The sequence below is a fragment of the Mastigoproctus giganteus genome, chromosome 5 (genome assembly GCF_048544385.1).
Source record: "Mastigoproctus giganteus isolate SK-2022 chromosome 5, ASM4854438v1, whole genome shotgun sequence".
Classification (NCBI taxonomy): domain Eukaryota; kingdom Metazoa; phylum Arthropoda; class Arachnida; order Uropygi; family Thelyphonidae; genus Mastigoproctus; species Mastigoproctus giganteus.
The window spans coordinates 128,030,443-128,174,621 of NC_143579.1; the positions used below are offsets into that span (position 1 = coordinate 128,030,443).

The following is a 144,179-nucleotide window of genomic DNA, read 5'->3' on the forward strand; positions in this document are numbered from 1 at the left end:
ACAGAACGCAGATATCATAAATCAAATAAAATAAAATCTAAAAAAAAGACAGTAGTGTTAGACGTCAGTTTCGCTAAACAGTTAAAATTAATATGAGCAGAATGGCGGAAATCGTAAGGAATGACATTTATTTATGTGAAATTGCAACGAAGAGATTAAATGCCTATTTATGATCTGAATGGCCAAGATCAGAATAGTTTAAAAGTTCACTGTGGCAGCGCAGTAGATAACAATAGTTGAGCACTTTTCGTGGAAGGGTGCTGGCTCGATGGCAATGTGGTTTTTTGCGTCTGGGTACGTTATCCCAGGACAACAAATTCAAGAAATTGGCATTAGTAGAGGCATACGATGAAAGAAAGCAAGCTTATGCAGCATCAGCCAAAAAAAAAACAAAACAAAAACCCCTCCCGTTTCACCCCTCCATTCGTTCTAAATGCTATCCAGCTCAGCCTTAAATTTATTTAGGCTGTCAACTTCCACAACAAAAGATGGAAGTCTGTTCTACCAATCAACTACCCGCTGGCTAAAGACAAGTTTCCGCACATCTAGTCTACAACTATCTTTGATCAATTTGAAACTGTGCCCCCTCAGGTTCTTAGTCTGAGCAAGAGGAAGAATCCTATCAGCACTCAGCTTGCTCAACCCATTCAAGGCCTTACACAACTCAATCAGATCACCTCGCAGGTGCCTAATCTCCAGGCGCTGCAATTTGCAGAACTTGAGCTTTTCTTGGTAAGAGCACCCTTTTGTTCCCCTCACCAATTTTGTTGCCCTTCTTTGTACTCGTTCTAGCAACTCTACATCCTTCCTAAAATTAGACCTCCAGACCTGTACACAGTACTCTAGGTGTGGCCTATTGCCATGTATAACGGAATAATCACCTCCCTGGTAGCAAAATTCCTATATATCATTGACAAGACTCCGTGACCTGCCCTGGCAGCCCGTCTGCACTGTTTAGCGAACTTCATATTTGACTGCACAATTACGCCCAGATCTTTTTCACTTTCCTGAGTGTAGTACCTCACAGTTGGTACATTTCTCTTCGGTTATTGCTATCCATATGCAGTACTTTGCATTTGTCAATGTTAAACTTCAGTTGCCATTTCTCAGCCCAACTACTTAACTTTTCTAGATCCAGTTGGAGTAGCATACTGTCTTTACTGTCGTTAACAACCCTGCCAACCTTTGTATCATCTGCAAACTTGGACATTAATCCTGATATACCTTCATCAATATCATTGATGAAAACACAAAACAATACCAGCACCGAACCCTGGGGGACTTCACTAATAACATTTGTACACGAAGAGCAATGTCCATTGATTACCACTCTCTGTTGTCTCCCACTCAACAATTCCTTTATCCATTGTAGCAACTTACCCTTAATGCCATACTTCTCCAATTTGTACAGCAGTCTTCCATGTGCAACAGTATCAAAAGCTTTCCTGAAATCCAAGTATATGATGTTGTTGTTGTTATGGGATTTATTGGCGCAAGGGCTACTATGGCCAAATTGCGCCTGTTACTTTCGAAAATTCATCAATACATTATAGATGGGTCTCGAAGTGGTTGTATACATTGATCATTTTCAGATAAATAAAGAATTCTGATAAATTGGCATCATCTCTTAGTATATGTTTTAGTTGCAGTGGGTTTTGTGAATTCAGTAGAGATCTGAAACATGCAATTCTAGCTGAATGGTAACGTGGACACTCAATGATAATATGCTTCACGGTTAGTGTGGTACTGCAAAGCGAGCAAAGTGGAGGATCTTCACCTAGCAGTAAAAATAAGTGTGTTAGATGTGTATGGCCAATTCGTGCTCTAGCAAGCACAACCTCTTCTTGCCTGTTTGATCGGGAACTGGATCTCCAAAGCTGTGGATTCTGTTTTATTTGAAGGAGCTTGTTATCTGTTTGGTGATGCCACATTTCAGACCATATCTCAGTGCATATCTGCCGTATGATTGGTTTGTAGTCGGAATATGGAACTGGGATGTAATTGAAACAAGTAGGGTGTTTTGCTGCTTCATCTGCACGCTCGTTTCCTCGAATACCAATATGGCTGGGTATCCAGCAAAACGTTACAATTTGCTTATTTTCACTGAGGTGATATAACTGAGATCTAATTTGTGGAATAAGTGGATGGAAATTTCGTGATTTATTCCGTAGGGCATTGACAGCACTTAAAGAGTCAGTGTACATTATGATCTGGGTGTCTAGATGATCGTTCAGGACATTTAAAGCCATTTTTATCGCGTACAGTTCAGCAGTATAAACACTACATTCAAGTGGTAACTGGACAGAAATAGTGGTTGTAGGACTGATTACCCCAGCTCCTACGGATATATCAGTTTTGGAGCCATCTGTATATATTTGGAGACTGCAAGCATTGGCCAATGCATGAGACGCATGTAACTGTCTAATGTTGCTGTTTGATAGGGAGTGTTTTACCCACTGAAGAAAATAGTTATCGCAAGGAGGTGTATACATTGCCCATGGTGCTTGTACTGCATCTGCAGCTTGAAATATATTTCCAAGATTGATGTCCCAGTCTTCTGTTAACTCTTGTAGCCGGATACCTGCAGGTTTATTTTCATTTGGTTTGTTTCTGTATAAGTTTACCCACTGAGGTTCAAAGAGATATGTCCAGATGGGGTGAGAAGGGAGGCTGCGTAATTTGGCTGCATAGCTAAGAAGCAATACTTTCCTCCTGAGATTTAGTGGAGGCTCATTGGCATCTATATACAAACTTTGTACTGGGGACGTCTTAAAAGCTCCGGAGGCAATCCTCAGAGCACTATGTTGGATTGGATTAGCCAAGCCAAAGCTGTCTTACGTGCAGAATCATATACTGGAGCTCCATAGTCCAGACGAGATCTTATTAAGGTTCGATATAGATGCAGAAGCGTGAAGGGATCGGCTCCCCATGCCATGGAAGAGATAACTTTGAGGATATTCAACTTTTTCATGCACTGCGTCCGTAATTGCCTTATATGCGCCTGAAAAGTAAGTTTAGTGTCAAGTACTAGTCCCAAGAACCGGATATTGTTGCTGAGTGGTATTTGTTGGATTCCTAACCTTAGTTCAGGATCTGGATGCAGCTGTCGCTTTTTGCAAAAGTGGATAGCAGTTATTTTTGTTGCAGAGAGGCGATAGCCATTATGAGATGCCCATGATTGTATTTTGTTTATTGAGAGCTGTAATTGACGCTCGATTGAGCGCATATTTTGTGAGTGGCAGGATATTGTAAGGTCGTCTGCATATAGATAGGTGTCAACATTAACTGGAATGTTCTCTGTTGCATTGTTTAAATTAACTGCAAAGAGCGTCGCACTAAGAACTGAACCTTGTGGGACCCCTTCTTCTTGGACAAATGTGCGGGATAGAGAATTACAGTAACGCACTTGAAAGGTTCTATTTTGTAGAAAGCTCTGTATGATTAGTGGTAGCTGACCTCGGAGTCCTGTGGCATACAGATTTTGAAGAATGCCATAGCGCCAGGTGGTATCAAAGGCTTTCTCTATATCCAGACAGACCATGACAAGATGTTCTTTACGGATAAAAGCATTCCGTATGTTGGATTCTGCCTTGATCATAAGATCTAGAGTTGACCGATTTTTTCTAAAACCATACTGGTTCCTGTTTATTATCAAATGAGATTCTAGGTACCATATTAATCGAGCGTGAATCATTCTTTCTAATGTTTTACCAAGGCAACTACTAAGAGATATTGGCCGATAGTTTTGTGGATTTGATTGATCCTTTCCAGGTTTGACAAAATCTAGGACTATTGAGTGGCGCCAAGAAAGAGGGTAGTAGCCTTCAGAGAAAATCCGGTTGAAATATATCAGTAAGGAGTTCATAGCTTTCTTCTTTAGGTGTTTGAGAATGATATAGTGTATCCCATCAGACCCTGGTGCACTATTAGCTGACCTATTTAAGGAGCTCTCTAGTTCGAGTAGTGTGAAAGGTCGATTATATGGAAGAGATGCCGTTGTTTTAAAGGTAAGCTTATGCTTTTCTGCATTGGCTTTTATCTGCTTAAAGGCTGACTCATATGCGGATGTGGCAGAGATTTCAGAAAAGGATTCGGCTAATGCATTTGCAATTTCTATTGCAGAGGAGTAGTCTCTACTCTTCCAACTTATAATAGGTGTTGATTCCGGGTGGGATTTACCATTCAGCTTTTTAATTATGTTCCAGATTTTTCTGCTCTCTGTATTTTTATTAATGGTGGAAACAAACCGGATCCAAGAATCTTTTTTCGCTTTTTTCTGCACATAGCGTGCCTTAGCTTTACGTTTCTTAAAATTTATGAGGTTGTCAGTTGTTGGGTTTTTGCGAAATAGATTCCATGCTTTATTCTGTTCTTTTTTGGCATCACGGCATGCATCATTCCACCAGACATTGGCATGTCTATGAGGACCAACTCTAGTTTTGGGTATAGAACAAGTTGCAGCTGTTTTTATCTGTGCAGTAATGTGGTCAGTAACAACATCTATAGGCTGGCTTTTGATGATTTCATCATCAAAGAAAATTGCATTGGTGAACTTGTTCCAATCTGCCTTGTTAAATTTCCATTTTCTGTGGCTGGTTATATGTGAGGTTCTATTTGTTTGCAATTTGCAAATGATCGGATAATGATGACTATTCAGTGGGTTACTTAAAACTAACCACTGAATAAGTGGGAATAGTTTTGGAGAACATATTGATAAATCTATGGCAGTAGATACTTCAGTGGAAAAGTGGAAATAAGGGTTAGCACCAGTATTTAATAATGTGAGATTCTGATTGTCAAGAACTGTTTCGATGAGTTTTCCTCGTTTGTCTATCTTGGGAGATCCCCACATAGGATGGTGCCCATTGAAATCCCCTAGCAGAATGAAAGGAGATGGAAGCTGCTTTATAAAATCCTCCAGCTCTTTTACAGTAAATTCTTTGTTTGGGGAGAGATACACAGAGACTACGGTTAGCATAAAACGAAAACAATTCGTACCGCTACAGCCTCTAATGTGGTCTGTAGAGGGATTTGTTTGGTAGGAACCTTGTTGTCAATAAGTATGGCTACGCCTCTTCTTGAGTTAGTGCTGCTTCTGTCTTGTTGGTAGATACTATAGTTTTTGATCACTGAAGTCACCTGTGGAGTTACATTAGTTTCTTGCAGGCAGATGATAACTGGATTATGCTGTTTGATGAGATCATAAATGTCAAAAATATTGCTTCGTAGACCTCTACAGTTCCATTGTATAATGTTCTGCATTATTTAGTTTTAGAGGTTGTAAAAGGTTCTGTCTGTTTTTTGTATCCAGCCTGTTTAGATCGATCTAGTTTCATCCTTTCTTTTTTCCGGAAGGCAGGACGCCCAGTGTCCATGTCGTCTTCTGCGTGTAAATCTAAAATGGTCTCTTCTTGCAGAGTACCAGAATCTATATCTATATTTCCTGAGCATGGTTGGTCTGCATTGTTTGACGCTGATGCTTTCAATTTTGTAGTTTCTGGCAAAGTATCATTTGCAGTTGGTGGTACTGTTAGCGGAGTATTGCTAGCGCAAGTTACTTTACATTGTTCTGTAGATGGTTGTTGTGGGGACGAAAGCACTGATCGAGCCCAATCGGCAATTGAAATGGATGGGGATACTGTGACTGCTGTTTGTGTACCAGTTGATTGATATTTTTTGGTTGCTGCAGCATAGCTAACTTTTGGCATATTGAGCATAACTTGCTTCCTAGCTTCTTGGTAGGTGACCTTTTTTTTCAATTTTGTATTTTTGGATGTTTTTTCCTAACCTCCAGAGTTCACATGCTTTTGAATACGCAGGGTGCTGGCCTTTACAATTTGGACATTGTGGCGTTTCTGCAGTGCAGTCAGTTTGTGAATGGCCTTTAGAGCCACAGTTCGGGCAGGTAGGGTCCCCTCGACATACTGTTTGTGAGTGTCCAAATTTTTGACATTTGAAACATCTGATTGGATTGGGAATGTAGGGACGTACTCGGCAGTTAAGGTATCCGGCTTTCACACATGATGGTAGGGTTGGTGTGCTGAACGTTAGAATAATGTTCCTAGTGGGAACAAGTTCACCATCTTTTTTTAACATTATTCGTTTGGCTTGAATGACTTTTTGTTCTTGCAATTCTTCTACTATCTCATCTTCAGCGACATTCATCAGATCCCACTCTGCTATTACTCCTTTGGAGCTATTTAATGTGGCATGAGGGGTGACCTGTACAGGTATTCCGCCAAAAGTTGACAATTTCAGTAGAGCCTTGGAATGCTGATGTTTAGTTGTTTCAACTAGTAAGTCTCCAGAACGTAATCTTTTCACCATTTTTGGTGAACCAGCCACACTTTCTAAACATTTCTGAATTAGAAATGGTGAAAGGGCACTCATAGGTTTGGATGAAAGAGAATGCAATATGAGGAATGTTGGATATTCCTGTTCATTCTCATTTTTGCGTAATCTCTTAGATTGGGATGCGTCACGTTCGGTTTCATTAATGTCATGACATGAGCGTCTGGGCTCAAGTGCTGGGTAGTTGTCACAATCCATGGTTGCTCCTTTTTGCCCCAGAGGATAACTTTTCCCCCAGGTTACCGGCCCCGCCACGTGGAGGCAGGAGCGGTGCCACCAGTGACCAAGCGAGAAGAGATTAGTGGTTAGTGTGTTATGTAGGTTAGTTCTATATACAGAAAGAAGAAAGGTACCTTTCCTTTCTTTTGAAAAGCTTACTTCTTTATTGAGAAGAGCAGAAAAGAAATAACTTAGTAAACAAAAGCTTGAAAATTCTCTGAAAACAGCTAATTCTAGAGAAGGCGCTTTGAGATTCGCTTTTAGACTCGCTTTGATCACTCGCTTGGCACTCGGGGCCAAGTATATGATATCAAAATTATTTTTGGCATTCAGTTCCTTTGTGACCACATCATCGTATCCAATCAAATTGGTCAGACAAGGCTTGCCTTTAACAAACCCATGCTGTGTCTTAACTATTACTGCAGTCTTTCCTATGTGATCCTGCATCACTTCTTAGTCTTGTCTAAATGATCCTGCAATGCTTCTTTAACCAGTGACTCCATTATTTTCCCCGGAACACAAGTTAAACTAACAGGTCTGTAGTTATGTTATTTGCGTCACCTTTTGAATCCCCTTTGTGAATTGGTAATACATTTGCTCACCTACAGTCTCTGGTGGCCTCCCCTGAGTCCAAGGAAGCTCTCATAATTATGGCTAATGGTTTTCTTACTTCCTTTGCTGCCTCCTTTAATATAACAGGACAGATCCCGTCCACCCCAGGTGCCTTTTTTTTGTTTAACTTCAACAATTTCTCCTCTACTTTGCTCTCAGTTATTATAAAATCACTTAGCTCCCTGTTAGAGTTTGATAAACTTCTGACAATTCCCTCTGAATAACTGCTCATGTGTGAATGTAGATGCAAAATACTCATTCAGTTTGTCAGCTATCTGAGCAGGATCATCAATAGTCAACCCATGTATTGGTCCGACCTGATTCATCCCTTTCCTTCTAGAGTTTACATAAGCAAAGAACTTTTTGCTGTTTTTCTTTGCATCCTTTTCCAAAGATTTCTCGTAATCTGCCTTCGCATGCCTAACCTCCTTTGTGACTTGATTACAGACTAGTTTATACCGCCATAGGTTTCTGTGTCACCTGATACTTTATATGCATCCCATACATTTTTCGTCTCTGCTATGAGCCTCATTAATTCATGTGACATCCATTAAGGCCTGAACCTTGAACAGTATTTCTTAGTTGGTATGAAAAGCCTAGTAGTAGCTTCCAAAATTAAGTCCCTGAAGGCTTCCCATTTAGAATTGAACGTGGGTAACATCATCAGTTGATCCCACTGTACAGAATTTAAAAACTGTCTGAGACCTCTGTAGTCACCTTTACGAAAGAAAAAGCCCTTCCCTTTAGCCTTGATGGTAGTTACATCTTTAAGTAATTACCAAATCAGTACATCGTGATCACTGTCACCCAGTGGTTCCTTTATCTGCAAATTCTTAATGCATGAAAAATCACTGCTGATAATCAGATCAAGGGTAATTCTCCCTCTGGCTGGTGTAGAAAACAATCATCCAAGAAAGTCTTGCTAGTGTGCGAATGACCAACCCACAATTTCCAATCAATATCTGGAAAGTGAAAATCCCCCATTATAAGACATTCTGATTTAATGGCCCACTATTTCTCTGCAGAATTGCTCATTATATTCAACAGATTCATTAGGCCTATAGCACACTCCTACTCTCACTTTCCCAGTGCTTATGTCACTGGGAAAGAAAAAATAAAAAAATTGAAAAAGAAATTATAGGAAACACTTGAGCATCATTCAAGAAACTTCTCCAATCAATTCTTTTTTTTTTTTTTTTTTTTTTTTCAACATATTGGATGCTGAATTCTTAACTTTGGGAGAAACTTCTACTCCTCTTGACCTCGCGGCTAGAATATTGACTGTAATCACAGCAGCATTTCTCATGGGCTTTTTGGCGCTGTGGCTCAGCTGGACGGTTTTGAGTGACAGTTTCATGTCCCCTCCCTCCCTTCCCTTTCTCTCGGAAGTTTGTTTTGCATCATGCAAAATGGAATACACGCACTATTCTTCTGATGTAGTATTGATGGTTTTAAGTCGATTTGAGCTTTAAGCCTCAGTCTTAGCTGCCGCTGTGAAATGTCAAGACTTATTCCAATCATCTGTCCCTTAGCTGGGCTCTTCTCTTATTATTATTATTTTATTTTATTTTTTTTTTTTTTTTGTCCAGCCTCATCTTTCAGCTCAGACGTGCATCAAGTTAGGGTTAAGGCAAATAACGCTATGAGAAGTCAGTATATTCTCTCTGATTGCTTGTATCCTTCAGTCGGTCTGCTGTACACAAAGATTCTTAGAAGACGGTGATTTGAACCAGTGTGCTCCCCTCGAGGGCTCAGAGATGCGTATTATGTTGCCCGACATTCACAAAGAAACGAACTTACCGGGGAGAGTAAGAAAAATGTGAGAAAAATTGTTGAATCTATCATTTTTATTTACCTTATATTATAAAAGGAATGGAGTGTTTTATGTTTTTGAATAATAAGTGATTTGTAGTTCGTATATTTGTATTTTAAGTTTTAAAACTTCCTCTTCTGAGAAATAAATTTCGAATTAATTTTTTTATTATAAAAATAGTTAAGTTGTTAATATTTTAGCTGCATCAATAATGATAAAATCTAATTTAAATCTTAATTGAGACCAATATTTCTTTCCAAAAATCATAAATATTTCAAATGTAAATTATTTGAAATATTTCTGATTTTTGGAAGAAGAATATTAGTCTGAAATGGGAATAATAATGAAATAAAAATGATAATTTAATTACTTATGAAATTATCATTTTTAATTAATTTATTACATTTCTGTGTCCTGTGTAAAGTAGATTAGTTTAATATATTTTTTCTTTAAATGATCTTCTGTCGGAAAACCAGGACAAGAATTAAAAATTTCAAACATACTTCAAAGTTCAGCGTGCATTAATCCTACGAGCAGTCATTTCATTTTAAACAGCGTGTTGGCTTTCGTAGATGTCAACCTCATCCTTGCCACTTTCCTTCCATTGTCTACAGTTTGCAGCGTGTTTAAGTATTGACTTAGCTGATCACACTTCGTGTCCAGCTTGGTGAAAAAAGTTACTTAATTCGCAGACTGAATAGTTTACCCGTTACTCTTCAGATGGCAGCACAAGTTAGCCCTTTATTTAAAGTGCACAAGTCCTGTGATCTATGATATCTATATCAGTGAAAAGCGAATTTTTTTTCTTTCTTTTAAATCATACTGCAACCCAGTTAGCTGGTGTAATTGTAGCAGTTCCCCACTTTAAATTTACTCTTGTAATGTTTGTGAATGAATCTCTTCGAAATAAACTTTTTCGGAGTTTATAATTGCAACATATTAATTTCCATTCTTAATTTAAATGTTTTGTTTGAAGACGAAGTAAACTTACGTAGGTGCATTTCAGGCACCTTCGATGTTGTTTTAATTAAGTGCATTTTTCCATTTCCGAGAATAAGTTTTGGTATTAATTAACTTGTTCGTTACTAATTAATTAAATAATATATAAAAATAATCCCTTTTTAATAAATATTGAAATGCAATGTATTTCACATTTCTGCTATGACAGCGATGAATTAACACAGTAAGCCAACAATAAGAATTAAAGGATCCAACCCGTAACGTGAAATTGCTGGGAAGATCAATACAGCGCCTCCAGCACCTTGAACAGTGGGAGTCACATAAGTCCACATCCTCGTGGTTTGCTGTCAAGCTTTGTGTCGGCCACCTGCCGTGAATAGCATGAAATGCATTCGTTGGCTGACATTACACATTTCCAGTTGTTCAATGTCCAGTTTTCATCGCCACGGCCGTTCAACTCTGTCACGTGTTGAAATGAATCTTTGTCATTTCTACAATTAAGATTTATCAGTTCCCTGCGTATAGTTCTCGCTGAAAACGTCGCACTTTAATCTCCATCTATTACTCTGTGACCTCTCTGTTCTTTCTGCCAATTCGAGCCAACATACATCCAGCCGGGTCCATATTTTTCTGTTCTGCAGGCGCTTTCTTCTTGTAATCATTCTGAATGCACTTCGAAGGAAGGCTGTTTTTTCGATTTTTCGCTAATTCTTTTACGAATAACTGCTCTTACCAGTTCGGCTATCACAATGGAACCCACTCCCCTGAAGTCCACAAAACGATTCTTTCCGATGTTAAAATTTTCTATGCTTTATGCTAGATTAGCTGTTCCTTGTCGATAAATAGTTCATAAAAAATTTGCTAATGAACAAGTAAGGAGTTTTGTTTTGTTTAAAAAATGTGAACGTTTTTTCAGCTTTCTATGGGTAATACCACAAGCCATCCCCTTTCGTTTTGTAGTACTGATTATCTTCGATAGATGGCCCCACATAGCAAACTAGTCAGTTGGCCAGCTTCTGTTAAAACTTGAAGAGTTTTTCGATGCCATCGCTAGCCAATATGTTGCTCACGATGGCATTTATATAGTCTTCTGCACACCTTCCGAGATTTGAAGAAAAATTATTTTTCCATCACTTCATTCCATTCCAGTCGTTTGTCGTTTAAAAAAAGAAGTCTGAAGTAAGTCTTCATTTAGAACTACTTCAAGAAGAAAGTAAAATTCAAATTCGAAACAGCGGATCGGTTGAGCCTTTTATGGAGATATGATCTTTGGTTGAGTGAGCAGTGATACAATTCTTCTCAATTGTTTCTTTGAATAATTTAATAAATTATCTACCGACTTCCAGCGTATAAAATGCATGGCAGAATTCATTTCGTATCCTTTTCAAGGTGATGTCGTTACTGACACTGCCATTGAAGTTTCAAACGTTTTCAGGCAAGATGCTACTCTGTAAGAAGTATAAATCTTTGAATTAAAAACACATAATACACTATTCATGCCACTGCAACACATTTCTAGTCTCTAGTAACTATTAAGAAGTACTCACTTCTCAGAAACACCTCTCTGATATTGAATTCTTGTTCTGACTCAACGCATTTAAGTAATTACAGATTTTGTTATAGGAAAGTGATTACTTAAATTAGTTCGGGTGTTATTGATTTTTGAGGAATACATGTTTGGATTTCAGTATAGTCAAAATAGAATATCCAATTTCCTTTTAAATTAAACCCTCGCGTGTACTCAATAGTTAGAATTACTGTTCTTCCACGTCGACTAGAAGAATCCTATATGAGACACGAAAATTTTTCATGGACTTAATTTTCCTCAAAAGGCGGCCCAGCTATTCGATCTCGGGCGAGAATTGCATCAAATTACTGAAGAATACATGCAATTCTGGAAAATATTATGACGCCTCGTAGCCTTAGTTCCTTTTTCTTAGTACACCCACTAACGTATACTTTTAAGATAAAAAAAAATAAATTTTGATTTTGGGGAAAATACTTTTGTATTTATACAGTTATTAACGATCTTCTTTTATTGAAATCAATAAAAAATATTGTGTTTTCCAACAGTCTTAAAAATTTCTCAAACCTGCAGCGGCTGTTTATATCAAGAGTCGCTTAATTTCTTTAGTGACTTTACAGCTGTGATTTACACTTCATTTGCAGTTACATACTTCCAGAAACAAATACATGGCCAATTTTCCACAACTTCTGCGATGCACTTGAAGACGTCTTAGGAAAATTCTCCTTATTTAAATGTTGATGCAGATATGTTAAGGAACCATAATGTAAAACAAATAATCATCTTCTGGGAATGAATTATTAAACACCTAACTTGAAAAAACAAAAAATATATAATTATAATATGATTCAATTACAGCAATGACATTAACGTAACTAAGATAGAAAAATGATTCAGTTATCCATCGGAGGATAGGAGAAGGGATGTTCAACGTTAGAATGTGACGTAAACTGAGTTCAACTACAATGATGCTTTATTGAGAAAGGAAATGGAAAGAAAAATCTTGTTAATATCCTAAGGAAGCAGAAATTTGAAAGAAAAGAAACCTTAAATGAAGGATGAAAAATCACGACGAAGGTTTATCTTGATTTTAATGTCACTGATGTAATTGAAAAATTTTTTATAATTGTGTTTATATTTTAATTAGGTGTTTTTAATTATCCTTGTAAGCCTCTAACTATAGCTGTTGTGGTCGCCTACCTGTAAGCCTGACGACGAGAAACACTTTTCGAAACTTCGCCAAATTCCTTAAATGTTTCTATTGGAGGCGTTCGATGTAATTTGCAGCATTTTAAACAAAAAACAACTTAGCGTTTCTCAGTTATTTTAGTTCTTTAAGATGACCAACCAAGTACGCGCCCTCTTCTAATTAATTGAATAATAGTCACGCTAATATAAAAGTATGTACTGAAAACAGTAAAAATGCAAAATAATAATAAAAAATTAAGAAATACCTAAAAAGTTAAGAAATACCTAATATATATAAAAAGCTATACATATTCTTCATTCTTATACTTTTAACTTTCTATGGAGTATAGAATATTTTATTTTAATATTCTGAGCTCTGAGGGTGAAGTTGTCTATTTTGTCTTTGCCTAATTTCGCCTTAAATTTTTATGTTGGGTATTTTCGATGCCATTTTCAATAAAAAATTAAATTTTAATACCCTGGGTTATGAGAGTACCGGGAGCTTTTATTCTATCCTAAAATCTTTACTTAATTTCGCCTTCATTCAGCAAAATTGCTAGATATTTACCTGTGACCACACAACAAAGTTTTATGAAGGGGTCTGCAACCATGCTGCCTGCAAGGCTTTCCACAGTATCGAATAGATGGAGCCTGTAAGTCCATACATCTCACTTCGCATTCCAAAACATACCATAAGTGTTTAATTGGATTGAGATCAGGAGAATTTGTTGACCAATCAAGCTGATTTCTTAACTGTATTTCTCGAACCTCTAGTGCACAGTGCGGACTAGGTGACACGATCGAATATAGTCTTGAAACATCCTATTTCTATCCAGGAAAAAAGTGGAGCATGGCTGAGCACACTGTCTCCTAAGAGCTGCCGGTAGGTCTCACCGGTGAAACATTGGTCCATACGCACCAGGGATCCTAGTTCTTGTCAGCAGAATATGCCAGTATTAGGCAACCACCGTCACCTGCCTCTATGATGGACACCAGGCATGATGGATCTATGGACTGGTGTTACTTGAGCCGTACACGAAGGCGTCCGTCGGCGTGCTACACCAGGTATTTAGACTTATTCGCCCAGCACAATCTTTAACAGTCCTCTAGTATCCAATCAACTTGTTGACAGTACATCATTGGCTGTCGATGATGATCAGCAGTTAGGGGAGGATGTCTCTTGGGTCGTCTGCTGTGGAACGTCATACGTCTGAGTGTGAGGCGCATCGTCATTTGGGACATTGTTCTTGCATTCCTCGTATTGTACCGCAATGTTAGCTGTCGCACAGTGATCCGCAATTGTACCCGTAAAACGCGTTGCGCCCTTCGCTCACCAAGAACGTGCATCTTGCGTAATCCTTTACAGTTCTGTCAGCTGGAGGTGGTTTGATTCGTTCGACGCCATTGTTTTTACACCTTAACCAACCACAGTGGGCCGTGAGCCACCGAGAAGACGTACCGTTTCCGATATGGAAGCACAAGCTTCAACAATCTTTTTGAAACTTCGTGATATTTTTATCATATCTCGTAACTGCTTGATCACTTTTACTTGTACCGACCAGATGCAAATTAGTGCTGCTGTAGCGACTGAAGCTGTTCGGCATTTTATACTGCGAGTCAGTGATAACTGCGTATGTTTATGTTCTATATATAGGGCCAAGATGTGAAGTTAAATATATAAAGACAACACAAGTCGGAAGGAAAAGTTACGATAAAAGACTGCCCGACTGACAAATAATACTCTAATTCAACTTTAGCTGATGTGTTTCTAACTTAATCCATCTTCTTTTGTAATATTTTTTCACAAAATTGTGAAATCCGTTGCACTGTTTCCATAGTGTGTACTTGTATAGCTTTTTTGTGTACAATAGAGATTTATTTATTTTCACTTATGGTCTGTTTACGAAAATAAACAGATATTTCGCTTATATCCCCTGCAACTCGCAATTCTATAAGTGTCCATGATGATAGTATAGTGGTTTTGCCCCTTGTCCTGCGTTTCGGGAGATCTGGGTTCGATTTCGTCTGACTGGAACAATTTCTAAAAATCTTTGTCAGTTGAGGCTGCAGTCTATTCAAGTTGGGATCTACACTGAATTGTTCCTGGTGTAAATGGCTGATGCGCCTAAAACCGTATAAGATGTATGAAATTCCAAGTGTCTGAACCAAACACTAGATGGCGCCGTTATCGAAATTTTGATATTTGTTTTTAAAATTCTGAATTTTAAATTACGTCATAGAAGAAATTATAAATATATTGAACCATGATTAGAAAAAAAATATCAGTTATCGATTTATAAAAGAAATGTTACCTATCGGTTTATAATGTCATCACTGTTTACAACAGTACTCCATTTAATATATGAGCACCATTTATTTAGAAGATACTGTACTGTACTCTAGTTCTTTCACTTACTGCTAGATGCCAGCACGTTCTGTTATGAACTGCTATGGACGTCAAATCGGTTTATGCAATCCTAGAATTTTGTAAGTTCTGTGTTAATGTAAACGCTAATAATTCAGAGAATTTTATAAACGGTGATTAATCATTATTACATCCAGTTTAAGTTTCTTTGGCGCGTCAAAAATATATATATATAAAGGTTACTTTCAAGTTCTTTACATTTCATAAAGTGCTATACATAACAATGAAAGCATTTTAAAAGGCTTCGTATTCGTGACAATAGAATTATCCGTCATTACACCAGACAAATTTATTAGTTAGTTATACACATAAAGGGAGGACAGGGAAGGAAAAAAATAAGGGGGGAACACCATAATGATTCAATAAGAAATTAACAGAATATTATTTAAATTTTGCATCTATTATATTCTGCGTTAGGCACAAAATAAATGAGTGAAGCCTATAAAATGCATAAATTAAATTAATTAATACATAATTACCAATATTCGCCAGTAGGGATCGGATAACTTTGAAGAGTCACAGGGGTGTTTTTTTGAGCCCTCCCATCTGATTCATGACTCCTAGTAACTTATTTATATCAATAATTTGTGTGCTGAAAATTGGTGCGTGCACTCTTTGCAAAATTTATCGATATCTTTCTCAAATTTAGGGAAAGTAATAGATCGAAATCCGATTTATTACGCTTTCATTCTGCCTGATTTATCACTAATGCGAATCGAATCTGTTTTAACTTTTTTTTTTTTTTTACTTGCACTGACGGTATTGGAAGAATGCCACAATGCTGCTCCGCAAACAACAGCCGCAGATTCAACTCCGCTTCTAATTACCTGACTGGATTTTCGATTTCCGAAAGATAAAATCAACCATAAACAACTATTAAAAACTCTGATTATTTTACTATGGAAGATATAAACGAATTAGAGGCAAAATTCTAATGCGGCAGAAAATGATTTCTTTTTTCGTGGATTTAAAAAGCGCCCCTTTTGTTAAAATATATACCATCTGACTAAAATATCAGAAACCCGATCTTAAAAGTCTTGTAGGACCACCACATGCTTGAATTGGAATTAGCATAAATTCAAGTAGTGATTGATAGCTATTTAGTAACTTCGTTTGATACTATTCTCAGCCCCTCCTCACGAAATAATTAATGAATAACTGATTAATTAAACAAAAGGCAAATTTTAATAAATCTGTTAGTCGCACTGCCTTGGAAAGTAGAATTTAATGGGAGCCAGGAAGGGCAGATTTATGGAGGGACTCTCTAGGGTCCCAGTTATCTTAGTTTTATACCTGCTTAATTCTGTCGCCGGGGACAAAAAATAAGCATTAAACTACATTCGTTTTTTTGTAATTAGCGTGGGATTCATAGGGGAGGAGAAAGCCGGCGATGAAATGAAGAAAAAAGTAAATTAAGAAAATGAAAAGAAAGTTAAGGAATTATAGTTGCCGATTAAGAATAGTAATCGGCAACTATAAATATCTATATACCAAAAGGCATGGAGAACATGTGGAAACAGTGGAAATATCTATACCAAAAGGCATGGAGAACTGAACTTTGGTGTTAATAAATAAACTTTCCGTTTATATCCGAGACGAAACACGCCCCGGGGGTGGGGGAGAGTCACAAGATATAATACAAGCAACACCGTATTTAACAGTCACGCATATGACTGATTGTGATCATTTTTCTGTTTAGATTCTGAGAGGACCACGTTTGATCAGAGGAATTTACAACATAGAGTACACAAGAACACTACCATATTTAATGATCACTTGGGCTCAAAACAGGTAAACTCAAAATTGAGTTTACCTGTTTTTAATGAAAGAGCTTAATGCTGTACTCTCAAACTAACCACTCTGCTACCATTCCGAAAATTGAGAATTTTGTTTATTGTACAAAGTTTTCCATATGCTGGTATTTATTTGGGGAGGGGGTGCATGAAACACTGCTTCCAAACAGCCGAAAAGAAGGCAGTCCCCAGAACTCTGCTACGATTATGAGGAGAGTCGAGTTTATATATATTACAGACATTAAGTAAAAATAAGGGGAATCCGTCAGATACTGTCGTGGATTTGGCCGAGAATTCCAATAATGAAACAGGCACAGGATACACTAGCAAATTTCGACCTGGAGACGTTAATAATATCTTGTTGAGATGGTCCCAATGATGGGATCGAGACAAAGGATTTTAGAAGATATGTCTCCAAAAGGTTTGTTGTGTCCAAATTTAGAGAGTTTCTTGGTCATTATAACTCTTCCTGTTTGCTTCAGGAAAGATCGTCCCTTCTCCCCTTTCTCTAACCGGTCTAGTAGATAATATTATAATATGAGTGTTTTGGGTCGGTTTAAAGGCGTTGTGGCCCGTTTGAAACTTGCCGATTTGGATATTAACAACAACTCTGAATTCTCATTGAAGGAAGTTTTTAGCTCTTTAGAGACTCGTGGCTTGGGCTCCACACAGACTTTTCTTCCCTTGGTTTCTCCCTCAAATGCAGTCGATGTTAGATGATCGGCAGATGAGTTAAGAATTTTTTTTTTTTTCTTTTATGTACTTCAAAGAAAATGCTATTTCTTTAAATTACTACAACGATCGCGGAGGGGAAATTCAAAGGTTTGAAGAATGATCAGATAATCAATGAGATTCTGCTGGTACAACAGAAACAATCTGGATAATGTTATAGTTGATTCAACCAACAAGACACTATTTCGGGGGAGGAGGAATGAAGATTCATTAGGCCAAAGGACATCAGGAAGTTTTCCAAGTCGTCCGTTGCTTCCAGATAACAGAATGTCTCCCCTCCACCAAATTCAGACAGGGCCTTAAATCTCCGGTGAGATTTTCAAGGACCCTCCCCCTTTCAGGAACTCGTGTGTTTTCATCCAGTAAAAAAAAAAAAAAAAGCAAACTGACCATAGAATAATGGACAATTTACAGACACAGTTGCATTAACCTCATAAGTTTAGTGCAAACCCCAAACCAAGCAACCTCCCACAAGGTTGTTGAGAAGCGCGTGCTGTAGTTGCATTGATAGCCAGCTGTGAAACTGAGCTCTGAACGTGGGTGAGACCTCAGAACTGTCAGTTTCACTGTTCATGTTATAAGTTGCGTTAAGACATTTTTGCTTCTCAGGGGAGAGTCAAGTTTCGACCAAGCTGATAAAAGTAAATTCTTCTAGTAACAGGAAGGTTTTTAAAGAATGAATGATAAATGCTAAGCAATGTTTCTTCACTTCTGACATTCGGCAAGAAGATAGTTAAGGTATAGAAAGAATCTAAGTCATACATAGTTTGACATATTCGTACATTTCCATCCAATTAACGAGGCAGGCATGATGTTTTGTTATAGGGGGTCTCAAACCGAGTAATAGCCGTCCTAAAATGTTGCCATTAGGTTAAATCCAGTCTATTTTGTAGAGACTAGTCTGTGAAGTCCTCCTGTTGCGAAGAATATCGCATTTCGCCACATAATTTGAAATAATTAATCCAAAGTATGTGAAAATAAAAAATAAACTTTCATCGTTATCTGTACTTCAGTTATTTTATGTCTTAAAACATGTGCAAAGTTCTTTCATCCTTTATTGTTCAATATAATGGTGTAATTAAAATAATTCTGTTGAAATATGATTACTTTGCTAATTACAAAAAAAAAACAAAGTTAGCAATCTTAAACGAAAAGAATAGAGGGAATCAGAACATTAGGAATCAGCGACGAACATTACGAATAAAGAAAAGATCTGTGCTTGCCAAGGACAGCGAATCAATTAAATCCTTCGGTGCTGAAAGAATAAAAATCATCACTTTAAGTATTGGCAAATTGGTTGACGCCGAGGTCTTAGATTAAGAGGATATATGTGTAACTCGATGAGCTAATTTCACTAATGAAGTGCATAAAATGTTAATAGAAGAACGAACTATGTATTAAAAGTGATTTCCTTGTCTCTTGCCAATTAAAAAAAAAAGCTCTGGGAGCCATGATTTTCAAACAGACGCTGAGGATATGAAGACTGTAATAATGAGGTAGTTTTAAATGGCAGTCACTTTAGTTCTACATGGGTGAAGAGTTTTCTTGAGTGAATGAAAGAAATATAGACGTTATGATAATTTGGTATAATCTCTCGGCAATATGGTTAGAACCAAATATAACGACAATTGTGTCATTGATGATTACTAGCTTAGCTGTTTCCTTTGAAGGATTTTCAGGACATACTTTTCTAAAAGAGTGGCACACACACACAGAAAACTTATTTACATTATCACATTTCCAATTAAAGAAAAAGCATTTTCACCTGATACCGTTTAACTGCATACTCGAGTGTTTCTTGGCTGAGAGGGGGCGTTAATTGCTCTGTAACCTCTGAAATTATAGGAATAGTTCCACTGAATGAATACTGGTACTCATACCTCCAGTAAACTCTCCTATAATGTCTATTCTATATTAATGAGCATCACGAGAACTGTGTAGTTCTATTTCAAGTAGGCTCATTCCGTGGACCTATTCCATTTAAACAGAACAGATATCTGATTCTTTAATATTAAGGTATATCAGTGTATATTTGAATTTCAATGAAGTTCGAATCTAATGTTATTTAACTAAAAAAGGTTTTCCAATCTTTAACTTAAGAGTACGGGAAAGACAAATGGAATTTTTATCTCGCATGCTCCCTCATGCACTGTAATTGAAACTGCTCGGGTTCGAGCGTTAATAAAGTCAACTAATCGTCTTTCAGTTACTTTTATTTATTTATTTTTTTTCTTTACAGCCCGCATGAAAAAAAAAATGTATTGAAATAAAAGATAGGAAGATAAGTATAGCTCTTATTGCTGTCTTAACAGCAATAGGAGCTGTACCCTTCACTTGGACTACGGATATAATTCTTCTTCTCCTACCGGGGCTTGTCAAAATATTATGGAAGATTACTGGGGTGTTAAAGAAAGGTCGACAGAGTTATTTATGTGCCGGTAACTTAGGGGAAACCTATAGATTCAGACTACAATAAACAGACACGCTCGACAAAACCCTAATCCTCACCAAACAGCGAGTCTGTTATTATATGCAAGTAGGAGCCTTGAATCCCACCCTTCAGAGTTCAGCAACCATTGAGGTGAGCTTCCCCATTCACAGTTCATTAACGTTATTATGTGCTGGTCTCCATTCACCAGCTGCTGATACGCTTCCGGTATCGGATCTTTGTCCAGTTAGCTGCGAGTTAGTTAAATTAGATTAAACGCTACCGGTCAGGACAGACACTAAAGGGCGTCAACTACAAAGCTGTTGTTCCTCCATCCACAGATGACGGATGGTTTGTCAGACGTGTTCGGAGAGGGCGATTTAAATATGTGATATGTCGGGTGACCTAAGCAAAAGGGAGGACAAAATGTAATTGGAGATCACTTAACTTGCGCTATTTGCTAATTAGAAATTCTGATTTATTTGTTCGGGAAATTATATTCAAGGCCTGTTGCTAAACAGTAAAATGGTAACTATGGGAATCGGTGGCTGTGTAAGGCTCTTCGCCTTACACAGCCACTGATTCTCTGTAAATGAAGACGCTGTTCTTTGCAGCAAAGATTAGACGATAACTAAACTTGCTTAAGTGGTAAGCGTACCACCCCATTAAGGGACCAGCCAGAACACCAACTTGACCATAGTTCATTACGGATTTCTTTTTATAAGAACACAGAAAATGTTGAATATAGTAGTGGTTCATATGCATACGAATGAATTATATTAATACCTTCCATTGAATGTACCTTCCATCGAAATTCTATTTAGACTGTTACTTGGGATCACATCAAATCCCAAAACTGACACAATTATACGCTTTGTTCCAATTCAACTCCAAATTAAAATAAAACATTTTCTTTTTATACTCCAGGAGAGACACATAAATCAGAAAATCAGAGGACTTTTGTAAAGTAGAGAAATACAAGAATGTTTAGGTCCAAACGAGTGTACTACTATGCGTTTTATCCCTCGGCTACGAGGGCAAGTTATTTGTTGGTTTCGTGGTGTATCAGCCATTGTGGTTAAAGGGCGCCCTGTTTAAAGTGTAGAACAGGGGCCCAGCAACATTTTCCACCATATGAGAGACTTTAAAAACGAATATGGCCTGGCGATTTAAATAAAATGCTGTGTTTTTAGAATTATAATTTTTCTTTATTACAAAAACCGCATTAGATAATCGATAAATATTTTAAATCATCTTGAATTAAGCCAGATCAGCAGTTAAATTTTTGGCATTTGTGTTCTCCACAAAAGTATCTTATAAATTTAGTTCTGTGTACAACCGCGATCCCATCGACCAAAATATACTTTGGGATCGCCCAGTCAATCGTGACCTCCCCCAGTGTAGAAGGACCACCAGAAGCAATTTTGCAGTGGGTGTAATTGTATGCAGAAGGCTGTTTTTCCTTATAGTGCAAAATCTGGTTATAAATATAGCATTTGGAAGCACTAAATGAAAAATATCACTCCTTTGTCACGTTGTTATAAAATGTTTGCAGATGTTAAAACTTGAAGAAAAATGTTAAGGGTCGGACAAATGACTTAACAAACTGAAATCCTTCAAGGGAGAGCGTCAGCTTTCTTGTTGAGGAACCTAGAATAAAAGTCGCTTGCTTTCTGCAATGAATACTTTAAAGTAGAAGACTGTGTTCTTCGATGTCAAAATATTTTTGTTGACTTTAATACAGACCTCAGAGGGTATTCTACCGATCATTAACTTCCCGATTGTGGCCCATTTTAAGTGTGCAACCCATCAAGCGTGTGAATGTTACGAGGACTCAATCACGTCAGTCACGGCTGGAGGCTACGAAGGAGAGCATGATAAAGAGATTAATCTTCCAACACCAATCAGCGCTTAAGACCCTAATCTGCCTCTTCATCGCTCCGACGTTCCCCCTGTCTACACCTACATTCGTCTCGTGTTTCACCTTACAGCGAGGTCTCGTGAAGGTAGTCACGACGCCTTCGCTAAGATGTGTCGTGACCCGCCGTCATTTGTTAGGAATTTTGATAACAATTAAGAGGGGGGGGAAGAAGACCATGTGGACTTAGCACGTGTTGGGAGGCAGTCCTTTAAAATGATAAAGGCGCTCACGAAAGAGGAGAGTTTCTTTGTCGAGTTTCTTGCTTCCCGTCTCCATCGATGTTCCCATTTCCTATAGTTGTTAATCTAAATGAAACACCTTTGGTCAATGTCTGTTTCCATCTCTAGAGATTTATGTATTTTGTTTCATTAGTAGCTTTCATTTGTAACATATTGTATCATTAGAAGAGCACAAAAATAAAATAAATCGATGTATCTGAGAGAGCAGACTCATCCTGTGTGATATGAATGTAAATTTGCTTGGATTTTCTGATCGGTTTGTCGATTTTGTTGGGCAAAAAAACTGCGTTCCCAGGAGAAAGAACTTGGTTTGTTTTCCTGTTACCTGAGCAGACTTACAGAATATATTTAATCTATAAAATAATAGTAAATGGATTTCGAATGATCTATGATACATAAACTTATCTATTTTCGGGATCTTTCAGTTTTTTCATGGTCCCAAAATCTTAAGTATTTTCAGTATAAAGTGTAGGTGAACTGGAGGGGATGTTTATTTAGATCCGCCATTAATAAAAAAGACAATCGGCCTTCAAATTATAGCTTAAACTCCATCCATTTCAAACACTTGCGTTCACATTCCGATTTAAACCAAATTTACAGCGGAGGTTAGACTGGAAAGTGCTAGAGGGTTGCAATGGCGTATCTTTTCTATCCTGCGTATCAGAAATACGCTGACAGATTTCATTACTCACAAAATGGAAAGAAATCGAAAATAGAATTTAGATGTACTTTAGCTCTACTCAGTTAGCCGCTACCTCCGATCTGTGAGACATTTTCCACTGACCGACCGTGGAAAGGTTTAATTATTTGTTTATATTTTAAAGTTGTATATACATTGCAGAATATTAAAAATATCCAGTAATATTTATCTTCCATAAGATTCCCAACATTCGAAACCTGGACTTGGTTCGTCAATATTTCTCTCCTGGACTGTGTAGAATTCATTTCGGTGCTTAACAAAACAAAATTAGTGAAAGAAAAAAATCTCGTTTTATACAATAAGGATCAAACTGTTTATCTGTCGAGCAGTCTTAGTGTAGAACTGATGAGCTCCGTTGGGCGCAACGCATTATCGGTCTCTTCAAGTAGTTCAAGAGTTGTCGGCGGACTAAATGAATCTTTCAATGGTATCATTGTTCGCACACCTTGCTGGACGCCAGTGTTCACACCTTCCTCCCGCCACATCGCCAATCCTTTGTCCTTGCACTACAATGAGCCTCCGGAGATAGACTTCTGACTTCATTTGCCATCAATAGCGGTTCGTTGTGCCAAAGGGAAATTTCCATTGACTCGCACTTTATCCGTTGCTCCGGTTGACCGCAGTTAAATGAAATGACATTCAACTGACGACCTTAAAGAGGGGGACAGCGTTGGAGAATGAACGCGAAACCGAAGCCTTCTTCACGTCGAGATTTTCGCACTTTAAGGAACCGAGCCGTCTTTTGTCACCGGGCGATCCTTTCGCCTGGTGAGAACCCGGCCGTCACGCAGTAGTGAGCCGAGACGAACGAGATGATGTGCGGATCCCTCGTGAAGGTAAGACTGCGGAACCTGAGGGAGGTCAGCACATGCCCGTTCCTACGATCTTCGCTCTGCCACTCAGACGTCACTTCACCGCATATTTCTTTGTTGCTTTTATTATTCCGCGTCCTAAATCATCGAAATCGAAGTCTCGTGTCAAAGGAACGCCTCTTTTACTTCCGCCATCAAAGGTTAAAGTTCATAAGCGGCGTGCATGCACAGAATGCGAAACCTCCTCAGTAGGAGGGGAGAGGAGAGGGCGTACTACAAGGAAATATAAAGTAAATTATAAATGGTCCACAACAGCCATTCCTCTGTAACAACTCGCGACAGGGTATTTCCGTATCACCAGCGGCGGTGTCTCAAAGAATCACCTGGATTTGTGCGCTACACCTGGCAGGAAAAGACAAATGACCCGAACAATTTGGTCGTTAAAGTTTTGCTTTGCATGTGCACAGATGTCTCGTGAGTTCTGACAGTTTCTTGTGAGAATTGGCTCAAACGGTTATTTTAGGTTTTAATAGGTGGTTCCATGGATGGATGTCTGCTCCATAGTTTATCGAAAATCAAACTTTTTCAGGTGTGAAACCGCTTTCTGCAAAAGAAAATATGCTGTGGATCTTTACCCGAAATGTTTTTGTTTTAACCGCAATTATTTTTTTTTACCATAGCAAGACTGAAATCTAGCTGTGTGTTTTGATTATATATACACATACTACGTAATAGCTAATTTTTAATCTCTTAAAAAATTGTAGGAAAAAAATAAACCCATTTTAATTTTTCCAATTTAATAGTAATGTCAGATGGAAATGTACAATATACAGGAAATGTTTCCTTAACCCTCTCCACACTACTGTTTGCGAAACTTCAAGATCTAAACTATGGGGATAAGACGATTTGTACGACCACGAAAAAACATTTAAGCACTTTGTTCACGCTTCATCATAACGGTTGGTTTGCCACTTTTCTTCGTACACTTCAAACAGCATCCGGTCGCAACAGTTTTTGTGCCATCCATGCGCAAGTACCTGGTGGAAGATTATGATATTAAAGTGTCCTTAATTTAAGTTACACTTGCATACACTTGGTTTCTTAAAACCGACAGTAGAAGAAATCCGACTTGTCAAACGCCAAATGGCGACGTTGTTGCTTCCACGTGAAGAGACCCTCTCGGAAGGAAAATCCTCTCTCCCAGGGCTAAAGAGAGCAACCATGGACAACCTAACAACTCAATTATATGGATATGCACACTGGAAAATCTTCAATCTGCTGTAGAAATCAATCGTGATTCAGTGAAGCTACTTAATAATCCCACATTTGATACGATCCCTGTAACGATACCTGCAATTGGGTTATATTCACTAATATCTATACTGGTTATGTCGATTAATGTCCATATTGAATATTAATGGACATAATTTAGCGTTTTATTCCCTCGAGACATGGGCCAACCTGCCAGCAAAATATTTTTGCTCAAATGTCTACCACTCGACTCCCTTCCAGAAACTGAGCCCTGTATGGAAAAATATACACCTTAAATTTTGACACGGATGCAATCAACCATCACCTGTCCTTCACAACAATCGAACTACATCTTGCTCTTAATAGTTCAATACCTACTGCTGGTGGACATGATAAAGTTCATTGGGCTATGTCAAGGCAATTTGTAAGATGTGAATTTTACAAATCTGGAGAGTTAGTTTATGGGAATAAATTATTCTTTGATATGGTAGATCTTTGATATGGAAAGGGAACTTTTGACATTTAAGAGCATCCTGGAAACTGACAAAGGGAAAACAAAGGAAATTACCCTCAAGATCCTGAGAATTTTCTGTGAGATATACAGTGTATAGCAGTGTCAGGTGGCAAAAAGTGGGGCCTTGGTAAGTGTGAGGGCACCTAAGAAAAATCTAAAAAAAGAGATATACAAAGAAAGGTAATAATCTTCTGTGAACTACAGAAAACGATGTTATATTTACACCCCCCCCCACTGGCAATAAGCCAGCCAGGATAATTCCCCGAATTATCCTGGAAACGGCAAATCAGCAGATTGTGTCTCTCTCTAGAATAACTAAGATTCACTATAGCCAGTTGCTGAAACTGTAAAATTCAGCTGGCGAGCCAGAAAGTTTAATGATACATGTAGGAGAAATAATTAAGCAAAGAAAAAGCAATGTTGAAATATTGAAAGTGTAATAAGTTAATTAAAGTTAAAGTGTGAATTTTAAGGGTCAAGTATTGATTTATGTATTATTGAGTTGATTATTGATTGAACAGGTAAATTATCAAGATAAGTCTGGATTTAAGGGAATAATCATTGATTTATGGTTGTTTATGTATAATTGAGTTGATTATTGATCAAACAGGTAAATTATTAATGGTGGATTGAATTGATTATCTAATATAGTTAAGGAATTGTAGAAGGATTAAGTAGCAGACTTATTAATTAAAGTTGACAGCTAGAGGATAATAAATATAAAAATGCCAAAAAAAGGTAGGAGATGTGGTGAAGATGGTGAAAGTATTGGGTGAAACCGTAACGAATATTAAGGCCAAAACGATTAAGATGTGAGAATGGTAAACATGGTAACTAGGGGGTCAGGACAAATTAAATACAGCGAGTATTTGAAACCATTGAAGAGAAAGGGAACAGGTGAACAAGGGAAAGGAAGCACAAGCAACTTAAAGAAGGGGATTGGGTACTAACAAAAAATGAGCGGCAAAGAGGTAAAAGATGGCTAAAACAGGCAAAGAGATCCTACAGGGTTATAAAGAAGCTCTCGCCAGTAACCTACAAATTGATACAAATAGAACGGGTAGAATATGAGGACCGGTTAAAAAGGTACCATTTTGGAGATAGAAACATTTTTGTGGTATAAACGCAATCTAAATGATTGCATTTATACCCCAAAGAAAAGGAGAGTTGAGCGGGGAACGTTCAGGGGAATAGTTGAGGAAAAGGGGGAGGAACAGAAGAATCTGTTCTTCTCCCTGAAGAATTAGGAGAGACTGCTTCTACAGGGATGGTATACACTTAAATAGAAAGAGTGCAAGAATATTTGCTGTTGTTATCGAGGCAGTGTTAGGTGGGTCGGAAAACTGCTAGCTTGGGGGATTCACAGAATAAAAGGTTAAAAGTGGCCGCAGGCAGAGGTGAAGGTGATTCTTGCACTACTTCTATTACAATAAGCAGCAGCCTGGAGCGAGGAGTGCTTGGGGTTTCAGGGACTGATGGCAGTCATCCTGAAACAGGTGAGTATATCGGATGTGTTAGGATAACTAAGAATAAGAATAGGTGCATGTATACCAATGCTAGAAGTATAGTAAATAAATTTGACGAATTTGAAGTGTTGGTCAAGATATCAAAGGCGGATATTGTTGGGATATCAGAGACGTGGTGTCGCACAGATATTAGGAATGCAGAATTGGAATTTGGGGAGTACAATGTCTACAGAAAGGATAGACAGGACAGAAAGGGAGGAGCGGTTATGCTGTTAGTTAAGAAAAATATAATCAAAGGAAGTGCATCCAGTTGATATAGATGAACAGTGCACTGTTCAGTCAGTTTGGTGTGACACAAGCACTGCGAAAGCAAAAATAAGAGTTGGAGTGCATTATGGGCCTAATGACTCGAATGAGTACAATGAACAATTGTACAGAGAAATAAAGTGGGCTAGTAAATCAGAATGTCTTATAATCGGGTATTTTAATTTCCCTGATATTGACTGCAATTTGTGGGTTGGTCACTCGCACACTAGCAAGGCTTTTGTGGATTTATGGGATGATTGTTTTCTGCAGCAACATGCTCTAGAGGCAACCAGAGAGGGTAATACTCTTGATCTGGTTATCAGTAGTGATCGTTCGTGTATTAAGAATTTGCAGATAAAGGAACCACTAGGTGGCAGTGATCACAGTGTACTGATGTGGGATTTACTTAAGTCCCACATCAGGGATTACTGTCCCTGTTGTGGAATTACCATCAGGGGTAAAGGAAAGGGTTTTTGCTTCCGTAAATTCTGTACAGTGGGATCAACTGATGATGTTAACAGCAAATTCTAAGTGGGAAGCATTCAGGGAATTAATCGTGGAAGCTACTAAAAGTTTCATACCTATTAAGAAATATTGTTCAAGGTTTAGGCCTAAATGGTTGTCAAATGAACTAATGAGACTCGTGGCAGAGAAGAAAAATGTATGGGATGCATATAAATTATCAGGCGACACAGAAGCCTATGGCAGATATAAGCTAGTCTGTAATCAGGTAACAAAGGAGGTTAGGCAGGCGAAGGCAGATTACGAGAAATCTTTGGCAAAAGATGCTAAGAAAAACAGCAAGGATTTATTTACTTATATAAAATCTAAAACGAAGAGGATGAATCTGATTGGACCACTTAATATAGATGGGTTGACTGTTGATGATCCTGCTCAGGTAGCTGACAAAATTAATGAGTATTTTGCATCTACATTCACACATGAGGAGTTAAGGTTTGAAAATTCCAGAAGGTTATCAAATTGCAGCAGGGTGCTTAATGATTTTGTAATAACTGAAAGCAAAGTGGAGGAGAAATTGTTGAAGTTAAACATAATAAAAGCACCTGGGGTGGATGGGATCTATCCAGTTATATTAAAGGAGGCGGCAAAGCAACTAAGCAAACCCTTAGCCATAATTATGAGAGCATCCTTGGACTAAGAGGAGGTCCCCACAGACTGGAGATGTGCAAATGTATCCCCAATTCACAAAGGGGGATCGAAGGGTGACACGAGTAATTACAGACCAGTTAGTTTAACTTCTGTTCCGGGTAAAATAATGGAGTCACTGGTTAAAGATGCATTGCAGGATCATCTAGACAAGACTGCAGCAATAATTCAGACACAGCATGGGTTTGTTAAGGGAAAGTCTTGTCTGACAAATTTGAGAGGATATTATGATGTGGTTACAAAGGAACTGGACGCAAAAAATAATGTTGATATCATATATTTGGATTTCAGGAAAGCTTTTGACACTGTTGCGCATGGAAGACTGTTGTACAAATTGGAGCAGAATGGTATTAAGGGTAAGTTGCTACAATGGATAAAAGGATAGTTGAGTGGGAGAAGACAGAGGGTGGTAATCAATGGGTGCTGCTCTTCGTGGACTAATGTTATTAGTTCACGAAGTTCAGTCCCACAGTGTTCGGTGTTGGGTCCTCTGTTGTTTTGTATATTTATCAATGATATTGATGAATGTATATCAGGCTTAGTGTCGAAGTTTGCAGATGGTACAGAGGTTGGCAGGATTGTTAATGACAGTAATGGCAGTGTGCTGCTGCAACAGGATCTAGAAAATTTGGACAGATGGGCTGAGAAGTGGCAACTGAAGTTTAACATTCACAAATGTAAAGTACTGCATATGGGTAGAAGTAACCCCAGAGAAACGTACGAACTGCGTGGTACTACACTTAAGGTGGTAGAAAATGAAAAAGACCTGGGAGTAATTGTGCAGTCAGATTTCTGAGCAATGCAGATAGGCAGCCAGGGAAGGTCATGGGGTTTTGTCAATTATATATAGGAATTTTGCTAGCAGGGAAAAGTGGTGATTGTCCCTCTTGTATAAGGCAATGGTCAGGTCAGGCCACGCCTTGAGTACTGCGTACAGGTCTGGAGGCCTCATTTTAGGAAGGATGTAGATTTGCTTGGGCGTGTACAGAGAAGGGCAACAAGATTGGTGAGGGGAATGAAGGGATCCTCTTATCAAGAGAGGCTTAAATTCTGTAAATTGCTACGGCTGGAGACTAGACACCTGCCAGGTGATCTTATTGAGGTGTATAAGGCCTTGAATGGGTTGAGCACGCTGAATTCTGATGGGATTCTTCCACTTGTTCAGACTACGAACGTGAGGGGGGCATAAATTCAAATTGAGGAAAGACAGATGTAGAATAGATGTGCGGAAATTTGTCTTTCTTGCATCACATGCCACTACTACTACTATCTGACGAGATGTAGTAAGGATGGATGCATTCTTAGAAAATCAAGGAACACTGTTATAGGAGGCTACACCGGGGAGATTTCTGCGTTAGGGAATAGTTTAGTATATGTTACTGTATATATTGATATTGAATGTGTATATGTGAGGGAAAAAAATATATACCGATATAGATAAATTTTATTTTGAGTAGCTGGTGACGATTGTTATATGTGAATCTTACAAATGTGGAGAGTTAGGGTTTATGGGAAATTTTTGTGATTTGGGAATAAATTATTGTTTGATATGGAAAAGGAAATTTTGACATTTAAGAGAATCCTTGAAAATGACAAAGGGGAAACAAAGGAAATTACCCTGAAGATCCTGAGAATCTTTTGTGGGATATACCGTGTATAGTAATCAGATGGCAAAAATGGGGCCTTGGTAAGTGTGAGGGCACCTAAGAAAAATCTAAAAAAGAGATATACAAGGAAAGGTAGTAATCTTCTCTGAATTGCAGAAAATAACGTTATATTACCCTCCCCACAAATTCAATGAAGAGTCATTTCATGTTTTACTCCTTTTGTATAACGGATATTCACAGATATCTGGAAGGCGCAATATGGCCTAAGTAGCCCCTGCGCCAGAAAACAACAACAACAGATATCTGGATCCATGCGCATGTCAGCCCCTTATTAAAACCTGGCAAAGACTCAATAAATCCATGCTCCCATCAACCCACTGCCTTCATTAGATGTATAGGAAAAATCAAGGAAAAATGGTTAATTCTAGTGTCAAGTAGTCACTGATCAAATACTGTCTTATCAGCCCATTTAAATGTGTCTTTTCACATTAATAGATCAACTTTGGATTTCTTGATTCAGACAAAATCCTAGGTTAGTAATGCATTAAAAAGAAAAGAAGGCTTAACTAGGGTTTATTTAGATATTGAGAACCTTTGACACAGCTTGGCGTTATGGCCTTTTGCACGATCTACGCGCATTACACCTAATGCCAATTTCCCATTGGGAAATTGACACTTAACATCGGTTCCTCTGGGTCAGAATTCGGTCTTTTCTTTCCCGAAACTTCATCCAAGAAGGTGTACCGCAGGGTTTCACTTTTAAGCACCACTATTTTTGTAATGAAAATTAACTCAGGTTGTCCACCCCACCGCCTTACTACTTTATACGCAGATGACTTTATCATATCGTGGCCATATCATAGCCTTTCTTCTCCGGCAGCATGTGATTTACCATTTTCAAGAATGGAGGGAGAACTACCCTTTCTAAAAGCTGAATATCAAGCAGCTTCGTAAATCACTAAGTGCTAAATAACTAACTGCTACTGTTTTTAGTAAATTAATTTTTAAAGAGGCTTGTTCCTAATCTATTTACATCTTTCATTTTGACTGGACATGGATCTCTTGATTCAAGATTATTTTACTTTCATCTTTCTGATACTGATTATATTATATTCATTGTACTGATTATGAGATCCCGATTATGTTATTGGGTTCCTATTTGCGAATCTGCTCGACCAAGGGCATCGAAATAGCTTGTTGTATTCATCACAGTACTCTATATATTAGTTAGTGTCCCCAGATGTCACCTGTTCAAAACTCCATCACTCTGTCTCCGTAGTAAGTCCTTTTACTTATCTAAGCTATAAAGATTAAATGCCTTCCCATTTATCGTATATGGAAATATTTGTATGAGTTGCGTAGTACTTTCTACACAACAGTGTTTGTTACTACGACATGACATGGGGTGAGGGCCTTTGCACCCAGCACTCGTGGGTAGCACAGTTGGTAGAATCGCCATCCTCCCCACTCCAGATGGGAAAGACCTGAGTTCGAGTCCCAACGATGATGTGAAGAATCTTTATTGACTTTTTCACAAAGTCATTGGGTTAGTCGATCTCAAGCGAGAGTAGCGTGGTTTTTCTTCCTTGGAACTCTGGATTTTTCTTCCAGAAAATAGAAAATCGACCTCAGTACACATGCAATTTGCAGAATGTATACACGGAGCAATACAACCTTAGTCCTTAGACACAATGCGATAGAAGATGTCGGATTCTTCCTTGTTTTATCAAGGAAGCCGTTTTTATTTATTTTACTAAAAATACTCTATTTTTCATCTCGAAATTAAATAAAAACACTCTTCTGGTGATACAAACATATTTTAGGCATCAACCAAAGCACATACACTTTATTTCTATAAATTGGAACTGCATATTGTTATCGTTATAGCGGGGTGAGTAGATAAATGTAAATTTCTCACCACTTTTGGTACAAATTTTTGGATTCGCTGTAATGTTTCTACTAAATAACAAGGCCCACCGCTTATTCTTCTTATTCTATTCTTCCTTACAGCAGAGGTCAACTCTCCGGCAGAGTTTACTGGAATACGGAACTGAGTTTTTCTTCTTTCGTGTTGTCAGAATACGCATGTTCCATCCATTGTACAGGGCGGACTGATCGACTATAGTTGGAATTTTTACGCTTTTGGAAGATAAAAAAAAATGGTGTGTGTGTGTGTGTGTGTGCAGAGCATGCATAGCGGAAGTTAACTTCTTTAGAATCTTTTGTAACGTTTATTATTTCAATGCTACAGTGGTTTAATATCTAACAATTGTTTTACAGGTTTTTACAGATGTCTCCTTTGTACTCAATGGAGATGGTTTCGGTGATCGTATTGCATGTATACGTGCTCTGTACGCGTTACAACGCTCACTGTTAGTCTTCGGCATATTCAATTATAATTTTTTAATGAAATACGATAGAGAATTACGAAAGAAATATTTTGGTTTTTAAATTTTTAAAATAGGACTGCTAGATGCTGAGATATAGCGATTTAAAACGTAAACGCGACACGTGTCGTATTTTCGTGGCGATTTTTGTCGATTACTTAGGACAGGAGGAGAAGGGATCTATAATACAAGCGTCATTTTTTTTTTTTTTTTTTTTTTCAGTGCAGAATAAGACTGAAAACGTTTTTCTCAGTGAGATCTCATATTTCCAAGTTTACAAGACAGCTTTATAAGTTTTTACAGTTATTGAAATATTATCAGTGCGACGAAATTTATTATCCTGACTACTACCCAACATTCTACAATAAAAAAAATAATAAAAAATAAAAGGGTCCGACGCAGTCCTAACCTCTGACCTCGTTCAAGTTTAATTGCTGGGCAAGCAAACATCGAAAACGTCTGGCATATATTGGCTTGTACTAACACCGCAGTTATCGTCGTACGATTCCTTAGTGGCCTATCGCCATTTTATCTCCAGTAATGACAATAATTATTTCTAATTTCTATTCGTTTCTTAAATATTGCTCGTCGCAGTTTATCTGTAAATAATTCTGCCACACAAGATTTGTGCCCTCATTCATTTTGCGTAGCATGACATTCCGATCGCGCCTTATCAGATCCCGTGACTATAAGAGGCGCCAGTTATGCTTCATCCATCACCGTCGTAAATTACTTCACCTCCTCGCACACAGGTCTTCCACCCTCGTCGGCAGTCGGAGAGAGGAGTGCTACTGATCGCTAAGATAGAAATCTGTACGCCAGTCTACTCTATAGTTTTCGGTTCGGGCAAGAGGTGGCGCCACCAAACACGCCAGTCGTCAATCCGGTTCAAATGTATTAAAAGTGAAGTAACGAAACGGTAGTTATGAACGCGCTGTTCGTAATAGTTTCAAAAAAGAAACACGATCGTAAAACTGTCGTTGAGATAGGCGAAAACGGGCGGCAAACCCATCTCTCTGATGGGCTCCGTCCTATCTCTCCGTATCCAGCTTACGTCGCGCCGCAACCCCCCCCCCTCTCCGATATGCCGATAAAGGAGGTCCGAAACAAGAAGCCGCTCCGTCGGTCGTATCGGGTTGTAAATTTCCACGCACAGTCTCTCCTCTCTCTCCCCCACGGAGGCGCTCCGTAAGGATAGCGTGTAATCAGATGGTACTGCCGCTAGACTGATGGCCCTAATTTCCTGTTAGCGTGGAGGTGTTCATTAGCCATCCTCTTGGGGAGGTTTACCCTTATCAACTACCCCTCAACCTCTTCTCCCCCGTCGTCACTTGACGGATGACGACAGAACAATGTGGCCGCTGGGGATTAGCTTTTGTCTCGTGAGTTGGCTCTCTCTTGCGGCACTGTGGACATTTGAAGGTGGAGAGGGGTCAGTGACGTAGAGCTTGTTGCGGAGTCAATTCTGTACAGCGATCGGGTTCCTTCAGTTGCTGAGTATGTTTGGTGAGAGAATAAACGGAGTAAAACTGCCTTGCGGCTAGTGTGGAATCGCTGCTGCAAAAATTACACCTTTATGTTATCATATTCTTCGGTAAACTTGACTTAATGCGATGAAAGAGTTCGGTCTTGCTTGTATGAACGATATTAATTTATAATATTTGATAATGGTGGTCTAGTGGGCTCAGAAACCTCCCAGAATTTTAAAGCAGATATAAACAATGTTTCTGTCTATACTCTGGCACGACAAAAGATCAGAGGAGTTTACAATCATGAACATAATTGTTAATCAGTCACGGACTTGAACCACAGTCACCTCAAAGAACGTCTACTACTGCACTGACCAACCACTCGGCTACATCAGGTCTGATTTCCCCCTTCCAGTGCATCCATCCTCATCTTAGTGATCATTTTTTATAATTTTAATAAAGTTTTTTAAATCATCGGACTAAAATTCTCTAATCGTATTTCTTTATGAGTATTTCGATAATTAAATCGTGATTGCTACCAAACATGGCAATCCGAAAGCTTCATTATTTTCTGTTATTTCCAAACCATTCGTTAAATAAATGCTTAACGTTCTTCAGACTGATTTATTTTCTTTTTGCATATAGAGAAGCCAAAATCAGAGCTCATTCAGCGACAAATTAATTTTTCTTCTTTCCCTCCCACAATGGCTTATAAATTTCCATTTATCAGTCACTATTTCACGGAAAAGTAAACCGAGATACGAAACTTTCTATTGAATTTTAAATTAAAAGCTGACGCTATTCAATTGAGCTTTTCAGCTAATAACAATGAAAAGAGCGGGATATAATATTAATCCAATTATTATCTTTTTCTAATCGTATTTTTTCTTATCATTGCACTGCAGCGTGAGGAGTTTGCGTATCTTTGAGCAATCACGCTTTTCAGAAATATGGCAAAGTTGGCCGCCAAAGCAACAAACTAGTGCGAGCGTTAATTCACTCGCTCTTTGCACGAGTGCGTGCGTGCCTTCGCGTAATGATTTTTTAATTCGATAAATCGATCTTATTCCTAGAATATAACAAAAATTTTCAAACATTTCTCTCTACGTTCGTTAAAAGTGCGCAAATAGAATTATAATTAAAATTCAAGTAAAAATTAGCCTCTTCACGAAGATCAATATTATGAATGAATTATGTCCATTATCATTAACCTCCCCGATGACGCCGCACTCTAATGTTTTAATAACCCTTAATTACCTTGATAAGGGGGATGGTTCCGTAATTTCTACCGTGTTTTCTCTCATTTTTTTTTTACTCAGTTGCAGTTTGGGGTAGTTAGTGTACCCATAAAAAAGTTTAGTATATGCAGAATTTTTTTTTCCTTCGAAAATTGGAAACTCGATGACATCTGACTTGTGACTGAGGACATTACCGTAAGTTAATTATAGCTCCGCGAGGGTCTCTTTAACTATCGAATAAAAAAAAAAAAGGGGGAGAAATTAAATGAAGGTTATTATCCAGTATATAACAAATGGTACGAGTACTTCGTCGTAGATAAACAGTACAGTAAGTTTTAATAAAGATTTTATTTATTTGATATACGAAATTAGCGAAAAAAAAGTTAATTCCTATAATTATCAAACCGGAACAAAAGAAGGCGAATAAGTAAGTATACAGTAAAGAAAAGCCAAGCGAGGATCCTTAAAAAAATATTCAATTTTGATAAAGGGACAACTATATTCTTTGTTTATTTTATTCCAACACGTCTTCGTGTTGTTCGAACTTTTCTTTTATATCAGAAAAAGAATTCTCAAATTGAATTCTCATTTCAAAGAACTTTTAATAGAGAATTAACGGGAAGAAATGTCCTATTTTCGATCTTCTTACATCCATCAATATGAGTAAAATAGATTTTACTGTGACCCTTAATGGGTATCCCGTTCAGAGAGTGCCACAACACAAGCATCTGGGTGTGGTATGCGGCGACAAACTCAACTTTGTACCTCACCTCGCAAATATTTAAAAGAAAACCAGCGGGGCACTATGGCGTGCAAGAGCTAATCTGCATGGAAAGATTCAACCTTGTAGCACAGTGTGTAGTAAAATACGTGTCCCTCTGTCTGGGCCTCTGCTCCAGCCGTTAATCTCAGGGGAATCCCTCTCTGTGGAATACTGAATTTTGAGGTGGCTAAACCCGTTTAAGATCTCAAGAAGTATTCTGGACTCCAATCTTGATGAGATTCCCCAGAAACTTATAATTAAACTGAATATATCCATCCACCCTGTCAAACTCTTCACAAAAAGCATGGAAATATCAGACTCTCCGAAATTATCCTCCTTCACCCGACCACTAGCAGATCGAGTCGCCATAGCAAATCACATTGCAGGCACTCAGAATAGCCTAAAGTGCTTTAATCGGATGTTTCCTTCCATCACTGTTGGAATCTTCCTCACAACCGACGAGGACTATGACAGGTTTGTATACGCTGTATCAGACAGGTAGGGATGTACTGTTAAATCGAGCTTACACAATGCACTCCTTCCTAGCATGTACCAGTGACATCGGGCACAAGAAATGTGCTACCTGTTAAGCAAACCTATACATTTTCTTTTCTAATTATCAGGAAAAAAAAAAGCGAAACCACAAAAAAAAAACAAGTGAAGCTACTCTTTTTTTCTCAGCAGGTCCCATATTAAACTACTCAATATTTAGGGGTGAAAATTTATATTTATATTAAATTTATACTCAATATTTAGGGGTAAAAATAAATAAAAGTCTCTCCCTCTGCAAGATAAAATGTTTGGATCAGTAAGTACGTATCCGAAGTGTTTCATCCATACACCAAAAAAAAAAAAAAAAAGGGGCGAGGTCCCTTCAGTATTTTCAAGATATATTTTACAAGTTCGACTTTAATACTACTGGATTTTGAACACAATGTAGCATATATATTGTGAATATCATAATCTCATTTGCAATACTTGATTAACATTTTTTAAAACTTAGTAAACTGATATACATTAATGCAAATTTTAATAGTTTTGCATAACAACAATAAGGGAAACTAATAATAAGATCCTGACCAGTTGCATAACCAAGGAGGTATCGCTCCACTTGAAGAGCCAGAACATCGTGGCCGGGCAGCAAAAGAGATATGAGCAAAGGATGCAATGAACAATTGGCCATTGACGCTGCAGTTATGAAGCAAGCCTTAAAAGAAGAACCGCAACCTGTTCACAGCCTACATCGACGACCGCAAAGCCTTCGATTCCGTGTCTCATAGCTGGCTGATAGAGACACTAAAGATCTACAAAGTCAACCCGACCCTGACACTTCCTTGAGGCAACCATGGTAAAATGAAGACCGCAATCAAGATCGAGAACACCCCGACCAGACCAATACCAATCAGAAGAGGAATCTTCCAAGCAGATGTCCTGAGCCCACTATGGTTCTGTCTAGCACTCAACCCACTGTTAACCATGCTAAATAGCAGCAAGTACGGACATATCCTAAAAGAAGGGAGAAGGAACCTGTACACTCTCTCTCACCTGATGTACATCGATGATATGAAGATCTACACCGCAACTAAGAATCAACTCCAACAGCTATTCCAGATCAAAGAAGAGTTCAGCACTGATATCAGGATACAATTTGGCGTAGACAAATGCAAGATCCACCGATTGCATCAAACACATCCAGTCAGACAAAACTACCAGGTGAAGAGATTGAAGCTATAACAGATGGAGAGACATACAAATATCTGGGAATAATGCAAGCACGCCAGTTAGAACACAAGGAGATCAAGGCCCACCTTACTGAGTATTATCAAGAGAGAGAGACTAAGAAGCCTGCTAAAATCAAAACTGAATCGGGGGAACATAGTGACAACCATAAACACTTATGCAGTCCCAGTACTAACGTACTCCTCCGTGATCATAGATTGGACCAACACCGAGGTGGAGGAGATGATGAGATCGATCAGGATAATAATGAACAAGAGCCGCCAACACCACCCGAAGTCGACCATCGAGAGACTGACCATAGCTCGTAAAGGAGGAAGGGGATTGACTGACCTCATTGACAAGAGAAGAAGTTGATTAACAACCTGCGGGAGTACTTCCAGGAAAACACAGCACCAATTTACTAAGCCATAAGAAAAGTAGACGAACGGCACTCAACCTCAACACACTGACACAGAAAGAAGAAACAGACAAATATGGACGAATAAGACAGTCCATGACAGACACTACATCAAGACTACACAGATAAGATGGCTTCCAACGCTTGATTCTCGAAAGGAAGGCTCTTCTCCGAAATCGAAGGATTCATGCTCGACATCGAAGACCAGGTAATGAACAGCAGGAACTGCAGGAATTACATCGCCAAAGACCGGAATAAAAAATGACACATGTCGGTGATGCCACCTGGTCCCAGAAACAATCCAGCACATCACCACAGGATGCATGGATATCACCCACACAGAGTACACGCACAGACATGACCAGGTGGGCAGGATCATCAGAAGCTAGCGCAAAATTAGTAGTTAATCAAATAAAATTTACCATATTAGAAGTAGGAACCTCAGGCAGTACTAGAGACCCTTACTCACAGACTGTACTAGGACGTGCCATAACAACGGAAAAGACGATCCTAGACATAACCTTCATCGACAAGGAAATGGCTGCCTACGTGATCAATATAGCGGTGCCCAAGACCAGCAACCACCAAAAAACATGCGAGAAAAAGATCAGGAAATGCACAGTAAAGCAAACCTAAGACAGGAAGTCAAACATGTGTGGTGTATTGAACAGGTTATGACCATTCATATATTTGCTTTCTTGAAGAAAATTAAAACAAACAATTAGCTTTTTAATAAAAAAAGTATTATTGAAATACTAATTACTACAATGTTCTACTAATAAAAACATGAAATGAATTGAACTATTTTTGCCATAATTAGTTTTGTACGTAATATGTGAAGTCACTGTGTGATTTCTAGTGAGTTATTAAGGCACTCTTTCCTTTCTGATGGATAGCGGTTTGAGATGTACTGATTGAAGTAAGAATGGTTTCGACGAGTGTATCGGTTCCATCTGGTCTTAGCGGGTATTTGACCAGGCCGTAGCCGAGTGGTAAAACGCACGGATGCATAAGTACACGTGCTTTGAGTGACCCGAGTTCATGCCCGTGACTGCTAAATGCGGTGCTGTTTCTTGTATTCTCTCTTTGAACTCCTCTGACCGTGTGGTCGTTCTGGAGTATATAAAGGGAGAATTTATTAAAGTTGAAAGAATTGCTATGCAAACTGAACTAACAAATTGTACTTATGGCAGTATAATGGGCCCGAATTATTGACTTTGCCTTGGAAATATTAGTGATGTTCCCACTACATTTAGAAGACCTTGGAGAAAGTATATACTCCACCAGCAACACTACTGAAAGAGCATAGCGAAATCAGTTGCGGTACACGTAACACGATAATATAAAAGTAAATTAAAAATAATTTGTCTCTTCAGTTATCGAATTTTAGTTAACACAAGAGAATATTCAGTTTAGAAGAGTACGCGTTTTGTCGTTTGAAAGAGTTCAATTGCAGTTTGTCAGGAGTCATTAACTACCCTAGTCGAAGAGGATATAGAGGGATCATATCAAGTGCTGTTTCATAGCAACAAAGGCTGTCCCAAGAGGTATGAATCAGTTATTCAAATTATCTTGAGGTTGTTGATGTAATACGGTTTTAGAAACATCAACAACTGAGGCCATATTGTTCCGTATATACTGTCTGTAAATTGCCTTTGTTCTGTGGTCCATTTTCTGTTTGCAGGACGAAAAACCCGAGTTTCCGGGAGAAAAAAAACTGTAACCCTCGCCCGATAAAACTCAAACACGTTGTGAAAAAGAACCATTAAAATTCCTCATATCATCAACGGCACTCGAACTCGGGCTTTTTCCACCGTGTTTGGGGGAGGACAGAGATTCTACCAACTGTGCTACCCACGTGGGCTTATCTTGAGGTATACGGCAGTCAGTAGAAGCTCCATACCTATGAAGGCGCATCAATAGTTACTTCATCTGATCCACGCTGCAGTGGAAGCAACATCTGATAGGAAATCTTAGGTCGAAAGGAGCAATCGGAGAGTAATTAATATATCTCCTCGTGTATTTTTGATGCCTTATTAGACAAACAGGAAAAAAAATCTTAATCTTTACAATGCTGATCGACTGTAGTTAGACTTACGATGAAAGGATATAAGTGCAACTACATTTCCTCTTTTCTTCACGCCGTGACAATTAATCAAACGTTCTTCCTTTCTGAACCACAAATGTACTAGAAACTTTATGCAGATTAAGATCTTGGGGACAGTTAACCAAGATAACAGAATATCGAATGCCGAGAAACTCGAATATTTCATCTTTTGGTGGGATTCCAACACAAGGTAATTTCATATGCTTTCGTTAAAACATCAGAAGGGTAGATTATAAGGTGTCGGAAGAAGAAAAATTACTCAAGAACTCGGCATCAAAATACCATACAAGCAAAAAGAATGCTCATTAAAAATAGGTTACTTTCAATGGTTACTTCCCCTGATCTAATCGGCAGTGGCGATAACCTCGGAGAAGAAATCTATCCTCTTAGGGCACATATATACCGTAATTTATTTATGCCAATTCCACCATTATCCTTATCTTCAAACCATTAAACCTGCCGTGAAATGTAAAAGTTGGTTACTTGAACTGTTGGGTTCGGCCATATATACTTATCCCATCGGCAGTTTAAATATCCTCGATAAAAATGGCAGATATTTTAACTGCGAAAAATGGAGACTTTCACAGACGGCTTGTAGAGGCGACGCCTCCGTGGGCAGGAGCAGCAGTGCGTAGCACACGCTTCTTGATTAGACCGGGGTTCGAGCCCGTCACCACCAAATACGGAGGATGCGAAAAGGTCAGGGAATGACCACCGCATATCCCGGAGCAATATGGCTTTAGTTGCTAACGAAACAACAATAACAACAGCTTGTAGAGGCGTTGCCACTTGCGCTTCCTGCTCACTGATCACAAAAGGTACAAAGATCACACCAAGAGGTTCTCCTCACAAACACAAAAATATCCAAACTGCCAAGGCTTTCCTTTTTTATACAAATATTTGTAATACTTATACAGAGAATTACGTACACTGAGTAATCACTTAATTATGACCACCCCTATGAAAACTGAACGCGACCCGTTGACCACGTGAGGTACGAGAGTGCGGAGTTACCTACCTAGTATAAATAAGGTGTCAGTGGTTCTGTAAGTAGTAAAATTCCGAGCGTGATGGGTAAACGGAAGGAGTTATCGGACTTTGATAAAGGACAGATTGTGGGTGCTCGACTATCTGGTGCCTTGATTTCCCAAACGGCGGAACTGGTGGGGATTCGAGAGCCGCAGTAGCTAAAGTGTACCAGGACTGGCGTCAAAATGGTCAAACATCGACCCGACTTCAAAACTGCAAAGGTTAGCGAAAGGTTGATGTTAGAGGTGAGCGCCGGGTCCGACGACTCGAACAGGCGTAGAACTGTTGAAGAGTTGACTACCCAATACAACATGGGCCAATCCGGAAAAATATCTGGCATGACCATGCGTCGCACGTCATATACCAGCAGACGATCCCTACGGCATCCTCTCCTAAGCAAGGTTCATCGGCGTAAAAGACTCGCCTGGTGCAAAGAGCATGATAAAAGTTGGACGTTAGAAGACTGAAATAAGGTGTGCTGGTCGGATGAGTCACGTTATTTACTCCACACCGTGGATGGTCGTGTACGGATTTGGCGTCAATAACATGAGGCTCTTAATCCATCATGCATGGTATCAAAAGGGCAGGCCGGCGGAGGCGGTTGTATGGTCTAGGACATGTATCACTAGCAGGAACTTGGACCCTTGGTGCATGTGGAACAACGTATCAGTGGTTTCCGCTATCGTCAATTGCTTGCTGACTGTGTACACCCCGCTATGTTACACTTTTTCCCGAATTGCGATGGCGTCTTCCAAGATGACAATGCGCAGAGCCATCTGGCACCTGTTGTGCAGGAATTGTTTGAGGAACACAGTTCTGACTTCCAGCATATCCATTGGCCTCCAAACTCCCCCCGATATCAATCCCATAGAGCACTTGGAGGACACTATGGAAAGACATATCATGTGTCTGGATACACCAATCACCTCCATACCTGCATTGCTCGCCGCATTACACACAGTTTGGTTTGCCATGCTCCCGAACGCTTCCGACATCTTGTTGAATCAATGCCACTTCGGATAGCTGCTGTACTGAGGGTAAAAGGAGGACCTACCAAGTATTAAGTAGGTCATAATTCATGATCACTTATTTTATACGGGTATAAATATACGTTTCGGTATCGTTGAAATAACAATAACGGTGTACGGATAAATAAATAAATCAGATTTCGTTTTGGACATCACCACCCACTCATAATAACAATAGAAACTCATACCTTAAAATGCAACACATGAAGTAAATTCTGGCGTAACAATTCTACCCTAATGGTGTTTCAAACTCATAGGAAAGGCATAATATTATTGAAAGAAAAATGCAAGAGTCTCCTATTTGAAATGGATAACAGTGAGGAAAATGATGAAACCATTCTTAAAATAGTAGAAGACTTGGCTAAACCAGCCCTCCTCCTCCCCCTCCCAAAAAAAAAAAAAAAAAAAAGAAAAGCAAACATAAATAGGATGTGCACATCGGGAATTCCAAAGTAACCTTTCTTGGTATGTTGCTTCGTGGGTAGGCGATTCTTGTCCGGTTTTTTTTTACCTCCCTGGGCATTTGCACTTAATTATTCAGTTTTGTGAAATTTCCTGGTACGCCCTTCTGATAGTATAGATATAGTCTGTGATTTTGAATCGAAATATGAACATGTTGGTCAGACAACTTGTGTAGTCGAGACCCGCTACATACCCGGCGCTGTCGAGCGAAGAATCGCGCTACATGCTCTCCCAATCTAATGGATGTGTCTAAATACTAAGAACTACGATTTCCTGGAGAACCCTTACACTCTGGGTTTTATTCCGACTGTATAATTGAGAAGAGTACGTGTTATGATATGAGTCTGCTGTTCTTAGTGCCTGGGTCCATCAATGCTGCATCCTACGTCTGCTGGACTTGGCGCATCATGGCCTTAGTCGCCTTTGCGCCATAAAAGCCGAAATCAAATAAAATCCTACGCCTGTGTTTCCCACACTGTAGTGATTTTATGGAAATGGTCATTGCACTTCCGAAAAGACGATCCTCCAAGCCAGGATTGTGAACACCTAGCTTGAAGAGAATAACACTGCAGTGTCCAGCACACTGCTCAGACTTCACTTGTTGTGTTCATTCAGTTTCAGCCTGATACCCTTCCACCTTAATTTTGGTCTTCCTAGGCCCCCTTTCCCTTTTGGTTTTCTGTTCCCCCTTTTTTTTTTTCAAATCGTGTACATGAGCTGAAACGCAGCATTATCGGGAATCTTTTCGTCATTGCAGCTCATGGAAGCTTTAAAGAAGAAGAGCACATTATTTAGTTTTCTATCAGAAATAACTAGAATGTCTTCCAAAACTCATAGAAACAGTGAGTACGGTCAACACGCTATTTTTTTAATCCTATATTTAATTTTTTTTAGTTTCTATTTAACTGAAGGTGTCCCATGTTTTTGGCAGCACAGTACGCCTTTTCCTCATTCTTCCATAACCCTCGTCAAACTTTCCTTAGCGCCTTCCCGCGATTTAAGTAATTATTTATTTATTTTTTTGATTGTTTGTTTACGTAATATCTGTTAATGCTCACATCTATTCCTGCTTTGCATACTTCTCGCTCTACTTCCGATATGGGGCTTAAAATGAAGACATTCTGTGCTCTAAAAGAACATCAAATCATCACTCGTAAGTAATTAATACTTCATTGATAAATAAATATCCACTAATAAACGGATGAGAGCAGTCCAGACTAATTGATCCAGTTGCTATACAACTTCTTTTATCGAGGATATACTGCACGAGAAGCAACGCCCTCTTAGATTTCTTAGTTGCCAAACAGGATAGGTCTAGCACTGAATTTGAAAGTTAGCTTTGTTTATTATTATTTTATTTGTTTCAGATATCGTTACCAGTTGCATGTATTTCAGTAGTCCTCTTTTTAGCTCTCTTCGTGGATTTCTGATGCATTTGATAAGAGCAATCTTTTATTTTCTATGTTCTGTTGTTTGGCGAAAACAAGATGGCTGGTCGATTATCTTGACATTCTCTTATAACGTTATTTCTCAGGTATCGCTGCTGGGGAAACTACATGATACCTAAAGAGAGGCATTGATTGTGTTATTTTGCACATAAAGAATACGAACATTATTTATTTGTATTTTTAGCGGTTTCTTTAATAATAAGAACTGTTAAATTTGCCCGAAGATTCCAGCATAGTTCCATATAACTGATTTGGAGTACTTTGGCATAATCGCTGTCGAGGACCATCGAGTTATATATGTGGAGTCCGCATTTCCCATATGGATCGATGCACGTCCTTGGGATCACTCATTTGGTTTGTATTTCTCAGATTGCTTCTTTTTTTTTTTAAGTCTTCAAAGAAAGACAGTATTAGAAACTCGAACGGGTGGCTCTTTAAATCAGTGGATTTCTTGATTCCTAATGTGCCGAAACGTATAGAAATTGAACTGTTGCTATAACTTGCTAAAAATACTGGCTTTCCCCAAATGGGGTAAACAGAAATCTCTAATACGCACACTTTTATTGAGGAGATTTCAAAATGGAGGATGAGTTGAATTTTTCATGCAGAATGGCTTCGATTGCCATCGATTTCGTGTACTGTTAGTTAAACATTAATCATTAAACTGCACCGCATAGACAGAAAATAATACGCTGTTTCTTCTCTCCCTTCCCCTTCCCTCTGACGAGGCTGAGAAAGTGAAGGATATGACTTCGTGTGAAATGATTTCAATAGGGGAAGATTACATTCATTCATTCATTTATTGAGACGAAATCATTTTTGTTGTGGAAAGCTGTCGTACAGCGTCAGTGAGGGGGGGGGGGGAAGTTACTTTTATTTTTTTTTTATTTCACCCTCAGTCTGTTTCTCCTTCGAGCTACATCGCAACATCTAATTCTTACAGTCCCGTGGCGCCTTAGCCGCTCGGAGTGGGCCGCTCCGACTGTCAGCGGCGGGGCTGACAAATCGTGACAGATAGCGCCGTAATCGGAAGCGTCGTGGCCCGTTTCCGAGCCTGACAGCGCGTGCCTGAAGTGGTGCCTATAATAAGACATTTTATAACTCTCTGTGTCATCTGCTGTTGGCACTATACTGACAGTTGGGCGGGTTCTCGGCACGCTCTCCTGCCAATCATCGTGATGCCAGCGCTCAGTAGTACCGCCCTCGCGGCTCTCCGCTAAGTAAACTGTAGCCCAGTAACCAGGGGGATGGTTGTTGCAACAGTAAGGGCAGTAGGAGGTGAGATTCTGGGTTCAGCATTACATCTGTGGCACAGGGAGTCGGAAGAAGAGATAAGAAAGTCGAGGACCAACATGTCGTGTGCTTGGTAGGACAGGCTTACTATTAGAGATATGTCGGGTTGCTCGAAAAGCCTTGCGTGATGCGTGAACGCACGTGTTTCTGCTGTCGGTCATTCTCTAGTCAGGTGTCGCGTCCACAGTATCATGCAGCTAAGTTCAAATGACAGCAATTTCTCTGTACAGGAAACTGTGTCACTGGTAGAAGCTACTAGCTCTCCCCCCATGTCTGCTACCTCTAATACAGCAGCGTCGCCAACGGGTGTGTCCGGCCTGACCTCGACGACGACCTCGTCGCCACCCGTTGGAAACACCAGAACAACGGACAGCCAGCATGTGTGTAAATCCCTCGGAAGAAAGGAAGCGTCGGCTAAAGTGATTTCTTTCTCGGTAGCATCATTGCTGGCAGACGAAGCTGATCCCAGATGTCCTATAGCAGCCCGCAGCAGTTCTGCAAAAGTCAGTGTGCACAGGAGTCAGGACTCGAAAGAGCCTTTTCATCCAGTCGAACTCTCTTTGGCACTGGAAAGCCCGACGAAACAGTCGAAGCAATTCACCGTTGACGGGATCTTGGAAAACGTGACTAAGCCTAATGTGGTGCCAATTGGCAGGTATCCCGTAGTTCCTCCGCCCTCGATCAGCAAAGTGTTGGCACTACCGCCTGACGTTGCATCTCCGTGGACTCATCCCCTCGGAGTTGCACTGCCGTGGTTCCAGGCAGCAAGGACTCTCTCGCCTATACAGAGTAAGTATCCAATAATTCAAAGAGTGCAGAAATTCTGTGTTTAAGGGGTTGGCATTGCATAAAAGTCTCCGTTTCATTTAATCTTCTTAGGTGAATGAGAAGTAATAGATACAAACTTCGGAAAAACACATGAAATTAACTTTATGTAGGAGAATGCTACTCAAATTTACATTGGATGCAGTCATTAACCAATGCAGCCATTAAAAACCACTGTTTTGTTTCGTGTATTCTAAATTTAGGTAGTGGAAAGACAGTGGTCTTAAGTTACTTTTAGAGAAATACACTCTTCAACCAAAAAAAATGTAAATGATTTACTGGTAAATCAGGATAATTTCTTTACAAAAATTTTACCCAATTAGTCCCAATATTTAAATTGAATGAGGAAATTCCTTAATGAATTCTGTTCGTCAAAGTTGAGCGTGCACAAGAGTTGGAAATCTAAAGAGCCATTTCATCCACCCAAACTACTTTTGGCACTGAAAAGCCCGATGAAACAGTTGAATCCAAACCCTGGTAGAATTCATTAAGGAATTCAAAAACGTTGTCATTTTAATTTCCATAATGAGATGAATTGGTCAAAAATTTGTAAAAATATTTTACCTTGACTGACTAGTAAATCTAAAACGAACTTAAATAAATCTCAAATAAAATTAGAAACTGTGGGCTTAATTTATCTAGCTGTAATCTAGTTGGGTAAAATTTAATATACGGTACGTTTAACCACGGAACCTTTCTTAAAACGGGACAAAGCATTCCATCAAAGTCAACACTATGCACTGTTAAATTCAGTTAACTGCCTGACATACGTAATTCTGTGAGGTGTCTAGTCTTTTAGAATTATTTATATAAGTATACTAACCAAAATAAGCATAAAATATTAACAGCTTTAAGACTACTATGTTTGTTGTTTTAAAGCGTAATTTCAGTCATAAGCATTATACAAAATTTTAGAAATGAAGTGGGACTAGTGTTTCTATGTTTTGGTAGGAAATCGATGGTTGTGGAAACCACAGAAAATTATATTCGTCTACAAGTGCTTTAGGTCAAGTTCTGCTTTTCTTAACAAGTATATCCTTTTGTGTTTCAGTATATAATCGGTTATTATTTGTTTATTTTCTATTTTGATTTAATAATTAAATTATATAAGAAAAGAGTTTGACGGCTAGCAAATATATTAGTAATGTATCCAAAATTAAATACCGGTACAATAAAGTTAATTTTTAAGAAAATCCAAACATAAAAGGTATCAGAATCTTTAGTACTGGACAGTGCATGGGTCGGAGGTTGAAAAGACAAGATACTTAAGAATATCTTAAGAAGTTAACATACAATATATAATAACCTATTTTCCATTAACCTTAATTAGTTTTACACAATCATATTTGACGAAGTTTGGACAGACTCGAGTTGGATTGCCTAAACTAATGTCACAGCGATTTGAGACTTAATACGTCAGCAGCATCTCTCTGTGAATTGCGAGTGCTCTGAATATCGGTTTGTCTATTTTACCGAAGTAAAGTTTAGAGTTTTTCGGTTGGAAAACATTGAGCTCCCCTAAGACGAATCAGCTTAGCATCCGGTGAAAATCCTGGTCAGCATTCCAACTGTCATCAACGAATTCCAATTGAACAAGCGAAGTATTTATCGATTAAGCTACGTAGAACCACACCGGCTAGAAAGTTTTATGATTCATCTTTGCAAACGTTTATAAAATATTTGGCATCGATTCCTCTTTTTATGAATCGTTCAACAATCGAATAAGAAGTGTAATTATTTAATAGCCGTTTCTTCATTACTGCAGTCAAAAAGCTAAATAGGTTAAAAATCAAAAGCGCATACATGTCCTAGTGTATATTCTTCTTATTCGATTGTTGAACATGAATTCATAAAAAAACAGAATCGATGCCAAATATTTTCAAGATATAGTGAACTGCTGCAAAATCAGTTAAAAGCCTCACTTTTTAAGCATTTGTATGTAAACTTCTATTTTACGGATTAGAGTTGAAAGTAAGGTCACAATGCTTCATCTGTTTTAGATATATCTTAACTTATGTACAGTTTTGTTGGAAAATAGAAGTTTTCCGCTCAGGAAATCGTTTCTTTGAGGGAGGGATTGAAACAGAAAGAATAGGACGTGAGCGCTTTCCATCGAAAAATAGCACCCAACTCGCAGTAATGTGAATTTATGAAACGAAATGCAGCATTATTTAAATTAAGCACTAAAAATTAATAATAGAAGAAAATTAATGTACTTTTATTCTTATGATTTCAGCTTTCTTATTTTTAAATGTAAAACACGAACAAACAGACTCCAAGTGTATTTACAAATTAAATGGTTTATTGATTATTACCCAAAGGTGAAAAAAAGAAATTTCAACTGATATCAACGTTTAAAATCAGTTTGGGATTGCGTTCTCCAAACAAGTAGTAACTGTACTCTTTCTAGACAGGTTGTAAACTGAGGTACAACGTCTTTTAGAATAGTCCAGTAACATGGAGAGTACAGCAGCTTTTTTATCTTGAAGTGGATACAAACGTTGACAAAAATTAAATGCGCCTTTGTATGGGGAAATCCTCATTTCAACCTCAATGATTAATAAACGATTTAATTTTCGAATATATGAGGGGTCTGTGGTTATACCTTTTTTGAAATTTAATTATTAATTTTCTCGTAATGCCAAAAACAATTCTTATTTTACACTTACATAAAGTAAAGATGATGATCATTGAAGCCACAGAAGATAATCAACATTGTACAACACTATTATAGTTCAATATCCAGAACTTAATGTAACAACATTATTGGCTGACGATAAACTTCTGGAGCGCTTTGGGAATCAGTCATAAAGAATAAACCCCTTTTTTTTATTATTATTGAATATGGACCCGAAAGCTTTTGCTTCTTTCTCATAAATTTTCAAGAAGTACTCGAATATTTTCTTTTAGCCTGATTACATGGCTCGCATCGACAAAAAAGTTATCTCCACGGACTGCGTAACTGCTGAGAGATATTTTGCTTGTGAAGACAGTGGTATACTGACAGTGTCAACTCGGGACGAGATACTTAAGTACATATACAGTATTCATCGCGTTGCGGAAGGTGCATATTTGAGACTCGTAACAGTTAAAAGGTCTGCTGTAATCATTTCCCGATCAATCTATTTAAAGATGATATTTTGAGCAACTGTTCCGAATATTTTATATATAAAAAGAAAAGTAGTAAAAGCTTATAATAAACGCAAATGTGTCTAAATACTTCTTATTAGACTAACGACACTTCAAAGAGCTTAAACTCAGCAGAGAAAAAGTCTTATTCTGGATACTTTAATATGATCTAGAATTTTATCCGAGAAATAATAAACAACTAAGTCACAGTAAAAAAAAATTTAAAAAAGGCATTTTTGAAAAGGCAATTTAATTTTTTCCCTTCTTTATCTTCTCGTAATTCGTACTTCTATTTGAAATAATAATAATAAAGTCATGGATAGTATGCAATATACAAAAACAAGAAAAAAAGTTACAGATTTTATGGCAAGATTTGTGAATAATTTACATCGGCCATCCCTGTTAATCGCACACTGATCAAAAACTAGTCAGTGAAACATTGTGGTTTGAATAATCTCCCCCCCCCCTCTCGTTCTAGTCTCCATGATTGCTGAATACGATGATGTTCTTGCATTTTCACTATCTGTCAACTTACGAGACTACTGCGGATCATAGACAATAAATTTATTTATTTTATCTTATGCCCAAAACGTAATGGAGTCTTTCTAATTGATTCCAAAGCGCCCACTTTGAAATAATCTTGTTTTTCTCTTAAGCCAGTTCTTGCAAAAAGTTAAAATCGTATTATAACCAGCATCCTAATTGGAAAACTTTCCGAAACTGAATGGTAGTTAATAAAATACCCTATTTTTAATAAAACTGTATACACATGACATTACCGGTGGACATGGTAATGTCATATATATATATACGGGTTTTTTTTTTAGTAAACTTTTGCTCAGAACTCTTAGATATATGTTTAGAATTCTTGGATATATCCATTTATTAGACGAATACTTGACACGCATAAAGTTCAAATGCTTTTCGACATTTATTTCGAACTCTCACCTAATCTTTCGACCACATACATATGCATCCATATCGTCCTCAGGCACAGGATAGTGGTGGTTCTGCCAGTTATCTGTTTGGAGGCATTTGGGTTCGATTGTTTGTTGTTGTAGAGTTTTAGGGGCATCAGCAGCTTGGGCCATATTGCATGCTATATAATAAGTCTGTCAATTGCGTGTGTACTGTGATCAGTTTACTGGAGGAAAACACCAATTTGTGGGAGAAAAAAACCATACTGCCCTCTCCTGAGATCGAATAACTTACCCGCCTTGTGATATAAGGAGCATTGGTGTATACAGAAGCGTTAATAATAATTTTCACAGGAGGAGGCACGGTCGACAAGGTTAAAATATGAAAGAAAAAAAGAAAAAGAATATGATACAGCTATTGATATCATTAGACTCAAATTAGTGTTTCGAGCATCATATTTAAAAATTCTCCCACCCCCCAAATCAGGTTCTCTGTGTAGGGGCTCTTATATAGATATTTTTCCTAGGAATAGTGTACAAATATTTTGTCTAGTGGTTGTGTAGAAGTACGTTTTGTCTAAATCTCACAAATTTAAAATTGTGACAACCTGCACATTGAACAATTTTCTCTGATGAATGACTTTAAATAGTATTACGCTCACCGGCCTTTTTTCTTTCTCTTTTACTTATTTCAATCCCTATAGTTTTTGCTGTTCTTCTTTCTTCGTTCTCCCTGCCCACCCATTTCAAGGTCACATCTGCTTGCTAAATTGTACCAAAAGATCACTTGAACCAAACTCGCATATCTTTATTACAGGCTGTTTACTCAGTAGAGAAATATTTGAAGATCTAGTTATCAACATTGAATACCCTTCAGTTGAAGTGAGGAAATAGGTGGCATACAGCATTGAGCAAAAAAGTATTCATTGTTAAGGAACATACTGTCGAAGACTGGGATACGCTGACAACACTTCAGCGTGAGTCATGGACAAACGAACCAAACAGTCTTAAAGTTAGTAGATCGGTTTCAGATAACAGGCAGAGATTTAGACGAAGGGAATGTCATGCTGGCCGACCGCCATCTTGGGTAGCAGAGTTGGTATAATCACCGTCCTTCCCACACTGAGTAGAAAAGACCTTTTTCGAATCCCGTCAATGACGAGAGGAATTCTTATGGTTAGTCGGTCTCAGACGAGTGTCCCATGGTTTTTCCTCCCAAAAACTCCAAATGTTTTTGTTTCCGCAAACAGACAAACTGACCACAGAAACACACACAGTTTACAGACATAATATATACGGCGCAATATGGCCTAAAACCCTATAACAACAACGCCCTCGTGGGTAGGGCAGTTGGTTGAACAGCCGTCCTCCCCACACCGGGTGGAAAAGACCAGATTTTGAGTCCTGTCGATGATTTGAGAAATATTATGGGTCTTTATCACAACGTGGCTGAGTTACTCGGTCTGAGGGGAGGGTTCCATGGTTTTTCCTCCCAAAAACCTCCAACTCAGGTTTTTGTTTCAGCAAACAAACAAATTGACCACAGAACACACGCGATTTACAGACAATATATAATAAATAAATAAATTTTCTGTTTATACTCCGGGACGACCAAACGGTCAGAGGAGTTCACAAGATAGACAGAATACAAGAAACAGCACCGTATTCAGCAGTCACGAGCTTGAACCCCGGTCACTCGAGGCACGTGTACTTATGCACCCGCGCGCCTGACCACTAGGCTACGGGGGCCTTTATAAGGGGCAATAGGGCCTTAGTCGCTGATGCTCCTAAACCCTACAACTAAACCCCGAACCCTAAACCCTGACTGCCATTAAGAACGCCAGAGAGGTTTATGAAACTCGATCAGTCTTGCTGTGAATATCAAGAAAGAATTTAGCAATGGATAAGGATGTCTTACAGTACAATAAGGAAGAGTTATAGAAATGATTTCCGTACAAAATTCAGATCAGCCAGCCACGTTTGTTGACTTTGTCACGGAATTCAGTGTACTTTTAGAGCGAGAACCTTCCATTATGAACAAAGTTTGGTTTTTCTGACAAAGCGCACTTTCATTTAGAAGGGTGTGTGAATAAGCGAAGTAAATGATTTTTGGCTCTGGGAGATCCATACGTTATTCTTCACAATCCGTTAGATACGCATAGGGTTACATTGTGCACGCCATCGGTTTGGCATTTTTGGGTCAGTGTTTTGCGATGGTAGCGTCTATCTTGGTGTCATTAGGGACAATTTTGTGCTTTTCATTATGGCTATTTCATTGACGTCGACGAGACTTCAGTTTAACTGGACGGTGCGAAGCCCCATAGTTCAGAAGCTGTACTGGAACCCTCAACATGAATTGTTGAGGAGGCTTCCATCCTGCAGTGGGTTGATAATGTCGCATGATTTTAATTCATGCGATATTTATCTCTGGGGTTATCTCAAACGATAGTATTTTAGAAGAAAACCTTGAACGTTTCGTGGCATGAATTTCCCAACAGAACTAAATATAGTTGAAGGTGTAATTTTATGCTCTTCAGATAAATGAAATAAGACGATAAACAATAAATCACCTATAATGAAAATAAACGGGAGGCGCGTTAAAATCAACGCTTCTATGGTAAAAATGAAATAATAACAAATATTGTAAACAAAAGAGAAAAAAAAAAAAAAAACAAAGCATTTTTAACAAAATGTCAAATAGTGCTGATATCACTAACTAGATAGTTCGAGATCCGGATTTCGGAAAGACCGCAAGTATAAACAGCTGTTGAAACGACTTTTTTTCTTTATTTTTTTATATGTATATATGTATTTTGCTCAGTATCCGTAGGGAGGAGGGCTGAAAGAAGTTCGCGTGATGCACAGTGTTAGGAATAATGTGAACATCTATATACCGGATATTTTTCCATTTCAGGTGTTTAAACTAGAGTGAATGCATTATAATAAGAGTCAGCTCCAAGTACTCATAGAAAAGGAACCTTATTCGTCACCACAAGATGCTTCACTTCTGTTTTTCCAAACTATGCTTCTTAGCAGAATACGTTTTCTTTCTTTCTTTCTTCTTTTGTGGGGAGTGGCGGGTTCCTTCTATTGTGGAGATTTCCTTGGAAAAGCATGAGAGAAAAATTGCATACTTTCGCAAGTGCTATTCCCAGAAAATCTCTACAAGAGAAGAAACACTTATGGTCCACAGAAAAAGAAAGTAAAATGTTTCCCTAAGAAGTACAGATTGTGAAAAGAATTAATCCTCCTCGAACGAGGGTTGCGTAATTCCTCCCCTCCTCCCTTAGAAACTTGGTATTTTTGATTCCTCAAATCAAGCAAACCAACCAATGAAAACGCGATTTATTGAGCTGATAGGCACTGAGTCTTCTTCGTGTTATCTTCTTTGGCTGCTATACTAAATAGCCCAGCTATTATGCTCTTCAAGTTAGTCAAAATTTGGGCGATGTGATTAATACACCTAGCCAGTGGGTATACTGTGAAGTGAATTTTCTTTTATACTCCGGGACGACCACAGAGGGCCAGAGCAGTTCACAAGATAGAGAGAATACAAGAACATCACCGTTTAGTAATAAGGTAGGTTTTTAACCACAGTCACTGTAATGCTTGCACTTTTGTACCATTGTGCTTGACAGAGCTATGGCGTTCTTTTAGGCTGATGAGGTTAGCCAAGTCAGGTTGGACCGAGTTTCCGAGTTTTTCAGATTCGTCGAATATACTTCCAGCCGTATTGTGCCTATATGAGGATCTCAGGTTGATGGTCCTCGCTGGTAGCACGATATAATCACCTTCCTCTTAGCACCTGGTGGAAGGGACCTTTTAGTTCCACTTCCGTATGTGTAGCGAAGAAGTTTTGCGGGCTGTTTACACAGGGTGGTTAAGTTGGTTGGCCTTAGGTGGGAGGGCATGGTTTACCTCGCCGAGGCTAGGGTTTTTCGTCTGGCGGGAGGACAAGTCGACCACGGAGCTCACGCGAGTATGCGGAGAGGTGTAGTCTACGTTGCTGATAGACCCTAAAACGCTGCTGCACCAACCACCCCCGTGGGTAGCACAGTTGATATAATCGTGGTCCCCCCCAATGGAAAAGACCTCAGTTCGAATTCCGTCAATGACGCGAGGAATTTTTATGGATATTTTTAAGAAAGTGGTAAGTTAGTTGGTCTCGGGCGAGGGTACCATTTTTTTTTTTTTTTTTTTTCTTTCCAGTAATTCCGGATTTTCGTCCAGCAAACAGCAAATTGACCACAGAACACATTCAATGCACAGACATATTACATACGACGCAATAGGCCTAAGTTGCTGATTCCTCTAAAACTCCATAACATATTACACACCCAGAATAAACAGCTTCTTCCACATACCTACCATTAGGTTTTCTGTCATATACAATTCTATCTGCTTCCCTTATCTCCTCCAGTCACTTACTTTGGAGGTGGAGGAGATTGATATTGATATTTATTAATTAAAGCGAACCAATGGCAACCCCGCTGTCAGTTGCACATAATTTAGCAGTACTCTTACATACTCCCTCTCCTGTTTGTCCAAGTACAGGGAGGGAAAAAAACTTGCCATGACCAAAAAAGATTGATATGAACAAATTTAAAAATAATCAAATTACATAAAAAATAAAATATATATATAATTAAATTTCAGACAAAGTCCAAACTTCATTGGAAAGATCTGCATTTGTTCACAGTCAGTTGGAAAGCCAGCAGCGCTAGAAGCTGCCGAGAGCAGAAATGCCAGCACAAGGAGCTGGAGTTGCAGTGGATATAGTAGACTCAAGCCTCCACGATTTCACAGAATTCTAGGTAATTCGGCATACACCATACCGCATTACAAATCCAAGGCTTCCAGATGCAGAAAAGTCTTCCACCTAAGAAATATTGCAGTTGTAAAGGCTTGGAAAGCCAAGACGTTCTCCTGTTTATCAACTAGAATTGTCTCGCAGCCTTCTGCCATACGATTGAGATTACTAACCCGAGATACCAATTCAATTCGTAGATTGCAGTACTCCTCACAGTTGTACGTAATATGTTCCCATGATTCTCTTTCGCCACAATGGCAACTAGATCTTTCATTAATGCCTAAATCATGACCAGTTAATAAGAACATAGCTTGTAAGTTTGGGGCAAGCCATTTGAATTTTATCGAGGCTGCATTTCTTAAATCTGGGAACATTTTTTTCTGTAATCTGCCCTTTATCACAAACACTCCAACGCTCTTGCCAGACTTTTACCAAATCATCCCACATTCTTCTACTTTCCTTCCTGGTATCTGCCGAAATGTCCACCTGTACATTCCAAAAAGAACAGGGAATGCCATGGAGGATGAAGTAAGCCAATGCAGATCAATAGGCAATTTTACAGTCACAATCTGCAAAGCTGGGGTCGACACAGTTCTACATGCCATGCACATCCTAAGGAGCATTACTGTTTGAATGGAACTGAGCTTTCTAGTAAATATTTTTCCACGTACACGTTCAAACCAAATTGGTGCACCATACGTTACCATGAGGATAAATACACATTCATATAGCAAGTTCAGCGCCTTACCTTTTATTCCCCAGCCAACTCTAGTGATTCGAGCAATCATCCCAATAAATTTCCTCATCTTTTCTGATAGATAAGTATCATGTGAGTTGAAAGGCAAAGATCCGTCAAACATAATGCCGAGATATTTTAAATGCCTTGCCGATTTTAGGCTCGACCCATTCATTCTAACAACCGGTGGTCTTCTACTCGAAAATTGATCCTTAAAGACCATTGTCCTTGTTTTGGTTCCTGATACAGTCAGTTTATGTAACCTACACCAGTTATTAAGTTCAAACAAAACGTGCTGTGACCTGGTTTCTAGTTGCATCCGTGTATTTCCTTCAATAAGCAACACAAGATCATCGGCATATGCCACCATCTCTGTATGCTCGAAGTCCCTATGCAACCAGTCCTCTAAAACGAGGTTCCACATTAGTGGTCCAAAAACCGATCCTTGTGGGCATCCCCTGGTCACCTCTCATACAACAGAATCAACCGACGACTTAAAAGAACCCTTATGAAAATGATTACTACACTTATAAAAGTTATAATAGTCGTAATTAATGGGAAACTGTGTCTTCCTGTTAGGTTACCGCTGTTAAAGACTGATCAGGCTGACTGGAATGCCTTTCAAGGACTGAAATTCTGACATCACCGAAGTCAGTTAAGAGGAGACTGTCAATCATGCAATTGCGTACATCACAGAATGTATTCGTCCATGCAGCTGCAATTGCAATTCCAAACATTCACAAACCATGGTAGAATGCACAACAGCAAACAATAACAAAAAAAAAAAAAAAAAAAAAAAAGCTCAAAACAAAGCTTGGGGGATATTCCGACGATATCTTACTACGACCAACCTAATAACTTTTAATCGTGCACGCTATTTTCTCCATCAGAGTCAAAAGGAATCATGATGGATCCGTTTCTCATCAACTGTTTCCAGACGACCAGGTAAAACTGTCTGGGACAAAATCCGGAAAATGAAGGGAAAATACACAACCCTCATAGGTCTTGGATTATAATGGATGCATTATTCCAGACTTAACTGCAATCTTAACTCTATCCTGTCTTTTTTCCGAGTTCGTAAAAGATCCACTCTCTCGGTCTTTTGCCAAAAGGACGGGGTAGTGTAAGGATTTGTTTTAACTGCTATGCTTTTTGCCATCAAAGTAAACTTCATTACCGAACAAACTTTCTCTAACCGTAAAGAATGAATTCTACTGCTGATGACTTCAGCATATTCTCCCAGTCATGCAACATGAGAGTAATAGAAGGACAACTGCAACAAGCGATTGAGCGCCTTAACTCTTATGCAATGGCCATTGCCAAGGAATTCACACCAGAGAAGACCATTCGCGTCCATTTTTGTCTCAGGCCTTCTTCTCCCCGAACCTGCATTAAGACTCCGACAAAGCACCACTCTTGTGATAGCGGAGACAATTCTTGGGATTCATTTTTGAAAAAAAAGTTGACAGTTGTCCAACATATTCATTAGCTAGGAACAAAGTGCACGAGAGGACTGAACATTCTCCTTGCTTTTTCTTCTATTTCTTGGGACACAGACCGGTGCATTTTACTTCGTCTGTATCGTGTACTGGTGCAATCAAAATTGGATTATGGGTCTCAGGTATATGCGTCCTCCAGGAATAGCCTCCTTCTGTGGCTTGATTCCATTCACTAACAGGCCATTCATATTGCTACTGATGCCTTAAGAACAACTCTTGCCCAAAGTCTATGTCGAGAAAATGAACCAACCTTGTTGCTTTGACGAAAGCAGTAGTCTCTTCAGTATGCTTTTAAGCTAAACTCCCTGCCGGACTACCTCACGTGGTCATCTGTTTTTGAGTCACGATGGGAAAATCTTTATGACACCCGTCAGACTGCCAACCATCCATTCAGTATACGTGACGTGATGTGGCGAAAAGCTACTCATAGAGCTTAAAATCGCGGTTAGACAAAGTTGCGCTACAACCAAAGTAGTCCCATCCAACCTGGCATGCTCAAATAGCAGAATGCAACTCTCCCTTAAGAAGTAGATGAAGTCTGATACCCCGTCTTCCTTCAGCTCTATTCAGAACACCAAGCTGAATGTTGACTTTTTGCCCGTTTGCATAGACTGTTCAAGGTTTTTTCAGAAACTACTATATCTGAGCAGATTCTTCCTGAATGCAGCATGTAACCTGTAGGACTTCACGCTATAAAGTTAGCCTTGGATCACATAAGAACTCGCCAATACCACAATTTATTATGCACATTGATTCACTGAGTACATTACAGGCTTTAACAGCAATGAGATACACTACTCATCTAAACCTGTCCCGGATTCAGTTCAACAGATGACATACACTCTCCTTGAAGATGGATTCGATATCATCTTCTGCTGGATCCCAAAACACAGCGGCATTATTGGAAACGATTTGGCCGACACTGCAGCCAAATAAGCGGCTCCAATGAATAATCTTGGACTGTCCATTCTCTATGATAGACTACAGGCAAATAATCCATAATAAGATATATTCGTAGTGGTAAGATTCGTGGCATGGGCACAAACAATTTGTATCAAATAAAGCCTGTAGTAACCAGACTGTGGCATTCTAGTCCGTGCAGGGATCTAAAGAGGAAGTTGTTCTTGCTCGGCTTCGCATAGGACAGTCATCTGGCACATTCCTTTATGCTGCGGGCCGACAAGATCCTCCTATGTGCGAGAAATGTGACAGTGTTTTATCCGTTAAGCATGTTTTAAATTAATGTACTAATTTTATCTTTTTTTTTTTTTTTTTTTTAATGGACAGTTCTATACGAAACCATGGAGATATTTAATATCCTCTGTTTACAGCACTTGCTTTTAATATCACATTACTATTATAGGAGAGAAGTAACTGAAACAGGAACCATGAGATCAATAAGCCTAATGCAATACTGAAATATTTTAGGCTTTCCCACGTTAGAGAGTCTGGGCGCCTCCGTAGCCAGGTGGGAAGGAGCAGCAGTGCGCAGCACGCGCTTCTTGATTAGACCGGGGTTCGAGCCCGTCACCACCGAATGCGGAAAGGTTAAGGAATGACCACCGCATATTCCTGGAGCAATATGGCCTTAGTTGCTAATGCTCCTAAAAACCAACCAAACAAACAAACCAGTTAGAGCGTCTTGCAGACAGAACTGTGTCTCCTTGGCGTGTGATGTATTGATATATGTGCGCAGTGTTTATACGTTTAACGTTAATACAGGGAGAGGTTCGCCGAAGAGTTCACGGCTGAATGATATTTCGAAGTAGTGGCACGTATTAATATTTACCACAAGAAAAAATGCAACATCAGCCGAGTCTATGACATGCAAGTTGTTTATTTTCTATGTGAGAGTGCGTGAGAAAGAGGGGGGGGGGATCACACTATATGAAACTGAATGTTCACTTAATTATTGCTTTACCCTTTAAAAGTTTTCTATTCAAGGAGCGTTATATTCAGCAATAAGAAGAACTAATTATGGACATGAACCCAATAATGTAGTTTCTATCTGTTAGACGAGTGGCCTTACAGGAAAAGAATATTTTTGGTAAGCACCAGTGTATGTGAACAGCCGCTTTCCATTTAGGCCTTCTTGGCACAATCGATAATCCTGCCGAGTACAAAATGCCTAAGGTTTTAATCCCTAGTCGATTGGGGAATTGCTTCTAAGGTTTGAAGTCCCTGTGCTGGGTTAGTCGGCCTCGTTTTGAAAACTCACCATTTACCCACAAGAAAACAGAAAAGTGTAATACGCACTCAGTTTAAGAACACAGACTATTGCATAAATATTATAAATAAACTTAATAGTATATTTATAATATATTCTGGTATATTTATAACGCGCTAGAAAGCATAATATGCTAGATAAACTACAAAGCACTTCACCTATTTAAGGCTTAACACAACTGAGTAATATCCTTCAGAACTTGTTAGCAGACCTTTACATGTCTTTTATGTAGTAGGCAGTCATACATGCGCAGTTTTCTGTTTCAAACTTCTGCTGGATGGCGATGCCTCATCACACACACACAGACACACTTCGTATTGCAGAAACTTAAAAGAATCGCTACAGAATGCCGATTTTTGGTGATGGGTGAAGATGGCAGTTTAATCCATTTTGATAAATCCGTTTGGTAAATTAGATTTCTATCTTAGTAATAAGAATGTTTCCTTTTTTGATAAAATATGATCTAAAGTATGATACTTAATTGTCCATGCTCTAAGAGTACTGGAATTACGCAGACTGCTTAGCAATTAACATTTAGATCCTCACATAAATGTTTCATGCGCATCGGGTTATGATCTTTGTCGTTGCCACTTATGATTTTATAAGAATTTGTTCATTTCGATTTTATCGTTCTAGCGAATATTTGAGGGGCTTTCAATTGTACTCTGTACTGCGTATGATATGCGTTAAGCTAAGATAGAGTAAGCTTCAAGAACGTCCATACGCACACATACTTATGCAAACATTTAGCTCATCATATACTGTACTACAGATAACCATAAGCTTCTAAACCACTGTCATCTGTCTGCCATTCACCAGTTTAAACAAACGCTTTGCGTTCAGTCAACAAACTGGCCTCGTGTGCTTCATTTCATTGTACGTTTTCCTGGAGCCACGTTTCCACTGTGGAGAGCGTGCTAAGCATCACTAATTTCTACATTTTGCTCGTGGTGTGGTTGCATGCGCGATGATGTAAGTTGAAAGGGAAATGAAAGCTCTCCGCGCAAATGTAGCCGCTAGAAGCACTTTATTATGTCCCCTTAGTCACCCGTATTAATTTCGAATTTGCTGAAGGGTACAGGGAATGTCTGTTACCGAATTATCTTTACTGGAAAACAATATCTTGGATACAATCTTAGACAGGAGTAATTGAATTTATTATTGTGGGTTCACTAATAGCCACGAAAGTTCTGCTCATATATGTTAGCAAATATTGCTGATTTTTATATTAGAAAGTAAGGTTTATCATATTTAACAAAAATGAAAAGTAATGTCGCAATCAGCTAAACAATAAAAGGAAAGGGAAAAAAAGAATAAATTTTAGTCATTTCATAGCAGACAGCTTCTCATTGAAATAACTTTTCAAAAAACTATTTTAAGAGTTTTTAAAATTGTAAAAATTAAAAAAAAAAATCCTAAATTTGCGTGAGTTCTCAAACGCTTTTCAAAGTGGTCCAATATAGAAAGACAAATGGCCTTTATTTTTTCCGCGTACTACTCAGCAACAGTATTAGTATTCGGTGGTATACACGTATCATATGGTGGAAATCTACACAAGTGTTTTGTCTACTTTGTTTTATTTTGGGTTGGGTTCGAGTCCCACGATGATCAGAGTTTTCTGATAAGGCCTCTTCTATCGAGGTTGCACGCTTTCTCGTTAATTTATTCCGGTTTTCAAGAACTGGGCAACTATAATTTTTGATAATACAAGGTCAACATCAGTTTGGGTGAAAAGCCTGATTTGTTGGTATACTGGAGTATCACCGTTCATATTATCGGAAGGTAAAAGAACACCTAAAATGGCCTTGGTAGTGATCGATCCGTAGTAGGCGCAGAATCATTAATAGTTCAGAATTGTATAAGTCACGCCGATGTACTTTATTAAGTGAAGAATGATAATAAGACCTACGAATCAGAATTAAGGGAAGTATGAACAGTATTTTTCAAGAATTATTAAGCGCGTTTGCATGTATAAATTCTAAGCGTCTATTGCCTTCACCATGTCCGTACGTCCGCATGCAAAAGAGTGACTTTCAGTCGATGGATTTTCATAAAATTTTGTATTTGAGCTTTTTAAAAATATTTGTCGAGGCAAACCGAATTTCATTAAAATTGGACTAATAGAAATCCGGCAATTATTATTTATTTTTTCCAAGCATATTGTATGGAAAAAGGAAATTCATAGATTAAATGTAGTTTTAATGCAGTTTTATTAGCTTTAGACAGTCCGTGATCGCTTCGCGTGTACTGTTATGCAAGACTCGTGAACGTGGCGTTGCTTGTGAAGAGATACAGAGAGAAAAGAGATTTAAAAAGAGTTAATGCGGGGGGAGAGTAATTAATATTATACAGTTGTAATTGAACTAAGTTTTAAGTTTCGAGGGCAAACCTGTAGAGTTAAATAGGTTACGCCCTCTAAAGTGTTCTATAAAGTTCTAATCTTCTAAATTAATTGATAAGAAATAACTATATTTACTTTTTGCTTCTATTAATCACATAAAATGAAAAAAAAAAAAATCATTTAATTTAAGAAAAAAATCGAAAACACCTGAAATATAACGCGCTGCGTACATCAACTAACTTGTTTTTCAAATGCTGTATTTATCGTTTGCGATCTTGATATGCATGCTTAAATCTTTCAATATCAAGTGGAAGCTAGCTTTTCCGGTGTCACAGATGCAATAGTTACATTGGCTTTATGAATATTGTGGCATCCATCGTAAAATCTTAATCTCATAAAGGTTGGTGAGAGCAGGCACGAACCAAGCGCTCTTGAAGGATGAATACGAGTTCAACAGCTGTGAAGTTCATGAAGTCCGTAGAGGCTGCGGGAAAGTTGTTTAATAGAATTATGAAAGCGTTCCCACTGAACCTTTTTAGGGTAAAAGCCTAGAATCATTAAGTAGAGAAAACAAGGGTGATCCTGAAGCTCTAATAGAAGTGATGGCTCGATGATTGCTGGGGGAGCATAAGCAGTCAAGTTAACAGTCAAATCAGACACGCACAAAGAGACAATATGAGAAGCCATTGTAAATGAGCTAAAAATTAAATGACATATTAAGTATATCTAATTTATGTGGGTTAGAAAGTAGTTGAATAATTTAATTTCACTTCAGTTAATTGACCTTTAGCTTCAGTGTCTGAATTTATGATAATTTTGGCAGAACTAGCAGAAAACGGGACGCTGTCGAAATACTGTAGATGAATGGTGATATCGGATGTGTGGGATGGATATATAACACCACAAGAAAGGAGGAACCCAAGAAACTAGAGAAATGCATACATGTTGCATAATTCATTTGGGAGGCCACAACTTTTAAAAATATCCAGATTTTTATTTGCAATTATAAAGACACAATACGCGTTCAATCTGAACAAACCTGGTGAGCAATCTGAACAATTCGTGTAGAAAGGAAAAACCCTGAATCTTTACTAGAATAGTAGTATTTCTCTTTGTAGAGCAATAATGCCAATTTTCCATTCATCAATGGTTTTATGAATTTCTTTAGCGCCCAGCCTTGAATTCTGTACATTGAGTTGTCCCTTGTGTGTATTTAAGCCAACTCAATGTACATTGAGTTGTCCCTTGTGTGTATTTAAGCCAACCATACGTTGCCCTCTCTCCTGAGTTGAGCTTGATCCACAACTTAATATATATATATATTGGTGCGTCCGTTCGAAGGATAAGAAGTCGAATAAGCGTGATATGTCTTTCTCTTATATATTTCTTCATGGGAATGATGCTTAACGTTTAAAAGAGAATTGGCCATCCAAGGAGCGAGTACTCAATAGCAAGGAAAAATTTTAATATAGGATTACCAAGTATAGTAATTATGTATGTCAGAAGCATACATAATTACTATACTTGCTGGTCAAAAAAATAGAAGACTTTGCAACTGGCGTCAACAGGCGTCATAATTAAACATGCGGTATGCAAATATAAGTTGTCACATGGTATGGTCACAAGTTCCTTGGTATCAGATAAGTACTGTTCGTTTTCCTAAGGCTTCTTCGGTCAGGTCATCGGGAAGACAAGTGAAATTTCAGACTTTCAGGAACTTGTTAAAGTACGTTTAGCAGGAACCACAGTTGAGAAAAAAACAAAGGAAATCACTAGTCTGTCGAGAGAACCATCTCATAAGTATAAAATGAGTGGAAAGCGAAAAGAGAATGCAACTAAAGGAAGAAATGCAGCGGAAAGTCACTACTTCAAAAATGAGACCGTTGGAAATTAAAACGAATAGTGTCAAAATGGAAGGTCCAGTGTGCAATGAATTACTGAAAATTTAATTTAGGCAAAGAAATTTAAAAAAGACCAATTTCCAACAGAATTATGCGGCGGGAGTTGAAAATGTGGAATTTTTCGTGTACCTGTACTAATTACACTTTTTTCCGTTAAAAAAAAAAATCGAAAGATTCGATTTTTGGAGTGGTGCTGCCAACGCCAATACTGGACTGTAGAACAGTGGAAAAAGATCGTGTGGTCTGGCCAATTCTCGATTTACCCTTTTTTTGCATCAGTTTTGTATCACAATGAAAGTGTGGCATGAACTTTATGAAGCCATTCATCCAGACTAACTAACGTCCGCCACTGTAGCGGTTGAAGACGATATGATGGTATTGGTTGTATTTGTTGGTACGTACTGGGTCTGCTCATACTGTCAGGTCGTGTTACCTCTAACGAATATCTTTCTATCGAATCGGGTCAACTTCCCACTGCAGCGGTTAATTTTTACTCGGATTTCGATGGATTCTTGCAAGACGACAACGCAACTATCCATCCTGCGAAAATTGTATCTGTATGGTTCGGGTAGCATTTCCAACATCTACCCTAGTCGCCTAATTCTCCAGTTCTGAATCCAATTGAGAATATCTGAGATATGTTTGTAAAGGCAGTTCGGCTTCCCAGTTCTCTACCGACCATAGTACAGTAACTGAAAAAATAAATCGGTGAACTACTGAATGAATTCCGGGCACGCATGATGAAGGGTCCGTAGTCACGAATGGTCGTTAGTGTAGTATCTCAAATAGAGAGCTTTATGGTAACTGAAAAAATGTTTTTATTACCCCGACTTGGCCTAAAACTGAGCAAGTGACGAAAAACGTTGTCTATTTGAGTCTTTCCAGTTGTTGCGAATGACAAGTGTGGAGAAGCGACTCCGAATTCTTGCTGGAGAAGCAATTAAAGTCTTGGGGGAAAAGCGATTGGCAGGTGAGGGCCGTGCAAGACTCCGCGCAGACAAATTTGTCAACAACGATCAATATGGCGTTTGTTGGCCCACATGATGTACAACCCATGCAAATTTTCAAGTCAATAAGTTGAGTGGTTCCAGAGATACAATGCTGTGACAGACAGACGGATGGACAGACAGACAACCGAGTTACATTATAAGGTGGGGGTATTCTCAACTTGGGAGGAGGTGTTTTCTCTTGCTCCTAAATCTGACACCAATACGGTCTCGAAACGCATTTTGCACTCCTTATCCTCCAATCCGAAGGATAAAGATTTAAAATGAAATTCGTGGAGAATTAAGTTAAGAAAAATCACTTTTTTTTGGTTAATACAGTATCTTGTATTAAAAAAAAATAACGGTGATGTCATCTCTGTGCATGGTTCCTGTTCTCAGTGACATCAAGTAGTATATTTTTAAATGCTGTTTTGGAGAAATATTTTAATAATTTTCTATTAGTGGCAGATACGCTGAAGTCTGTTGACCTTAGTTGTCTGTTGCCTTCCGTTTCACTTAATTGTAAAGCCTGCTGCAACTCCCTTCCACTTGATGATTATAAAGATTATTCACGGCAGCAGTTTATTTCTAACCTTACAAAATTTCACCACCATTACCCTGACGTATCAGCTTCGCACGGATAAACAATTGGTCCATCATGCAAAGAAAGTTTTCGAAAGAAAATAAAATCCGAGAGATAGGACAAATCGACTTTTATAATAAATGGAAAAACACGATGTATTGATTACGCTAGCTTCTCCTTTCTCTCTGTTTTCCCAGAAAGTGTTAGTTCACCACAGTCTGTGCGATTTCACTTTTTATGGCTATGAATTTTCTTATTATAGTTTGATAACAGTTTCATCTTCTCATTCCCTTTACAGTTCTGCTCAACTATCGAAATAAATTTGAAGTGAACCAGTTTAATTAACAGTTATAATCGGTAATTAAGCAGTTAATTAGTTAAACAGCTGTAGATAACCCAGTAGTTTATTGCAGAGATTGGATAATTGACTTCCAGTAAAAAAAAAAAAAAGAGCTACTCTGATCAGTGGAAATTATTTTGTTCCCTTTTGATAATGTTTCATCCTTTTTCCTGGCCTGGCCTGGTCCTTCTTCCCATGACTTAATTAATTGTATTTATTTAAATATGGAGTTAGGATTACTTTGAATTAGCGCCGATGAAAGTCATCCTGTTAGGAACTATTGTAATGTAGCCCTCACGGGCTGATTATAATAGACTATACCCTTAAAGTAGAGTGGGGATTTCATTACAATATCAAACATTTATCAGTTAAACAATTCTCTATTTTATATGCTAAATATAAGATATGCAAATTTTATTCTTCTTCCCTTACAATTATGATAATCAGTTGTATAATTGTATTCTTGTTAGTAGCTCTGCTGATTACAGGCAAAGCGAGTTTCCATGGGCCAGGATGATTCACAAAATGAGTGATGTGGGCGTGATTGATGAAATAAATATTGGTAAATTGGTTTACTAAAAGTTTACAGTGAAAGTCAGAAGGTAATTTTTGAGAAGTATTGTGGAGGGAGGTTCCCGGTTATCTCTATCTAAAAACAAATTTCTTGATTTTCTAAACGGATCGTCAACCTGCGTATTTTTAAACTTATGACAAGTAACAAATACAGGCGGTGGACAAATTAATGGAAACACCTGATATTAAAGTAGTAGGTTTTGTAATGGCTGCATGACGTATTTATGAATATGCAGTGATGATTTTTTTTTTGTTTGTTTGTTTCTTACAGGTAGTACTGAGAAGGAAACACGTTAAAAGCTACACGAAGAAAATGACCGAATTGTCTGAATTCCAAAGAGGTCAAATTGTTGGTGAACATTTAGCAGGGGTATCGGTAACTAAAACTGCTGACTTGATTAATGTGTCCAGAGCAACTATCTCGAAATAATGTATAGTGTACTTAGTGCTTGGGGAGGAGGGCGACAGCGGAGGTTTTCCACAAATGCACTATAAGTAAGCTTGGGAAGTATACAGTACTCCGTAAAAGCTAGAAAAAAGTGTTGTGTGTGGTATGTGTATAGTATTATGTTGGGTTCTGTTGTAGCTTTTGGCCGCAGGCCCCCCTGATGAGACCCCACGCTGCCAATGCACATCGCTAGGAGGTAAACCAGGATGTCCATTATTCTCCAGCTAGTTCCGTAGGGTCGCAACCAAGTTAAAAAAAATTAAAAAAATTAAAAAGTAGAGCGATGTGGAAGTATAGGGGTACACAAAAAAAAAGTGAGTGAAAGGATAGAGATGGATGAAGAAATCCCACCAATAATCAGTGGAACATTGGCTCCACCAGACAAAAGAGGGAGGGGTTAGCCCAAGGAAAAGGGAAGAAAAGCCATCCAACGAAGGTGCTGAGTGTGGATCAAGAGTGTAAAGCGTGTTTAGGATCAAACGGCACCAGGGGTTTCTCCCATCTCCGCGTGGTATACATTATCTTGTGATACAGAACACTGTAAAGGCCACTTATTTAAAAGTGTATAGCTTTTGTAAGTTTGTAATGTTGTGTATCGTTGTTCCTCTGGCCATTTAGCCGCCAGACCCCTGCTGAGGCCCGAAGTTGCCCGCACTTTGCACCGTGGAGGCTGACCAGGTACACCAGTAGTTTAAAATTACTCTGGCAGGTCCTGCACCACCTAATTTCCTGAGATTTCAGTGGCTAGGACCTTAAAAAAAAAAAAAAAAAACACACACGTGGAGTGATCGCTAGAATTTGAAGGGCCGAAAGTTTTGTGGGCGAAACAATTTGGGCGTAGTTAAATTTGGACGTGTAGGGTGCTCGCTTGCATACAGATAGAGCGGGGGGAAGAGTAGAAATATGGGGACGATAGAGAAGGCGACCCCAGAGAGTCAGTGAGGCAGGCCCATGCCTCACCAGACGAAAGGAGGGGACGGCCGGGGGGAAAGAGACGGAGGACTGTCTCCTCCCCTCCTGCCAAGGGAAGGGGAGTTGAAAGGGGAACCAGGCAAGAGAGTCCGGTTCAGATTACCAATAGTGGCTGTTGGGCGGCGTAGCTGCACTGTTACTCATGGTTCAGTCCGGTATTTTTCCATGCTTGAGATGCAGGTCTAAGTTTGGGACGTTGACTTCTATCCCAGTTCTTGTTTTTGATGTAGGTGTTTTCATTTTAGTTCCTTATATAGTCATTAGTGAGTGTGGTTACGTGCGATGTTTTCGGTCCTGCGATTTGGCGTTCGAAATTCACTAGTGGATAACCAGTGGTTTGTGGTCGCGATAAGGTCCTTAGTCTTGTAACATCTCTTGGGCAAATTGTGAGAGAACCCAGTAATCGTCCTCCTCCGAAGGTATGAGGTGCTCCCGATCCTTTAGGTTGAAGTGGATATTTGCGATGAGTTGGCGACGGAGGTCTTCGTAGAGGGAGCAATCGTGCATTAAATGCTTCCAGGTTTGCTCCTTACCGCAGTGACATAATGGTGATTCTACAATACGAAGGCAGCCAATTTTGCATTGAAAGATCGGTGCCCTGTGAGAAGAAAAGTGGTGTAAAAACCAGGTGAGAACCAGAGAGGCTGGTGTGGATAGACTCGCAAGATGACCGGGATAAATTTCCAGGTCCCGGTGCCCTTGGTTGAGTCCATCCATCTGGATTGCCAGATTTGTCCAAGGAAGGTTGTAAGGCGTTTCCTCTCTGTTACAGTATTACTGATTGGGTTGGTGGGGAAACCAATACAAGTCATTGTTCTTTCCTTTGAAAGGTGGTAGAGTAGGCCGCAACGGATGATTTCCAGGTCTAGGGGGAGGAAGTCTACCAGGATCTGGAGTGCATGTATGCGTGCTCACAGTACAAAATGCCCTGGAGATGGTTAATAGGATAGAGCGCTGTATAGTCCCTAATTTTCTCCTATTGACTACCTTGGTGGCCTTTTTTAAACCAGACACTCGCGGCATATGAGAGGGCTGGGATAAATATGGCTTTATAGAAGAGGGAGAGTGTCGTCTTCTGTAGGCCCCAGTTCTTCCAAGTAATTCTGACAAAAAATGCTGAGTACCTCTTAATTTTTTTTTTCTGCATTATACAAGATGTGGGGTTCAAGATAAGTTCTGTCAAGGGTAAGTCCGCGATGCTTCAGTTCTATCGCTAGTTTTATTGTGGTATCCTGTATCTTGATTTGCGGTGGCCTGCGTATGTCGAGAGAACCTTTCAGGAGTATCGAGGAAATTTTTGTTGAGGAAATTCTCAAGTTATTGAGATGGCCCATTTCTGTAGTCTATCAATGACCTGGTTTGCCGTAGCTTCCATTTGGGCTCTGCTGTCCGCCTGTAGCATGAGGACAAGATCATCCGCGTACGCTTGGGTGGTGTGGATAAAAATGAATCAAAATGTTAATCAAAAGTGATGTCTGTATTCACTTAGTACGGAAAAACAAAATATGATACGATGAATTGTGGCAGAAAATCGAAGCTGACTGAATAAGATCGCTGGATACTGAAAAGGATTGTAGTCCTTAAACTACTCTCACAAAAATAACTGCAGAACTTAATTTGGTTACTTGAACAATCCAGTTTCTATGAAACAATTCGGCGAGAACTGCATCCAGCAGAAATTTATGGTTGAGTCGCTATTGTTAAGCGACTCGTTGTTAGAAAGAGCATGCAATGATTAAGGAGCAAAAAAAAAAAAATCCTCGATGATTGAAAATATGTCATATTTTCAGACGAATTCACACTTTTTCAAACACCAAGGAGCATTTACGTTTGGCGAATGTCAAAGCAAGCGCATCATCCTTGACGGTCTTGTGCTAACTAGTCAAAAATGAAGGATCAACAATGGTTTGGGCTGCAATACCTTAGTATTATTTAAGTCCATCACGTGAACAGGGACGAATTACTGTCACTGATTACCTTGATATTCTGAGTGACCAGGTCCAGCCCATGGTGCAAACATTATTTTTCACAAACGATGCCATGTTTCTAGATGATAAAGCTCCAATACACACAACCAGATTGTGTGTCCAATCTAGGTTTGCGGAACATGGCACTGGGCTACGCATCTCCCATTGCCTATCCAATCACCAGACCTAAATGTTACTGAACCATCGTAGGCATATTGGAGAGGAGAGTAAGAAGCAGATTTCCTCCCACTTCTTCACTCGAAGAGCGTGAAGTATTCTTCTTAAGACAATTCAAGATTTATTAGTATCTATTCTACGTATAATACAATTTTTTTTTTTTAAAGCAAAAGGATGGCCCAACACCATAACCATATTGGTGCATACCTATAACTCCTATCACAAGTCTGTCCAATATTTTTACACCCTCTATACATTCAAATATGCCGATACTAATCTGAAAGTTTTGTGGTAACCCAGTGATGATTGGAAAGGTAAGAAAATAATAAAATCAACTTAACCTTCCATCTTTCACATGATTTCTTTTCTTTATAGGGCTCTTCTATGTTTTTTTTTTTTTTTTTTTTTTTTCATTGCGAACCACGCTGATAGAGCTTCTTTATTGCCTGCGGCGTTTCAGATTGATAACCGCCGAACTGGTTAACACGTGAGTGCTTGACAAAGGCAGAGGATCTGCCTTCCTCAGTTACATCTTAAAATACATAGTTAAGGGAAAGTCATTTTTCTACTTCCAACACACACATCTCCTTCTGGAGTATGGCCTTCTCAGAATATTGTATTGAAGATGGTTCTGGGGTAGGATGAATTGGTATGGAAATGTTATACAGTATTATGTATGAAGCGTAAAAAAAAATACACCGTGATTAGTTTAGTGTTAAATATTTTGAGAATTTCGATTACTTTATAGCTCAGGAAGAGAGCATCGCCCCAAAAGTTAAGAGCAAATAGGATATCTTAAACACGATAAATGAATCGTGATCTGTAATCATTCATGCCCATTATGACCATCTTCAACAGCAAAAATGGAAGGACGACAGAAAACGAGAGAAAGATAGGCTTAGCCTACTATTTATAGCTCTGTTTCTATAAGCGATAAGCTCCCACTCTACCTACGACCTAACAGCATGCGAGGGAGATTAAACACAGATACTCGTTAAGCATGTATCCGCCGCCATCACCTGATTATACATGGCGTGATACGAATGATGAATACTTGTGGGCAAATAGTTGTTGAGGGGGCACGCCAGCAATAGATTGTTATCTGCGTAAGTCTTGTATAAGTCCTCTTATTGGAAGCGAACCTATTTGGGCTTCTTGGTGGGTACTAATCACGTTAGCAAACCTAAATGTCCACGACATATGCACCATATGCTGGGCCCGTTCATTTAGAGAACGCAGCGACCCACAAAACTGAATTACAAATGGGACAACGTACAGAGCTATTTGATCACTGGAGATGAGCTGCACCTTTCTAACTTGCATTAACAGAAACTGTTCTAGCTTACTCCTTCAAAGAAAACCAAGTTAGTTCGTGTACGCAGTGTGGTTACATTTCGGGAGTTTGCAGAGTGTAATAATTCATGACTTATAACAAACTAAGTCAACGCATCGACATGAAATTTGTTGCAAAGATTGCGTAAAATATTCTAAGTAAACACTGAAATTTCTAAATGGATCAGAACTCTTGTTCCTTATTTATAGTAATATTTCTGTAGGGGGAAACTGGAAGTGAATGCTATGAAATTGGAATTGCACTTGGAACCATCACTGGGCCCAACAGAAATATATGTTGATAATTCGGTATCAATCCCTATTTTTCTAGTTGATTAATGAGAAAACACTTTCATTTATGCTAATTTCTGTAGTGGGTGGGAGACTAGGGCTGTAAAATGGTAACTGGACATGAATTTTTTTTTTCCCAAGGACCAAAAGAACCTAGGTTGAAAATGTGGCCTCTATTTGACTCTTCGTTTTAGATTAATACGCGAAATATGCTTTCAATGAAAGGTATACTGAAAATGTGATATCGATTGAACTTTTTCATATTAAGTAATGTCTTAACATCCGATAACATACTTAATTACAAGTTGGGTAATGTATGCAGTGCGTTACATTAAACGCGCATTCAATTTTTAATAAAATTAAAGGATTTTTTTTTTCTTTTTCTGTGATTAACTGAGTGAAAAGTAAATCTAATCTTCCTATCAATTAATTGCTAACATTATAACTTTATAGAACACTTAATAAAACTCTACATTTTACCTTCTATAAACTTTGTTTAATTACAACTTTATAATATTTATCTCTTTCACATATACTTTTAAGTCTCTCTCTCTCTCTTTCTGTACTGTATATGTGTATCTATTCACAAATGACACTACGTTCACGAGTCTTACATAAGAATACACGCGAAGCGTGCGCGGACTCTCTAAAGCTATAAACAATACTGCATAAAAATTACATTTAAAATATGAACTTAATGTTTTACATAAACGCTGTATCGAAAAATATAAATAATAATTTCGGAATTTCTATTTGTTCGATTTTAATGAAATTTGTAGCAGCTGGACAAATCTTCCTATATGAACCAACTATAAAATTTCATAAAAATCAGTCCAGAGGGAGTCTCTCTGTTGCATGAGGACCGACGGACGTGATAGTCCCTTACACATATATGCTAACGGGCCTAAAAGTGGATTTTGCAATGAAATTAATCACGTTTTCTGGAACAACCTTCATTCATACGTATTTCCTGAAAATTACAATCTACAGAAGTTCAAGTCCAATGTCAACAAATATCTTCTTTCATCTTCTCAACCTCCAACCCAAGCACGGTACTAAGTACTGTAGGTTCTAATACCTCTCGTGTTTGGGGTTCACATAAAAAAAAAAAAAAAAAAGATGTACTGGGCTGAGTGGAAATAACAAAAGACTTCTGGGATTTTTTATTTTATTTTTGTAGATAGAAGAGGTTGTCGATGAGATTATCTCCTTCCGTCTGTTTCTAGACCGACGGATCGTTTTCTACTTAGATTTCTTGCGATCATTAATATTTGGCAAAGCATGCAAGTCGTTTACCTGCTATCTGAGAGGGCTTTTAGTTTCCATTACTCATTCCAAACCTATTCACTCTTCTTCTTCCCCAACCCCTGCTGCTTTCTGATTGTCTCCAGGAGAACAACTCAATCGTTGCTTTGACAGCCGACGGCGAGTTTCGTGAACAGGGTCAATTTAGCTAACGGCTTTTGTTTCCTCAAATCAGCACGAGGTGTGAAGCCAGCGGCCTTGCGGAGGAAACGCACGTTCCGGCGAGGGGTGTGGCGCCATTGAACGAGAAGGTGTGTAAGCCCTGTTAACTCTCACAGTAGTCTGCCCCCTCCCCCATTTCAAGCCATCAGGTCAGTACACCGATATGTGTAGAGGCTACTAAAATTAGGCCTTTGCATGCTCACCTACAGGGAGGGAAGAGGGGGAGACAGAGGAGGTTTTTTGCCCTTACCGGAACCGTAGGAAAGGGGCACTGCCTTCACTAAATGAAGATGTTGATTCTGGAAACGAATACTACATTGATGTCGTTGAACATGGTAGATCGCGTGCGTTTGGTCAATAAGCCTGATTAGATGCAATTGGCTCGTTACAGGTATGTTCATTACTCTCTGTTTCCTTGACAAATTTGACTCTCCTATCCCGTTTTCCGTCACCCCTACTCCCCCTCCTCGCCACCTTCGTCGACGTTGTTCAATGGTTGCAATAAAGCAGAAATGAAGGCTGTTCATCAGATAAAAGTGCGTGACTCACGCTTGAGCCTCATGCAGCAACTATTTGCCTGCTGGAATAAACTTGTATCGGTAGTTGCAGGAATTGCAGCAACGATCCCTTTTTGGTCATAGTTTAGCAAAGAGTGTTCCACAGAATGTCAAAAATATATAACAGAATTCCAAACGAATATTTATTTTATTCTGCTGTATGCTAACGACTTTCTAAAAGTTGACCAATACTTGCTTATTAACTCAAATTATCAGACAACTGATTGTGTGAAGAGATGGCGTGTAGAGTTGAAATTAGCATTTGCGTCTGATTCTTTATTTTAAATGGTCGGATAACAGCTTTGTTACTTGAAACAAATTCTTAACTTAAAGTAGGGAACTTGGGCTAATTCTGATGTTTTATCGATTTGAACTGTTGAAACCAGGGCTCCCACTCCTGGGTTTTTCCACCCAGATCTGGGTTTTTTGATTGTCATCTGGGTTGATAGGTTTTTTTCACAAAAATATCTCATTATCTGGGTTTTTTCGGTAATTTTTAATTTTAAGTCAAAATTTATTTTTATTTCTTGTAAATACAATACATTTTAATAACAGTTTACAATTTTCTTAATTTTATATTCTAACAATACTGATCATAATTTGTAATATCTCAAGTGCTTGTACAAAATACTACAAATGTAAAAGGATTTCAAAGTTTTCGCAGGGTTCTACACTATGAAATTACGCTTACATGTTCGTGTTACTAACATGTATGCGCAGCCTATTGAGCACGGATGGCGGTCTTTACTGCACAGTCTTTCGTGATCGTTCGTGGTATTATTGCATTATTTGGTGTGATTTTTACATTTATGCGTGTATTACATACAGTGATATAATAAATTTAAATTATTATTATTATTAGCCATATGGTACAAGGAAGCCTGAGGCTAATGCTGCACCAGCCAAAAAAAAAAAAAAAAAAAAAAAAAAAAAAAAATTCCCAAGTTACCCCCCTGTGTGTGTGTGTGTGTGTGTGTGTGTGTGAGAGAGAGAGAGAGAGAGAGAGAGAGAGAGAGAGAGAGAGAGAGAGAGAGAGAGAGAGAGAGAGAGAAGTAGAATGGCATCACCAAGAAAGAGAAGAATGGTGATATCCAGCTCAGGACCCTGGGTTTGCCAAGCCCATACTCACCAGATGTGAGCCCCCGGGGTTATTTTTTTTTGTAGTGACTATTTCTATTTTATGTTAATGGATTAGTGTTTTATTTTATAGAACATTTTAAATAAGATAACTGCTAATTAGCCATACTCACAAATGCCCACAATGTCTGAAACTAGTTCCCCACAGAGAAAGATGAGTAAACGGTGGTATACTCAAAATTTTAGAAATGAATGTTTAGAAGATCCGGAATTAAAGGATTGGTTGAAAGAAGACAGTAATGAAAAAGGTGCGTCTTACTGTATTTGTTGTGAAATTAAATTAAAGAATGCCAATAAATCGATGTTACTAGCGCATAAAAATACAGTTAAACATAAAAAAAGTGCAAATATTGCTAAGACAAGTTCAACGTTAGACACGTTCTTCACAAAACGTAAACCTACGGAGAATGAAGAAGTAGCAAAGGCAGAGTTAACAATTGCTGCACTCATTTCTGAGCATAATATTCCATTTGCGCAATGTGATCACCTTATAGAAGCATTTCATGATAGCAATATTGCAAAACAAGTTCAGATGAAGGCGACTAAAGTCTCTTATCTTATACAAGATGGCATAGCCTATCATGAAAAAATATACATTTCTAACATATGCAGAAACAACAAGTTTTCAATGATAATAGATGAAAGTACAGATTTATCTTTATCGCAAGTTCTAGCTGTTGTTGTTAGATATTTTGATATTAAAAAAAAAATGATGTTGTAGATGTGTTACTTGACACTGTTTGTGTCGAAAATGGTACTTCAGAAGGGCTTTATCAAGCTGTAAAAGATCTTTTCATAGAAAAAACATTCAAATAAGTAATCTCGTTGGCTTTGGAAGTGATAATTGTGCCACTATGATGGGTACTAAGAGTGGGTTCCAGTCATTGCTAAAAAAGGATGTACCATCAGTATTTATAATGGGATGTGTTTGCCATTCTTTTGCATTATGTGCTAGTCATTCAGTCAAGGTACTACCATCATATCTAGAAATATTTATAAAAGATATCTCTTATTATTTTTCCCGTAGTAGTAAAAGATTAAACGAGTTCAAAATGATTCAAGATGTTGTAGATACTGCTAAGCATAAAATCCCCAAATTAGCACAAACACATTGATTATCCCGTGGCAATGTAATAAAAATTATTATTGAGCAGTGGGATGCGTTAGTTCTTTATTTTCAGTCTCAATCAAAAATTAACAAAATCGATGGTGCAGGGAATATTTACAATACTATGATCACCAAAGGAACTAAGCATATGTTGTTGTGTTTAGGATATGTACTGGAGAAAACAAACTGCCTGAATATTGAATTTCAAACTGAGCATTTCAGATTGCACTTACTTCATTCAATGGTTTCAACTGAGTATAAAAATATTCTTAGTTTTTTCATAAAAGAAGAAGTCATTACTTCGTGCAAGCTGGTTGAAATTGATCCAAGCAATGCAATAAATCATAAGCCTCTGAATAAAATATATTTCGGAGGCCGTTGTATGGCCTTATTAAATTCAACACCACTTGGTTGACAGTGAAAGCAGGTTTAAAAATGATTGTTTAAAATTTCTTGTTGAACTTTGTATGGAAATCAGAAAAAGATTTCCTCTAAATGATGATGGAATTATCGCCAGTCTCAATGTTCTTGACCCAGCAGTGATACATGATCGTGCCAATTCACCATCCTCAATTTTCCATTTAGCAATGCAGTCCCTCACCTTGTTTCTGAAGACAAAATAGATAGATCTTCTAGATGATGAATGGAGATCATTTCGTTTAAATCAAGATTTAGATTTCTCTTACAAAACCATCCCTGAGTTTTGGTGTCTGTTACGTAATGTAAAAGATGGCTTTAATAATTCTAAATATGAGATTTTATCTAACGTTATGACCAGTCTAACTATTTTACCTCACTCTTCGGCAAGCGTAGAAAGAATCTTCTCCCATGAAAACCATATAAAAACAAAAGCCACAAACTCCCTTAAACTAGAAACTGTGAAAAATCGACTAATGGCAAAACAGGCGATAAATAGATCTAATCAAAATTGCTATATGTGGAAACCTAAATCAGAATTGGTAAAATAAGTCATACAAGGAACTTGTCATAAAAGATACGAAGAACGTTTGAAAAAAATGAAAGAACTTCAAAAAATAAATGTGGAGGGAACTGAATGGGATGAAAATTCTGATTACAATTAAATAAAAGATATTTTTGCATGGTAAGTTTTATCTTATTTCTGTTGCTATACTATATGATGAAAACTAGGTTTTTTTTGGGTTTATTTAAGTTGCAATCTAAGTTTTTTTAAAATTTGTGAATGGGAGCCCTGGTTGAAACCAGTTTGAAAGAAATTTCTTTGGTATCCGTTGACAGAGAAGGTGATAATAGGGGCGAGGGTGCTTATCCTTCTGACATTATTAACCGAGTCAAGAAACCTGCCGTTCGGGCTCGATGGTACATAATTAGTGTTTATGAGTGATGGTGATTCATGCCTGAGTGACTAATAAATACGGTGCTGTTTCTTGTCTTCTCTTTATCTTGTGAACTCCTCTGACTATGTGGTCGTGTCGGAGTATAAACAGAAAATTTATTTCATTTATTTAAATTTCGGATAATGGAGTAGCCATGTTATGCAAAAAGCAATATATTTCCTAGATCCTATATTGAAATAATACTAACAGAATCTAAGAATATTTCTAATCATATTGCCCTGTTAAAATTTTCAAACTTTGTATTATATCAGTCTTGGCATTGCAAGCGTCATTTTCGCCCCATCGATGTTTTACCTCACTGAAGAATCAATAATAATAATACAAAGATTCAATGCAAAGGAGATCAAGAAAGATTTGATCTCCTTTTCCTTCTCTTATGAGCACCTATCAGCATTTATGATATCAGCAAGCCTCCCATCCATTGATTCGCAATCATTGAACAGGTGGTGTAGCCCATTCCTATAAGGATAAATTTCCCATCTTTTTAATGCGTTCAGGTAGCCATATTAATCTTCACGTAGAATTGAAATACCGCGAGTGCTTTACCACTCGGCTAAATTTGGTAGGTTCCAGATTAAGATGTATATTTCGAAGATTATGGGGACGTAGGCGCTTACTTTCCAAGAAATTTCAATTTCGTGTTTCCCTGTCATTTTTAAATATTCCATCACCTTTGGGCACAACGTAACCAATTCAAAAGAATCTGGTTAGTAACGAATTTAAGTAAAGTACACTGAAGAACAGACCCAGTCCTCCGCGATGACAAGATGATCAATACCATTCAAAGAAAATCTTGCCGATCCACAACGCCGCTAAGGTAGGCCTGGACGAAAGGCAATGGCGCATCCTACATTCTTTGTTTCATGTAGTATCCTCCACACCATGTCCATTTGATGTATGGAAACAAACAGTTGAAAACAGTGAGGATTTCAGCACATTATACACTGAGCGGCCACTTTATGAAGTACGCAAATTATTTTCATGAAATGGAACGCTCCTTCAGTAATAGCATCACGTGTTCGGACCATGAGATATTAAGTAGATGGGAACAAACGTAAATGCTTATAGGGGAAAATCGGTACTAGAATGGGCAAACGGAAGAATGGTAGTAGTCATCACCAGATGTGCTGTACCAGTATCTCGGAAATTGCAATCAAGCTCGGGTTTTCACATACGACTGTCTCGAGTGTACCAAGAGTGGTCTATTAATCAAATAAGCTCCTGTTGATGGCCATATTTTGTCGGAAACAGCTGAACGATGCGGGAGTTGGTAGTCACAAAAAAGCGGAAAACATGAACTACATTAAAAAGAAATTAAGAAACCGTCTGAACAATACGAGTCTCTCAGCATCTTTAAAGATGAAAATTACGGCATTCTGGCCTGATGTTGAGAGACTCGCTCAATAAGTTCAGCAGCAAAAGTCACATTAATTCGTACCTAATTAGACGTTTGTTACGTTGTTTCACTATTAATGAATAATATTTCAAAATTTATATTTTTTAATAAACACCTTCCCACTCTATTACATTTCTAAAAAAATCCCCCCCCCCACCAGCTTGAGCCGAGGTGCGGCTCTTCTGATTCTCTTTTTTTTTTTTTTTTTTTTTTTAAATTATAAAATGGCTCTTCACTCAAAAAAAGGTTGCCGACCCCTGGTTTAAGAGATTAGTAGACAAATTTCTGTGGGATCTTCTTATTGAAACGTCTGATACAACATGACACCAGTACAGTTGCTATAACAAGCGACCTTTACTGGACTCCTAGATTCATCACCCCTCAAACTCTCATAAACTCCTCCAAGGGTTAGGTTAGGGTAGCTGTGTGTGTGTGTGGTAAGGCAACTAAGACTGTAAAGCGTCAAAACTGTGTAATTTCATGCATTCTTCGATCAGTCTGCCGGATTAAAAAAAAAAAACACGAGTTTCCGGGATGAAAATCTACCCACCTTCTTCTGAGATCGAATAACTCAGCCACATTATGAAAAAAAAAAAAAAAAAAAAAGTCCATAAAATGCTGAAACAGTATTTCATCATGTCAAATTCGCCCGTGTATGCCAAACCCTATCAGAAGTGTCAGAAATATGAACATTGACAGGTAATATGTTGAGATAATTTGCACTGATTGTGTGGCTAGGGAACATTAATAATTAGAGCGTAATGCTATTTTCCCTGTCTATCCATACTTTAAAGAAAAACATCCCACCTTCTGTAAGACTTGTGAAATATGAAAACTTGGAAAATATTCAGAAATACGAAGTTGATAATAAAGTAACATGAAGCTAGAAAACAAATCCTGTCAAGGACATTTGCACGCTCCTTTGCAGCTACTCTCAAAGGTTACAGAACAGTTGCTAGCTAAACAGATGTCTCGGTTTCTCCAAACGTCTCAATTGCCCGTGGGTCCGATCAATATTCTCTTTCATCAAAACATGAGTCAATTGGTGGTAAGCCATTTGAATCTCATGTTTGATGAGAAACACAAGATCCCTGATAAATGTGGTATCTAACAAACACTCAGCTTCACAGGAATAAACTGATACAAAGCACACCATCAGTAATGGGAATAATCTACATTCCACCAATATGGAAATAGATAATTAAATGCTAATACTCCATGCAGAAGGTGACGTGGATAATGACCTGGTTCCCGAAGAAGGAGAATCAGGAAGGTCACGAAATCACTTCCTACAATAAATAGTTAGACCAAGAAACAAATTCCAGTACCAAATAATACCTCATCTTTGCTTTGTTCTTCAATGGTCAATTGCTTTCCATCCGAAAGCAATTGACCATTATCCTTGCATGTCGCATTACTTGGCACTTTCATAAGGCAGAGTGGAATGAATACTAGAAACATATCAAATTTGATTATCAATTAGGTCAGTTGCAGATGTCATTGAATATATCGCCGATGAAGTGTTAACTATTGCTACGGCACTGATGCGAAAATTAAGAACATATAGAAAATGACTCTGCAACCATTGGCGAAACAGAAATTATTCCTTTAGCAAATGAAGGAAGATTGAATTTTTTTGCTTGAATTTTGGAAAATTTCCACTACAACTAACTGTATTTCTTACATATATAATATCTTTATTTCAATCATCGAAAATAAGTAAATTTTACACGAATGCCTGATGAAATACCCATAACAGCAAAAATGCTAGGGATTAAAAGTTGAAGCCCAAAAATGAGAAGGAAGGCCAAGCAAGCGTGCTGGATAAAATTCACTTTTCCATCATTGGAGGGGATATAAGATTCGAGGGTAACACGGAGTTGGTTACGGTCATTAAATGTAAAATATCACAGGCCTACATCACCAATCCTGCACTTGGGAACGATCCATCATTTCCAAATAACCACAGCCAAATCTCCCTCACCAGCTGCTTAAGAAAAATATTAGAAATGATGGTACGTCGGAGGCTCGCATAAATCTTGAAATCACATAACATCACGATTGACCATCAGTATGGTTTTCGAAAATACCGATCCATCCAGAGATTCACATTAAGGCAGAGGCTAAGATCCGATTTGCGTTTGTAAAACGACAACATTTGATAATGGTATACTGTATTTAGATACAGAGATCTAGTTTTTATGTAGTGATAATGCAAAACCTTCCTACACATCCAAGCCAAGACCCTCAGTGATTTCAGGTCGAATAAAACTCACTATTAAACACCTTAATTGACTATCCCCTCTACTCAGTTGTCAGGTTTCTCTTGGTTTCCATTCTGTCGTTAAACTCTCAAAACATCAACGCTGTCTTTCTATTTCTTCCTTACTTCGTAGGAGAGGGAAAAAGTCTGTCCCGACTGTGGAGTGCATAGCGTGCAGCAGTAAATTTCTGAAACTGCTGTTGCCTTTAGGGATGTCCCGCAACTACCCCTCATGAACTAGCTGATATAGCTTGCTTTTCTCGTAGTAAAGTGTTAATGATCAATGGCTGCACCATGACTACTAAACCTGTTCATATATAGTTTTTTTCTCATATATCCTATTTATAAATAGCTTTTAATCGTTAAAACGCTATCGTTTTTCTCATAGTGTAGCGTGTGTTCTGTTTCATAATGTTAAAGGGATAAAGCATGGAAAAACAACTGTTCTTAAAAGTCTTGGCGTGTCCACTTTCGCTGCATCACCAGGACCCTATTACAACTTTTTCAAGCAGGGTTTGAGTTACTAATTTCAATTGAGACTATAGCGATTCTCCTGAAATTGTCATCCTCAAACAAAACATTGGATCATACGTATTTAAACCAAATTAAATTGTAATCGATTTTACTTACTACTTTTACTTAGTAAAAGTTTAACATCTTTATCAAGATATTAATTCATCCATGGGGTGCTATGTCCACTCCACATCACATCTGCATTATCTGGATATTAAGAAGCAAGGAAATTGCGTACACCGTGTGTTTGCTGTTTACATAAACACCAGAATGCTTCGACACTGTTTTATTTTGGCATGGTTGTTCTGTTTAGTATTAATGTATGGCCCTCATGGGTAGCACAGTTGGTAGAATCGCTGTCCTCTTGGCCTTAGCTGATGCTGCTGAAACCCAAAAACATATTAATGTATGATAACTGTCGTTTGAACCAAGCCATATTTGAATTCATTGCTTATACAGTAGAAGTGATTATCTTTATGCTTCTTATAAGAGAAGTTTAGAAATATTTCTTATATACTGGAAGAAAATAATAGCCAAAATCAAATTATGTATGCCTTCGCAGAATGTGGGAGTTATTTAAGAAGTCTTCAGTGGATTCAATAAGTTGGTAAAAACAACAAGCACAAAATTTCTTCTTAATACAAGAAATATTCCCAAATTCGTTCGGCTTCGTTGCCAGATGAACTCATTTGTGCAATAGGCAGTTCACGAGAACTGGTTCATCCAGCATTTGTTGGAAATGGAAAAATCCCATAAATATAGTAGAAAGACAATGGGACATCATATACTGGCAACTGAAAGAAATTTAGCTGGTATAGTCACAAATGGCTCTGCCTACAGTATCGCTACATGGTAAATAGGGCTCTGCCTACAGTATCACTGTAGTATCCCTTTACCAGTGCTATAGGGCCTAAGGTCGCAAGGGACTCTTGACTATCACAGTTGCTATACGAAATTTTTAAAATTTTCTATTGCATTTCATTTACTGCAGTTATTGCTAGTCTCGTTTATCCAATTTAAATTTATTTACTTCTATTCCGCAATGTTTTCATATCCCATTCATATTAAAATTCTTTTAACCAGTGCATATTTTGAACATCAGAAAATAGTCTCCGAATATATATTCGTCAGAACCCTAGACTACCTAAATCCTTGCACTTACTGCAGCCCTCGTGGATAGCATAATTGGTAGGATCGCAGTTCTACCCACATCGGGTGGAAAAGACCCGAGTTCGAATCCTGTCGATGACGACAGGAATTTTTATGGGTCTTTTTCACAACGTGGCTGAGTTAGTCTTTCTCAGGCGAGGATAGCATGGTTTTTTTTTCTCCCGGGAACTCGAGTTTTCGTGCAGCAAAACAGAAAATCGACCTCAGAACACATGCAATTTACAGACAATATACATGGAGCGACATGGCCTTAGTCGCCTTTGCTTCAAAAACAACAGCACTTAGTGTTAGTACCTTCTATAAACAAAACTGGTGCATGCAAATTGGACTTTTTCGTTTTTCAGTTGCTGTGTCAAATATTTTCAGATTAATGGTCTTGGTTGGCCAAGGCTAGTTTTCCACAGTGTTGTCCTCAAATGTCAACATAATTGACAGCTATGCGACACACAGCATCGCCATAGTAATATGGACAGAATTCCACAGGATGCCGCGGTACTTACCGCGACATGCGCAACAATCAGTGGACCTAAGTAAACTGTGTGAAACAGGAAATTAGGCTCCATCCCCGAATATACTGCGGGTATGATGCAGTTTGTGTGTTAACCATCACCACTCGCGGTTAGGACATTGGTTACTATTCATAGCCTTCCCACATCGAGTCGGTTTTTTTGGTATTTTTTTTTTTTTTTTAGGAGCATTAGCAACTAAGGCCATATTGCTCCGGGAATATGCGGTGGTTATTCCCTTGACCTTTCCGCATCCTTCGCATTTGGTGGTGACGGGCTCGAACCCCGGTCTAATCAAGAAGCGCGTGCTACGCACTACTGCTCCTTCCCACCTGGCTACGGAGGCGCCACACACATCGAGTCGGAAACGTCTAGTTCGAATTCCTGTCAATAACGCAATGATTTTTACAGGTTTTTTTCACGATGTGGTTGGGTTTAAATGGTCTCAGCGAGGATTGCATTTTTTTTTTTTTTTTTTTTTGTTGTTGTTGGAAACTCGAATTATTTGTTTAGCAAATAGTAAACTGACCGAAGAATGCACGCAATTACAGAAATAATATACTGATACAGCCAGGTGTGCCCATCTGATACGTGGATTCTGCGTGATTCATCACTCCACATTATCCTTGACGGTTGCTGCAAGACAGATTTATTCTGCCTTAATATATAATAATAATAATGAATTGCAATAATAACGATTGTCATATTTTAAAAATAAGCCATAAATTCAGTTATCCTGCATCTTTAACTCCATTCAGCGCCTATGAATAATTCCAGTGCTGCCACTGACTGCCATTTTACCCCTGGAAATGATCCATTCTTTTTCGAACTTAACCTCTTCAATGCATGTTTGAACGATGATGTATATAACATTCACCGCGTTGATATGCATAATAGCGTCACTCTGTTGAATGCCTGCGGTGTTCTCAAGTCTGGCTGCCTTCACGATGTTCTGGGTATGTCCCAAATTTCTGTCTTGAAGTTGAGAAAATGTCTTCCACACTGTTTGGTAGAATGACATGTTGCGACAACTTAAGTGTGACGTAATGTATTATAAATATTATTTTTAAAATTTTATTTTATTTTTTTCCATTAACCATAACTCTGTACCATTGGTTGGTGAACCGAGATTGCGTGCACCCTGATGGATACTTCAAAAAGGGCAATGTGAAAAATAAATAAGATTAATAAAATTTAAATTATTTTTAATTATATTTAATTTTCTAAAGTCGCAGGCGTATTTTGGTACAAGTGAAATTAAATTACCATATTTAAATTCGCATCATAAACATGAGTTGTTTTTTTTTTGTTTTGTTTTTTTTTTACCTGCCCATAAGTCAATGTTTGCAATTATAATATATGACCAAAAGATTGGGTTACCCCTTCCGTGAATATTGTATATACTATGCCAGAAGCACCCTTCCCCCACATGCCTATCGGGTCAGACACGCTAGTATAAATCTCGTGAGTCCACCTGTACAAAGGCAGTACATTAAAAACTATATGCGTCGTGGATCAGAATTTAAACTTTGAACGTGGAATGGTCGTTATATGCCATAGCAATAACTTTTTGTACATGCAACTACGACTGGCCGGAAGCTCCATACAATCCATTGTGGCAGATGTTAGTTGGAGTAAAAGCACTTATAAATGAATCCTCAAAGATAAAATGGTCTGGACAACCTCATAAACGTAAGGAACGTTCGACGAACGATAATGAGAATAGTTCTTGTCTCATGCATGTCGTTTGCGGAAAATATTATGAGAGATCCAAGAGGCCATAGGATCCTCGGTCAGTGCATCAACCATCAGTAGAGAGCTGATAATCCTTGGATTCTGCGGCAGTGAAACCTCGAATACGCATAGTTCAATTTATTAATTATATTTCGGAAATTATTATAATCCATGAAAACACTTTGAAATTGAAATGGCAGGTAGTCAACGATCCTTTGAGCAAGGCTACCCAATCTATGGAAGATAATATCTTAAAAATTTGGCTCTTGAAGTCTTTATTTAACATTATAGTTGATAATTTAGGCTTTATCAGAATTACTTTTAATAAAGCCCCTGCATTAAACATGGTTATTGATGGTAAGTTTGCAATTGCTATGTATTTAATTGTTCCAATTTGTATTGCAAATCTTTATTTACACTATTTTGAAAGGAAATTAAGTGTTAATCTTATCCTTTATCGTTTATTGATGATCTTGTATTTAATGAGCCTAACTTTTTGAAGGATATGGCAACGAGTTATCCCTCTGGCTTGGTTCTTAGAAGCATCAATGTTACAGGTTCTCTGACAGTTGCTCATCTCTCTCTCGCTCTATATATATATATATATATATATAAAAGATAATAGTAAAATCAACACTTAAATATATGGCACAAGAAAAGATTTAAATTTCTACACTATTAGTTTGTCTCACTGGTATTCAAATGTATCTAAAAGAATACACAGAAACGTTATTGTTTCTCAAGGCTTCAAGCTAATTAAGATTTATAACAGTACCAGTAATATCATTGAATCCCTTAGATATCTGAAAGCTGAATTCATAGACAATAAATTTCCACCTTGCCTTATCGCTAAGGACTTAAATAGGACTTTATTGGACATTATTGCGGTTAATTAATGGCGTACTAATTTGGATGATAAATTATATTATAGCTAAAGTATGGTCCCATTTGGAACTTTAAAGTGTCTTTTCTCTTTTCGGATTTATTGTGGTGTCTCATATATGCTAAAAAGTAGGCACTGCCCACAATATATTACACGTAGCTTACGCTGTTTGAAAAGTTGTACCTGTATTTGATTTGGGGGCAGTAATATCCGATAATTTTAATTAGGGGAGGCTTTGTTCCAATCTATCTCTTCACTTTATTTTAAGAGGTTTCATTGTATTCTCTGTTGTTATGGTTAAGAGGCAGTGCAGCTTTTCTCTTGCTGAGTATTAGCAAGATGTATAATAATATTAATTATTATTATACAGAGATGGAAGAAAACTTTGACAGTAGTGATCACTTCCCCAAGATATCCGCCCTGTGTAATGGGAGACCATGTCAGTCAACGAGAATAGCACGAACGTTAGAAGATTGATCAGGCTAACTGTGGACGTGTGTTCTGTCTTAGGTAGAGCGGTTCCTAAAGTTAACTCATCTTCGCCGTGGTATGCTGTGATGAGGATACGGATCTCCGTAAAGTGACCGGAAATGAGTAGTGCTATTATTATGCAGTGTGTGTGTGTTTCGATCAGACTGACTGGAACTGAGTTTAATGCCACCACAATCAGATACGAGCCTCTCAGTGATGGAGTGAAGTAAACTACAAAATGTGTAGTCTAGACGGTTTCCAAAGCTATAGTGGAATGCAAAATGCACAGTAGCAAGAAAGGCACAAAACAAGGCGTGGAGGATATTCCGGCGATAACCTACCACAGATATTCTACTAGCCTTTCAATATCTACGTGCAATCTTTGGCACGTACAATTGAAAGGCAGAGCCAAAGGGAATTTCGGATCCGCTTTATATATTCTATTACAAAGGAAACCACCCCCAACATTATTGTATATTTGCCCTTCATTTTTCGGTCTTTATCCGTAAAATGAAGGGCGAATATTCATCGCACCCTTAATCGATCCTATAAGATAATGTACAATTCAGTTGCAGATTCCATTGCAATTGACAACACTATACGGGAAACATTTGATAGAATGTCTGACAAGCTTTCGTGGGTAGCACAGTTGGTAGGATCGTTGTACTCCCCACACCAATTGAAAAATACCTCTGTTCGAGTCCCGTGGATGAAGGGAGAAATTTTTGGGCCTTTTTTACAATGTCGCTGAGTTAGGTGATCTCAGGTGACGGTGGTATGTTTTTTTTCCTCCCGGAAACGCAGTTTTTTCTAGAAAAACAGAAAATCGACCTTAGAACACACACCATTTACAGACAGTATACACGGATTTTAGGAGCAACAATGCCTGACAAAACGTCCTACTCACCAGAGTTTCTGGCCGCTGAACAAAATATGTATAGCAGGTATTAAGACTTTTTTTCAACAATTTTGAGACCTATAATAGGCCATTCAGAGGACAAAAACTTAAAAAGACACTCTCTATTTGGCAGGCGGCGAGTGATGTTGTGCTCATCCATTGAGACAATTAAACATATTTCACCAAAGTCCATGGATCTGCTGCTCTTTCTCTGCATCAGAATATATCTTGAAGAGCAATTTCCGACTCTTTGCATGAATGCAATCATACTTGCATTTTCAAATCTAGGAAAAGATCTAAAAATCGCGAACGGCTACAGTCCTATAGCACAGACCAGCTACATGTGCAAAATCCTGGGAAAGAATGGCCAATGCTCGCCTTTTTTGGTATCTGGAAACAAATGATCTGCTTTCCAGGACACAAATATCGCTTTGGAAGGAACAGGCAAACACTAAACCACGTAATCTGACTGGAAACATCTGTTCGTGATGTTTCCCTGAAACGCGCATGCCGTTGTCTGTTTTCTTTGATATGAAAAAAAAAAAAAAAAAAAATATATATATATATATATGACAAGGCTTGGATATATATATATATATATATGACAAGGCTCTTTGGAATTTTAAAAGATACATAACTTTGATCACTACGGACGCTTTGCTATTTTTATTAAGACCTTCATTCCAAACTGCTAGTCATTCGTTGCACCATACTTATCGTACACTTGTGATTTAAACAATAAAATGAGCCCAAAGTGCTTTTACTACGATGATGTTTCTGCGCATCAGCTCGAAACGGCTTACTGTAATGACTTGACCCAATCCATCATCATATTGCTACAGGAGCGTTCTGCAAACCTTTTGTCCGAAGTCCATATGGCAAAGCAACCTAAACGTCCTTGTTTCTTTGAAGAAAGCGATTTTAATTGCAGTACATCAATAAATTGAAATCCCTACGAGACATCCTCATGTGGTTATCCATTTTAAACCACGTTGGGAAACCTTTCTAACAGCCGTAAACCTGCCAACTTTAGTCCTTTTAGTGCTCGTGTCTAAGAGCTACTAAGAAACGTCATGGTTGACAGTGTTACCTGGCCAGCAAGGCAACTACTTCCATCCTGACATCTTTTTTAAAAACTCGGGAAGGCCACTAATTATTTTCTGTCTACCTCTAGCTCTATCTCTTCTTGCACGTCTTCACTAATCGTTCGTAATCAGAGTCATCTGTTGGATCTGCCGCTATCTTCTTCCCAGATAACTGAAAAATTGCAGTATATACACTGCAGAGTTACTATATGTGTTATATAATTAGCCGTGGATATACATCTTTGTTAGTAAAGTAATAACTTTCAAAGGTGTACGGTCTGTCTGCTTTAACAGCGATGAGATATAATTCTCATTAGATCCTGTTTGAGTTCAGCAAAATATATATACTCTCTACGAATCTACATTTGACATTGGCTTCTACCAATCCCAAGCCATATTAAGATCTGGGATAATGATCTTGGAGATGCTATTTGTAGATCAACGCAACTCTAGAACAGTCATAACCGGTTAGTCCTCCAAGCAAATAATATGCAATAACTACTCTCCCAGTGGATGCAGTCATGGCATGGACAGGCCAAAAAAAATGATTAGATCAAACCAGTAATTAAAACATGATAGTCTGTCTTCGCAGTAATCGTAGAGAGGAAGCTGTTCTTACTCTCCTCCACGTTAACCATAGTCATTTCACGGATTCTTTTTTGGTGAGATGATACCCATTTTAACGATTCGTCATATTTTAATCAAATATCCTGATTTTATTATATGAATATCATTCATCTTTGACCGATATACAGTATATGTTATTATCGTAAGATAATTCTGGTGATTTTATCCACATTTGATCCAAAATTTGGCATCTGCACCTTTTAGTCTTTTGAACTTATTTTGATCAGTATGTAAAGTGTTGAAATGATGGATTCCGTTCCCTGGGAACATCTCCCTTAATGAGTCCAGGTTCGTGCGCGTCATTCTGAGTGGAGGATTCTGGTTCTAGCAATTCATATTTCTTGTTTTTTGGGAGTGGGATGATATCTACCACTGAAGGGGCATCAACCTGATGAACTAGCAACGTAGCAAATGTGGACACTGCTTCTGAGAACAATGAGTTTCCAGATATTCACACATACATTGACTAGAAGAACAGATTTCGAGATGGTGAACATATTCCCTCCCAAATGGTTCATCCACAGCAAAATCCATTATCCCATCTTAAGAAATTTGTTACGATGAGAGATGTGTGCGGAAGACCAGATTTTAGAGGCATATAAAGGTATAGGTGGGTGACATCTCTCGAGGTTTTTGCCGCTCAGCTGAATATTGTGGCAGCCTACTAGTTCTTAGCGGATGGCCCATAATGCAACAAACGCCTTCTTATTGGTCTTTAGGAAGTGTGCTTGGAAATTTAGGTCTTCATCACATGATACTTTTCGAATTTGTTCACCGTTGACAACTTGGGCGTCATTCCTGAACTTATGATTCGTGATTGTCATGTTGACTGAATTCGCATTGTATAACTAGTGCAGTTAGTCGCAAGTATTTAACTAGATATTTAATCAATATGCAGGTCTCATTATTAATTGTATTAATCTATTTAAGATCTTTTGAAAAGATGAGGAATTTTAGATCACTCGCGTAGGAACTGATGTCTGAATTTATTGTAAGGAATATTTCTAGCAGAAACACAAAGAGGTTAGTCGACATTATCCCACCCCACCTCACCCGAGGCACATTCGGCGTTTCATAGATGGTTCTCCGGTGAGATCCATTAAGTATAATTAACTGTTTCCGCTGTAACAAAGACTTCATGACGTTGACTCTTTGATTTGAAGCCTTGAAGTATTATTCTCTTAAGATGTATATAAAAGTAGGAATGGAGACATATCATTAGCACATTTAATATCGAAAAAAAAAACAATAATAATGTCCAATTGAGCTCTGCCATTTAACGCCTTTTCTGCTCTAAATAGGGTCTCTAGGAGATCTCAGGTTGTGGATGTGTGGTGTCCCATAGGTCATCGTCAGAAAGGTCCTCACGAAATTACCGTATATTTGGCACAATAATATTCAGAAGTTCAGTTGAAATGTATCTCAAATCTGATTTTTTTTCATCCGGAGGGGGGAGAATATTTTTATCTACGCCGGAGGTTGACTAACTCAGCCACGGAGTGAAAAAAGTCCCTTAAAAGTATTATGCATCCAACAGTGTGAACTCAGCTAATTATAGCTCCAATTGAGGAAGCGTTTAAGAATTCCTGTACTCTTCGACGGGATTTATACCCGGATGTAGAAAAGAATAGAAACTATTTCAGAGTAATACGAATTTATTTGCGATTTTGACAGGGTGGATAACTGCTCAGAAGGAAAAATGACGCAGAGAGAGAGAGATTATTATTATTTTTTTTTTAACCGAGGCTAAAGAGATCCTGATTTCAACTGCTTGGAGAAAGTTCAAGGATTTGTAGGCAATGGAGTTCTCGATTATTTTGAAAGGCTTGGTAAGGGCATAGAACAATACTTGAAAGGCAGGAACATGCCACCCATATTAGGAATTAGCCTTCCTAGATACGAAAATATTTGTATGAATATGAAACTATGTCACTTGAAGAATAACCACTGGCGACAGTCGTAACAGGACTGTATACCTTTGAATCGGTTTATCTTATCAATCAAACGATATCTGATTGTATGTCTTTTGATTTGTGATATCAATCAAGATCATTTATTGGTTTAATATTGGAGCACACACTTTAATAACAACCGGAGAAATTCTATGAAGATCTGGAGACTTTCTACTATTAAGATTTTTCAGGATTCTAATCTCATTCTGCCAAAAATTCAAAAGACGTACTGAGTGAGGGTCTTTCTGGTATGATGGGAAAAGATGTACCACGACTACCAATGCTACTAGGTTAGCTTTATGTAAGATGAAGATTCGATCGAACCATGAGGATAATAAAGATGGCTAGAAGTTGTAAGAAATGCTTTGACGAGGAATCGAAAAATTCTGAATAACTGAAAGAAGGGAACTCCTTGGACTTTAAAAAAAAACCGAGTTTATACATAAACTTATAAGTTGTTTCAAGCGGCTGGGATTTTCATTGTAAGCGGAAAATTGTGGTGAGCTTTTGGACGCAATTCATTATGGAAGGATTCAATCCCTTCCAGGAAGATTTCAGTGATGTGATCAGAGGAAATGTTCTACTAGCAGTGAGAGATAGGAAACGGTTTATTCCATTTGGCGTTTTACTATGCCGTGTGACACGAATGATAAGAATGACCATGAGAGAGAGAGAGAGAGAGAGAGAGAGAGAGAGAGAGAGAGAGAGGTGGGGGGGGGTGTTTCATGAATAACAGATCGTCATGAAGTTGCAGTCTGAATTTATCTACTCGGCATTTAACGTTCACTTTGGGCCCTGACCGGACATCGATGTTTACAACTCGAAGGTATAGGCGAGTGTGTCTTACTGTGTATTGTTCTTAAATGTGAGTGAACAATTTGAATTTGATCGCTGGTGGCTGCAATGGCCTCAAACCCTACCAGCTGAATCCGTACATCTGTAAAATAGAAATCAGGGGAAGTTATTAAGAATGCAATCGCCAAGAATAATGAATTTTCTGTTAGAAAAATTAGACTGGAGTCAGTCGAGTTGCAAGGAGAGCAAATCAAAAGTTGCTAGCGATATTTAGATTAGGAAAAGTATTAGAGAGACAGATGGATTTAGCAGAGTGGAGCGAAGATTTTTTTTTTTTTTTTTTTTGCTTAAGTAAATTATAAAAACAAAGAATATCTTAGCAAAGGTACGTAGTAGAAATCACACAAGAGAGTAATTAGGGCAAATGGAGCGGTAGTATAGGAATGGAACACCACCTGATTTATCTCCGGTTTGTCTTCATTTGCCTTTTCGCTCTCTGAGATTTAGATTAATGGAAATGGCATCTTTGAAATTTTCTAACTGAATCAGAAACTTTTTTACGAGGATCACATTATTTTAATTAATTTATTTTATTTATTATTATTTTGTGTGGGACACGTATGGACATGGCCACAAGGACTTATGATGTGCCTTTTTGTTAGAGACATACGTAGTATGAATTAACATTTTTAGATACATTATACGCACAAAAAGTAAACCCAGCTCCTTCTTGACGAAGTGTGGTCTTAGAAATATTTTATACCTCGCACCATTAGTGCTTTCTTCAGTCGCATCCGGCAGATTAATGACAGATTATTCACTACCTAATCTGGCAAGTTCCTGAAGCGTTACTAGTAGATTGTCCGCTGTACTGTTTCAATAATAGCTTGCTATACTTTTTCGAAAAGCTAACCCTCTCGAATTTATATATAATCGTGGATCTTGCCATGATGCTCGCCATGATATCAAAACACATTACTACCATCACACACACCCAGCTACTATAATACTGCATTATTGAAGATGGTGGGGAATTGGAGCTTTCACCTCTGGTTCTGGTACTGAAACGTGCTTAACACTTAAGACGAGTCTCGTCATTCAGTGATTTTAAAGTATAGGGTGATGAAAGTCATACTTATTTCATCTGTTTGCTTCGATTAGCAAATTGTTCTTCGAACACACTCAGTTTATAGAAATTGCAATAGACTAATGATGATACAGTTACTGTGCCGTTGTCCGAAACAAATCCAGCGCGAACTGGAGCAGTTCATTTGTTTTGTATCGCTGCCTGGATTACTTTTTATTTCTCTAGGGCATACCAGCGAAAGGAAGTGATTAAGCTTAAATGGCTGGGATCATCATCAATGCCCTCAGCAATTTTCTAAGTGTGTTTTTCACAAAATTGAAATTTAATTTTGATCCGAGTACTTTTAAGACTATATTAGTATAGTTGTTATACTAATATAGTCTTAGTCTTATATTAGTTGTTATATTAGTCTCTCGCACAAGAAAGCTACAGGCATTTTCTGCACCAGCCAAAAAAAAAAAAAAACTAGAGAAGAAAATACAAATTATGGGCTCTTCATGTTGATAACTGTTCAGTTGACCTTTGAATTTCTGAAAACTATCAGCCTCCTCAACTACCATCGGAGGCAACTTGTTCCACTAATCGACAACTCGTTGGCTAAAAGAAAACATTCTACAACCTAGTCTAATCATCTCCTGTAATTTGATTTATGATCTCTACTTCTAGAATTCTTTATAACTTAAAATTCCGCAATGATTTATTTTATTTACCCCTCTGAAAGTCATAAAATCGAAGTCTTTCTTCTTAAGGGCCCACTTTTGTCGATCTCACCATAGTTGGCTGCCTTCGGCCTTTTTCAAAAAGCTCGATGTCTATTTTTCAAATGAGGTTTCCATACTTGGACACAGTATTCCAAGCTGTAGTTGCCCGTGGGTCAAGATATATTTGATATTTTGATATATTTTTTAAGCAAAACAATTGTAACTTTTGATTTTAAGTGTATTATCCGTTGATACATTTAATCTTGAAAATGGCTTCTGGTGAGCTATTTCACGCAAATGCATAATCCATTATTTTATTAGTTTTTGTTGTACATTCTTGGAGATACAAATATTGAAATTATTGTCACATGACCTAAAATTCTGAATGGACAAAAAAAGGTGAAACACGATGTACGTTTACGGATGTTATCCAGGCTTTTAAAATACCTTCAGAAATAATCTTCTTTGATGGTATGATAGATTTATATCTAGTCACGTATATGAAAATCGCACAGAAGATACTTGTAACTTACAGTCCAAATATGTTGACACCTTATTGCCTTGGTTTCACCGGCGTTTATCTTAAACAGTATTTCTTCTGATTGAAATTGATTTCTGCGCGCCATTTATCAATTCATAGTGATGCGTTGTTGAGTTTTAGGCCATATTGAGGCATTATGTATTGGCTGTGTAAGTGTGTGGGTGTTCACGAGGCTTGTTGCGTAATTTTTCGTGTGGAAAATATCGGGAAAAACTTACGGGGATAACACTACTCTCTCAACCTGATTGGCTAAATGCAGCTCCGATTGAAGAGGATTTTAATAATACCCCCAGCAGTCTCTCACGGCTTTTGAACTCAGATGTCTTCAAATAAGTGGCAATTGGCAAAACCACTTTAATCTCAGGAGAATTCTAATGGAGTGTTATCCTGATAAAACCGTGAAGAAATTATTCTTCACTCATTTATACACGTGCCCCATTTAGCAATTTCTCAGTAATATTTCATAATTTGCATTTCCTTTTACTATTTTCATGTTTCAATTTTTTGACTCAAAATCAGAGAGATCTGTCCCTCAAAGTACGCAATTGTCCTCATCAGTTCAAGTCTGTTCTGATCAAAACATTATTTAAAATGCTTTGTGTGAAAAAGTCTGTTAATAACGTACTTTATCGAAATGCTTTGCTGTTAATATATAAAAGGTGTATATGTAGTTATAAAAACGTTTAATATACATTTCGATTTAAGTTAGGTTAGTGTAATAAGGTCAAATGGTTTTGAGAAGGGTTTCTTAATGCAACACGGGAAAGATTTTTCGTTTCAATGGCAGTGTCCAATAAATACGCAGAATTTAACAGCACTCAGTAACCGAGATTCTGATTACTCGAGGCTATCATAGCATTTGTTTAATATAAAAATTTGAAAATCATGTACTCCCACGTACTGTTTACTATTCACCACTCTTTAAATTTATGCGCTTTATCACGCGCTCCTGAAAACTTTATGATGAGATGAGTAATGTTATGAACTTCATAGGCTAGCAGAGTGACGGAGTGATATCTAATATAAATTTTATCTTTCTTTTTTTCTTTCTACCAGAACCTGGAGAGCCCCCGAAGCTGCCCGCCATGAAGTGCCAACTCCGGAAACACAAGAGCAATCGAAAGCCCAGGACGCCGTTCACTACCCAGCAGCTTTTGGCCCTCGAGCGCAAATTCCGTACCAAGCAGTACCTGTCGATTGCCGAGAGAGCCGAGTTCTCCAGTTCCCTGAACCTCACCGAGACGCAGGTAAAGATCTGGTTTCAAAACCGCAGAGCTAAGGAGAAGAGACTAAAGGAAGCGGAGATCGAGAAACTGCGAATGGCGGCGCGTCCAATGATGCCCACTTTCGGTTTCGGACTAGCGGCAGCGTCTCCGTTTCTGCCCAACATCCCTCCGCCTGCGCACCTTGGCTCGATGACGACAACCCGGCCAATGATAGGACCTCTAGTCGCACCCTATCCACTCTACACAAGCTCGCAAATAAACAGTATTCAGCTGACAGCCTGTCCCCAGTGAAATGGACACAGGGGCGAAGCGTACTCGCTCTCAAAGGTAGTTTGTTCCTCTTTTTCACGTTCCGCTCCTCGCTCTGGACAGATTGTTGGCTTCTCGATGGTGTGTATGAATGTGTGTATGTGAGAGAGAGAGAAAGAGAAAAGAAGATTACACGGAACCGGAAGCGACGAGTCCCTCTACCAGTTGTAATTTTGGAAGGCCCAAAAAAAAAAAAAAAAAAAAAAAAAAAAACTGTAAAGAGTGTTTTTGCGCATGCGTCAAGCCATAAGGCTGCGTGTATATACAGTACTGTAGAGATTTTCGCCACCTGCTGTTTATTAGTTGAAGCTGGTTGGACCGATGTATGAGGGCTGATGATCCGTGACAATAAAAATAATTTCTTCTGCTCTCACTCCTCGTTTTATTTCATAAAACTTTCAATACAAATCGGCGGTAACCAACACTGGATTCTGACAACATTTCTTCAATGCTTAGTTGGAATACTAGCTCACGGGATGATCACAAAACAGTAAATTAATATTCAGTGTACCATGTTTCTAACTTCGGGCAGTTCTGAATACAATTTAAACCATAGTACGTGTCTATGGCTATGGATTATTTCCGATTGAAATGTATTTCAATTGGAAGTACAATCGGAAATGTATTTCAATTGGTATTTCAAATAGAAGTCAGATTGTAATCTGACTTCTATTTCAAACTGAAATGATTGGAGTGCATAATATAAGAAAGCGACCGCCAAAATTTGTTAAATGTTTAACAGACGACTTAAAAAAGAAAAGAAATTATCTTGTTATCCTGCGTTTTTCTGTCCTCATTTTTCACATTTCAATCAAGAGAGTGACTAATTTTATTTACCTAATAAAAATTAGAATTCAAAAACCACAACAATACAAAACACAATAATTATTATATACTATAAGTGTATTTAAAAACAGTTATATTATGTAACAAATACCCAAACCAAATTAAACCTCAACCGAATTTTAAATACTATAATCAAACAAAGCTTAATAATTATTGTATACTGAAAATATGTAACGAATTATACGAAATACAAAGGAAATAACGCAGACCTATCAATATTTCAAAATCAACACTTTCATCTATCATTTCGAAAGGTAGAATTGCGCGGATATTGAGTTGAATTTTGAACAGCTTTCTCATTCGCTTGTCGCCTTATTGCTAGTCTAATGTGTACTGCCCTTCATCTTTCTCATATTTGTAAACCTCAAGTGTTTGCAATATAAAGAATAACCTGTCAGACAGTTCAACATCAGAAAATAACTCCTAATAATTCTCCTTTTATCGGTTATAAAACTCCTATATGTAATCTGAAGTCTAATAAGTACGCAGAAATGTCAGTATCACTCATGCGAATCCAGCGATGCATACCAAATCCAGAACTTAAATAAAATAATGCGTTTGTATAAAGTGTTTCCACAATGACTATCGTGTGGGATGGATATTAGTATTTCGTACACGTAAAACATGAATATGTTGCTCTTACTGAAAGCCGAATGTCATTACAGTAGAGTAGATTAACATAACTACAGGTTTATGACAAGCATGCCAACTGGACAATTTGCTGTTGCGAAGATTCGAAACTTTTTCTGATTCAAATATCCTTATAAATCTCCGAATTTCGACATATTCCGCCACTCCTCGTTCTACATGTTCTTTGATATTTAAATATGTCAAATACAGAGCTATTATGAAAGTTGTATGCAAGGAAAGCAAAATCCACAGCTTGCCGTTTCAAATTCCTTTGCCTAATTTGACTTCTTGACAATTTCAGCGTTAGTCAAACTGTTAGTCGAAATCAGTTAATGTTTCCCATGCAAACACAGTGCCATGCGCAGTTCACTACTCAAGCCATTACTCGAATTCCTCCTTTTTAATGATAATTGAAAGATGAAAGGTTGGTGGAACCCACAGCTGGGATGCCAGCGGTAGACTTTTCAGGAATTAGACACGGAATTGTGGTTACTGTAGGGATGCAAGAAAGAAAGATTAAGGAGAAAGTTGTTTAGGCGATTCTTGAGTTCAACCTTGAATGGATAATAATTGGTACAGGAGCATGCTTTCATTCACTTCAGGAGAGAATAGTTTGAAACTAGCCCACACTTAAAATATATTTCCGAAGAACATTTTCACGTAATGTTTCCAGGAAAAAATGAATTACTGAGAGAAATTACTAGCAATGACCACCCTCAACCTTTTTGTTAGCCTGAAATCCATTGAAATAGAATCACCAACATCGCAATAGACTTGTGCCACGAATTAAGTTTAAGATATCGAATAAAATACCTGAAAATAAACGAAACAATTCTCAAAAAATTTTAATGGGCAGGGTTCCAGGGATGTCTTCCAAATTGAGACTGAGACCGAGCCTAAATTAATAGATATATCAGCTTCTATAATGAGATATTATAATGCATAGAATAACAATAAAAATTTAAACGTATAAAGAACTGCGATTGAATAATTTATCTCTTCCACTGTTGATTTCATTCTCTTCAGAAAGCGGACAGGAAAGTTTAAATATCCGTTTCGTAATGGAAATGGGTAATTTAACCATTATGTCAAATAGCCGTTGGCATACGTTGCGCATATGAATCTGTACCGTCAAGCAGTGGAGAATCTTAATTGGCTCTGTTGCAATTTAATTTATTTTGTTTTTAATGTAACTGTCTCATCTTTCACTTTCCTTTCTGCTTCTTTTCCAGTAGCTTGAATTACCTGGTGCAGCTGCACCGTAGAATGTTACACTACTGTCGCCAAGAAAAATATATGGTACTCCCTGAAATGGAACGATTTGCACTGCTTCTGTCGCAATGAAGTTGTTCACACTTGATTTTCTATGTGGTTTTCGTGCAGGAGAAACAAAAGCTCTGTTTCATTACAAAAAAGAAAAAAACTGCCATTTGTTGCACAAGTTTTATGAATTCAGATGTATAAAACAACTCGTTTTGCGTGAGGATATGAACATAATTTAGTATTTTTGCCCAAAATGGGGATCCTAAAAAGTATTTCCAAAAAAGAATTCACATCTCTGTTAAGAAACCCATGGTCAGTATCTTCTAGACTTAACTGTAGTCTCCGCATTCACAGAGAGTTCTCGGTCTGAAACAAGACAAATGTTTAGTTTTTAACATTGCATATAATACTTTCCAATTTAATAAATAAAAATCAAGATACAACACTTACACGAAGAGGATACATATTGGAAGAGCCAAATTTGATCGTTTGTGCCACTGTTCCTTTTTGTTTGAAGACTGTTTTCAAATGGAATAATTCAAAATTCACCTATATTAGTGAATTTTAAATCCAGCTTTTAGATTTCAGCTTCTGTCCAGTAGCAGACAGACTCACCATACTGAAGAACAGCGTACAGCTTCAGTTTGCATAATGCATTCATTTAGCTTTGTGTACACCTTACAGTTACTGCATGTATATTCCAGAAGGTTGCAAACCATTTCAGAAAGCCACTTTACAAACTTTCCAGTGGGCATCATCCGCCATTTGTCGGTCCTGATGGAAGCGTGAGTCATTTTCATCCTTTTTTTTTTTTTTTTTTCCTTCTTCTTTTATACGTATAAAAATGTTGCGGGTGGAATACATCACCCCTTTGTACGAAATATACGGGCGCACGTGCTTATTCAGTTGCATTGAGGAACGGATTGCCAGAGACCTCTGGCTCACCGATATTCGAATATTCATGTCGCATCACTGTGTAGTTTCGTCACGCACATGTTAGCGTTGAACATCCGGCCGTCAATCTCGCAAATTACACAATGCTCATAACAAGCAGTAATACGCCATTGTCGTCATAACCCACAACTTAGTTTTGATAAAACTGATTCTGTAAGTGTGGACAGACAAGTGTAACGTATTTCCTATAAAAGAAGCCATGGACAGAGAAATAGCAGCTGGGTGGTACGATGTTGGTGATCACAGATTGTGGTTATTAAGTTTGAGAAACAGTACTTAGTGGATTCCTTCCTTTTGGCGAGCTGAGTCGTTTCATGTGATAATATATAGTTTTACTCAAACGTGTGCAGTTCAACATATTGAACATTTTATTTGTACACGAGCTGATGCTTTAAAATAACGTGCTTTTAAGATTTTGGAATCCTTAACTTCAACATTTACGTTTTTCTTGAGCTGTCTGAGGAATTTTAAAGATGAGAATCGTATTCAATGATCTTTTGAGAGAGTCATAATCTCCAAAGTGGAGTCTGTTACGCAGTTTGTATATACTAGAAAAGTATGGTTAGAACTCCCCTACTCTCACTCTCCTACAATTGGGAAGAATAGTGATTCTTCCAATGTTTAAGTACAGAGGGAAATTACATTGAAAAGTGACATAAGATTGTATATTCTTAAGTTAATAATTGTCCTGGCGATTGTCTGGATTTGGCCCTGGATAAAGGACGAAGTTTGCAGAAACGTTGTCCAACACGTACAATGTTTTGTATTTAATTTGTTAAGAATATGGCAAAGGAGAAGCAAGAAGGCATCCTCTGACACCCCTATAGTTCTTAAACTGTAAGGCGCGTGCCTTTAGAGGATGTTTGAGGGTTGCTAGGGTAGGGAGCATATTAGAATAAATCCATTTTGCTTCAAAAACTATACAGTTCAAGTACCAATATTAAAATACACGCAATTCGCGAAATGAGATAAAGGCATCTAGTCTAATTTTTTCCATTAAATTCATAAATCCTCCTTAATCCTTGGACATCTAATGAGCTGTGATTTGGAATGGCTAAAAAAGTGGACTCCACTTGGGAGACTTTTTAACAGTTTGTCCTTCCTCTAAATAATCTTGATCTTCCAAATATGAGCGAGTCGGGGAAACCTTTCTTGCAAACTATAGGGAGTCTGATATACCTGAAGAAAATCATTAATATCCTACTAAATAAGGCCACGGTGAGATCAGACGGATTTACAAAATTTTTGCACGTTTATCCTTGTTCTGACCTTGTTCTGCTTCTCTTTAACCAGATCTTGAGAGAGGCAACCATACCAAGGATACGGAACTAATACTGTATGATGTACTGTACCAATGTCCAAATTGAAGGATCGAAAAAAAATGACTTAAGATGCTGAACTCAGATCAACACTTCAGATCCATATACTGCACTCACATTACGCTATTTAAAAAGGCAATACAGTCCGATCGTGCTCAGAACTCCCTCTAACGCAGCTCTCCACTTGCGCACAGTAGATTCACCACCAACTTACTTGGATACCTTGCTATGAATTTAATATGAGCTCAGTAGTAAAACACAACTGGACATCATTTTCCTGGATGTAAAAGCTGATTCTAGTAGTTTGGCAATATCTGCTATGCTTCATATGCTCAAAAGATATAATAAAGATGGGAAACTACTGGACATTTTAGGCGGTCATTAGGACTACGCACCTTTTAGTCATGTATAAAAATCCCCAGGCATCATACACGGTTACTATAGAGGTGTACCCCAGAGAGAGAGAGAGTGGAGAATCCTATCGGACATTCTCTTTGCGGCGGCATTGGAACCTTTCTTGGCAATATCTTCGAACATCATTTCGTACGCAAACAACATTAAATTCTTCATAACCTCATGTGACACTGAACAAACTCCATGTCTGCTCGGATAGCTCAGTGATAACCTCCCCACACCGGGTGGAAAAGGCCCAGGTTGGAATCCTGTCGATGGCGCGAGGAACTTTAATGGACTTTTTTCGTTCCAGGGCTGAGTTAGTCGGCCTCAGGAGAAAAACACACGAAATTAGCAGACATAAGACACACAACACGGCAGATGAATTTAATTATTCGGGTGGCCTAAAAATAATAATGAACAAACTCCATACTTACAGGAAAAGGCAAATCAAATACAGATGCTTCAAAATTACTTAACATCAGTGGTCTTGAGCTTAACTCAATCAAATCAGCATTATTTACAAAAAAAAAAAAAAAAAAAAGAAAAGAAAGAAAAACACAGAGATAGCCAAATAGGCGGCATCCTAGTCAAGGTTTTCTCCCAGAAGGACCCAGGCCTTACATGGGCCCGTGTAGGACTTTGACAGTGTGAAGAACAAGACATACGCAGCTATACGGACGATTAGGTATGAGCTAGGGTGTAAGAGATCCTGCCCAATTACACAGTACATAAAATATGCCTCATTCGGATCCATATCTCTCTCTGCTTCTGTTATTTGGACCTCAACTCCTCAAGCACAGCTTAGCAGATATTGTGGGCCGAATATTGGATCATGAGATAGATCAACCGGCTAAATGGTCGTCAGTATCCCAAGATCGCTCCTCCATCCCAACCTCGGCCTAAACCCATGGAAAATACAGGTCGCAACAGCAAATGTGCAACTGCTGGCAAAACTTATCGCACGAAAGATAAGACGTCCCGTCGATTCCAAATATCATTAGCTGCCCTAACTTAGAGCCGGGAACGACTTCGCGAGGGATTTTCGCTGCGGACTACCGTCAACAATTTAATGTGCAGGAACATGTTTCCATCTAACACAACAGTTCTATGTACAGCTCATAGATCCTTACAAATTTATGACGATATCAGCTACAGGAATCACGCACTGAAGAACACCTTCCAGTTCATTGATATATTTTAGCACAACACTATCTATCTCTAAGATGGACAGATTACACTTAATTGTGAGGGCCAGCTTTTCATAAACATTTAGAACCCTCCTGAGAAATTACCACTATTAAAGGCATGAGGAAGCATTCAATGTGCTTTCAGAAGAGGTGTTATTGTAAATGCCATATAGACATTCTGTAAAACTGTATGTAATCCTACCCTGAAATTTTAACTGTAAATAACTATATATGTTTTTCTGGTGATAGCAAGAGATTAATCTTTAAAATTTTTACATGTTTTCACGGGACCTATAACTACAGTTTGCGTGAATAGACATTTAGAGACGTCGTCTGTATTCTGCTATATACAGATGGATCCAAGACTGGCAGTAAATTTGGTTCAGCTATAGTCCTGCCAGATGGCATCATCTTCAAACAGTTCGCCCCCCAACCTCAGAATTCAGTGCTTGTACCTCACCTCAGGGTTATATGGTATCCTACCAGCAAATATAAAAGAAGAGGATAGAGAATATAAAAGAAGACTCCTAAATTCAACCATCATATACACCGACTCATTAAGTTTGTTGTTTTGTTATTAGGAGCATTAGCAACTAAGGCCATATTGCTCCGGGATATGCGGTGGTCATTCCCTGACCTTTCCGCATCCTCCGTATTTGGTCGTGACAGGCTCGAACCCTGGTCTAATCAAGAAGCGTGTGCTATGCACTGCTGCTCCTTCCCACCTGGCTACGGAGGCGCCGATTCATTAAGTGCTGTGAATGCTGTATAATGTAAATCCTCCTCCAGTCATACGCTTCTACAAAATAATTGGGCACAGCAATTAGAACTTCATGCTCGTGGTCAGGTCATATTTTTTTGTTGGATCCCAGACCAACTTATAATCCCCAGTTAACAAACAGACAGCTTTAGTGGCCAGACGCGCTTAAAATGCGATCTCACCTAATATTTTTCATAAATCTGTTATCAAACGGACTTATATAAAGAACAGTGGATACGCATGTGGAAAGGACGCCCAAATAATAAACTTTTTGGAATAAAAACAGAACCCAAGCAATATATCCAGTCAATAGGAAATCGAAATGAAGGAACTAAGATTGTGCATTGGTCATACATACATATTCACTGTTACCTACTCACAAACGATTCCGCCCCTCAGTGCAGTAACTGTTCATCCCCACTCACAGTAAAGCATATCATCATAGAACGCCAGTTATATTTAAAAGAACGGAAAACTGCTTTCACTTCACATTTTCATAATTTCAATCAGTTAAAACTACAAAGTGTTCTCGGAGATCGACAGGACATGGTTGACATTTTTGCTTTCCTAAAACTGATAAATAAATGACGCATTATCTGAACTTTTGTCACTTGTAAAACAAATGAGAAAGATGTAAGACAGTAATCAGTGCATTATAACCTCAGTTTCTGGTGCACTAACAAATCCAGTAATAATAACTTCTGCAATGTTGTTGTTACTCCCATGAGTCTCCTATGAATGCGTACGTGGAAAATTTTAATAATAATAATAATAATAATCCCGTGACAAGCCACAAACCACCTCAAAAAAGATTATCTCAACAGCGATGTAACACTAGACACCATCCTCTCAACTATGTACTGTGCCGCTGTAGCAGCCATGAGATTTAAAGGAAAGGAAACTAGAGACCAACATAACGCAAAGACAAGGAACCACCAGCCTGGGAAAGAAGGCTACAACGGAAAATAGAAGAGATAAGAGTGAAGATAGGCCAACTAACTGACCCAATACCAACGAGGTAGCAGAAGTAAGAAGCTGATCAGAAAAGTGAAGGCCATCCTCAAGAAAGACAATATTCATAGCAAATACGAGACTTTTAATCAGAGGAACGACAAATAGCTTGACACCCTCAAGCAGAAACTCTTGGCACCCAGCAAATTTCTCTGTTACAGGGAGAGTGACCAGAGGAAAACAGAGAACAGGACATTTGATGAAAACCAGAGAGCCTTCTACAGGAAAATCGGATAAGAGGAAAAGTCAAAGGATCCCCCCCCCCCCCACAACCAGAAGATACTCAAGGAGTTCTGGGGAAACCTGTGGAGCAGTGAAGTTAGCCATTACGGTCGTGCGCCCCGAATGGACATAGAAAAGAAGAAAACCAAGAACGTACAAGAGATGGGAGATTCGGGAGGAAGATGTGAACAGTCGATCAGGAGTCCTACAACTGGCAAACCCCAGGAATAGATAATATCCACAATTACTGGTACAAGAAGTTTAGCTGCGCGCACACACACAGGCAAATAGCGGGGCAGTTCACCCATATATTAATGCACTCTGACACAATCACAGAATCTCTGGCTCAAGGAATCCCTTACGTGAATGCCAAGGACAATGATAGCACAAACCTGGCAAAGTACAGACCAATCACCTGTCGCCCAACAATTTGCAAGGTGCTGACCAGCTGCATACCTAAGAAGATAGCAGACCACTTGGAGAGCTGGAACATCATGGCCGAGCAGCAAAGAGATGTGAGTAGAGGATGCAAGGGTAATTGATCATTGATGCTGTACTTAGGAAGATAGCCTACAACATGCACTGCAACCTGTACACGGCCTACATCAACTACGGCAAGGCCTTCTACTCCAAAACCATGACAGAGGGACTGACATACAAGTATTAATGTAGTCTCTCGGGATCAGAGAATGGACTAACACCGATCTGGAGAAGATTATGAGATCGACCAGGATAATAATGACCAAGAGGAGCTAACACCGCCCGATGTCGGCCATTGAGAGACTGACCATGGCCCGTAAAGAAAGAGGGAGGGTATTGACCGATCTCATTCAACAAGAGAAGAAGGCAATTAAGATCCTACGGGATTACTTCCAGAAAAACACAGGATCAATCTACCAAGCCATAAGAAAGATAGACAAACGGCACACAACACTCAACCTCAACAAAAGGATCACACTCACACGGACAGAAGAAACCAAGACAGAATGATGGACAAAGAAGACACTCCATAGCAGACAATACAATGAACTACATTAAGACTAACAGATGATGGAGGCTAAGATCAAGAATAATAGATGACACATATCGACGATGCCATCTAGCCCTCTAAACAATCCAGAACATTACTGCAGGATGCACGGTGATCACCCAGACGGATTACACTCAGACACCATGAAAGGGCTAGGATAATATATTAGAAGCTATCGATAAAATACCAGCTGATCAAAGAAAGTTTACCGTATTACAATAAGAGCCTCAGGCTCTACTCAGCACCTCTACTCTTAATACTATAGTAGTACCGTGCCATAATAACGAGCAAGACGATCCCGCATAACAGACCAAACATAAAACCCCATCTATAAGATCGAAATAGCTACCTACCTGATCGGCATAGCGATACCCAACACCAGCAACCTCCAGAAAACTTAGGAAGAAAAGATCAGGAAGTATAGTGATGGCCAAATTATTAGATTAAAGATATGCTTTACAGTTTACTTTAATATAGCAATTTTTAAAAGATTACAATACTTTAAAATGTATTAGTATTTGGTACGCATTCATTTGTTAATAAACATCATTTCTATTCTTCTTCTTGGCTCAAATGCGTCCCATTTTCAATCCTTTTGTTAAAATTGGTTGATGTGATTCTTTGACTGCTCTGGACTCTTCAGAACTGTCAAGAATCGCGAACAAGCAAATGTCGAATTAAACTGGAAAAAAGTTGGGAAGATCATTTTAAACAATCCTACTTTCTATAAAAGTAGTGCCAGTAATCAAGTATCTTGGCAAAACTAGTGCAGTTCTTCTTTCTAGTCTGTCTCCATCGTTCACACGCTAAAGCTCCGATGTCACTCACCGTTACAGAAAGCTCCGATGTCGCTCACCGTTACCGAAAGCTCCAAAACTAACTTTCTGATAAATGACAACTTCACTTCTGACAATACAAAATATCGTGGTATATTATTGCAGTGCTAAGTTATGAGTTCATTTCAATTATCGTTGTACGAATTCTTGAGTTTTTCCGCGTACACTAAATTATTAAAATTTATTTTGGCAATTAATGCTTATTTAACTCCTTTTCACAGCATAGATGCATAAGTTTAAGTGTTTTCCACTATCCTTTCTCTGTTGCTAATAAACCATTTAAGCAAATTATTATTATTCGCAGCAAATATATAAATAGAAGGGAGAGTTATTCGATTGTTTTTGGAGAATTTCACAATGAGGTTATCCGATTAGCCTTTTATTTTATACTTCAAAAATTAGAAGATGTTCTACCGTTCATTAAACCACGAAATAGAGAAATATTGCAGTAGAGAAGTGAAATTAAGCAGAAGATGGCATTTCCTAGTTTCTTGTTAACTAAAATTCGATAGAAACGAACGCATATTCACATCCATTCTGATACCATCTACCAAGACATTCCCGTTATAAACACAAAGTTTTCCGTATAGAAGTGCTTTCTGTTTTTTCCCCTTTTTAGGCGTAAAGCACTTATTGTCTTTCTTCACCAGTCCATCCATATGCATATAATAACCGGTCTCGCAATGTAATCGATTCTTATATAACTTTATGCTTGGCTCGTTTGGATTTGTCGAGTCATCCTGAATTTAATTAAAGTCTGACAAATGAAAATTCGACAATATTATTTACTTTTACCTACATATCAGACAACGTAGAAGTTAGTGCAAACGCATCATATTAGTAAGCAGCTAAACTCTGGATTAGCAAAAATATGCAAAGGCGGCATCGTTTAAGTTATATCTCACATTGTGAATACCTTCACAACGAGTTGCCATGATATTGTACTACTTCGTAAAAGTAACGCTTCACCAAAGGAGAAGACTGTTGTTACTTATTCTCAGCGGATACCACCACCACCACCACCCAGACGGCGCCGTTTCAGGGCTATTTGGCCCTTCTTCGGTGGGTGGTAGGTACCCTAGTGATGCAATGATGACAAAACAGTTATGAAGTATAACTCCTTTGGTGAAGCGTTACTTATTCGAAGTAGTGCAATATCATGGCAACTCGTTGTGAAGGTATTCACAATGTGAGATATAACTTAAACGATGCCCCCTTTGCACATTTTTGCTAATTCAGAGTTTAGCTGCGTACTAATATGATGTGTTTGCACTAATTTGTAGGTTGTCTAAATCTCTCGCAGCCTGAGGCTAAAGCCCTTAACATATTTCAGCCTACATATCAGTTAAGCTATCCATATGACTTATGCTGAAGCACCGGATATTATGTTTGTTTCGGTACACTGATTGGTGGAATAAATGGCAATATGGCGGATGCGCAGAAACGAAATTTCCTCGGTTCACGCATAAAAGTAGTTGGTTTTTTTGCTCGTTTTCTTTTCTTTTATTTTTTTGTTAATAAGCTTTGATATAAGATTTGAATTCTTTGCTCCCTGTAACGCACTGCATAACTTAAGAATCTGCGACCACTGAAGCAGATATTTCTTCGAATAAAATGTGGTCGTTATGCAAAGTTGAGCTTGCTTATTTAGAACTGACCTTTTTACAACACGATGATTTGTCTCTTGTTGCTGTTGTTCAACTGTGATCATTCAAATTGTCTCTTGAAAGAAAAACAAAAACGCGGTTGGCCGCTCTTCTTTAGATATTTTGTGAAATACAACGGAAGGCCTGGATTAATCAGCCTGAGTAAAACCTGTTCTTATACACTCTTTTTTGTTTTGCTGAGCGCTTCCGAACCATAAAATGGTTTCTTGTTTGTGCAAATAGATTTTTCCACAATCAGTCGAGTCTGAACGGCTACTATTTGGTTTTGAAAACCAGTGGGTTATTTAATCCATTTAACTTCAACATTTAAATTTTTCTTGAGCTGTCTGCGGAATTTTAAAGATGGGAATCGTATTCAATGATCTTTTGAGAGCCCCGTAATCTCCAAAGTGGAGTCTATGTTACGCAGTTTGTATATACTAGAAATTACATTGAAAAGTGACATAAGATTGTATATTCTTAAGTTAATAATAGCTGCTTTTAAAGGAAGCGACACGTACTCTTTAGAATGAAATTCGTACAATAGTAAATTAAGAGTTCCAGCTTATTTTTGATGTGTACAATAGCAACCATCCTCTCTGTGTTGCTACCACACGGTATTCATTGTGGCGTCACTCTTTGGGAACTTCAAAAAAACCCCCGCAGAATTGGGACCTTGTTAGAAAATGAAATCTGCTCTCTGCTTGTTATGTTCTGTAAATAAAATATCTAGTAGATTAAAGGAGAAAGGAAAGCCAACTAATAGCAGTTTTCCTCTCACGTCATTCCTAACGCAAACTGAGCGAAGCACGTCAACTATACGGGATGTTGAAGAAACCAGTAATTGCAACGCTAGGTGTGTGACTTTAAGGGAGTGTGTGTGTGGGGGGGCACTAGAACAAACTTCACCTTGGGATACGTTGCACTCCAAAAGAATAAGCCGAGAAAGCAAATATCGTGACTGCCACTGTCCAAAGCACATCTGTGTATAATTCTCGGAATGGGTTGTTTACTCTTAATCTCTTCAAAAAATAGTTTATTTTACAAACAAATATACAGTACACCAACTATAATGGGTCTGCTAAATTATTTTTCTCCGGGAATGTCAGAAGCATGGAATTTTAACAAAGAAATCCATAAATTAATGTTGTAAATCGTCTTGGGAAAACACACACACATGAAATCACATTTTCTCAAAGCAAATACACGTTTTAAAACTCGGTGGTGAATACAATACACGGGTTGTTCGATGCGAAACTTCAGTCTCGCAGTGTGTGCCACACGTGTAGTTGTGACGTCACAAATGTATTACGAGTCACGCTAAGTTACGAATGCGAAAGTCAAATGGAAATTTTGTTGAATTGCTGGTTGGGATTTCATTTAGACTCACTTTATTGAAACAGTGAAAACGATCTCAGTTGTTGACCAGTGATACTGAAACTCCCTGATGGCTGATTCTGCACGTACTATTAAGTCCCCTAACCAGGCAACGTTTGCATCTTTATTCTTAGCACCTCGTTTGCACCTTACTTTTCCGACATCATCTGTGTATAATCAGAAGCATATTAAAAAAAAAAAAAGTATATATATATACACACATACACATATATGTGTATATATATTCAGAAAAATAAAACTTCTTTATAAAACTGAGTTTAATGTCTGGGCGGCCATTTAAGAATTCTGAGCCAAATTTTGAATATGGTAAGTGCACAAAAATAAACAAACTACTGAATTGTTTAATATACTTTTGAAGATTAATTGGCTCTGTTGCAAGATTCCCTATCTTCAGCACTCTACCCTTACCGGGTTCGTATCCATCTTAATGTAGCAAAAAGAAAAAAATATATATAATAATAACATGAATAATTAAATACATTAAACACCGAGTTGGTGATGTAAGCAGGGATCTGGATGATATGATTATTTTAAAGAACAGGATAAAAAATCAAACGAAGGAAAATTACAAATAGATGTTACGATAGAATATAGCAGCCTTCTCGACAAACAATGAAAAGTAAAAAAATGTGAATATACTGTATATACAAGTCTCGTGCTGTGTCCTTAATATTTTGTGCATTGATAAAGACAGATACCATATCCTAACGAAACGTCGGCTATAAGTAACTCTCACTTATTTTCCAGTCAGTTTTGTAGCGCAATATTTTATATTTTGTACATTTTAAGCTTTGTCTTGAAATAATTTTGCAAGCAGCGGTTCTATTTTTGTAAGTGGAATTCCTTTCTTTCGGCTGTCACTCCATATATATTGCCTGGTCTATAACGATAATTGGAATTTTATGGACGACTGCTTCTTCCGATGCCAGCCGCAGATAAGCCATCGAAGTATCCCGTTTCCTGTATACGGGCGGACTGCAGGAAAGAGGTTGTCTCGTGTATAAGGCTGTTATTCATATTCACCTACATAAATACTACCTACAGTGCTGTGTAGGTAGCTACTGCCTACACAAATCTATGGGTAGTAAACAACCTTAGAATTACTATTACATGAGTCAGATCACATTATCCAACAATTATTCTCTCTCTCTCCTTTTTTTTTCTTCTCCAAGAGACTTTTAAGATGGCAAAAATAACAATAAATTTTGAATAATTTTCAGCTTCTCTAGAGAAGTAGCAAATACACACTAACGCCTTTCAACTAACTTATTTTCAAAATAAAAAATATCACGCAGATATTGTTCGTAACTATTGGATTAAGTTTCGAAATTCAACTCTGGCCATATTTATACATTTTTCCATTATCTTCATATCAGGTGTCAGTAGGATGCTGACAACCGTTTGATTAGTGGTGAATATAATTAGGTTTTATTACAGTTTTATTTATATAAATTTTAATTACTACATAAAGTATATAATTATCTATGTAATATCGCTGTAGATACACCATATTACATAGTAGTGTGGTAGGCATCATTTGCTCTATCTCATATTGTGCTCTTCCTTCACAACGAGTTGCCATGGTATTGCACAAACTCGAATTAGTAACGCTTCACTAATAGACAAGACTATTGTTACTTATTCACTATTGACTGAAGATTATTGTTTTAAGTACATAATATAATTATGAAAGATTTTGCTTTCTAGAATTAGCAATAAATATGTGAATGCATATCAGACAGAATACTCTGTGTTGGCCACATTGGATCATAGGTTAACATTTGCTTCAATTCAACAGCAGTAGTATAATATTAATTATTCTTAGCAGACATTAAAAATCATCTTTATTATTGGCTTCGTTCCTATCAGCATCTCATGACGATACTATAAGCTAATCACCTATAAAAATGGATAAACCAATCTTTAAAACAGCGCGAAATGTACACACGTTAAATTCTGATTCATCATGTGTTGATGCAAAAGTGTCGTTAATACCAAAACTTTCTAAAAAGTTAATAAATTAAATGAAAATTTGAATCTAGCTTTGTAATTACTGGTTGAGATTAGAGTTCCTTTGGTTGCTTGAAATTTATAATGTTTAACGTTCAGAATAAACATACGGAGACAAAATATAACAATGTCATTGCATTCGACAGCTGAACTCTGGTTTCATTTAATTAAGGGATTGACTGCAGAGTAGACAAATATCACTACTTCGTTTGAAGAAACATTAGATTTCTTATTTGAGTTGTTTAATTAGGCTAATAAACAATAACAATGATGCATCCTCTGAATTACAATAGCAGTATCCGTGGGTAGAAATATCTGCAGCATACAATTGGATGGGATAGAACATGCGTAATACTTCGCAAAAAAAAATAACAAGGCGTTGTCTTACGTTAAACCACTCTCTCTCTTTACCCATGAAGTGTCGGTCTCTCCTCCCCAGATTTAAATGGCGATTATATATATATATATATAAAAAAACATGAAAGAAAGTTCCTTGGATTCTTGATGGGATTTGAATCGGATCCTTTTCCACCTGGCGTGGGTAGGATGGTCATTATAACCATAATACACTGGTGTGCAAAATTTAAAGACCAGTCCGGTTTTCACCTGTAGCTTCTCATAGGAGTGGCATAGAAATGGGAAAAGCATACCAAAGGAACCTCGTGAGGTACAGAAATGATGAAGGAAACAACACTGTACAGAGGGATTTTATTCAAAAATAGCAGCATAGCACTGGCTGCCAAAGGCGGAACAAAGGGAAGAGGTGGTCCTCAGTCGGAGATATGGCCACCCCCATTTGTCGATGCAGGCTTTGCACCGCCTGTCCATACTTAGAACAATGTTGTTGATAAGTTATTGCGGTAACATGGTCCATTCCTCTGTCAGCGCCATCTTCAGCTGGTGAACATTTTCTGTGGGTGTGGTCGTGCCTCTAGTCGTCTCCCCAGAGCATCCCATATGTGTTCGATGGGATTTAGATCGGTGGAATGGGCAGGCCAATCCATACAAACAATGTCCTCACTTTCCAAAAGCATATCACAGCTGCAGTGCGATGGGGTGTGGCGTTATCATCCATAAACACGAACTTGGGGCCAATGACACCTCGGAACAGACGCAAATGGGGAAGGATTACCTCAGTACAATAGCGTGCACCGGTTACAGTACCGCCTTCCAGTATCTGGAGTTGTGTACGTCTATTCAAGATAACGCCTCCCCAGTCGAGAACACCTCGATCGCCATATCGATCCGTTTCAGTGATGTTTGCGGGGTGATACCGTGTGCCAACCTCTCGCCAGATTAGCTGACGTGCAGAATCGCTGCTGAGACTGAATCTACTCTCATCAATAAAGAGTACTTTAAGTAAAAAATTTACGGTTGTAACCTTTAGAAATAGTGTTGGTCCTTGAGTTTTTCAGACAAGTGTACACTAGCACGAAGACAACTGGAACAACTGGTTCAATTTCAGAATGGCTGACTGGGTGGTTGAATGGCTCTGATCAACCTAGACCTCAGCAATATAGATAAGCAGCGCTTTGATGCTGTTAATGACACCGATGTGCTCACCAATAACCTGATCAACTGTGTCCACTCAGTTATATCAGACATTGTTCCTCAGTCCCATCTGACGGCATGCTCTGCTTACCAACACTGGTATAACAAAGAATTAATACATAAAATTAAATCAAAAGAATTCTACAGGAACAAGTATAAACAAACAGGTGACAGTCGATACTATGATATATTCAGTCAACTTCACAATAAAATAAAAACATGCATATTAAAATCTTCCAATATGTATACAGAGTTAGTTCAGGACAGTTTACTTACCATTCTAAAAACCATTACTTACCATTCAGTTAAATCATTCTGAAATTTCATAAAGTACAATAAAGTTACAACTCCATAACTCCGATAGAATTCTGCTATCTTACGAACTCAGTATTGCTCACTCAAGAGTTTTCCAAACTTTTTTTTCAGTATTCAAACTAGTGGTACACTGAGATCTGCCTCATTTCTTGGCTTCACGCCAGATAAAGATCATATACGCATCATCCTCTTTATCACGGATAATGATTTAAAGTCAGCATTAAAAAGCATGAAAAATTACTGCACTGGAGGTCCCGATGATATACCTGCCTTATTTTGGAAAAAGACTGTTACCACTCTAAAACCCCTCATACTTCGGATCTTCAACTTGTCTCTCAGGCTGTGGAAGTATCCTGAGCACTTTAAGCAGGTCAACATGCTTCCAGTTTTCAAAAAAGGTGATGAATGTGTTATACCTGATTACAGACCCATATCCTTGCAAAACAGCTTTGCTTAATTCTTCAGGCCTTTCATCGACCACAATCAGCACTGCTTTTGCCGTCTGTGGGTGGTAAAATAATGTCCTTTATATATATATGTGTTTTACTTTTCTTTAATTTTGTTTGAATATATTTTTTTAATATATTAATATTAAATATTCCTTATTTCACTTTTGTTCGCTTATAACTATATACTGTAGACCTCTTTATCTCACACCCCTACTTAAACATCTGACTTTGCTTCACAGGAGAATTCCAGATTCAAGGGAACTTCTCAATTATGTATAATTCCCTTCGGAATGGCTGAGTGTTCAAGAATAACAAACTCACAAATTAATAAACAACAAAGTTTATTCACATATATATATATATATATATACAACATAAGATACAACTGAACTATATAGCATGTAATATGACATACAAAGTTAAATCAAAGATACCTTGCATATATTATTCTTATTCCTGTTTCCCTTCTCTAGCTAATCTTAGCTGACCATTATATGAAAACACTTGATTCATTCTTCTTGCCCTAACACTTATACATTCACTACACCTATTTCACTTACTCCTGGATACAATTCTGTTTCATATATTAACAATCAAATATGCTACATTCATCATTCAGCTCTGTGTTCTCACCACTCTGTTACAATATACAGTACTTGTAGACCAATCTTAACTTTCCTAAAGTCTCTATTTGTTATTAGACTTTCAGATAAACCAACAAATCTTCATCAATTAAACACTACAAAGGGTACTAGAAAAGTTTTGCAATATGACGCAACAATGAATCACAGGAAGCTGCTTGTTGCTGCATGTTGAGACATGTTCATACGTGCATAGTAGCCGCCGCGCCAAGTCGATGGGCTCAGTTATTCATTAGTAGTGAGAGTGTAAAGTGCTTGCGATGGCATCGTGGTCACGAAATGAGATAAGGACAGTTTTGCGGTATAATTTCGTGCGTGGTTTAACCATAGACCAGTGCTTAGAAGAAATGACTCTTGCACTAGATGATGATTGTCCACATCGTACAACGATATTCAGGTGGTATAAAGAATGCCAAAGGGGAAATTTCACTCTGGAGGATTCTGAGAGGCCGGGAAGGCCACGAACGTCAGTTACGGAGGAAAACGTTACTGCTGTGAGGAAAATGCTTGACGAAAACAGGCGAGTGACCTACCAACAGATAGAGGATACTTTGGGCCTAAATGCACCAGCAATTCGTTCGATTCTGCAAGATCATTTGCACGTGAAGAAACTTTGTTCTCTCTGGGTGCCGCATCAACTGACTGAAGAGCAGATGACACGACGTGTGACTTGGTGCCGGGAGATGTTAAAAAAGTTTGATAAGGGACAATCTCGGTATGTGAACAACATCGTGACAGGTGACGAGACTTGGCTGTACTATTACGATCTGCCGACCAAGGCTCAAAACAAAGTTTGGGTCTTTGATGATGACGACACACCCGTAATTGTCAGAAAATCCCGATCTGTAAAGAAGAAAATTATAGCTGTATTTTTCAAATCGAGTGGAATTGTGGAACGTGTCGTTTTGGACACGCAGAAGACAGTCACAGCTAAGTGGTATACTGAACAATGCCTGCCTAAAGTCATTGGATCTATGAAGAACCTGCGGCCAAAGTCAAGAATGGACACCTGGTACCTCTATCACGATAATGCTCCAGCTCACCGCGCCAAAGCCTGCACCGAATATTTGACCACGACAGGACTGAAACTTCTCGAGCACCCTTTCTACAGTCCAGACCTTGCTCCCTGCGACTTTGCACTGTTCCCACATGTGAAAATGAAGCTAAAAGGGAGGCGGTTTTCCAGTGATGAGGACCTTCTACGGGCTTGGGACAACGAGTGTGCTTTACTCCCTAGTGAAACTTGGCAGAACTGGTTTAAAGATTGGTTTCGGAGGATGGAGAGGTGTATTGAATGTAGAGGAAATTACTTTGAAAAAATTAAATAAACAAAGCTGTATTGCAAAACTTTCCTAGTACCCTTTGTATATTCAGAGTTGCTCATATAACTCAATTACCTATCATTAAAACATATTCAGAGTTGCTCATATAACTCAATTATCTATCGTTAAAACATATTCAAAATCCCTTTTTATAAACGTTACTACCCTTCTAACACATTATAGCTATTTGTACATCAATTTAATCTATTACTCATTCCTTCGTTTCCCTTGCATTACACATTAACCCTTTTTTAACATAATAACTCTGTTAGTATATCTACTTCAGAGATAACTTATCTTTCATTTTACTTTCTAGTGCTACCCCCTTTTAATTAATTACCATACTATTTCACTAACAGTCCTTCAAATTAACTTAGTGTACTTAATATATCGCTCACCTACTTCTATCTTGTTCCTTTCTTTCCCAGGGAGGTTTCAATCTTCCATCTTAGGCTCTCCATGCTGTCTTCTAAGACTTTCCTTCATCTTATTTCTCCTGAATCTGCTTCAGATAATTTTCCGGAACTCTTGGCTGCATGGCTCTGGCGTCCTTTCTCCATCCTGATCGGGCTACTACTTTTTCGGCTTCTCTCCGTCTAATAGGGCTAGCACTTTGTCCTCACCACCTGTTAGTTTCGATACAGGGGCTGCTTCCTACCTTGTGGGACATCGGAACTCGATGTCTTCATCAAAAGGGGCTTCTTCTTTTTCCAGGCACCTTTGCTTTCGCTGATTTCTATCACTCCACTCCTTTACTTTCTCCGTTACTTTCGTCTGTCCACCTTTTTAAAAAAAACACATTCACAAGGAGAAATCTCACAGGGTGCTACCCTCGCTTCTCCACTCCACCTTTTAAGAAACTCTTCCACAAGAAGAAAACTTCACAGGGCGCTACCCTCTCTTCTCCGCTCCACCTTTTAATTAAAACTCGTTCACCAAAAAATATTTCACAGCGCTCGTTTGCATACGGGCCACTACCCTTGCCTTCCTTCACGACGGATTAGACTTTCTGCATCCGACCACTGCCCTTGCCTTCCAATGACGGACAGGCTTATTCTCCTTACACTCCATATATTCTAACACGTCAAAACTCAACTGTCAATGTTAGTAACACATATTTTCTATCAGGACAAAACTCTCAACTGTCATCTCCTAACTCATTTTTACTTACACCTCCGAAAAAACTCAACTGTGTGTCTATTTTAACCCATTTCCGCAAACACCGACAAAATCTCAACTGTCATGTGTCTCCTCCCTTTCACTCACTTTTAATCTCCCCCATATTTTTAACGATCCACTTTGTTCAATTTATTTGATTTGTTATATTTTATTTTACAATATAACTATTCCTAACGTATCCTTTCTTATTAAATTCTCAGTTTGGGAACGACGATCTGTTATCTTTATATACAATTTACTTGTAAGATTTTACATCTTACACGTCGAAAGTCAGTGGTCGCATACCTTCCTTTCTGGCAATATACCTCTGAAGCTCTTGATAACCATCTTCAAGTTGATGCTGTTTACACAGATACACTGTGCTGCCACTTTATTAGGTACACCTACCTAGTAGCGTGTTGAGCCTCCTTTAGCCTTCAAAACAGCCTGAATTCGTCTAGGCATGGATTAAACAAGATGCTAAAAACGTTGTGCAGTAATGGAGTACCATGCAGAAGTGAGTGTGTCACTCAGTTCCTTGAAATTCGACCTCCGTCTAATCAAAGGAACTGCGACTCTATTGCACGAGGAACTTCGATTCTATTGAACATCTTTGAGATGAGCTGGATGATTAGGTACACCCCTGATGTGCACACAAATAAAGTGGCAGCACAGTGTATCTCTAAAGCATTTGATAAAGTCCCTCATGAACAACTTCTTGAATAACTTAAGCCAGTGGTTTCAACTGGGGTGCCGCGGCACCTTAGTGTGCCGCAACAACATTCCAGGGGTACCACGCAATTTGGGTTTAAGTTACTTAAACTTATTATTATTTTTTAATTTATATATTTATTTCATTATAAAAAGGTGTACGGTATCTTTTTAATTTTGTGGTGATCTATAATTGCCGTTTACGTACCTCTATATAAAGAATAAAATTATATACTGTATATATATAATTTGTATTATGAAATGTACTTTTTATAATTATATTATTATAATAAATATCATATAACATATATATATATATATCTACACACAGAGAATCGGATCTAACAGGCAGGAAATTGAGTAGGGGTGCCGCAAAATAAAATAAATTACTTAGGGATTCCGTTATTAAAAAAAGGTTGAAAACTACTGACTTAAGCTGTACGATATCTGTGACCGTGACTTTGCTCTCATGGCTACGGAGCTATACTATGCATCGTTCTTTGAGGGTTATCATCAATCAAGTGGATTCGGACCTTTTTATACCACAAAGTGTAGTCCTCAACGTTTCCCTCCTTGTCTTCTGCTTTTCATTGTTTTCATAAATGATCTTCCTTCTTTCATCTGCACCTCTAATGTTCAAGTTTCTCTCTACGCAGATGACCTTAAAATCTACTTAGCAATGAAGGAGTTAACCGATTTTCAATAGCTTTAATGCGCCCTCAATAAATTCTTTCTGTGGTTATCTGCTAATCCCTCGACATGCAAAGTTATCTCTTTCTCATCCTGCAGATCCCCACAACTAATTAATACGGAGTACACTATTAAGAGAGAGAGAGAGAGAGAGAGAGAGAGAGAGAGAGAGATAAAACATTAACTCTGTGTTCATCGAGAAATGTGACCAGGTCAAGGATTTGAGGTTTCTCTTCTCTAGCATTCTAAATTTGATGTCCATTGTCCTTAAAATCACTAATAAGGCATTCAAAACACTGGGATTTGTCAAAAGGAACCACAAAAGTTCAAAATATTCCGTTATCCTATATAAAACCATTGTTCTGCCAATCCTTGAATTCAGCTCGCCCATTTGGAATCTTCACACCAAGACTTTAATTAACAAAACTGGAAGTTGTTCAAAAAAAATTTGTCCGATACCTTGCGTTCCGTAACCCTCGATTGTATGAATCGCTGTGTGGTTACTTTCATCTGAGGCCTCTGTGCACTAGAAGAGTTTTTGCTGACATCACCCTTCTAGCCAAAGTCATCACTAGAACCTATGAAACACCTGACATCCTTAGTAAAATCAACTTCCATGCTCCTCGTAGACAAGTGAGACAAACCAGTTTCCTTGTCTCTGCCACCACGGACTTTATGAAGTTCTATCCATTAAACAGAATCCGCAAATGACTCTCTCATTGACTTATTTGACAATTTCCAATCACCGATGAACTCCCTCTACCAGTATGCCTGTTCTCTTGAACTGCAAAGTGACTCATTTAATTAATGTAGTTAATTTTATTTTCATTTTTATTATTATTATTTTTCTTTAATTAATTTATTTATTATTTGTTTTACCGGTAACTTAACTTAATGCATACTTATTTTCTACTTATGATTTTAATGTTCGCACCTATGTCAATGGTTTATCTTACTGTTGGATTTCTTATTATTTTTATCAACTCTGTTCATTATTCTACTCTCAGATACACCGTTAATGATTACCTGTTCTGTATCTTGTTATCAATAAAATAAAAAAGAACTGTCTAACCCCATCAGTGATCCCAAGAACCTTCATGGGCATTTATCACTCTGTTGCTGAATTAGTCCACGTCAGGTGAAGATAGTAAGGTATTATTTCTCTCAATAAACCCCAGGTGTTCCCAATGCGATAGTTTTTTTAATATTAACTGACTGCTTATATAATCTTACAGAAAATCAGTTCACTGCTAGACTATAGCTCCCCTGTACACCCCTTAATCATTTACAGTGTTTTACAATGTCTCACAACTGTTCAGAACAGTGCTCATCAAACAACCGTTGGAGTTTGAGAACCTTTTTCCAGTTCAAATTTTACATTGAAGCAAATGAATTCCCAGGTGGAAATTCCTTTTATTTATACATGTAGCAAAAATACAAAATCTTCCTCCACAACCCAGCTGGAAATTTCTTTATGTTCCCCAATGGTTTTCGTTTTATGAAACCAAACCTAGTGAGCCTCGACCTGTGGGTCTGCTTCTTAAAGAACGGTTGCAGAACCGAAATTTGAATCTCGGCAACGATCACCAGGATATTGACACTCCTGATTCTCCATGGAGGAGCCTGACTCTTCACTGATCTATCTTTTACACACCCATCATTGTCTGACATGTCACAATCTGTGTTCCAAATCTGACAATCATGTGGATGCAGCAGCTGATTTCCCTGCCTTCATAGACTGAGTCGTTAACGAATGAACTGAAACCATTAAGTACATTAGGGAAAGTAACGCACGCATTACATTCAGTAATGGGTTCAATTTATTTTGTGTCACCACCTGAAAGTGTTAAGGAAATCTACTCTTCAGGACGGCAGTAGCGAGTTCTAACGTTTTTTTTCCATGAACAGGCGAGGTCAGTTGATACTCTTAGTGCGCATTTCAATTATGATATTTATAATACTCTTTCAACAAAATCAGGGAGATGCTCGCCCCTTCTTCAGTTACTTGAATTTCATCGAATAAAGCAGATACGAGGTTCATTCTTAAAACACTCAGAAGAAAGGATTGTTCAATCTTAATTTTATACTGCGTTTAAACATGGTTCATGTATTTGCACTAGATGACTTCTTTATCTTACCCAACGAAAGTGCAATCAATTTCTTTTACCAATTTTAAGTGATTTAAATTGGTAAATCGGTAAAACAAAGCAAAATACTTTAAATGATAAATATTCTTCGCTGATAGCACAGTGGTTATAATCACCTTCCTCGACTCATCGGGTGGAAAAGGTTTGGGTTCAAATCCTGTTAGTGATGCGAGGAGCTTTTATGGGTTTCTTTTAGGTGGCTTAGTTATTGGTCTCAAGCAGGGATAACAAAGTTTATTAATGTAAACCCGAGTTTGTTGCCCAGCAAAAACAGGCAAATCAACCAAAGTCCTTCAAGTAAGATGCCACAGTTTTTCCAGTGAAGCAGTCATAAATTAAGAGAAACATTTCCTGCTATTGCTGACATTAGTCTAATCAGTGAGAACGCTTTCTTTGTTTCATCGTATTTAATATATCGGGACTCAGAAGGGTAGCATTATGTTGTTAACGCATGTAGGGGTATATTTAAAATACAAATTATATATTTGGAGACATGCTCGACTGGAACCGAATTCATTTATATTATTCTATCTTAATTATTCTATTATTTAGTCTATTCTATCTTATTCTATCATTTATGCATTCATTTATTCTATCTTAAGCGTATTTTTATAAAAAATTTATACTATATTTATAATGTAGGTTCTATCTTAAATATTGTTAAGCAGCTGTGATCAGATTTAACAAAACTGGCGCCGAATTTTGAAACGGGATAATGGCACAGTTACCATGAAAATGTTAAACCCAGAAATGGGATCGTGGCCCGCTTAGGATAAGATGAGGTAAAACACTGAGGGTGCTGATGATAATCCTGTTAGAGGGAAATACACTGATGTGCAAAACTTAAAGACCAACACTATTTCTAAAGGTTACAGCCACAAAATATTTACTTAAGGTACTCATTACTGATGAGAGTAGATTCAGTCTCAGCAGCAATTCTGGACGTCAGCTAATCTGGCGATAGGTTGGCACACGGTATCACCCCGAAACATCACTGAAAGGGATCGATATGGCGGTCGAGGTGTTATCGTCTGGGGAGGCGTTATCTTGGATGGACGTACACAACTCCAGATATTGGAAGGCGGTACTGTAACCGGTGCACGCTACTGTACTGAGGTAATCCTTCCCCAAGTGCGTCTGTTCCGAAGTGTCCTAGGCCCCGAGTTCGTGTTTATGGATGATAACGCCACACTCCATCGCACTGCAGCTGTTGATATCTTTTAGAAAGTGAGGCCATTGTTCGTATGGATTGGCCTGCCCGTTCCACCGATCTAAATCCCATCGAACACATGTGGGAGACTCTGGGGAGAGGCCTAGCGGCACGTCCACACCCACCAGAAAATGTTCACCAGCTGAAGATGGCGCTGACAGAGGAATGGACGATGTTACCGCAAGAACTTATCAACAACATTGTTCTACGTATGGACAGGAGGTGCAAAGCCTGCATCGACATTAGGGGTGGCCATATCTCTTTGTTCCATATTTGGCAGTGATGCATCTGTATCATGGCAGCCAGTGCTATGTTGCCATTTTTAAATAAAGTCCCTCCGTACTGTTTTGTTTCCATTGTTGTGTCGGCGATGTTACCTTCATCATTTCTGTACCTCACGAGGTTCCTTTGGTATGCTTTTCCCATATCCAGGCCACTCTTATGAGAAGCTACAGGTGAAAACCTGACTGGTCCTTAAATTTTGCACACCAGTGTATAATATGACAATATGTGGTTAAAATGGGAAATTGAGCTCTTTTTATAAATAATTTAGTTAAAATATTCATTCATATTTTCAAAGTTCATACGTGTTAAAATGTAATAAAAGAGATGATGCGTGGATGGGATTTTAGTTAAGACTGCGGGAGATACAAATACGATGGACACAACCTCTTATTTAATATAAACTATAAAGAACTCCTGCAGTCGATTGACGTACAGAAGGTACAACCAGCTTTTGATATTCTCCAGGATTCCTAAAAATTGCGTATTCTAATGTTTTACAAAACTCTGTCATGCTGTTGTCACTTTGCCTTTGTTGAACATTAGTGGCAGCAGCTTGCTGTTTATCAGTGTGTATGTGTACATTATGTGATACTCAATAAAAAAAAAGGTTGGTGTTTATAGTGTTCGGGACGGTATGCAGCATCTAACACGACGAATGTATAAAAGGTGGAAAAATTTGATACAGGACTTCAATTTCGGTAGGCTAGGAAAGAAAAGCAGAGGAAGGTTGTCTCAGAGTTCAGACAAACGCTGACTAAATGAAGAAGTAAAGTTTATTCAGTACGCTTGGCAGCGGACCGTAAATGAATGCTTGTAATCGCGTAGCCAGCTTGTTAAGTGATTAACGGTTATATATTTTAGCCCAATGCAAATGTGACATGGCTCTCTTACAATATACATAGATAGTCTTGTTCGAACGCGTGTTCACGGACTGATCTGAATTTTGCCGGTTAAAAAGAGGAAATAACTGGCAGACAAAATCTTACATCCTCTTCCTGAGGTTGACTGATGATTTTTAATGATTTTTAGATACATTTTGGGGTGTTTCTTAACAATTGGAATCACTATTCATTGATAGAGAGGATTTGAGATTTGTACGGAATTAAGAGATATTGTTGAGGAGATGAGCAACGATGGAGAAGTTTTTGCTTCGGCCTTAATGAGACTAAAAAGAATTTTGTTTATTTAAAGATTTTTCCAGGATATTTCATGGAAATTTCCTAGAAATAAATTCCTGAATATTTCCATTTAAACTTAAAGCCATCCAATAAGACGGCTTTAAGTTTTAATAGAAATATCTGACGTCTCTTGCTAACTAGTTTTCAAAAATACGTTCCCCATCCCCTTTTATATATGGCTAAATATATAAAAAGGGGATGGACTAAATTCCATGTAGAAGCAAATTTCAAGTGAAATTCTTAAGCAGGAGTACCCATCTATAAAAGAATTCTGAATGAAGCGTTTGAGAACATACTGTATTTCTATCCTATATTTGTGTTGTGAATATTGATAATTACTGTAGAAATTGTTTTCTGTTTGTCTGCTAGTAAATCACTGAACTCCATACGTGATAAATTTTCTGGACGGCTGCAAAAGGTCCAAGGAATTTAATGAAGAGAGAGACTACAAGATTATACATTATTTTTTGGTATCACGTAAGTTTGAATACGTGTCTTGTATAACTCTCTACGTCTCGTGACTACTCGGGCTACAGTCATCTCTAAAATTTTCAATTTGAAGGATTAAAAGCATAAAATCAAACAGCAAGAGTCTATCTTAGTGTATCACATATTAAAATGCTTTTATAGTCACTGATAAAACTTCATTTATTTGATTTCCGAGTACAGCAAGGGAAAAGCCAAAGAGAATAAATACTCTTCACAGACAGTAACGCTAAACATCCAAAATAATCGAATTCGTTTCCACCCTTCTTCGAGTACCAATTTCAATTCCTGCCGCGTTTGGGTGGGGACACAATGAATTACAGACCAATGAATTAACCGGAAGGCGGTCACTAGTCACGGTAATGGAGCCAGACATTACAACTAGTTAAGAGAAAACCGACTCTGAAGTTTTCCTCTAGTATCGATTTAGCACTCTCTTCATCTTAAGGGTGCATTATTTTGGGACAGGCTGCCCCATTTGGTAAAAAATTAGGCGATTATATTTCACAAGAACTTAAAATGTAAGCAACTTTTGTTGTTTCCATTATTTTATTATTTATTTATAAATAAATGAATAAGAAAATAACCTTTATTATAGATTTGACCACCACAGAAGACATGGCCAGAAGCATTACATATAAGGTTGCGTATAGAATAAGGTACAATCAACCAAACATTTTAATTAGAAAAAAGTAACGTAATATGCAGATAATTTTTAAAAGAATAACAATACTTTATATTTTATCTCAGAACAGGATCTTTTATGAGCTCTATTTAAACAGTAACCAAGTTGGTTGGACCTCGGGCTTGGGGCACATAGTTTACTTCTCGAACTTCGGATTTTTCATCCCAGAACAGACATACCGAGTGGAGAATAGCTTACATATAATTCAGACATGTCTTATGCCCTCTGGGTTCTTTGACGCAAATACTAAACAACACAAACGTAACCATCCATGTTATTTACTTATTCATTTTGAAGGAATTTTATTCTGAAAATTGTGACCAGTGATAGATCCTGTCTAAAGAACTGTAGACAGACATTCCATAGACTAGTTTCAGTTTATGGGATGGTTGTCTTCTTTATTTTTTAACGTGCTGCTATAAAACAGCCTAAGTAAAGTATGTTATCAGGTGTATAAGGGAGTTTCTTTCTCTGTGATCCCTTATAACTCAATCAGTGTGGATGCGAACTGATTAGAAATATAGCCTCTCAATGACTGTCCCAATAAATGATGACTGTATTTGTCTTAGATAGTTTGATAATAAATGAAGTTTTGTGTCATTCAGTACCTAAGTGTCTGTTTAGCTGGCCTCGTTGCCATTTCATGAATATCTCTGAACTAAAAGCACCCTAGGGCAGCAATTTAGTCTGTAAAAATCCTCACGACCTTACTGGAAGTAATCAAAGTGTGAAAAACGTATTGGTGGTCAATTTAAATTTTGTTTAATTGGAAGGTGGTCAATGAGGTGGAAATTTTAAGAATCACGGCTCCTGAAAACTTCACGACTGTTAAAAACCAATTACATGTACCGTGTTACGAATGAGATTCACAATTAAGATATTTAGAGTTGAGTAATTATGTTTAGGAGAGAATTATCAAAGCACAGAAATCACAGTCGAATTAATCAACAGACTGGTGGCATATTATGAATAGAAAGCTTTGTATTTCTAAAGAGAAAGTACTGTTTATATGTAGTGTAATACCAGTAGAGGTCATGGAAATGCCATTTGAGTCTACAGTTTAACTACTAAGAGCGAATAGCTTGTGAAATCTAATGAACGTGGTGGGCGATTTAAATGTTTGACCACAGATACATTTTTTTATATATCTCTCTCTCAAAGTAGTCAAGACGAATCTTTGATCATTTTTCTGTAGATTCATTCACGGGATGTCGCCATCTGCATTAAACGCAAGTGATATTGTGGATTGATTCATTATAATGATGTCGTATATTCATGATGCCCACTTAATATTCTTTTCTTATGCTTTCAAAGAAAATAGCTGTTTACCCACCTTTCAAAGGAACCGATATAAACGTGATACAAATTGTTCGTGCATGGAATGAATTCAGTCATTCTCCGTTCTTTCATGCAGAAGAGATCGATCGCATAGGAAAGGTATTCACAGATCCTCTTAATGCTAAAGCATAGACCTCTACGATTAATATTCAGTGGGCGAATGCTTAATAAATTGAGCTTTAGTACCAATGCCTGCCATAGTTAAGGAACTTTTTAAATCTCTGGAGGCAAACTACTCGGTTTTGAGGAAGAAAAAAGGCGTCGAACCCCTTCTCGTAATAGATCAAAATTGACTTCATCGTAGTGATAGAGATGGTTTTTGCCTTAAAATTATTAAGCCTTTTATTAATATAGTATTTAAAAATAATTAAATGCAAAAGGCATAATGCGTTAGGAGTAAGAGTTTCATATCTATATAATATCGGTGTAGATACACCATAGATAACTCTTAAGAAACTACGATGATAATGTGGGCGGCATCATTTGCTCTGTATCTCATATTGTGCTCTTCCTTCACAACGAGTTGCCATGGTATTGCACTACCTCGAATAAGTAACGCTTCACTAATAGAGAAGACTATTGTTACTTATTCTCAGTGAGTACCACCACCAAGACGGCACCGTTTGGAATATGATAATGGATAAAGATCTCTGTTATCCTCATACTATCCTTATTAGACTTAGGAAAGCAAAAAAAAGATGTAGGAAGGTGATAGTAGGAGAGGCAGAGGAAGGAATGGCGTAGAAGGAAGAAAGGGACAGTTACTCCTTCAACTCACACCACTCAAAAGCTCATAAATTCGTCGAATAGGCAACGCTTCCCCATTAGAGAAGATTGTTGTTACATATTCTCGGAAACTCCGTGAATATCGGGCTCCCCCTGACGGCACCATTTCAAAGCTATTGGCCTATCATCGGTGGGTGGGCAGGTACCATGGCATTGCAGACATGACAACCCAGTTGTGAAGATAATCACACAATATGAGAGATGCAAAAAGGTTTATATGATATTTAAAAATAACTAAATGCACAAGGCATAATACGTTAAGAGTAAGAGTTTAATATTATGTAGATATTAAACTCTTACGGTGTAAGAGTGTAGATACACAATTTGTGATTATTTAAGATAATCACACCCAGTTGTGATTATCTTCACAACTGGGTTGTCATGTCTGCAATACGAGGGTACCTGTCCGCCCACCGATGATAGGCCAATAGCTTTGTAACGGTGCCGTCTGGGTGGTGGTACTCACTGAGAATAAGTAACAACAGTCTTCTCTATTAGTGAAGCGTTACTTATTCGAGGTAGTGCAATACCATGGAAACTCGTTGCGAAGGAAGAGCACAATATGAGATAGAGCAAATGATGCCTACCACACAAACTACTATCGTAGTTTCTTGAGAGTTATCTATCGTGTATCTACCCCCATATTCTATAGATTAATATAATTTAGAAAATGTTTCCAAACTTTAAGTAGCTGGCGAGCGGATTTTTTCAGTGCCATTTAATCCGATTTTAATCGTATAACAAATCTTTCAACTTGTGTTCTCTATGTAGCTTTTAAATAACTAAGAATAAAGTTAACACGAACGTCTCTTGACATCATATAGCAACTTTATGTGAAGAGCAAAAGAAGACAATTTTATCCCTAAATATGGGTTCTCTTTGCCCCGTTTATGAATTATTGTGTGCAAAAGAACACAGTGAAAGACATCCTATGCCTTTCATTCTGTTCTCTTTTTACAAAGTTGCAATGATTTCTCTCCTGATGAGGGTAAGTCCATTGTCCGGTGGAACCACCTGGGATAAGCATTACAAATAACAGGTTTTGAGGTTTCCGAAGCGGTTACCACTCAGCAGCTAACTGGTCGCCAATGGCTGCGTGTCACGAACAGCTTCCACACTCAAGGCGTCAGTTACAACGTGCTACGCTGCCATCGTCCCAGACATCCATTTGAAACTCACCATAGAGTCCCCCCCCCCCCATCTCCAAGCTTGTAAAAGCTATTAGGAAAATTATTTTCGCGTGGTACTATAAATGAAGGTAACATAAATGAACGTTCGTGCGTGTTCATCCCCACTTATGGCAACTGCTTGGTTGGTAATCGAGCAACTAACTTAAACCCATCAATTAGGGGACCAGCGTTCTCCAGGGGAAGACGAGCACTGTCCCGGTTGCTACGCCGAGCAGCGTCTTGGCGACGCCCTGTATTTGTTAGGTAAACACTTTGCTCGCTGCCTTTTTTTTTTTACGCTTTTGCGTGTTTCGTAGATAGATATTCCCTCGCTGCTATTGGCACGAGAAGTGCGCAAAGGTGCAGATTTGGAAATGTACCACTCCTTGTTTTTTTTGCAGTTTATTCTTTGGTCGATCGTGTTGAAATTGATCAATCCATGCACCTAATGGATTTCAGCTTAACAGCGGTAATAGTAACTTTCTGTATTGGTATACATGGAAATAACAGTTTACCGCGAGGGGCGGAACCTTGGTTAGGATTTCAATTTGGAATTCTGGAATTCACCAGAGACATTATGGCGCAGAGCTACCGGAGACTGAAAGCGAAACAGCAAAGAAACAGAATGGGAAAATACAGTATATAAAAGTACTGCCTATCTTTTGGAATACTGATTGACACGCGTATAAAATTATGCGCGCGCACAGATACTTATGCACACGTGTATTATTTAAATCTATTTTTAATTAGCGAAATGCTTTATTCGTGTCATATCTTGCGTATTGTTGTTCTCGCTTTAAAGTGCAATATTTCAATATTGCATTCTAACGTTGCAATATAAGAACATTTCACAGTCTTTTAAATTGGGTACTGAATTAGTACTTTACGTTTAGTGGTCCTGGAATTGATACAGTGTACAGTGGCACTGTTATGTACAGGAAGCGTGTGGTTTTAAATATTTTCCCGATTTAAATGTTGATAACTCAGTGATGATGGGTACAGAAGATTATTAGAAATGAAAATATGACTTATCAGAGCAGTGAGAATGAGATAGAGATTACTGATTAATTAATTGGAGGCTTTGAAGTCAGCTAAGAATAGGAAGGCTCCGGGTAGAGGAAATGTTATTATAGAGACTGTCAAGTCGTTTGCTGAGGTGTAGCCAAATATACCGCTACAGCTTTTATATTATATGAATATACTGCTACAACTGTATACGGTTGTTTGAAGGAGGGTATTTGCCCAGACACATGGAAAATAGTTGTATTAAAATTTTATTTAAAAAGCAGAATAAGGATCCAAATGATGTTAGATATTTTGGGCCTGGGGGACACTTTGTTTTCATTTCGCAAGATTTTTGAGCCCGTTTTGAGCCCTGAATGGCTCGATAAGATATAATAATAAGAACCCAGGGATCTAGTAGCCAGTAAGGTTTTAAGAGGGAACAGATCTACTGAATATGCGACGACGTTTGATGTTTTAAATAAGGTCCATGATTCTATGGATAAAAACGTGGCCGGGATATTTATTGACTTTCAGGCAGCATTTGACAGTTTATGGTTGGAAAACATTATGAATAGATTCGGTAATCCATACCAGTTTATACGTAGTTACTTTATGAATAGAAAAGCCACAGTCCAGAATGAATTCATAAAAAGTCACCAAGAAATTACTAGGGAGCAACACAAGGATCTATTTTACGTCCTTATGCATGGAACTATGTTCTGGATGAACTACTGAATGAGAATTGGTAGGACTGTGACATAGTTGCGTATATAGATGAACTTTTCGTCTCGATATATGAGAAATGTAGGCTGGATTTAAATAAAACTGCAGAAGTTGTAATGGGTAGAATATTGCGATGGGCACAATGGCATAAGTTGACAAACTCTCCCATCAAAACCAAATAACAATTCTAAAGAGTCACCTTGGTTCGAGAAGATGCCCTACAGTGGGAACTGAAGGGTTGGTTAAAGGTACAGTATATCCTGTAGGTCAGGTATCTCGGCGTAGTGTTGGATGAGCGGCTGAGCTTCCTGCCGCACGCTAAGTTTATAAGAGAGAAAATAAAGGTGGTGTATTCTAAGCTGAAACGTATTATAATAACTTAATGGCAGATGTCTTGATATTCTGTATAAATGTTTGTTCCTCTGTTGACTTGTTGACTTATGCGTGTGGTGCTTGGGATTCTGCCGTTAAGAATTCTATGATAGAGGACAGTTTATTGTTGCTCAGAGGTCTGTCCATTTGGAAGGGAAGATCTCTGAGCAGCAATCAATCCATTGAGGCGCTACAAGTAATTTGGGCATTGAACCAGTATATATGGTAATTATGAAAAGATGTTTCCAGTACACAACAAAGGGGAATTATTCTATAGAGCTGCTGGAAGGAAGAGCATGCCCGCAATTAGATGAGGTATATAACAAGAAGGACCTTAAAGAGAAAAAGAAAAGGTTTGCGAGGACATTATGACGATATACCAGCGCCGTTGGGATCAATACGACAAGGATGGATTCTGTCAGTTTTTGCCTGGTGATGATACTGTGGAGAAGGCAAGAGATGGCCCCTAAGTTAAGATTATTTCAGACTGCGGTTTTCACAGGTTGAAGGCTTGGCTTTAGAAGTCAGAACTTGTAAAGGATCAGAATTGTGTATGTGAGAACATCGAAGGCAATGATTAGAGATTTTAGAGCTGAACTGCTTCAACAAGTGGAGAGCAGACTCTCGTTGAGCTTTCAGCTTGCAGATTTATAAGGCATTTTTATAGTTTGTTTATAAAGATTTTATAATTTGTTTTTAGGAAGTTGTTATGTATACATATTTTGCAGTGTACTGTACATATCTTGTATAGTGTATTATATTATTTATAGTATAAACAGATGAAGGCTTCAGACAATATACGAGTATATAAAAGTTTATTTATTAAATTTTAGATAGTGGAACCTGCCTCCCATTGGTAGGGGCAGTAACCCTGCCACTATGCCTCGCTAATTCAAGCGATGGCATGGACTAAGTGGTCAAGTGTATTGTAAATTTAAATTTCAGCGTTGTTGAGCCAGTCGCATAGGAAACGCTTTATAGACACAGTGCGAAGGTGATGATCATGTGCTCCAGGAAATATCAGTTACACGAGATATATGTCGAGGAATAAGTAATTTCACTCAGTTTGATCGGACTTATCGTTGTTGCTGCATCTCGCCAATCTTTGAATCACTTCTTGAGATGCACGGGCGACCATTTCTAGGATTACAAGTTGTTATTCTATGAATTGCCTTAAATATTTAATAACGTTCTTCCCGAACAGTATTAGATATTGTAAGGAATTGTCTTGGGCACTCTTTGATAATGAATGCAAAAGCTAATTTCTTTATTGGAATAAAGTTAAGATGCTTTTTATGGTGATTAAAGTCCCAAAATCGAAAATAATATAATCCACAGTAAAAGACTAGGGTGATTTGCGCTGAATGTGAAACAACAGACTCTATGAGGAAGTCATTTTCGAGCTGGAACTTCGCTGTTGTTCAAATATTCATTTGAGTTATCTTGGAGAAAAACCGAACAAGATTTTTATCCAATTTCCTTTCAACCATTCATGAACATTTCCGATAAGGAAATAACATAATTACCGGTATCTTAACTGTTGGAATAGAACCTTTTAAATCGGGCGTTATTGGTTTGAATGAATTTCCACGAACTATTTTATATGTAATAATTCGTATTAATTTAATTAAACGAATTTAAATAGAGGACCATCGGGCAGGACCTCAACTCAAATTGATGACAACGAAAAGAGAAATGTAACCCAAATTGTTTTCGGGCAGAAAAAGCCTTCTAATTCCTTATCCACAGTATCATTTCTCATTTCATTATTCCTTATGTTTTGGGAGAGTTTCGAAGAGTAGATGAAGTGATCAAGTAATCTGCTGAGAGAGAGAGATTTTGCCTTTTTTACCATTCCAGCAGCAGCGAGTCACTTATGGAAATGGTTCGAATCGACAGGTATTTTTGCGCACAATTGTCAGCGGCCACCGGCTCGTGTGTGACAGATGGTCCACGCGAATGTAACTGCCGTTTTACGAGCTGAAATAAATTCTGTCCACATACACTTTCCTGTCGGCAACGCTAGCAATAATGACATTGTTGTTTAATTGTGTAAATAATGAGGGTGCCGAAAACTTCCAAATAATCTCCCTCTGTGGATTGCGGAAGTTTTATTAATCTTTTGCTTCGTTACCACTTCCGGGACTCATTTATCACGACGGCATAATTTTTGGCTTCAAATTGCGGCGTCATTAAGCCCTTTTTAATGAGGGAACGGCAGTTCTCGGCTTCCTGGCTACGTAATTAGATTCTTTGTTTCAGAGATTCACTTCATTACGTACCATTAAAAATGAATATTAAGTGGGGGCGCTGTTGGCACACAATATTTGCCTCGTGACAATAGCGCGGGTGTCAATGAGTTTTACAGCTCGAACAAGGCATAGGTTTTGAAAGTTTTCCTGACAGCAGGCAATTCTGATAAATGATTACCCGCTTTCGTTCGTTTCGTATTACCTGCGTAATAAACCTGTCGATAGTTGGGGGGAAGGGGGAGGGAAATTGTCCAATTAATTATATTCGGCTGTTTACCGCCGTACTAACGGCGTTTGGAGGATCTATTACTTTCTGACAACCTAATCGTCCGCAGTTATTGGCGACGATAGCGAGTGCGATATGTTGCCATGGAAACCGAAATTGTCACCTGGTCGTCTTCGAGGAGTGTTTTTGACATCAAGAGGGCTGTCGTTGCCGAACCAGATCGAGTTTTAACGTCTGCCTTTGCAGGTGATTCGACTATAGGGACATTGCATCTTTTAATTCGACCACACTCGCTGGCTGGTTGGCAAATAGGCATTTTTACCAAATTGAGATGGCTTGGTTTTATATATGAATCTTTATAATTACTGTTTTTGAAGATTATTTTGGATTTTTTTTGGCTTTTTTTCTGCTGAAATTTATTTCTGATAATACAGTCTGTATCTGGTGCAACTGTATTACCTAAATGAAACGCGATAAATATAAAAATAGAACAGTGTTGCGAGCTACAAAGTTTCCTCATGCCTGGTTCACGAAATGCGGCTGTAAAAATAGTTCTATAGGCATTGGTTCCAAAATGAAACTAATATCCGCCCTATTTAATACTCCGCCCATTCTTTCCAAACGACAAACTTTATAATGCTTAAATCCGAAACGGGAAAACAAATAACAAATCAACATTACAACAGACAGTTGAAGATAAGCCAAACGTGCTTTTCTATTATGAATAGTTGTTGGCTCAATAATGATTGATCATACTACCTTATGATCAATCATTATTGATTGGCTGTTAGTATCTTTATACTAACAGCCATGTACAGAATATTTCTTATACGAAAAATAAATTTTATTCTAGTTAATGTACATTTCTGTTACTACCCTATCTTTTTCTGGCTTTTACACCACATTTTGATTAAACTACCGTACCTTATGGCCCTAGGATAGTCTGATTTTGAAGTTACTGACTGTGCTGAAATGGGTCCATCTTCAAGGTTTATTGAACATAAAAGATTTAGGTTAGAATTCTCTCCCCCACAGCATGGATATTATCATCCCTTACCTTCAAGGAAAACGAACGAACGGCTCTTGATTAGCTCCCTCTACGCTAAAGACGATACAATCTTTCGAATATAATGAAAATATTTGTTTATCTGAAATAAATTCATGTAGGGCAGAGAAAAATGAGAATTATTATTAAGGTTTGAATATGAAAATATTGAGATCTGAGTATAGTAAATATTGAGATTTGAATTTGGTAAATATTAAGGTTCGAAAATACTGTATTTAGAAATAAGGTTATAGAGGTGTACATTGAATAGCAATCAAATGGAAAAGAAGTTACAAATAATACAAGAGGGTGAACTAAGACTGAAAAAAACAGTGGCCCGTACTAGGGAAGGAGTGGCCATTTGCGAATGGGCGATAAAGGGTTTCAACGAGTGGAGAAACAATAGGACCCAATTAAGAAACGTTTGATCTAACCCGCGTTTAGACGGAAACAGAAATACATTGGGACAGTCTGGCGTTTGTGTCAAGAAAACAGAGCCACTGTGGCGGATTTTTAGGTAAGTTGCGACATTTAGCACGGAAAGTGTAAACAGGAAAGTTGGCCATCAGTCGGGTGATCGGCGTGCCTAGCGAGGAAATTGCATGCTGTATTTCTGAAGTTATGTCGTGTAAGAGTAGTCTACCCTTGCATCCATCTAGGGTCCGGCCCGTCGTGAATGAGCCAGGTGTGCAGATATGCGAGTCGAGAATCTACGTGACAGGAGTGTCCAGTCCAAGAGCCTTCCGAAGAAGATATAGACCGCTAGAGAGAGAGAGTTGAAAGGGATGTGAGAAGCCAGTCTGCCAAAGAGGAAACCCAGAGTGCAAAAATAATTGAAAGTAGCGGCCGGAACTCATAGACTCATAAGTTAAGCTATTTGTGAAATCAGTTTGACAGTTTCTTTCAAAGGAATTCTTTTTTTTTATGGAATGTACAATTAAGATATAAAGCTGGGTTAGATTATAGATTAAGTTAATGACCATGAAATGATGTAAAGGTACTAAAGGGGTAAAGAAGGAAAAAAAAATATATAGGAAGTAATAATAGAATACATCGTAGGTGTAGTAGAATGAGAATGTGGTAACCTATATTATTATTATACTACACAATGTGTTAACAGATGATAATATAAGAGATAAGGTTCTAAGTAATGTGTTAATGTGTGAAGGGAAGAAAAAAAAAATATTTTATTCGGAAACCTTGAAATAAAAGGGGAAACCTTCCCTGTATTAGAAAGGGAGAGAGTAACTAAGATGCTAACTAAGGCAGTAATTAAGACAGGAATAATAGTTGGAATTTGTATGTATATATGTAAATTTTGTTTTACAGTATATAAGTCTCATAAAATTTTTGTTATTTGCGTAAATTTTGTTATATAATGCTCATTAAAGGTTTATTATTTAATATAAATTTTGTGTTTTCTTTAATGCTCTGCAATCTATCGCTTTACATACCATATAATTTGGAGTTTTCTGAAAATTGTGGTCAGAGTTGAAACAACACCATTTATTTTAAAGTAAATTAATAAAATAAAATATAAATAACGGGGTGCTATAACAAGGTACAATCCGAATTCATCAGCATAGTACAATAAAAACGTAAGCACTTGCAGAAGCGGGCAACCAACTGGGCTGATGTCAACACCCTAAACTGCCCCACACGATTTTATTTAATTTTTCCAACAAGCTAATGCAACGCAGGAAATCACTAGAATGGAAAACAGGAGTGCTCATGCACCAATTTAATTACAAAATCACTTCCCTCCCCAAATGTCAACCCTGTGTATTGCCATTTTTTTTACAAAATAACAGCAGACAGTTTTCTAATAGAAGATTACGTCTCCTCCTCCCTCTTAATTTCAAGAATTCACCACTGTAATTTAAAACCAACCCGCGAAACGCCAGACGGGCAAGGCACACAACTCCAGAAAGGTTATCAACCCCCTGTTCTAGAGTGATTCACAATCAGACATAAAGAAGAAACACTTTCTGTTATATTCACTTGTTTTCCGATGTCTCACAGAAAGAAGTTAGATCAACCCACTGCGTTACATTTCAGGTTCATGGAATTTACATATTCAGTTATCAAATAAAGTGCCTCAGGGGCTGAAGTCTTCTGTAGCACTGCCCTCAAGAAGTGTTTACCAAAACTTCACGTGATATACATGAGATCGGATTTCTACGTGCTTTTTTGGGGGGACGGTTAAATATTGTATCCTGGGAGGATATTGAGTTGCAATTTGATGTTTCGTTGTCCAAGGACTAAAAGAATATGCACTTACTTAAAATTTAGTCTCGATCGGACTTTCCCTCTTGGAGATTTCACATAGGAACGGGCAGACTGATGGAAATGGTGAAGACAAGACACATACTGTATATACACATTTGCAAACGCTACTAAAATAAAATAAAAGCAACATTGAATATATCTTTGAACTTTACTGATTATCTAACAAATCCTTGCCTGAACACATGACCCAAGTTCTTATACATAACAAATAAATAAATTTATAATTATTATTTTTATTATATAATTATTAATTAATTAAATTAATTTCCGTTCCCAAACTGTCAACTGACAACTGTAGTGATTTTCAAGAATATTACGTATTTTGTGGCACCACATGAAGATTCTAGCTTCAATATCTACACAAAATGGCCAAAAAATAAATAGAAACCTTTATTCATTATTGAATAGGACCATTTTTGCTTCCAATAACAGCAAGTGTGCGGCGCGGTATGGATTCCATTAGATGTTTTTGTGCGTTTTGGTCTAATTGTAACCATTCTTCCAGCAATATATCGCATAGTTACAAAAAAGGAAGGGGAGGAAGAGGACTTCGTTGCCGAATAGCTCTCTCCAGCATATCCCACGCATTCTCAATAGGATTGAGATCAGGTGAATGTAGGGCCAGAGACGATGGTGGAAATCCGTATCATCTTCTCCGAACCATTCTTGCACGATTCACGTCTACTGAACCCTTAAAAGTGTCGCCTTTAAGGGTTCAGTAGATCTGATACAAAATTCAGGAACTCCCTGGATGACATTCGACCTTCCACGTGTTTCCGAAGATTGAATGATTTCAGCAATTTATATCATATTTTTCCTATAATTACATATAACAACAAACGTAGACATAAATAGATGGAAGATTTTTATTCCAAAGGAAATAATAAAATGGGAAGATGTTAAATATGCTCAACATTTGTTAAATATGAATAATTAGAGGTTGTTTAACAAGAAAAAAGACTAATGCAAAACAACCTCTGCGTATTCATAATAACACCACTAGAGTTCCTGTCGTGTACAAAGTTACTCGTTATAAGTTAACTTCACTAAATCACATTTTCTATCTATCCTACAAAATGTTTTTGTCCTTTTATTTTCCATCTCAACAGCTTTAGTTCGCTCAGCTGCCGATTTCAGACATAATAACCACTTAAGCGTTTTATGACGAACAACTGAGTCACGTAATGTGCTGGATGTTGTATAATGCACAAATTTACAGTGTCACGTTCTTGTTAAACATTTCATTACGATATAATTACCATATTTGAGAAGATAACTTAAGTACTTCTAAATGGTACTCGAAATCAGTATCTAGCATTGCAAGCAATCCCAGACGCCGCCCTTCCCACTTGGCCTTGCAGTGGTTCCTACGCTGACAGCAAAGTGACGGGTATCGCAATCATCCTCGCTCTCCCGTCCCCGGTCTCGAAGCCAACATTTCAAAGTCCTCATCGGAATTGACAGCAATGACGGGATCTTAATGGAGACATCATGCTCAATGACTTAATGGTCGTGAAGTCGGACAAATGACCATCGTCAGTAACTGCTCATTATACCCCTCCCCTCCCTATCCCATTATTTCCTTCGGTAGGGGAGGCTACCGGAGTGTCAGAGGTTTGCCTCGCTGTGCCGAGGTAGGAGGGCTCGCCGCGAGCTTCTAAATTTACTCCCTTCCTTAAAACGTCCCCGATTCATCTGTCCAAGGTCAATTGATTCGGAGGTTGTAAATATTGCTTCGGCTGTCAAAGGAGGGGTGCTCAAAGTGCATTCGTCAATGTAATGACTGACTGTGGCGTTTTACCCCACACTGGTGGCAAACAAGTGAACAGTAGTAATGGCGGCAATTGGCAAGCGGCTTCATTCTGGCGCGGCTTTATCTCGGAGGCGTCTTAAGTGCATTTTCAGGCTGTAAAATGAGCGAGCGAGTTTTGGTCTACTGCGAAAGGCGCTAATTATGTTCGGGGTAAACGGTGGATACTGGAAAGTGCGCCTAAAGATATGGAGACAGAAGTTGCTGGTGGTAGCAAAGAAATTAAGTGCTAGTAATACTTCATAAAGAGGGGCCATCTCAAAAAGAAAACTCGTCATTCAAGTCTTAAGAAATTTCGATGAAATCCGTAATTGAATCGTAACACTAGATGCATATCTAATTGATAAAGTGTACTTATTTATGCTCGATAAATTTCGAATTATTCTTTTTAACCTTACAGAATTTTTCACTTATCGTTTCTTCGAGACGAAAATATAACTCGGGATAAACCAGGTTTTCAGTCGACCATCCTGCTCCTCGATCTCTTGTATCATTCAATACTCGAGAGAGAGAGAGAGAGAGAGAGAGAGAGAGAGAGAGAGAGAGAGAGAGAGGCTACGCTATTTGTAAACGTAAAGTGGGGTCAAAGGTCGCTCAAAATGAAGTATAGGCAACGTCTGTTTGACGTACCATTTCAGCTATTTTACGTCCTCCCTATTGCGGTCAACTAACTACAGCCTCGACTAAGGGGGACTATACAAAATATATCCAGCCCACGAAGAGAATCGAACCTAGACTAGACGAGTACCGGGCGAATACGTATTGTTGTGGCCACTCAACTGTTGTAATACAACCCATAGGTACTTGTTTGGGTGGTACCAGAGATTTCCAAGAAACCACTGAACGCCACTGCTAAGTCAGTCGTGAGTGTTATGTAGGAGTTGCGTGTCTAGTATGATGTCGTGTTCCTGTTTTATGGCTGGACTTTTAGAAACCAGCAGAACTACTGTCTAGTACCTGTCCCTGCCACGAGAAGGCCGACCATCCACTCTTATATGATGCATTCATCCACTGTTTTGGAAGGCATGCAGTTATCAATTCATCTGCTATATCAATAACGTGGGCTACCTGCGCTCTGGTCATGGCCACGAGAAAAGCTGGCCATGAAGATTAGGAAAAAACGGAGAGGGGAAGAGTGTGGATAGAGGTAGGCGAAGAGACAGGATAGGGGTAGAAGAAGAAGACGCTTGCCCTAGAAGTGACTAAGAGAATATATGAAATACAAAGGGTAAAGGATTCAATTGTTCGTCACAGGACTGTGATAAGATACCATGTGCTCAGAGGGACCCAAAAGACACATGAAAGGATGAGTAGGTATGCAGCGGGTGGACTCGGCAGAGTACATCCCAAGGTGTGAAAGAATGTTCTTTGGAGTAAGCAGTAGTAGCAAGAGCCCACACTAGCGAAGAGAGTAGCGACTCGTTTTCGAAAGAGGGGTGACTCCTACAGTAGAGCAAACAGAATGTTTCAGCTGTCAGCCGAAGAGTGGATCATACACTGAGTGGTCTGAAGAGAATAATGTGGTCAACCAGCATTTCGAGCCCAGAGCTTAGTTCGGAATCCAATTTGGAAGAAAAACGCAGATCCAGAAGAGGGCGCCATACTTCAAACGGAGAACTAGTCACAGTCTTAGGGGACGAGTGGAGCAAAGTTCTGGTCTCCACGTACCAATAACTTGTAGATGTCTCCCAGAAGGTTAATTATGTCGGTCTGTGGGGGAATCATAGTTGATATTAAAATTTCTTTTCTAATCAGACGGTTTTTATTTTCCGTTGATGTCAATGGATGAGATGCCGGGGTTAGTGTACCCATAAAGATATTGGGTTTTAACATTTCACTTTTAACATGAATTTTGCGTCCGATGTTATTTAAAAGATATATACGATTTTTGTCTTTTAATGTCAGAAAAATCTAAATCTTTCCTTCCTTTAAAAGCATGCAATTAAAAATTGTTACTATCGTTTTAATTGCATGTTTTTGTACATTTATATTTATGTAAGGATATTAACATATTTTTAAGTGATAAAAAAAGTTGGGTTAGTACGGAAACTTATCTTCCTTTGTACCATGGATTTGGGCTGAAATCTACTATCCTCTTATCTCACATCCATTTAATCCCGAGATTTTAATAGCAGAATTTGTACATTCAGCGAACGTTACCTGTAGTGCGAATAAAGTAATACAGGGCACTAACTGTTTCATTCAGACCTTGAAAAGCATAGTTTTCTATTTTCCTTTTCCCTTTTGAAGTAGTGCTTTCAAGACCGTCACTGGGTATTCAAACTTTAAATAAATAAGGGCCATTTAAATCTATACTAGATTTAAATCGCCCTTAGGTGTTTTAGACTACCTAGTAATCTCTCTCTCTTCTTCCATCTTCCCACCTAGTAGCGTATGCCGATGATCCAGATAAAGAAAATAATCAGCTTCAACTCAAAATCTCTACCTTGCTTTCTATAATGCATAGTTGGCTTCAAAAGAATCAGCTTATACTGAATCCAGAAAAATCAAAATATATGGTGTTTAGAACAAAAAATAAACCACTAAATATAGATTTCAAAATAATGTACATATAAACACAACTTGAAAGAGTGGATGAAACCAAGTTTCTCGGAATCTGGCTAGATGATAAGCTAAGTTTGGTAAAACAAATGATAACCTTAAGAAAGAAAACTTCGTCACTAGCGGGAATATTCGCCAGGGCCTGGGTGTCTTCTTTCACTTCCCTTCTCAGATTAGTATTCCTTTCTTTAATTCAACCGCACCTCAACTATGGAACCATCTCATGGGGTACCACCAGCCAGGAAAACCTTGCGAGAATCAACTCCATTCTCAATCGCTACGTTCGTTCAGGATACAAGGAAGTGAGACTCCTAAGCATCTACCAGCTGTATTTTCTGTTGAACATTACCTGTACAATTGCAGAACTGTATATTTTTAATGTTATTCGTGTCGTTTTCTAAGAGAGGGTATTCTCTCCCTTTTTGCTGTTATCTCTCGAAAAGTATAACGCACAAAAGGGATAAATAAATTATTATTATCCTTATTATGAATCTATCTCACCAATTACTATGAATCTAGCCAACCCTGGCCACTTTTTATGGTATTATCAGCCTGCGGGAATTCTACAAATACAATATTAGTTGTTACTGCTTCATCAGAAGCAGCACTACATTCAAACCAAAATTCGTATACAGTCTACTAGTATTGATACTCCGAATTCTCTCATTCCGTATAATTTAACTACATTCTTCATCTAAGAATTGGATTTTTTTCCCTTCTGAACATTATTTCCACTGTGTAATTTCACCGAACAACAGAAGGAAACAGTTATAATTTGTCTGCTTATAATCCGCGGCGGGCACATTGAGTCATCAAAGGAGTTTTATAAGATACGGAATATACGTACATTTTGACATCAACAAAAAAATATTAAAACCAAGTTAGTACGCAGTGCGTTACATTTTATAATAATGTGGTTTTGTATTCATTGTTATTTTAACAGTGAATACGAAAACCACATTACAAAAATACCGACTTATTTTAAAATGTTCTCCAACGTTTGTTGGTTCCTTAGCAGTTAAATTTCAATACGTTCTTGTAATAATTTGCTGTCTTCACTTTCCCTTCTCTTAAGTTCTAAAGCACTCCGGAACGTTTCAGAAGATTTCCTAATTTCTCTGGCCGTTGGCATTGGAATTGGAGCTATGGAAAACACGAAAAACAAACAAAAAATAATAAAAAATACTTAATGCCGACAAACTTATGATTTCAACGTCTTCGTCAAGGGTCAAGCATTCAAATCATAGGAATTACAGCTAAAATTAAGGCCTCTGTTTCTGACATGCATTATACGTAAGCACGCGGTGGTATCGATAATGCAATTTGAATGTGGCGGTGACGGGGTTAGGCCTAAAGGCACATGTAAGCACACGGGAGATGTACGTATATTTCATGACTGACCCGACAGAGGCAGAAAGGAGAGAGGAAATAAAATATAACTTACTCAATCCGATGTGGTATGCAGATAGGGGAACTATCAGAGCTGTGCAGGAGTATGGTAAAAGGGTTATGGTTATTGTAGTCGCTCAATTTTATTTATAGTTGTTGCATACCCTGACGGTCCCGCGTGTCGAAATTCGGAGACAGTAAAATTAAATTAAATTAAATTAAATTAAATTATGAAGGGTATATATATATATATATATATATATATATATTGAGCTTATGGAATTAAACGCATGAAGTACGACATCCCAGGACAGAAAGAAAATAATAGATTTACAAATTAGTGGAAATTAGTTGCTAAACTTTGTTATGTTAGAACAGAAAAATAGTATCTCGATATTGCGTTCCATAAACTTGTGGATCACGAGAAAGAAAAAATAAGGAAGTAGGAAAGTAAAAATAAATAGAATAAGAGGGATATAGTTGGGCTCGGGCAGTCCGGGGTTGCTTATCCCGTTCCTATATTAGTACCCTGGGATGTACTTCATGTACATGAATGGGATAAGCAACCCTGGACTGCGTGAGCCTAACAATATGCCTCTTATCCCATTTATTTTTTAATCCCGCGGTGATATGTTGGATGGTTTTTGAGTCTAGGTGATATCGTCGATGTGTGTCATCTGTTACTCTGGTGTCCTTGGCGTTGCACTTTCTGTAATTCCTGTTTCTTTACTATCATTTAATTTATTATTTTTATTATTGTCACTATTATTTATTTACTTATTTTTTACTGTGGTATGCGTAAAAACTGTTTATAGCGGCTTACTGCTCTTGCATATCAAGCTTAATCTCCAAGTTTTCAAATGATACACAGTAGGGTGGTTAATAGCCGTATTCTACTGCAACGGGATCTAGAAAAGTTGGGCAGATGGGCTGAGACATGGCAATTGAAGTTTAACACTGATAAATGCAAGTACTGCATATGGGTAGCAGTAACCACAGAATAACATACCAACTGTGTGGTACTACACTCAGGGTAGTGGAGAATAAAAAAGAACTGGTGGTAATTGTGCAGTCAGAAGTGCAGATAAGTTGTCAGTACATGGTGTACATGGTGTCGGGTCCATGATATACAGGAATTTTGGGAGTAGGGATAAGAAGGTGATTATTCCCTTGTATAAGGCAATGGTCAGGCCACACCTTGAGTTCTGCATACAGGTCTGGAAGCTTCATTTTAGGAAAGATGTGAAGCTGCTGGAACGAGTACAGCAAAGGGCAACGAGATTGGTGAGAAGAACAAAGGGGTGCTCTTACCAAGAAAGTCTTAAGTTCTGCAAACTGCAGCGGCTGGAGACTGGACACCTGCCAGGTGATCTGATTGAAGTTTATAAGGCCTTGAATGGGTTGAGCAGGCTCAATGCTGATGGGATACTTTCTCTTGCTGACATCATGAACCTGAGGGGGCATAGATTCAAATTGAGGAAAGACAGTTGTACAATAGATGTGCCTTTAGCCAGCGGGTGGTTAATTGTTGGAACAAACTTCCATCTCTCCTTCTGGAAGTGGATAGCTTAAGTAAATTCCAAGAACTAGACACAATATAAGGTTGCTTTCTTGCATCATTTGCCACTGCTAATTTGACTTTCTCGTGTAACCAGTGAGTTATCTGCTATTCTTGTAAATATTAGTCGAATAAAGATTGAAAAAAAACTGCTGAAATTCGGGAAAATTGTCGGAAGGCATTATAAAAGAGATCGTTTTCTACAGTTCTCTCTGTTTTTTTTTTTTTTTTGCAAAATAATTCTAGCTGTCGGAACCACTATATCATGTAACACGTCCCTGTGAATACTACTTCGCTGTAATACAGTACAAGTTCAACAAATTTTGTTATGCACGAAATACAAATGCATAAGTAAACAAATGGAACAATTAGTTCACGATATTTATATTTAGCCCAGAAATACTATAAACAATAAACAAGAACTTTATGAAAAGTTTCTTATTGTCTATGTTTCTGTAAAAAAAAGAGAGGTAGAAGCCTCAGATATCACGTCTGTTCTTCTAAACATCAAAGGGGAAGTTTTAATAACAAACAACGTGTTTGAGCTGTTTTGTTCAAATGCACGGACAATCGGAGGATATCGAAAGGCTAAGCCAAATTTTTGCGATGTCAATTAAATAGTTTACACAACTAACTCGCCATTGTGAAGTGTCGTCAGCCAGTGGGGGATCCAAAAAACTATCTTTGTGGAGTAGACATGACTGCATATACACATAATATATTTCACGCGCACAGACCTCTTCTGCTGGTGTACACGCCTGACCGTTTTCTGTAGAATTTTGAGCAGAATTTCAGTTCTTGTTGCTCTGCAGCAACATATGCAAAACTCTTATTCATATTTGCGTTTTACAGACTCAGAGGTGTAGTATGTAGGCTCTCTATAATCTCATAGAGCATTTCATATTGGAAGAAATGGGATTTTTTCTGGCACGATCATTAAGTGGGGCATGCTGTGCGTTACTACGCGACCAGAGATGGCACAGAAGATTGTTGTCAGTTTCGTGAATCTTTCATTTATAGATAACTATGAGGACACTACTACTACCCAAACACGCAACGCAGTGACTAATTTAAGTGAAAAATGAGGAAATAATAATGTTCGGACGGAGAATATGTTAAAAACAAAGAAAGCGTCCTTGTCCTGGTGAAAATCCAAATATATCATAATTCGGCTGTGGGGTTCAACGACCACAACTGATTTATACGTTTTCAGCCTCGAATGCATCAAATTTACTCTATTAAATCAAAAAATAATAATCCATCTGTTGGATCCAGAAAATTTGCTGTAGTTGCGTTGTGTGCCATGTTGTGTTGAGAGAGAGATGGACGTATTTTGAGTTCGCCCCAGTATCTGGTTGGAAAAAGGATGTTAGAAATGCTATAAAGAATATCATTATATATTGAGTCACATTGTACTGCGTGTGTGTGATCATAAATTAACTTTTCCAAATGATAAAACAGCTGCTGGTCTCCGTTAGACTGCTTTGAAGTATAGCTGAGGGAAGCAGCATAAAGAACTACATGCTGGCTTATGACAGTAGCAGGAAGATGGATCAGATATTTAACCTGGTAGTAACGGCCTTTAGTATTGAGTTTACGACTCTTAACAGGAATGAAACATAGCCCGCGATATCTTATTGGAGATGAGATTCTAATGTAGAGAACTTAAAGGTTTATCATGGGAAGAAAAGGAGGAAAGAAGCCAAAATAGGTTCATCTCCGGGAATATTGAAGCATATGGTAAATATAAGCAAAGATTTGGAGCAGAAATATTTTATTTATTTATTTATTTATTTTTTTTTTTTTGCAATCGTTGTAATGTGAATCCAGGAGTCAGTAAGGTGGTTGTGTTGGGAGTGGATAAATAATCAAAAGTTGTACTTGCAGCTTCCAAGACCTCTATCGCCTCCATTTTCCTTACTCATAATCGGGTTTCATCTGTTTGGATCCAGTTTTATCTGATTGTTCTTCTCAAAGATTTTAATCAATCAGTAAAGCTCGGGTTCGGTTTTAATGGCGAATATGAGAATGAAGAGTTTCCTCGATGATTTAATAATAGCAATAAAATAAATA

At 38.1% G+C, this 144,179-nt stretch overlaps 1 protein-coding gene across 1 annotated transcript; it reads left to right on the forward strand.

The window, feature by feature from the left end:
- The first annotated feature begins 45,368 nt into the window (after positions 1 to 45,368).
- LOC150085700 (homeobox protein MSX-1-like) lies at positions 45,369 to 95,365 on the forward strand. Its single transcript, XM_090373457.1, has 2 exons — positions 45,369 to 46,179; positions 94,768 to 95,365. The coding sequence occupies exons 1-2, from the start codon at positions 45,582 to 45,584 to the stop codon at positions 95,226 to 95,228; spliced, it is 1,059 nt and encodes a 352-aa protein (XP_090229583.1). The 5' UTR covers positions 45,369 to 45,581; the 3' UTR covers positions 95,229 to 95,365.
- Positions 95,366 to 144,179: the final 48,814 nt, after the last annotated feature.

Excerpts from the sequence above, each read along its gene's own strand:
- LOC150085700 (XM_090373457.1), top strand. The coding sequence starts at position 45,582 with ATGCAGCTAAGTTCAAATGACAGCAATTTCTCTGTACAGGAAACTGTG. Across the intron at positions 46,180-94,767 it reads GACTCTCTCGCCTATACAGA|AACCTGGAGAGCCCCCGAAG; the intron begins GTAAGTATCCAA and ends TCTTTCTACCAG.